Source organism: Hakea prostrata, chromosome 6 (genome assembly GCF_041222555.1).
Source record: "Hakea prostrata isolate BN-2017 chromosome 6, UWA_Hpros_2, whole genome shotgun sequence".
Classification (NCBI taxonomy): domain Eukaryota; kingdom Viridiplantae; phylum Streptophyta; class Magnoliopsida; order Proteales; family Proteaceae; genus Hakea; species Hakea prostrata.
The window spans coordinates 28,573,926-28,716,487 of NC_142605.1; the positions used below are offsets into that span (position 1 = coordinate 28,573,926).

Here is a 142,562-nt window from a genome sequence, read left to right on the forward strand (position 1 = left end):
AGGAGGATAATTTGGGAATTTTGATAATATGATAAATGATGAGTCATCATTTAAACCTATTAATCTAAGTACAAGTACGTTTGATATACAATTTGAAATATATGGTGTGTAAATATAATAGAATAAGTTTATAAGGGTATAAACTAAATAGTTTGATTGAACCAAAAAAAAAACTAAGTAATTTGAAACTCAAGGATATATATATTTCCGTTTTGTGAATCAAGAGTACCTATTATAGTCACTTTCATACATAGTCAAATTTAATCGGTTAGATTGTTTGGGTGATCAAGATTAATAGAAAGCATTTTTTATTTTCATTTGAGGAATTGATAGCTATACATACACAGGTAAGAACATCGGTTAGATGATTTCTAAACTTTCCTAATATTAAAAAAAAAACACTTTATTTTTAATAAACTCCAAAAGTATATTCATTATTTAAAATATTAGAAGAATACATCTCTTTCACACATCGGGTCTGTGGTTGATTTTCTAATTTTTGGAACTAAGCATTGCTATTTTGGTTTATAGGTCATAAATGTAGACACTTGATTTAGGGGTGCTCTGTTATTCATGTAGTATCCATAAAACTTGATTTCCTTTTTTGGGTATCGACCGACTAGAAACAGAATTAATAATTAATTATCAGGTCAATCAATTCTCATTTTCTAATAAAGGTTACCCATTAAAGTGATTATCCAGTATAAGAGAAAGGCAATTAAGCCTTAGTTGGTGATAAGAAGACATGATAACAAAGCCATTAATATTGATAATTAGTTTCGTGATACTTTTCTTTTATTAATAGAGATCAATTAATGTTGTATCTTTCATCATGCAACTAACCTCGATTGAACTTAAGATTAAAAACCATAAATGCCACTTGCCAAACGATATGTAATGTCTGTGTTGCTCTCCATTAAAGTTAGCAAAAAAAACACAATATTACTCTCATTTAACAAAAATATATCAAATACTAAACTTTTTCCCCACTTGCCATTTTGAATTTCAAAGAATCGAATATTGATAAGATAAATAAATCATAACAAGCATCAAGTTTATTTTGAAGTTTTTAAAAGAAAAAATAAATGCAATACCACCAGTAAACTAACGAAATTCACCTGAAAAAAGAAATGCCATATCACCTGTAAACTAACGAAATTCACCTGCAAGAGAAACCAATAATTTCTTAAAGTTGATGGTGCACCCAGATTGACAATTCAGTAAAAACCAGATCAATAAGTTCTAGCATTATTTAGGTTTTAAGATCATTATTCAGAATTAGACAAGGGTTCATCAGTACAAATAATCGAGAGCTGGTGTAAAAAATATAATTGCCATACCAATGCACAAGGTTCCTCCATTTAGCACGCTCTGGGGAAGGTCAAATGTTATGCAGCCTTACCTCTGTTTTCAAATAGGAGAACTCTTGAACATCTACTAGATTTTTTCACCATCAGATGTACATACAAAACTAAGCAAGAGAGGACAACATGAATTTACACAGGCAATGGGTCTGACCATCTTCTCTTCACCTCAGATTTCCACCGGACTTCTTTGAGCATTCCATCCATCCCATAATCCCTCTCCATAATAAGGTTCAGTCCTTCCTCTGAGTACCACCCAACCCCAATGCAGAGAATTCCATCCTTCTTAATGTCAACATAACCAGTAACACCACCTGGTAACCAGAGTACAGTCACGTTCTGCATGTCAACCATCTCTTCCTCCCCAAAGTAGACAGGATTTTCAGGCAGGTTCCTCCTTTTCACTGTCTCTGTGCAGAGATACACGTAAGGGGGACCGTTGCCTTCCTCAATAAGAGGCTCATCCCCAAAGACAGGAGTGGCACTAACTTCAAACACCTTCCAAGGCCCTGTCAAATCTGATGGTTGGGTTCGTTTCCGCTGAGAAAATGGTTTCAGCTCTAACTCCACATCATCACTGATTTTATAACAAAAAAAATAATAGAAGATTTATTTTACCAAGACAAAAATTGTATCTCATTATCATCATGCAGAAAACTTCAATATAGTGACCTGCCACACAAAGGCACAAAAGATTGTGCCTCATGATGTTGTCCTAGTTATAAAGGAACGCAGGGCAGAAGGAAAAAGTTCAGGCAACAAAAAAGTGAAGATGGATTCATTTAGAGTAATGAATTCCCTCACTTCACACTTGCAGTGCAGTTGGTTTTCATACAATATTTTGTATCCCATCATGGAGATATTCCATGCTATGATTTGATCCCCACCCTTCCCCCGTCTTTAAATTAGAAACATGAATAATCTCTTGTTGTCAGGAAAAAAAAATAATATTCTGAAAAAGAAGCTGAGGATCTGCAACCTAGGTAATAGGTAATAAAGGAGAATGTTAGTGAATTGTAGGAGTACCTTAGGTAGTCTAGAGCAGCAGGACCAATCCATTGTTCTTCATAAACAGCGACCCTCAGAATCTGAATATCTGAACCCCCATCACTGAACTCTATGGTATGCACAATACGTAGTCTTTTGTGACAACCTTTAACCAAACACTAGGCCAGAAGGCAAAAAATGAGATGGAGATGCAGATGCAGATGCTAATCCGCATTTCACAGCATTCAAAACATTTAAGTTTACTTCAACATGTAAAGGAAGTCAGCAATACAAAACTGAATACAACTCAGCTAAACTAAGTTATCCCAAATAAATGAGGTCATGCACAAGAAAACTATTCGATTCAACCAAATTAAATTTCCTTGAATCCGGTCCTTTGTTTCTTGACTTTCTTCATTGCAGTTGTGGCTTTGTACTGTGCTTCCAGAAACTCTTCTTACCAGAGGTTTGATATTATTTAGCAATTTATGAGGGATTGATATACCAGAAAATATTTTCTTCCTTCTTCTGATCTACCTTCAACTGGTGTGTTAGTTCATCAGTCTTCTTATCTTCTGATTCTGATAATTTCGTATAATTTTCTCTTTATATCCATTTTGCATCTCATTATTGAACTAATCCCTAGTTAAACACTGCTAAAATTTTCTATCTAATCTGAATCTGATTTCTACCTGGGACTTTCTTATTTCAATCATCTATTTCAACTATTAACTGAATTCAGTTTGGAAATTCTAATAGTCCATTAATCTACAAACTTTGAGTAATCCAGATATATATTAAGCATGAAGAAGAAAACACAGTTCACATGAAGAGGGTCATAAATTGATTTATAAAATGTTTAGGCCCAATATGTATGCATGTGTAGTGGACTAATTAAGGCCCATAACTCCAGACCAGACCTGACCCCAAAAATAGAAGATATTTTATCTGATCTTGGGCTTGGATTATGGGCGGAGAATTTGATGCTTGCACAAAAGACATCAAGAAAATCTGGTGGCCCAGGGAGAGCTGCAGGCAAATAAAAAAGATTTTTGAGGTCTTTAACAGCTAAAAAATGGTTCCAACTTTGACCCCTGACTTAGAAAACTGGTTTGCTCAAATCTTTAGCTTATTTGGTTTCTACTTTCTATTTCCATCTTGGAAACTAGAACTTAGGTAATTTTTAATAGCAGTTGTGAGTTCCTATTCATGTGGTTTCCATCCCTTTAATTTCTATTTTGCAAGAGGAGTGGATCTAAATCATCAACTGTTGCTTTGTCCAGCCTTCCCATGCATGAGGAGTGTTTTGCATTGATTTCTTTATGTCCTCTGTGTTGTGTCAGTTGCCCTGTGAGAACGGTGTGGTGAGAGGCCATTAGTGAAAGATATGGAGAAAGGTCATGCATGAACCTTCTCCTCCTTGCTTTTCTACCCATTTTCCTTCGCTTCTATATTTGTAATCTGTGAAACACCCAACATTTGGGACCATACAGAGCCCTGTTGAGCCAGTGGAATTCATGCTTGAGGTGGAGTCACTAACTCTACTGCTATTCATTGAAGAACTTTCTGATCCTCCTTTAGGTTAAGACATCTTTACACTAATCCTACATTATGTCCTACTCTTGGAAGGTCCATTTCATATCTTTGAATCTAGCCATTAGATTTCCATCTAACTTTACTGGTTATTCCTTGTATGTAGTTGCATTAGAAACCAATCCCATATTGATGCTTATGTGCAGAGGTTAAAGGCCCTAGGAGTATTTGTCAGTCTAATAGTCTGAAACTGACCTTTAGGTAGTAATTATATTCTAGGATGGGTCTTGTATTTATTTTGGGGTTTCATTATAATAGCCTTAATTTAAAATGAAGGGTGTACCCAGTGCACGTGGCTCCCACATTGTGAGATTTGGAGTAGTTTATAATGTATGCAGCCTTACCGCTACATCTGCAGAGAAGCTGTTTCCAGACAAACCTCTGACTGCTTGATCACAATGGAGCAACCCCAGCTGTTGCACTAAGACCAGCCCCTATAAATTAGGCCAATTGAATCTTGCAAATTTACTAAGGCACCATTTCTTTGCTAAAATAAAGTGGGGTGGGAAAATTGAGTGGGAAAAAGTTTGAAAAAGTAAACTTCTCCACGAAATCCCAAAGTATGGCTTCATTCATTGGGTTGGAAAAATTGGCAGATAAGTTTCCTTAAATTAAGGTAGCTTGTCTGCTGATGTGGAATGTTTCTTTCCCCATCCATCCCTTTTCAAAGTCCCACTAACTAAGTAGGACTTTGTGGAAAAGTGTGGGACTCAACAAAAGTGAGACCGCATTTGAAACTTTTCCACAAATTCCTTTCATTTCTTTTCCTTTCCTTTCTTATTTCCTCACCCCAATACATATGGGTCCCAATGTTCTTTTTTCCACCCGTTTTTTCCCACCCCACTTCTTCAAACAAATGGTGCCTAAGGTTTTTCTAACGAACTATAGTAGGCACTTCAGTTATTTCAAACCTGACTATCAGACCAGCATAAAATTTTCTAGATTTGAACAGTGAAAATAAGCCTTCATTCAGGAATGTTTCCCCATTTGATTATTTTTTTGTTTAATAATTGAAAATCTCCACAATCTGGTTGTCCCCAGTCCTTACAAATAATTGAGAATCTCCTGAATCTTGTTGTCATTTATTCAATCTATGGCATTCTTGGTCATTCACATGTCCCTAATCGGCTTACCAAAGGAATTGGTGGAGAAGCAGAAGAATTTGGACATTCACATGACATAGTATTGAAATAATGTCCATGACTAATAAGCAAATAATCCAACAAGAAGTAACAGACAACAGCTACACAAGATAGCATAACAATCATCTGAAAAGAAATCAAGATATGCTATGTTAGATTCTAAATATACAGCAAAGATCCTACCTGTTCAAACTTCAGTGTCGGAGAAACAAAATAGTTGGAATCATCTACTTCTCCAACTGGAACTTGGACTGGGCCTCTAGAATATGAACCATCCTGCAATCGGCAGGACAAATCAACAACCAATGATAATAGGCTATCAACAAAAACATGTATGAATTATGTAACTGTATTTCCTAATTTGCTTTGAATGTTTTTTCACTATCAAAAAAATGGAAAACCAAGTTAATGCAAACGATATTTGAACAAGCACCAACATGCTACACTTACATATATAAACATGCAAATCTCATGTTAACCATTTCATTTTACAGTTCACTTTTGACAAATTGCTGATATATGTCACTGTTAAAAAGTCATTAGATGGTTTCCAACCCCCCAAAGACATTACACAACACATCATGCACATATGAACAAACTGCATACCGTAATCCAAACTCTAAATTAAATTATAAATTATTAACCCAAAAATCAAAATCCCCTGCAGCTAGGAATGAAGGGAAAATGGAACCCGCTGTTCTTTGCTTTGATCAAAGTCAAAATATTGCTTCAGAACAAAGTCAAATGGTTATCATGGTTTCCAATCAGCTCTAGTGTGAGAAACATGGTGCCTCACTACTGGAAATTAATCAAGCCATCACTATAAAAATAAAAATAGAATAAAAATAAAGAATTTATTTATACAAAAATAATAAAAAAACTTGATGGCTATTGTAGATGTTTGCACAATTATTTAATCCAATCCAAATGACATCCCCTTGGGATGATTAGTTACTCTTCCAAAATATTCTAGGAAATTCTCTCAAAGAATGAAGAAAATCAAAGCAAAGCTGGGAATTGCCCCTGCTCCTGATAAGTTTTAGGAAGCTCGTCTTAAGCGACATTAACATGTTCAGCAGAGTACCTTGAATGATCCAGTACGGCAAAGTAATCTACCTCAAATTGAAGGTGCTAAAAGGAGGAAAGGCATGCATAAAATAACCATAAGAGAAGTGCTGAGGGATGACATGCGTAGCTCATGAGTAGAATGTTGTAAGACATTGAACAGAACAGAGCTGATTAGAGAAAGAGAGTCTATGTTGCTGAATCCATTTTGGTAAAAAAAGAATGAGTCAGCTTGTACTGTATTCTTAAAAATGAACCACCTAAAATTATTAAATTATTGACTTGTTAATCACACACACAAAAAGACCAAAGTAGCCACCATACCAAACATGCTCTTTGTTAAGAAGAAGAAGATGAAGAAGACCAAAGTAGCCACCATACCAAACATGCTCTTTGTTTTACTTAATTTTTTTTTGGTGGAAAGCTACCCAGACATGTTCAATTGAATGCTAATGTTTATGAATCATACTTTATATTTTTAAAACATAAAATTGTTAAGAGTTTAAGAGTTAAAAGAAAGGGTATTCTCTCAAGCTCGAGGCTTTTGAGATTGATGCATCCGAGTTTGCCAGGAAATTTAGGAGCATTTGATCTGAGGGAAAAATTATGGAATATCCTACCTCAAAGAAAACAAGGCCAGGCTCCACAACCATGAAATCTTCTTCGAACAGATCACTTGTCCCAAAGTCGAAGGATTCAAATGCAGGCAAATCATGATCAAACCCACTCATATCCACAGATTTCTTTGTTGAAGAAGGCGCATCTGTATCTCTATCTCTATCTCTATCTCTATCTCTACCTGCTTCAGTCCTGCTGCTGCCTCCAGTCTTTTGCTGTATTTCACCATGAGGATTGAAAGTCACCCAATTTATTTTTCTTTTAATTTGAGAATGATGTCCACCTGAAGAGGGGGGCACTGATTCTATATGGGAAAGAGTATAGCAGTCATAGAGGTATTCATTCCGGGTTCCAACTTCAACTGGCTCCATCTCAGCAGTAATGGGCGAGAATACTGCTCCAACTCCCTTCCATATCCCACTGACGCTACTTGCGAAAGTATTCCATGCTGGTTTTATAACAGGTTCCTAGTGGATGGAAGAAAACCTCATCAGATAGATATTACCTAAATAGCAACCCTTTCTTCTCCACGGGGTTAAACCATAAGAACTCAATATAATAATCAAGAGCACATTCTTCTAAGAGCCATTCATCAGTAACAGGAAGAAAACAGTCAATATTTCATCATAGCTTTAATCCATCATACAGCACACATCTCAAATTGCATGAAGAGAAAATTTTGGCGATGAATTTAATGTATCTCCTCTCGAAAGCCACACTCGATAGTGGTAAAAAGGTGAAAATACCTGTGTCTGCAAAACGGTTTCGACCTCCATTAACATAGCATCAGAAACCATAACCCTAGAACTCGTATTCCTCTTCCCAAAATTCTTAAACCTCCTCCCTTTCCCCCTCCTCCGACTCAATTTTTCCTTCTCTGCCATTTCTGCCTCCTTGGCAAGCTTGTTGTCGATACTCCATACATTATCTTTCTCTTTAACCTTCATTCTCGCGTCACCACCTTTCTTCCTCGGCTTCTCACCTCCTCCTGGCTTTCCTTTTTCTCCATTAAAGCTGCAGTAGAAGCCACGAGAAGGCTTTCGATCGGAAAAGGATGAAAAGTCGCGATTGCAAAACCCTAGAAATGATTGAGAGCTCGATAAGTTCTTGCACGCATCAAGACATGGAAACTGCATTTCGATTGATGAGACAGAAGCGTGTGGAATTTAATTACACTGAGTAAGAACTGAAGCTTTTGCAGAGGACGATAAGGAAGATAATGATCCTCAGTGAAGCGAAGATGCGCGGGAATTTCGGTGACGGTTAACATTCTCCCAGCTCGCTGCTTATGTTAAACTAGAGCACAAGATATCCACTGCTACGGCAGGGTAGGGTTTTCTCCTCAAAACAATGCATGAACCTATATTTTGAGGCTTCCAATTAGGATATTTAATCTTCAGCATCCAACTGTTCTTGCGTCCAGTCCGTCCAGCCGTTGGATGGATGATATCTGGGCGCACAAAGAGCTGAACCATTGGATCCATAATATATGATTTTATGGTGGATTTTGAACTGACGGTCCACCTCTTTATGCGTCTAAATGTCTTCCGTCTAATGGTTGGATGACGCACAACGAGCTCAACGTGAAGGATCGGAACCCCGAGGGGTGGCTCAGTTGGCAAAACCCAACACTTCCACGTAGGAGGTCAGCGTTCGAATTCCCTCGAGGCCGGGGCGAAGCCCCGCCTGTATTAAGTTTATAAAAAGCACCTTGAGGATGTAGACGTGGTGTGCGCAAGTTGACACGGATGAACCTCATTTCAAAAAAAAAAAAAAAGAACGTGGAGGTTGGAGTATTTATATTCAAAAGTCTAGTCTTACCTTTAGCCCTAATAATCATGTGAAGTATAATTTTCATGAAGAAAAATCAAGTGAGGTTTAAAAACTGATTCTCAAGAGTGCTGCTTAAAGTTAAGCATGGAGATGATCCATCCCAAGTGTTTGGAGTTACTCATAGAATTTGGCATATCCAAGAAGAACTTTTTCATGACATTTGTGAGAACACTACCAAGAAACTACAGGGGTGGTCTCCCAAACAAGGAAAAGTTCTCTTAAAAGCAAGAATTGCACCTATGTCGAATTTTGCAGCCTCATGCTTTAAATTACCAACATCTCACCATGACTTACTTAAGAAATTTGCGAAGAAAGAGAGAAAGATCCACTGGATTTCTTAATCTAGATTGCATAAACCAACATTTAGAGGTGTAGTTGGTGTCAATGAAAAAAAATTTAAATTCATGCCTCATTAGCAAGAGCAGCTTGAGTATTGTTGTTGAAGTTGGCTTATTATACCACTTATCTCTCGCTGAAGTAAAAATTGTAAACAAACCATCTTATGGCTGGAAGAGCATCTTGAAGGGAGGAATAACTTGTTGAAAGGCCTTACTTGGAGCATAAGTGACTATGCAAAAGTTAAGATTTGGGAGGACAAATGGGTTCCGTTATTGGTTGACTACAAAATCCCATGCCTATGTCCTCGAGGCTATTGACTTACTTATTCGTCAGAGGTTGTGAGTTTGCAGAGATAGTCTAGTTTGGCTTTAAGGTCAGTGGCGGACCTATGAAGGGGCCGAGGGGGCCATGGCCCTCCGGATTTTTATAAAATTTATGTATATTCATTTAATTTCATTAATTTTTTCAGTTTGTTTTTTTCTTTCCACATGTAAAATGTCACTATTTGGCCCCCCAATATTGAGAACAATTTTTTAAGGTAAAATGATGGGTATAAATGTCATTCCTAATAAAAAAAACTAATTCATCAATCCCTATTTATTCTACCCTCTCTTCTCTCTCATCTATTCTTCCGATTTATTATCTTCTGTTCCTAACGTGGGTTAAAGGAATTTGTTTTAAAAAAAATCTTATTAGGTATTCAAAAGTTAAAATGATAACTATAAATCGTCATTCCCTATTTATCCCCCCCCCCCCCCCCCCCCTCCCCTCTTTTTTCCCCCCTTTTTTTCTTCCCCTTTTTTTGTGGGGGTAAGAAAATTTGAAAAAAAAACCCCCGGACAAATTCTTCAATCAACCAGTGATTGCAATATTCTGCAATCCGGGCTTGAGTTGCTCTTCTCTCTCATCTTTTCTTCCGAGTTTACCCCTTCATCTAGAGATGAGGGTTCTTCTGTCCCTTCGGGTCAAAAGCTATAGCACAACACTTGGCAAGTCAGAAAGAAGAACTTTGTTTTACAAAAAAGAATTTATTAGGCTATTCACAAAATCAAGAATGGTTATTTCCCCCCCCCCCCCCCCCCCTAATGTTAATAAACCCCCTTAACCTAACATCTTCACTACTTGGGGAAACTCTCATATTCACTTATTTGGACCATTCTCCTATCCTCCCCACTCTGGATGGCCTGAGGCGGAAGAAAAAGAAACCCCCCCCCCCCCCCCCCCCTCCTCTAATCATCTTTTTCTTCCAATTTATTCTCCTCTTTCTATAAGCATGGGTTAAGAAAATTTGAAAAAAAAAAAATCTAATCACAATATAGTATGATTTTATAAAACCTACTTTCTCTCTCAATTTATTTATCATTTTTTTTCTTTTTCTTTTTTTGTTACTCTTTTTATTTGATTTTATATTCTATGTATTGTTATTTGATTTTGTAATGTGAATAAAATTTCTATAGTTAGTAGATAACTAACTACTATTGATTTGCATCTCTTACCTAAAATAAAATTTGGTTTAAATTTCCTACCAAATAAAATTTTTGTTTGCATCTAACTTTTTAGGGTTGAAGTCATGTGTATATTTTTCTTTATATTGTTGCTTTAATTTTACTTATATTTTGTTGAAAAAAATATATATCATTATCAATAATTTTATCTTTTTGTTTAAATATGTGTGGGCCCCACAAAATATATGTGGGTCTATTTTTTAATTTAATAAAATAGTTTAGAGGTGGGCCCCCAAATGGATCTTCTAAGGACCCACACAATATGTATGACAAAAAAACATTAGCCTTTTGACTTTCATTCTTCGCCCCCCTACTATTGCATCCTGGGTCCGCCCCTGGCTAAGGTCCAAGAGTTGGCTCGATAGTCTGGGCAATCTTATTCAAATATGATGAAAGACTTGATAGGAAAGCTCGGTCAAAGGCCTCATTCCTTCGTCAGTATTTGTGAAAGGCAAAGAATGGCTATGCATTTAGTGCAGTAGATTAATTGAAATAGCAACTCAAACCCATAGTGAGTTCATCTCAAACACAAAGAACCATCGAACCAGAGTAGCAGCAGAGAACCACCGCAGCCCAAAAAATGAATGAGAACAAATGCAAGATGGAGCAGATTTATAAATTAAATGCTTTCTTGCTTAATCCATATTGATCAAACTATTTACAAGTTCTAGACTTCATAATTCTGTTTCCCTTAGAAATTTATATTCGTTTTTATCTGCACTGGCATTATAATTATTCGAATTTGATAAAGTTTTCTCAGAAGATTTGTTTATTGGTATTCTTTAAGGATATCAATCAGTATGGTTTCCGTAATTTGGTATAGTTTTGGTACGGTACCAACTTTGAATACTGAAAACCATAATTGTACCTTATAAAATTTACATTGTACAGTTTTGATATTTGCAAAAATGGTTCAGTACTATTTCAATATTAAACCAGTGCGGAAAATCGGTTTAAACTCAGTAATCTAGTACAGTACAATTTTGGTACAAATGAACCCATGCCACTTTTGTTATTAGTTCATTAAGATCCTAATGAAATTATGATCAAACACTCGATAGACTCTGATATTAACAGAGACAAAACAAGTAAATCTAATTAATAAAAACAAAGCAAGTAAATCTAAGAAAAAGAGTGAAGGACGAAACGAAAAACTGAAATAGGGAATTTGGGATATAGTAAAGGTAAAGTATTTTATCTGTAATCTTTAATTTGGTATGGTACCAATTCAGTACGGTTTCAGTACATACCGACGGTATGAGTACCTGAAACCAGAACTATAGAAGAAATTTGGTTTCTATACATATCGTAGAGAATGTTGAACTATGCAGTTTTAGACGACATGGTTCAGTATGATTAAACAATTTCGATACTTAATTAACACCCTTAGCTCTTTTATGCTTTTAACCACATATAACATGGGACCCAATTAAATATTTGAAAAAAAGTCAAGATGTAGAAAACAAATCTTAGTCGACCCGTGTAAGTCCCCACTTATTTTGTGATTAAAAGGGGTCAAAGTCTCCTCAAATGGAAACCGATCCAAACTCGGCTAACAAGGCTTAAGGGGACACAATTCGAGTTTAACTTTAATGATGTACATTAAACTGTAACGGTCAAGATGATTTTAATCCCAACTGTTGACCGCAATGTGCGCATTTAAGTGTGCCTCCACACTATTCCAAATTTCCAACGAACTCTATTACGGTCCACGTCAGCATGAAATTATTTTCCCCTTCCACATGTAACTCTCTGAGTGGTCATGCGTCGTCACAATTCGAGAATGTTCGCAGCTTCTCGCGCCGCGACTTTTCCTGAGTATACTTTATCTTTTTCTCAAACTACCCCATCAATTTTTTCAATTCCTTCCAATCACACTACTATCCCGAGAAATCATAATATAAAACACGGGCAATATAGTAAAAGAACAAACGAAAGGTAGAGAAAGTTTCGAGTTCTGAAATCCAGAAGTTTCACGGGTCTACTTTCCGTATCAATCAGAAACCACCAGGAAACGAAGGAAAACCTCCCAAAGGTTAAAAGAATCCTATATATAGTTCGTTCCTCTTCTCTCTCTCTTCGTCGTCGTTTAATCTAAGTATCTCTTTCACGGTTTTCTTCTTGTTCTTGTCAATTTGCTTTCGATCTTCCAAGAATGGAAACGTTCTCATCGTTTTTCCAATCTCAATCCACCGCTCGAAGTGGCTGGAGCTATGAATCTTTGAAGAATTTCAGGCAGATCTCTCCTGTTGTTCAGAATCATCTCAAACAGGTAATTGTCCAGGAATTTACGGAGTCTTTTTCGGTTTCGTTTAGATGATTGTGATTCGTATGAATCTTGGGATAATCTGATATTTGAGGGTGGGCAGGAAGAGGTTTTGATGTCTAGGGTTTGTCTTGGATACTAAATTCCCTTTATTACATCTGCAGGTTTATCTCGCACTTGGGTGCGCTCTTGTAGCTTCGGCTGTAGGAGTTTATCTTCATCTTCTGTGGAACATCGGTGGCTTGCTTACTACCTTTGCTTGCTTGGGAAGTATTTTATGGCTGCTGTCTTCACCTACATATGAAGAGGTAATTCAATTCAATTCAATTACCGATCCGGAGTAGGGCTTTCTTCTGGGTTTCATTCTATTTATCTATGAGTTTTTCGTTTTGCCTAGTTTTATTTTGATCTGTTATCCTTCTTGATCTGCAGAGGAAGAGAGTAACTCTCTTAATGGCGGCGGCTCTTTTCGAAGGAGCTTCTGTGGGTCCTCTGATCGACTTGGTAATACAAATTGATCCAAGGTATGTTTCTTGTCTATTAACTATAGTCAAATGTTTTTGTTCGTTTTAGTCATCGGCTGAGATACTTCTCCTGGTGGATCTTAATATTTTCATCTCATCAGTTATGTATTAAATTGTACGGTTAGGTCTAGAATACCATGTTTGGAGGGAACGAGAACATGAATATTGCTTTCAAAGGTAGCTGCTGCTGACCTTGATGATCCCATGGTTCTAATATCGATTTTTTGAGACAAAACTGGGCGTTTTTTTTTTCTGGCGAAAACTCAAAGTCATTCGCTGAGCTCATATTTTTCGATGGAATTGGCTGGAATTGGGATGGGTAAATTTTGAAACCATCAAAAAGATATCCACATAGGAATGAATTCTCTCCTGGGGAGTCCAATAAATCTGAAACTACCATTATCTTAAATTTTAATCGTGTTGTGATCTCATGAATAACTAATGTTGGTGTGGTTGCAGCATCCTGATTAGCGGTTTTGTGGGGACTGCAATTGCCTTTGGGTGTTTCTCTGCTGCAGCAATGTTGGCAAAGCGTAGAGAGTACCTCTACTTGGGAGGCCTATTGTCCTCTGGACTCTCAATCCTCTTCTGGTTGCACTTTGCATCATCTATCTTTGGAGGCTCCACAGCTATCTTTCAGTTTGAGGTAAAGTCACATTCTAAGTAGAGAGTAGTTCCTTTTGTTCTGATTGTTGGGGGTGAGGTATGCTAACAACTCTGTTTTGCTACTGTTGAAATCTTTTGCAGTTGTACTTCGGGTTATTGCTCTTTGTTGGATACATTGTGGTGGACACCCAAGAGATCATTGAGAGGGCACATCTTGGGGAGCTTGACTATGTCAAGCACTCCTTGACGCTTTTCACTGATTTTGCCGCAGTCTTTGTCCGAATTCTCATTATCATGGTGAGTGTAACCTCTGATACGAGCTAGGCAAAGAGTCAGAGTTAATTAGCAATGCTTGTTTCCGATTTTACCTCATTGAAAGGAATGAGTGAATGACATATATTAATGTTGGCTTTCTGTGATGCAGTTGAAGAATGCATCTGAGAAGGAGGAGAAGAAGAGGAAGCGAAGAAGTTGAAAACCGCCGAAGTTCAGCTGGCAGGGAGACACTTAGAAGGGTCTGCGTGCATGCTTATATGTTAAATCATGTAGAATTGTTCAAAAATGATCCTTCTACAAGTTAACTGCAATTTTCTCTTGAAGTTCTAGTACATAGATATCTCTTAATTGTTAAGGTGCTTTGAGACACTTGGTCAACAGTTGTTTAAATCAAAAATTACTTCGTTCTTTCCTGTATGTTATGATTTTCAATATTCATAACAGGGATCTTCATGTGTCTCTTTTTTGATGTGGCACACTTATCAGTAGCTCATGTAGGACAATATGAAGTGGATGTTAGTTTTGTTTTCAGTTTTTGCTGGCTTGTTTTACCCAAAAAAATAAATAAAGTTGTTGCTGGCAAGTTTTGATGCTCACTTGTGGGATAGAAGGTAGGGGTTACAATTGGCGCCTCAAAGGTTTTAACTTTTGAGAGGGCAAGCCAGCCACTTCTAAGGACTGTTCAAGCAATTGAGGTAAAATCTTCTGGGCTTTTTAAAGACTTGATAATTGCGTGAGGGGCGATGCTGGTCTCTATTGAAAAACTGAAGGGTGGGGATTGAATGAGGCCACGGTATTCTGTCTTCATCATTTTAATACTTGTCCTTCTCCATTACTAGTTTACTATTCCCCTAATGTAGAAAATGAAGTCAATCGTAACACTTGACAACAGTCAATTGCTTCCTTTTTTGGTCAACAGTCAAATGCTTCACCAGCTTTGTTTTTAGAGACGAGACAGATCTAGCTAATGTTTTAAGGGGCCACAGAATTTAAGGAAAAAAAAATGACGATTTTGTTTGTATAGAGAATTGAGCGTCTCTCGTTTACATGTAATTTTTTCTCTGGCGATTTTCAGAGATGATCTTTTCTATAGTAAATGGAAGACACGGAATATATACACACAAAAACCGAATGATAAGCTGGTCTCACTTATAAAGATGGACTAGTGCTGGTAACCACCAATAATGGTGCTGACCGTACGTTTGAATTCAAGTATCGAAGTCACAGGTAACAACAATAAATCACACCAGATATCTTATTGTTTCACCAAGGAACAGCCTGTGGAGAAGATTTGCAATGAAACCAAGATTAATGCGACGGGTAACTCACAGCCTAATCAAAGGGATATAAATAGGATTCAGTGTTTCCTGGAATAAAGCATCCATTTCTTTCTATTAACAACTGGCTACTTTTTTTTTTTTTTTTTTTTTCCGAAAGCTGAAAATTTAAATGTATTAAAGAGTCAAAGCCAGGAGACTTGGACAAGATATATCAATCATAAACAATGGTGGAACATGCTTCATTTGCAAGAAAATCTGCAAAATCATTGGAAGACCTAGAGAGACGATTAAAAAACACTTAACGAAAACCAACGATATCCTCAAAATATCTGAAACTAAACTAAGACAAATCCAGTCCAAAAATGAAGGAAGACCTTGCATGGAGAGAATCGCGGGCATACAATAAGAATTGACTTAGATCATCTCCACCCCCAATGACCTTCCTAAAAGCAATAGGCAACCCTTCTTTATAGTGAAAATCACTCACCTGTGGATGTAAGTTGTGTTTGAGAAATTGAACCACTTAAAATGGTTTTTCTTATTCTGGTTTTTCTTCTTTATTATTATTATTATTATTATTTTTCATCATCTCTCTCACTCCTATGCTTTATAATGGCATCAGGGCGCCAAGCAGTTCCTAATCCCTTTTTTTTCCTAGTGCTATTGGTGGCAACAATCTTCTCTCTCTTAATAATTTCCTCTTATAAATCTCTAAGGTTAAAACACCTGGAATGTGGGTTCTCATTACCTGTAGCCCCAATTATAGCAGTTTCATTTTACACCCGATAACATTCTGACACTGATAATCTTTTGGTACAGTTTATTGTAGTTAATCTCTAAGAAAAACAAAAGAGATGCAAACTATAATTGCTGTTTTGGCCACTAAAATGAGTGAGCCCCAATAACAACCTAGTAATCTAGCAATTGTATTGGCACATAAACTGAATAAGGAAATCCATGGCATTGTAGAAATCCAGACAGCCCTTCCCCATGGGGCCATTGAGAAAAGAGGGGAAACAACAGATATTAGTGAGCCTCGCAAATGAATTCAATATAAGAAACTATCGATAACTGAAGATTTTAGGCAGTCATTGAGAGGTACAACGCAGGATCTTCAGTAACACTGAGTCAATGAACTTTAATAACTTACAAAAGGAAGGGAACAAGTATCTGCTGGCAGCAACAAAGACAACAACGGTTCTTAACACATGAGCAGGATCTCCAGGCCTAGTCAATCAAACAACTGCCAAAATAACCTCCAAAATCACATAAGAAACTGATGTTATCATGAGACAGCTTTACATTGTGCTCCAATATTTTGATTTTTGTTGTTGGAGCATTGGGGCATGGAGGTCGCTTTAACAGTGAAATCATAAAAATGTTAGCACTAATTGTAGAAAGCAGCTTAAATTGAAATGAAACTTAAAGGATCGTAATTTTGGAAAAGGGGGGGGGGGGGGGGGGGGGAAAAAGGAAAAAAACCATTCATGTCTTCCAATTTTCACCTAATGTCATTCTGAGAAGACTAACTCAGATAACTTCAACTATTACATCAATGCTTTGAGACTCTTACCTTAGAGAAACCATTTATCAATCTAGAAATGGGGCAATGAAAACTGAATCCTCAAAAGGTAGAACCGAAAAAACATACCGAGAAATGATTGGCGTTGTCATGATTTTGACACCTGCTGTTGACACCGAAAAAAAACATCAATAAAAAGATATGCAAGCCACAAGCATACTCTATTATGAAGCCAAGTTTTCCATATCTACAATTGCAATGATAGCGTATCCATTATATTCTAATAACAGCAACAAAATCAGAACTAATCTATTCTCAAAATGGTAAGAGATAGGAAAAAGGGGTGTTCCATCTTTTCCATGATACTATATTTGTCTTAACAAAGCAATAGAACAAAGAGCCCATTGAGCAAAGGGATGACCAAAATTTGTAAACTAACACAGAAATTCTTAATGGCACAAGAACTGTGATATCCCACCTCGCAAGTGAAACTACTCTTTAGGATGGCAAAAACTTCCAACTGTTGCACAATTAGTGAGACTAGCCTGAGCTACTTGATGCAGACGGAGAACTTCTACCCTTTTTCCTGGAACTGGCTCTCTTTCTAGGAACATCACGGGAATCTCTCCTATTATCGTAAGAAGAAGAAGAAGAAGAAGAGGAAGAGAGAGAATCATCATATGAACTATTAGACACATCTCGATGTTTCCTCTTTTTCCTTGTCCTTTCCTTATGGATCTTATGATGTCTCTTGTGACGCTTCTTCCCATGCCTTTTAGTCTTTGAACCTTTGCTTCTTTCTTGCATGCCATTGTCATCATCATCTTCATCTTCTCCTTCAGACTCTCCCCCCTTATACCTTTTATGGTGTAATTTTGGGTCTGTTGTGATATCTTTCATCTCATCATCATCTTCTTCAGATCTTTTTCTCTTATGTCTTCTATGGTGCACTTTTGGCTCTTTTTTGCTTTCTTTCATCCTGTCACCATCATCCTCTTTAAACTCTTCTTCAGTGTGCTTCCTGTGGTGTATTTTTGACTCTTTCCTGCTTTTTTTCTTGTCACCATCATCATCTTCAGACTCTTCCTCAATCTGTCTTTTTCTATGGTGTAACTTTGACGCTTTTTGGCTTCTTTTTATGTGATCATCTTCTTCAGACTCCTCTCTGTGATGCCTGCGGTGTCTTCTGCTATGTTTCTTCCTCCTCTCCGTGGACCTTGACCTTTGGTTCGACCTTCTTTTTGGATGGCAAGCATCTGAACTCACTGTGACCTGCTCACCCTCTGCTTGAGCACTACTGTGAAGCAGTGCTGCAGGAGATTTAAGGTGATTTTGTTCCTGTGTGGGATCCTCAAGATTCCTATGAAGTGATGACTTTCCACCAGTACTTTCATGAGGTTCTGGCAAAGGATAGATAGCACACTCACTAGGAATGTTTAGGTCTTCAAATCTCTTATCCTCAGGACTGGAACCCACTCTTTTCTGATGATCACTGTCATTTACATCCGCTCCCATTATGTCTTCTGATAAAGTCCCATGATTACTATTCACCTTCGTCTTGCCATCTAGCTCTTTGGCCAGAAAATGAATGGAATCTTCAGGATCTTTTGAAGGCAATTCATGTTCCTTCTTGTGCAACTTTGAGGTCTTGCTTCTAGAGGATGGGGATGGCTGTACTTCTTGGGCTAAAAATACTTTACCACTGATATTTTCTCTGTCCTTGTCAGAGTATCTGTCCCTGCCTCCATGATTGAAAAGAGAAGAATCAGGTGAAAGAGAACGTCTATTCAGATCTGTGGACTGAAAATGTCTACTCCCAGTAGATGTTGGACGAGCAGATGCAGGGGAATCACTTTCATCATGAGTTGCAGCTGGGACTCGTTGCACAAACTTTCCATCAGAACTGGCAGAATGAGAATCATCCCCACCAGCATATGCAACCTTATCAGAGGCTACCTTCTCAAAACTGGAACCCCGAGTGCTGCTTTTGCCAGAATGTTCACTGGAACTAGATCTTGATCTCAAAGAAGAATTAGAACTTCCAGTCCTCTGGACAGAAGAAGGTTTAGCTTCCCTTGGTCGTGCCTTAGAATCCAGGGAGGACGCATTATTGTTTTTGCTGCAACTGTCATCTCGGTCAACCCTGTTGCCCTTGGCCACAACAGGACTAGGACTACCATGACTGGAAGTGGTTTCTGAGGATGACATTATCCTTCTACCGGGTCTTTCTGGACTTGTATTCCTGGCACACTGAGGACTTGGACTGCCGCTGGCATAACGCTGAATTCTGTTGTCCTTTGCCACGCATCTAGAACTATGGGGACTGGAGCTGGTACCTGAGGTCGACAAGTGCCTTCCATCTGGTCTATTTTGGCTTCTAATCCTCTCACGTTGAGGACTGGGACTGATGCTCCCATTAATAGGACTTCTAGATATACTACGCCGGTTTCGAACCCTTGGAGACGTGTGTCTAGAATTCTGTGACGGGGATCTAATACGGCAGTGCCTAGGAGAAGCAGAGTCATCACGATGGTACCTAGAACGATAATGGTCATCGTGTCGGTACCTCATGGACCACGACCTAGACGGTGAGCTTCTCCGACTCCAACTTCCACTTCTGTGGTAATACGAGTAACTTCTTCTAGCACCTGAACGATCAACATCTCTTCTATAACTTGATCTAGAATAGTCCCTGTCACTGCGATGATGGTAATTAGAATATCTATGACTTCGGTAGCTGTTGCGATCTCTTGGGGAATATTCTTCACGTCCCTTACGAGTACTCACGTGCCTGACTGGGGAGACAGATTTTGATTTAGAAGACCTAGGGGATGAAGTCCGAGAAACAGATTTTGAATCTGAATTTTCCCTGCGCAAGGGCAAAAGGGTAACAGTAGTCAAAAACCAGATTACAATAGGAAAGGGAACTAGTAATTAGTATGTGAACATGCACAGGGAAGGTAACTGGGACTTCAGAAGATATTCAGTTAAAAAAACCAAGCATAAGATAGAAGTTTAAAATTGAAAGTGCAAGCCAGCCTTGTGCAACCCCACAAATGACTCATATCCAAAGCTACAGTTTAGTAGTTTATCATCTACCCTTGCATCCTCTATCTTCAGATACATTAAGACATCATGTCAACTGATATGCGTCAAGGCCAATGAAAGTGCATTTCAAGTGTGATGTTGTCCCATTCGGAGGAAACAGAAGAAGAAACTATAATTTTTGGACAAACCATAAAGAGATTCTCACTAATTAAGAGTTCACATCCTCCATGGCACTTGTGATTTCAAGGACCATGCTTATCTAGGCCAGCAACAATTCATAGATGTCATTAGTTTGAGTGATGCTACTGAATCTCCAGATGTTTATATAAAGAGCAACCCAGTATAGGGGCTCATATCCTACAAGATAATATAGACCAATCCGGTCCACAGACACATATACTACAAGATAATGTTTTCAGACAATTCTTTATTGACACATCTAAATGCCTAAGAATTGACCTCTTCTGCTTCATTTGGATCCTTTGTACCAAAAATTCAGAAGAAAAGCTTTTAGGGGACTGCCATATCTTGGCATCCTGGACAGATGTAATGCATTTCACCAAGGGACTTCAACCCTATGCAGCCACCATTTATAGAATGAGGGGCACTTAGTTGACTTAGCAATCAAAAACAAATAAAAACACAATGTTTTCAACACTGAAATGAGGAAAAACATGAATCCCTTAAAACCATGAGATTTTTATGTATGTTGATCCTTGCTGGTGATTGGTTCTTCGGGCGAAACCAATTTTTCATGAATTGGGGGATGAAGATTTGATTACTAGAGCTCAACTAAATAAACAAAGAACAAGCCAAGCTTAGCCTGTGCACAAAATATTCCAGGAAAATACTACGACTCTGCTAGGGAAGCAATATGGAAGAACAACCGTGAGTAGGGTGTGTGTAAGGCGAGGAGGTGGTGGCGTACTCATGCTTTTATATATTCAATCAACAATCATCGTTGAATGCAAATGTTGCAACCCGTAATAACAAAAGAATGCAAAGCCCACTTACTTCTTGGGATCCAAATCCTCGGACTTGACTTTTGGTAGCTCATTTTCACCTTTCAAAAGCCTACTAATCTCAGCAGCACGAGCAGCTGCCTGTTCAGTAGCTGCTTTAATGCTTACAGCATGTGCAACAGCCTGCTGCTGCGCCAAAAGTTGCTGATTCACAAGTGATTGTTGAAAATGGTACTGTTGCGCAGCTATTGCATAATTGTAAGCGGGCACAGCCGCTGCAACTGGGAAAGGAAGAGCTGGTATTCCAGCTCCAGCAAAAGGGAGAGTCGTCGCATCTGCTCCCAGCAAAGACTGACTCGAAGACGTCGCCGTTTGAGAAACAGACTTCGATGCCAAATCACTCGGATTCATATCTGAGTTAAATTCTTCCAAACTCAATAACCCCTTCAACTGCGATAGAAGATTTTGCTAATTCGATGAATCATAGAAAACACGATAATCGATTAAACCCTAGTAACCGTAAACAAGACGAATCAGGATAAAAACATGGAGATACCAAATAATGGCTCAATCTAGGTTTTTTCTTGTTCCGATGCAAATGATCAAGGTTTGAATCTATTCAAATCTCCATGAGATAGCCGAGAAAGGCGAAAATGCAGTGAAGATTCAGCTCAGACCGTGGAGATCAAAACAGGGGAGGTGAAGTGAGAGAACGACGAGAAACAGCAGAGCGGCTATGACAGGAGAGATCCACGGTCCAAGCCAACGTTGCACAGCCATGGCTGAAATTTTACAAACCGACAGTGGACGGAAAGCTGATACGGCTTCCTCGACAGGCGCCCTAAGCAGCGACGCAATATATTCTAATCTAACGGTTTATTGAGTGAAAGAATCTGAACATGGAGTATGCGATGACCACCACACCCTTTTGAAAGGCAAAATTCCAACGAATTTTCAGGGGTGTATTTTGGTAAATCAACTTGACAGGAGAGATCCACGGTCCAAGCCAACGTTGCACAGCCAGGCTGAACAAACCGACTAGTGGAGGTAGCGACGGTTTATTGAGCGATTGACGAACAGTTGGGACCAAGAAATTTACACTGGATCCCCCCGCTCTTACAATATGTTGTACAATAACGGCAATGTTACAAGTTCTTTAGAACCTAATCGTATTATTGTATATACTCTATTTATTTTTATTTTTTTTTGTTTGTCAAAACTGATTAATCCAATGTTTCGACCCTAGTCTCCCAGCGGAGATTTTTTGCATTCACAAGGATTTGATACCAGAACCTTGCTTAAGCGAACCAAGCTGCTTACCATTAGTCTCCTAGCTTTTAATTATCCATTTACAATAGTCTTAGCTTTTAATTATCAATTTTCAATATTATATCAACCATGCTACGTTTTAAAACACCCAAATAAAATCATATCTTACAAACTTTTGAAGACTTATGATTAAGAGAGGAAGAAGTCGTGGATGGTAAATAAATATGAAGAAATGAGTCATGTGTAGGTTATTTATTCAAGATTATTCTTATATTTTTGAAAAGCCTAACAACAATTACATTGGCATTTAATTGTGATTTGCTAGCGACAATAAATATTGTTGATGTATTTTCATCTTATAGGGGGTGATTGATACGTTATACAACTCATGAAGTGGTATTAGTTTTAATGAACAACTCAGTAGATGCCCTTTAAAATTTCTCTTTAATTTTTTGGTTAAAATATGTGTCTTTATGTTAATAATGCATTTGATTGTATAATTCAAATTTATGGGTACCTTGATTGTATTTTGGATGAATTGTTATATGTCTATTTTAAATATATGGTGAAATTTTTCTTTGACTTTAAGAAGATTCAATTTCTTAATTTCAATTATGAGGCATCGGTCTTTGTTAACTAAACCAACCCTCTTAAGAAACATTTATAAATAAAAAGTTGAGCTTAGTTTACCTAGTTTTAAAAAAAATAATAATAAAATAAAAAGTTGACCGCATATGTTTCATGCTGTTCAAGAAAAAATGAATAACCGTAGATTAAAAAAATATAAAGAAATTAATTGATAATGATTTATAAAAAAAAATTTATTGATTTGTGAGGTAAACAAATGAGGTCAACGGAGGGAGTTGTTAGTAACCATTTCCACTTCATATTATTTGATTTGTAACTTTTTTTTTGGGTAAGCTGTAATAATGATTTCTATAGCAATAGAAAATTTGCTCATTAATGCTGAAAATAATTCATCTGTCAATACTTCTAATTATTTCATTGAGATATGTGACTTTTTTTTGGGGTCAATTTGAACTACCCTTCACCATTTGCCATCTACCCTAGTTGACCCAACCCATTGCTCATAGCCAAGATTAAGGGAGTCAATTTGTAATCCACACCATTGAATGCAAACTAAACAATGCCAAGTCTAAACCAAAGCATACTGGGTATGTAGATTAGAATTTATAAACCTTATTAATTCAGATTGTCTTAGTCCATCTGGATATAATGACGATAACGATTGTGGTTTTCTTTTTTTCTTTTTCCTTCTGATATATGGCAGTGCCTTAACATATAGATGTGAAACATGCTGATGGTAGACACTGACTCATAATCTAAAGGAAATTTTCCAGTGTCTTTTTGAATTACTCCTTAAAGTTAATGATAGCCCTTGAGTTAGCCAAAATTTCAAGCAAATCCCTTTTAATGTGAGAATACATATCAACAGAAACCTTGCCATTAGGAAATCACAATCGAGGCAAGAATTTTCAAAACCAAGAAACCCGGAATGTTCTGATCGAACACAAGGGAGAGAAGGGGGGAAGAAGCTCCTCGAGCAATCGTCCTTTTTGTTGTTGAGTCTTCAATTTTAATCCTCACAATCTTAGAGATATAAATCATAAATGAAAATTTTAAACTTAGGATGTTTATTGGAAATGCATAGGTAGAAAGTAAGATTAATGGCGTAAATAATAAGGGATTGACTGATTGTGACATTAATTTTGGGTGATAATTCATGGGGGCTTTGAAAATTTTGGAATCTAAGACAGGAAAAAAAAAAGGGAAAAGCAAAAGCTTTGCTGCACTCATAACCAACCAATTGGAATCATATTTATTCTCCTTTGAAAAAAAAAAAAAAACATTTCTCACGTGTAACACAGGTTCTAACTGTAACATCTAAAATCAAAGTTCTTTTCTGCCTTTTCTTGAACTCCAAGTCTCCAATCCAATCTCCACAGCTTCAACCGGCTTGAAGCTTTAAAAAATCTCGAATTTCTTTATCGCAGTAATATAAAATAAAAATGCTTAAAGGGATATCTGCTTATTCGACTTCGGTTCCTTCAGTCTTGTTCGTATCTTCTTCCCGGATATCTCTTCTCGCATCTTCCCGCAAAATCCCAGTTAAGCACTCAACATTTCCACCTAATTCCAGAAATCTCCACATGTTGACAACAACCAAGAGTTGGTTAGGGAAGCTTGGATTAGGGTTTGGGAATCGAGCTTCTCCAGAAGTGGTCATGGACTCATCATCGTCTTCATCAATAGCTCAAGGTCTAGATGACGATATTCCTGCTCCAGGTCAACAGTTGGCTCAATTCGGTGCTGGATGCTTTTGGGGTGTCGAGTTAGCCTTTCAGAGAGTTCCCGGAGTTTCGAAGACGGAAGTTGGGTACAGTCAAGGCCATTTGCATAATCCGACGTACAACGATATCTGTACGGGCACGACGAACCACTCTGAGATTGTTAGGATTCATTATGATCCCAAGGAGTGTGGTTACGAGAGTCTGCTTGATGTGTTCTGGGAGCGACATGATCCAACCACGCTCAATCGTCAGGTATATCAGTCGAATTTATGGGGAATTTTATATAGTCTATCTTCTTGTTTTTGTTTGGGTTTTTTCTCCAATTTGGCTGGGCTTTAGAATTATTGTGTTTTTTGACCAAGAAATTATTGTGTTTCCCGTAGTATGGGTTCTCACGGTACCTCCCTTAGGTCTGTTGATTAGAGCAAGTAGTGTCAGCGATAAACTGAGCGTGGGTATCTATTTTTTCTTTTGTGTGTGAGTTGATTGGGACTTAAGTTTTTTAGATAAATCCAATTTTATCAAGGATTTCACTTCCTATGTGTATAGTGTTGTTCGTGTTAATGGTGATGCAGTGATTAATTCTGAAATTTGACTTTTGAAGGTATTTTCTTCACAGGCGAAAGTCAACGCCGCTATAGTGTTCCAGTTTTCCCCCTCTCTCCCCTTCCTTCCCATCCTCGTTCTTGCTCTCACTATGTATTATCGTCAACTTAGTTTATTGGTTTTTCCTCTTCCTTGAATGAGGAGACTTTCCACTCAATTTGTAAGGGTCATCTCGGTCATCACCTTAAGCCATATATTATCAGATTTTGCTAGAGTTCATGGATGATTGCCATAATTAAGCTAGTATCAAGGTCGCTGGATTTCCATGGAAGTTTCTTTTAAAGGATTCCCATCTCCTCGGTTTACCGATGACCTCCAAAGGTACGGAAGTAGTGACAGTCATTTGAGAGAAGCATCAACTTGAACAGAGAAAGCAGCTCTTGAGCTGAATTTTGTGAGTCAACCATGAGAGCATGTTAAACCTAGTTTTAAGTGCTTAACTATGACAGAAAGATTTGGGGATATTGGAGAGCTAGCCCCTTTGTGCTAGGAGATCCATCACCTGTGTGGGAGGATCTTATTTCCAGTTTTCTGTTGATTTTGGGAAAGTAGTGGTAGTGGCATAGGAAGTGAATAGTAAGTAGGGAGGGGAAACCAGAGTGACTGAGAATTCCTATTGGTGCAGGTGCTGTGGAAGATAGCACAATGCGCACAGAGGGGCTGTGTGAAGGTGATGGGACAATTTAAGGATATTGTGGTTCCAGGGAGAAAGCAATGCAGAATTGTGCTTTACTAGTGGAATCAGAAAAAGGTTGAGTAAGGGATTTTTGAGTAATTATTGGATAAGTAATAGGGAATGTTTGGAATTAGCTCAGGTTAAAGTTGTTGATAAAATTATCTCAGTTTTAAAATCTTGAGTAGGCCTTTCTATGGGCTCTACTGTTTGTGCAAAATAGAAGGGTGATATAGCATTATGATTATTCTGTAGACTAGTATGGTCTAGTAGGATACCTGTCAGAGGTCAGGGCAGAATAATAGCATGTACCTTCCATTTATTTGCTCAGCTTTCTGTTTTGCCTCCCAATCGTCTTCAAGCATTTTCTCTAATTCTCATTTTCTTGGAGTATGATTTAGGCTTCATTCTGCCTAATGGTCCATTTGGCTTGATGATATGTGAGTGTTGTAGATTAAAGAGAGGAAGAGCAAAGGATCTGAAATATTTTGTGAACTCAGCCAGCCTAGTGTCCACCTAGTCCTTGGGTTTAGTTTAGTCTTGTAACAGGCCTGAATCCAGGCCCAATTCTGATTCTCTTTTCTTATTTGATACTTATCTTTTATGTTAATCATATTAATAGCAAGTGGCTTACAATAGAATTTTTTTTTTCATTATTAAGGGTAATTTGTGACTAGAGGTGATATCCAACCATGGAATGAAGTTTCCCGCTTCCATTTTTTGAGTATTAATAAAAGTGTGAGGGCTGGTATATACAGTCAATGATTTGAAATTCTGGTTTGATAACCAGTGTTTTTTAGATGCAACTTGAATGTGAGAAACAGCTAACTACCTTGCCACGAAGCTTGGAACTGGCAGGAAGCTGTTGATGTTTAAGACTCAATCGTCTTCCTTTATTTTTTTTTCTTATCTGCTGTATTCAATTCTCTGCTGGCTGAAGTATTGATTTTCTCAGTTAATTTTTTCCCCAGATCTAATATCTCTCCCTGGCACATGCTGACCTGTTTGTCTACATTCCCATCTGACCATTAAGTATCCTTAAGAGTGAAAGCTTCTGGTAAGCCTTCTTATTGACGTATGAGTCCTTAAGGTTCTCATTGCTAGCTGTTATTATCTGCTGAAGATTGTTGTAAGTTAAGTGTTCCAAGAGGTTATAACTTCCTATTCTTGTGGACCAAAGTTCAACATTATGTTTTGATCAATTTATGTCAACGAGGTATGAGTCCTCCCTTCCTTATCTGGTCAGGTTCAATTATTCTTTCAGGCATTCAGACAAGCAAACTTGTCTTCCTTATAATTCTGAGTTAAGCTTCCCATGCATACCCTGTTGTTTCCTTCCGTTATTTGTCTTCCTTGACCAGAAGCCAGTTAAAGATCTAAACAACTTGCTATGTTCAGATTTAATCCATGAGTCAACAACTCACCATTGTATGCTCTTGATTTTTATCCAAGAACCAGAAAATTTTCCTTATTAAAGTTGTTGAATTTTTTAAAGTTCATATTTGATGTGGTTTGTCTTAGTGATAGCTTGTTGGACAGCATGTGAAACCTATCATTAGGTTAACCTGATTGCATTAGTGAGTGGGAGACTCTGGATGCTGCGTACAGGAAAGTAAGATCTCTCTCCTCATACCAGGCGTATATCTTCCTTGTTTAAAGACAAAAATCATGGATGTGGAACATATTGCAATTGTCAGTGTAAGGAAACCCACCCAGTTGTACTCTGGAGTGGGATTGGAGTAGTGGATTTACTATGGATTATATAGGGCTGAACATTGCTCAGTGCTAGACTGCCAGTCTGAAATTGGGTGCCTTGGCTCAAGTTTCATCAGTTTGATTTAAGATTAGATTAGGTGGGTAATTGTGTTTGATAAAGACTTTATCACGTGCGCTGAAAACTATTTTAGGTATGGGTTCTAGGAGGTTAGCTAGGCCTGAGCCTGGTCAAACTTGTTGCATGTATTTTTATGCATGGTATGTTTGTTATACCATATAAAATTGTGTCCCAGTTAACTTGGAATAAGCGTTAGTGAGTTAATTATAATTGATCAACCAAGTTGGGTATAGTTTTCCTACATGACATGGTTGTAAAAACTTAGCTGAATTATCCCTGATGTTTGATTTGGGGACATGATCTTATATGGGGTTTGCTTTCACTTTCCGTCGATGATCTCAAACATATGGTCCATCATGTGAATTTGTTTTATAACTTTTAATTGTAACACTCAGAATTGACATATGGCGGTTGTACGCTGACATGGAGATTTTGAGCATGAGAATCACCTAGATTGATGGATACAATTTGAAGGTCATACAATCATATGGCCTATCATATATTGTATCTTTTCTAGCTGTCAAAACTTGATCAAGATATTGACTTAAGTTTGCCACGTGGTAATCTGCTTCCTGCCAAAATTCACCAGAATTTGGAACATACCGAAGCTGCGACATGGTAAGTATTACGACCAACCAGATGATATTGAAATATGCCTACGTTATCAGTCCAGTTAGGTCTACACATTGGCCAACTGGGAGGAAGAAGTTCACTGCGCAAGCTTTTGTATTGTAGGTCCAACCTTATTCTGCCTTACTAACCCTGACCTTACCTGTTGTCATATTTTTTGTATTAATATCGTATTCATTTTCTATTTAATTTTGTTTTTGACATGTATATATGTAATATAACCAACCACACCATGTTTTAGAGTAAATTATATAACACCATAAGATAATATAGTACATGTCATACAATATTCAGTGACTTATCTTGTGTCTTTTGCCCTCTGCTGGGCCAATGTTGTGGGTCAACTTTCAATCCAAATGTCACTTGTTCAGGGTTTGGACCTGGTCTGATCAGGTCCCATTCAGTCCTAAGTTCTTAAATAATATCAATAATTTTCCAACATTTTTGATCCCTTAGTATGTCATGTGTTCCCATGTATGGCTCTTTGTCATGAAGCTTAATTTGATTCACAGATTGACACAGTCAATGATTCCACCAGGTTGGATACCTCATGGCATATATTGCTGTTCTGCCAACTGTGGGGGGCCGTCATTTTTTTTTTTTAAGAACCTTCTTATCATGTGCATGGTTTGTTCATGTTGGTTTGAGCCATTTCTGATCCCCATCCATCTGATGCCTGATGCCAACGCCCAGGTTTGTCAAGTTCAGGATCTCTCCTCCTTGGTCGACAACTATTATATGAAACCTGTACTCAGATGTTAATAATACCAATGAGTTAGACGGGGTTAAAGAGCCAAATTTCAGTGGGTCTGTCTCAACTACCCTACCTATTGAATTCTCACGTGGAATGTGCAAAACTCTATATCATGTCTTGCATGAGTGCCGTGGACATTTTGTTTTCTTCCTTGATATTGGAATTGTGTTCCATCTATCTTATCGCTTATTCACCTCAAAATAAAATGTTGATACATTTTTTGGTTCATTTTTATGATATCACTGTGCTCAAACTCTGTTGGGTTGCCACTTTATGTCATTTTTCATCTGAACCATGGTTTTATATTTTGGGTTTTGTAGTTCTGGATAGTGCTGTGTTAACCATTCAATCTGCTGTATGTTGCTTGATGGGCAGGGAAATGATGTGGGTATGCAATACAGATCAGGAATTTACTATTACACGCCTGAGCAGGAGAAAGCAGCAATTGAGTCTCTTGAGAAGCAGCAGAAGCTCTTAAACAGGAAGATTGTCACTGAGATTCTTCCAGCTAGAAAGTTTTACAGAGCAGAGGAATACCACCAGCAGTATCTTGAAAAAGGTGGCCGGTTTGGGTTCAAGCAGTCTTCTGGGAAAGGCTGCAATGACCCAATCAGATGCTATGGCTAAGCGCAGATGATCTTGATGCTGTTCTATTTTTGATGTTTGTCTCCTAAGATGCTTGTTAATAGGTTTGTGCACCCTCCCCCAGAATCAAGATTTTGTTTCTTTGGTACATAGAACCAAGATTTAAAAACACTTATATTTTGTAATGATAGCAGTCATGTAGCTTTTGAACCATGTTATGTATTGTTCCTGTCCATCTATTCATGTTATTACTTTCTAGCTGTTAGTTTATATGTTAGCTCTATTTTATCTGATCCACGCTTGCTTATTTTCTCATTGCAAGTTAGTTTCTCTTTCTACTCATTATCTCCCATTCTCTCTCATCTCTCCCCTTTCCTTCCGTCTTTGGGCCTCTCTACTTACCTCATCAGTTTCCTTCTCTTCGATCACAAGTATATACTTTTTATGATCTGCATTAGAGGTATAGTCATTGCAGCTCTTGTTTCCACCAGAAGCAACACTTTTGATGATTTGTTTGACCTCATCCTATACCTACACTATATGGATGAAACTGACCTGCACAAGCAACATTTATCATGCTTTCATGCTTCACAACATGGTAAATGCCACCGTAGAAGGACAATCTTGATCACTATCATCTCTACTTCACGCAAGATGTTACGATTTGGTTGACCTACACCTGCATCTAAAAACATGTTTGAAAGTTCTTTTCACAAACCCAAACCTTTTTCACTGCATATTAGAGGTGGAGCCCACTGGGACGTCCACCTCTGATTTTTCTTGTTTGAATTTACAGATAGGACTTCAACCTGATGTGGGGTGGAGAGTTTTGAGGGGGAGCACAAAGGATTTCAACTCTTTTTACAAGGCTCCAATCTGTTGGGAAAGGTCCTATAAATCTCGCTTGCATAAAGGATTAGTCATGGATTGGTCATGGGCATCGCCCTCTGCTTTGTGGGCTTCTTGTTTCTGTGAATCTGCAATTTGCAAGGAAGAATATTGGATCCAGATCCCAGAGCTCCAAATTTAAAAAGAATTAGATTTTAGTTTTCAAATCTTTTTGGTCCAAATCGGTGTTAAGACCCACCAACTCAGCTTGGTGGTGCCTTTTCCTTCTTGGGTTTGACAGTTAAGTTGGTTGACCACAAGTGTCATTGAACTTGTTCAAAAAGCATTCTCCCATCACAGCCTGTTTTTCTCTCTCAAAGAAGAGTTGCTTTGCGTGACGGCAACACGGCGAGTAACGGTTGAAAAAGCTTGGGATTTTACCAGAAAAAGGAGAAAAAGCTTGGACTTCATAAGTTAATTTGGACTTTTGGTAGCCTAACAATGGTTAAAAATGTTGCGTGCTGTCAGGTTGGCAGAATTTTTTTTGGGATCTGTGCTGTTTGGGTCAGCTTAGGTGTATCTCCACTAAGGATTTGTAGGTAATGGACAAAAATTGCTTCTCAATAATAGAAAGTTAGAAACATAAATCTACCATAGGGTCATAGGGTGTGATTTCCTCGAAAATGCTTTAGACCTGTGCCATAATGTATACGATGCTATTGTCGGCCGTCGGATTAGGATCTGGGTGGGATTTCGACCGAGATTGCGATCTCAATCCAACGGCTGATATGAAAAACATGACCGTCCTACGCATTTAAAGCACATGACTAAAGGAAGCTCGTGATTTCCTTGCATCCCCATGGGTTGTCTCTCTAGTCTCACCTTCCCATTATAAAATGACATTAATGTTCTTGTTTTAAAGAGATAGATTAGACACATAGGAGTTTTAAATTAAACCATACTTCATAACATCAACTTTCCCCATTCATTAAATTTCACTTTCAATGACCTCCACTCTCTGTGGGCCCTTAGTCTTTCCATCTATCATGGATATTTAAATAAAAAAAATTTAATTTAAGAAGCAAGAGAGTCAAAAGACATAGATTAATGAGGGATTTCCTACACATAAGATAGAAGATAACATTACCTTCAGAGACATCGTCACCATACATTCATAAGAAAGTCTCGCATCTAGGTACTACTTTTTTTTTTTTTAATAACATCTAGGTACTACTAAGGTAAATCAACGATGGATTCTAGCTTCCCTTTAAAGTATGGAAAGAATGTAATTCTACTAAGCATATTGCCGGGCTAGCCTTTACCTTTTTCTTTATTTTTCTCAAATATAGTGTGGTAGGGAAAAAGAATAAAGGTTGTTATCCTAAAAGGGAAACAGCTTTTGCTACACTCCACTCCATGCCCAAATGCAAATGTAAGCTTTGGTCCTTGCTTTGTCAACATGGAGTCTTCTACTCAATTGGAACTTTATCCTTCACAAAAAAGATCTTGACCCCATCTCATGTGACTCTTGCCTCTAGGTCGACCTTTGTCTTCTCCAGACACATTTCTCTGTCGTCCAAATATCAAAAGTAGTGATGATTCTCTTTAAAACACGTATACTTTACTCGTAGTTCGCAAAGCTGACTGGATCCAGTTTTATTAATTTTCTTTTCTTTTGAAATTGAGGTTGGTTCAAGTCAATTAACTTGCACCTTGAAAGCTTAACTATATCCTATAAGAGAGGGCTTTGCCCTGACTTCAAAAGAATTCGAACTCTTAACTTCACACTATGAGATGTTAGTTTCTACCAACTGAGCGATCCTTCGAAGTTCAATTCTATTCTTTAAAGTAAAAGATAATCTTTTCTGACCTGACGATGTATTTAATGGGCGTTCACCTTGTCACTATTCAAAACTAAATTATTTCCAAAATGTATTACGGAAGAAGCTTACAAAAAATTATGATCCCAATTCAAGCGGATCTCATTTGATCTCTTATTGATGTTGATTAAGATAAAATAACCTTTCCCTTGGGGAGGGTGATTATCACTTCATACCTTGAATTAGAAGTTTCAAGTGTATGTATCTTTTCCTTTTTTGGGTAATTTTTGAGGTCTATTTATCGAAAACAACAACACAAGGTGTGCAATCCATGATGCCATTGTGGCAAAGATTCCTAAGCCCAATATAATTGTTTGTTTAGTCTTTTTTTCCACATCTTTCAATTCAAAAATGAACAAAATATAAGCAACATACTCTATAGTTCCTAATATTGGTGTTAGGCACATCTGCATAGTGTTTAAATATTAATCAACCTATTAAAAGCTTACGTTAAACAAATATCCTCTTTGTTGGGTGGTTGTAACCCCAAAGTATTATTTTATCTGTATATGAAGTTCAAATACCTAGATTTTGGGGATTTTCATGCAATATCTTGGATACGAACAATCCACGTATTCTATAGTTTTTTCTATTATATAGTGATTAATTATCTAATTAATTACTTTCTCTTAGAATGAATCTTGATTCTTGACTGGTCAAGTTAAATTGGTGTTTAATAGACTACAAAACCCTAATTAACTTGCAAGGGTTAGAGAGCTATGTGCAGGGTATATTGGGGGTAATTATGTCATTTCATGTTTTCGCCGTTGTGGTTGTCGTCATTCTCAGAGATCCTCGTTGAAATAAACTTAGATTATATCCCTTAATATACAAATATAAAAGGTGACTTTGAGTACAAGAAATATTGCTTAGCACAAAGTTTAGAAGAATTCAATGGTTTACTTAAACTAACTTCGAGGAAGCAATTACTTTAATGATGTTGTTGAGGTGGAATCTTTCTTGTAGTAGTTTGAGATTCCCAATTCTCCATCAATGGGTGGTTGTTGATTAATTTATTAATAGACAATAGAGGAGAGAGACTTCAAGGGGTTAGCTTAGTTGACAAAGAAAGGCCAACATCGTATCATACGAAGTTAAGAATTCGAATCTCTATAGGGTTGAGGCGAAGCATTGTAATATAAGATGTTATTTCCTCCTTATATATAAAGTCATCCCTTTGAGGATAGTCGAGGTACATGTAAACTGGTCCGACAGATCATAATTCACTTAAATAACATTTTACTTGTAGTGAAACTTTTTTAGATTTGACAAATGTTCCTTTAGAGATTATGGAAAAACAATAGATGGAACTCTGATAAGCATACCGTTGTTAGTACAAAACAAGTTCAAACACTAAACTGCATAACTCGAATATAGAAACAAGTTTTTAGGGTCTGTTTGGTTATATGAATCCACGTGATTTCAAATCCATGGATTCATAGTTCAAGAAATTAAGTGTTTTTAGCCTCAAATCTATCGAAGTTTGTAAAGTTTCATCGAGTTACTCTGTGTGAATCTGCAAATTTCATCTAATACCCAATAATAGTTTAATTTATGTTCTTAAGCAAAAAAATGAAATCCCCAGATTTTAGAAATTATTTGGACCAAACAAGCATAAATCTTCGATTCATGAATCCAGAAATTTGAAACCCCTGGATTCATATAATCAAACAGGCCCTCAAATACTCCAACCATGTAGCTGATTTATTGTCAAGATTCAAATCTTCCATTGGTTGAAAAGAGTAACTTTGATTCCTTGCTCCTTGAGATTGAAGCAACTCTCATAAACAATCTTATCAGACCAAATAGTCTTTTCTTGATGGTCATTATTTCTCCTCTCTCTCTCTCTCTCCTTGCCAGCTTTAGTCCAATTGTTGTGTAAATGACCAAGATCAGGTCCACTTCCAAAGACAGGTTCATTGAATGATTGAAGGTGGACCATAATGAGTCAGTTTGGTGCATCCATGATAGTGCAAAAACCAGAATGGACCACTAATATAGTACAGTGTAGTGTAGTGTCATGCTCACACTTCAAAAAAGATCTCACCCCATGACAAGTACCAGTCAAATCTGTCTTGCCACGTGTACAATACCACCCACATCTCATGTGTCATGCCATTTCTTTCTCCGACCGGGTTAGACCCATGGTCTGGTTCAACCCAATCAGGTTAGGCTGAACTGGATTTTGGGTGGGTCCACTTGTATCCATCCAACCAACTAACCACAAAATTGGAATCTTAATCTTTTAAGTTTTAAGTATACATAAATGTATAAACAATCAAATGCATTATTCTACTTTAAGTTACTTGAACAAGAGCTATTTGCTTCTTCCCAAAATTCTCTTTTTTTTTTGCTATTTTAGGATTTCAAATTTAGCAAATTCAATCAAACCATATAGTCAATCGCCTTTTAATGAATCGACGTTGATGTTATCGTGTCTTGAAAAGAATTTAGATCAAATTTATCAAAACTATACATAGATTACATTAGTGCCCTCCTGTTAGATCTCCACATTTACGAGTTCAGCAGCATGAAATAATGATTTCATATAAAAAAACAACAATGATGACATTTTACATGAGAAGATGAAGGATATGGAAAATCCAATTCGACATGAATGTATAAACATAAATGAACCATAAAATGAGAATCTTAATCTTAAACATTATTAGTGGATATAATGAGAATCCCATATCCACTATACATAGATGTATACACATTTGGAAAGGCCATTACTTTAAATTGCTTGAACAAGAGCTAGTTCCTTCTTTCTAGAAATTCTCTTTTTTGATATTATAGGATTTCAAATTTAGTAATTCAATCCAACCATATGATAGTCAATCAGCTTTTAGATGAATCGACAAGAATTCAGATCAAATTAACGAAAAACATATGTTGGTGTGTTTGTATAATATCTACAATAGTGCCCTCCTATTAGATCCCCATGTCTACGAGTTAAAAAATAGGAAATAATGATATCATATAAAAAAACAATAACAATGTCATTTCACATGAGTAGGTGAGATATGCAGAATCGAATGTTGATTCTCATGAACTATGGGTTTTATTTGAATGCTTCATTGTGTGTGAGAATAGTTCTATAATGAAAGCTTGATTAAGAATTATCTTAAATCCTCTCTTAACAATTTGTAGAATTAAATTAAAAATATAATAAGAGAAAAAAGAAACAAAAAAATTTATCTTCCACAAGATTCTTCTCCAGTGGTTAAACCACAAATTTTTTTATTTTTTTTATTTTGTTCTCTTTCCAACATACTTTAACGTTAAGAGTTTACTTTGTTAATGGTCATAATCAAGCTCCTCTCCAGAGTATGTGGCCAGAAGAGATGTTAGGATAAGGTTATCCTCAACCCTCAAGAATAATGGACCTTAGATTCTCTTTCACTCAAAGGCACTATATCTTTCTATATTTGACCAAATCATGTTTTTTTTTTTTTTTTTTTAGTTGAAAAAATTACATGATTAGCTATTTTAGGTTTTATTTTACAAAATTAGTTAAGACCAACTTTGAGGTTGCAAAACTAACTAAAAATGTTATTTTCCCTCCTCTTTGGACATTCTCATCCCTAAAATTAATATACCATCACATCAAATAACCATGAGAACAACGTGAAAGTAGAAAATGAAATAGAGGAGTAGATGAGATTTATAGGGTTAGGGTTGTAAGGAAAAAACATTTTTTTTTTTTTTTTTTGCCAACCTCGGTGGTTTTTATGAACCGGTGGTTCGACTCGCATCGCACACTTGGTTGTGGTGGGTGAGTCTCCCAGTGGAGATTCTTTGCATCCACAAGGATTCAAAACCAAAACCTTGCTTAGGCAAACCAAACTGCTTACCACTTGGACCAACCCTCATTGGTGAAAAATCATTGTTTGTTGTGTAGAATAATGCACTTATAAGCTAAGAAAACAAAACAAAAATCCTGTTACTCACAGCCTTCTATTTGGCATATAAGTGTACTATCGTGCACAATAAAGGTTTTTTCTTTTCCTTTTTGGATTGTAAGAAGAGTTGATGTGCTTAATGGTATGATTAGTCTAATAGGTAAAAATGTCAAAAAAGGGAAACCTAATTTTTTTGGTTAGTTTTGCAAATCTATAATTAATTTTAACTAGGTCTGTTAATTAGAATATATTTTTTTGTTAATTAGAATATTTAGTGACTACTTTCGTTAAAAAAACCTAAAAGTAGAATTGTCAAACAAATTACTCTTAACACAATAACACTGTCTTAGTTTTACAATTACCATTATAACCTTCCTACCAAAACAAAAATACCATTATAACCTTAGGTTTTGAACGTAATAGTGGACGACTGGACGGTCCCCTACCACGTGGAATTCTGATCAATGAGTTGCCTCTAAAATCCTGTATAATCTTGGAATTCGAACCAGCATTGCCGCGTGACATTATTTGTATCAAATTGTAATAAAATATCAAGCATGGGTTTATAAAAAATAAAAGAAGCCGTTTTGTACTTTTCAACCATGTAATGTATCACCTCCTTTCCGAACTCATAAAGTCTGAAAATTGAAAATCGCCAACTGAAAGAAAGAAAGAGAAGCGAAAAGCGTAAACGATTTGTCTGTGAACATGAACAGTAGTGCTAAAGCCTAAAGGGAACGAAGAGAGAAAGGCACTTTTATAAAGAGTTCTTCTTAGCTTCAATGGTGCTTCTCTTGCAGATCTTGGAGCCCTAGAATTTCGGAGGAAAACTTCCTCTACAGTCTCTCTATATCAATTCAAAGATTTCTTTTGGTGCTTTTACGACATCGATTAATACCTTTTGTTCTGATTAGTATTTCTTGGTGGCGGAATCAATGATCTGAATGAAGTCTTAGCTAGTTCTTCTGCTGAATCTTTGTTGACGTGGAGCGGTTGTTATTGCTTGAAACACTCCAAGAGGGAGTCTAACCTTTAATAATGCGTTGTGCTGGATTGAAGTTGATTTGATTGGATTTCGACGAATTTTACTCGAAGAAGCTTTGATTCCGCCTTTGGTTCTGCCGTTCCGTGACTGTTTGGTATATTCTCAGGAGTATTCGTCGTTAGCGTTGATTTGTTTTTCTCCAGAATATTCAGTGGGCGCTTGATTCTGGATCAGAGTGGTGTGTAAATGTTGTAGTGGAAGCTATGGATGACCGTGGTGAATCATTCGTCGCTGTCAGGAGGATATCTGACGGGTTGGAACGGGGTGGCTCTTGCCATTCACCATCCGGTGGGTCATAAATTCTTCATTCCCCACCCACCAGAAATAGTGTTTCCAGTTCCAAATTTTCATTCTGGATCCTTCATTCGTTTTGCGAACTTCTTGAATTTCTTTTATTTGAAAATACTTGTGGTTCCCTCATTTGTTTCTATCCGTCTGTGATGAAAATGCCGGCTTTGTTTTCTCAAGGATATGATTTGGGTGATCTCACTTTGATTTCAAAGTTAGTGGAAAATTTCTCACCTGTAGTATGGTGGAATTACATCTTTTATGTACGGTTTGCTCTTATGAAGGTTTTGTTTTTGTTATGACATTTGCAGTACTTTGAAATTTCAGAAAACATAGAGTTGACTATATTGTATCCTGAACTTACCAAATATGTTTGTATTACTTACTCCCTGCACTTTTCTGCATTTAGAATTGTTTTCACAATCCCTGCTCTTTTAGTTTAAACTCATGCACATCAACAGTTCTTCATTTATGCATGCCATTATTCTAAATGGATTTTCAATTCAGCTTCTGTAATTTGAGATTCGGCCCTTGATAAGTACCTTTCTATTCTGGTGTTATGGAAGGAAAAGCTGATTATCTTAACCAGTTATGGCAGCGTACAAGGTCCCAGCGTACCATGTAAAGAACCCAGTGAGTAAAAGTAAAGAAAGCTTGTTTTCAGGCTTATAAGTCAGTAAGAAAGAGCTAAATAAAGGCCTAAGCCCTTTTATTTTAAGCCAGTTGAAGGCAGGGCAACTTTGAAAGCCAAGCCCAAATACTTATGCATTTATGCTTGGAAAGAAGAGTACATGGTGGTTATTACTTCGTTTTCTTCTTTGGTAATAGGCTGATGGTGAAATGAAGAAACTTGAGACGATGTCTTTATACTAGATTAGGTATAAATAATGCCTGGAATCTGAGGATTTTGATACAGGGCTACGATGACCTGATTGTATAACTTTGGTTAGAGGATTTGGAGTATTTATTCTGGTTGTCCAAGGGACAGAAAAAAATGATAATTGAATGGATCCCCCTTCCCCCCTTCTTTTGAAAGAAGATCGGGATTTTAGCAACCATTAAGTGGTTTGGTGGTGCTCATGTGATGACATGTACAACCCCCTTCTAGGGTTGGCCAAAATCACCTAGTTCTTTTAACGGTCTCTTGAGAACATCAAGACATGGATGTTTGTAATCTTGTATTCTTATTGCATGTCCATGTGCCCTGCCTTCCCCTGCATCAAGATGGTGAAAGGGGACTGGTATTCTGTTTTGTTATCAAAGCGCTTGAGATTTTTCGTTTCCGTTTTCTCCTCCCCCACCCTAGAAAAATCTCTGATGGGTTTCTTTTAGGGTGGGTTTGGGTTAAAGGGGCATGGATTCGCTTGTGGTAGGATTATGTGAATCCTGTACTGTTGGGGAAATTTGAGAGTTAGTTCCTGGGTTGCTTAAAGTAATGGTTTTCATAATAAGCATTGGGCACTCATCATGGACAGTAAGCCTTGAATTAGTTGAGCATTCATGGTGAAATGCTTGAGCATTAATGGTGAAATGAATACTAGTTTTCAGGTTAATAGCCACTGCTAGCAATTATAATTTATAAAGTGGGTCACCCTACTAAACTTCTTTTGTAATTCAGAAAATATGCATGAGTGACTATGACGAGAGCCATAGTTAACTAATCAGTTTGGCTTGTCATTTATTTCCTGTCTTTTCAAATTTTCATGGGTTTGTCAGTCCCTCATTGTCACTAAAGAAAACTTTTGAACTAGGGCTTTTTTTCTTCTTTCCCCCTTAGACTACAATAAATCATGCAAGAATGATAATAGAAGCATTAGTTACAAAAGGTAATGTCGGAAGTCCCTGGTATTCTCCTTTGACTAGATCATACTGAATAAACACAAAAATAAGGAAACAGATCACATCTCAATCCCTCACAAAGCAAAACTTGCCAGACTAGTCCTTGCTTGGCCATCAGATCTGCTATATCATTTCTCTTTAATTGGCTTCATATAAAATGAATTGTTCACCAGAGAGGCCACAAACCTAAGGTTATATATCTAATGACATCCAAAGTCAATGAGGGATTCTGTAAATTGTTATTCTAGGTTTCTAAGCTCAATCATAGCTAAAGAAAATAATATACAGGATGATATTCATAGATAAATAAAATAGGATGGATGAAGTGGAGAGGTGTGTTAGGGGGCACGTGATCGATGTTTTCTATTAAGATTTGAAAGGAAAAAAAAATTATAGTACAGTCATTCGACCAATTGTGATGTTTGGGTCATGATCTTGGGCAGTTAGGAGCATCATATAGATATATTCAAAGTAGATCTAAAGTGACCCTAGGAGAAGTGGTAAGGAAAGACTTGCATAGCTTAGGCCTTGTATTTAATATGACCCCAAATATAGCAGATTGGAAGATAAGGATCCATATTCTTTAACCACCCCCGCCCCCCTGAAGAAACGAATTTAGTTGGGATAAGGCTTATTTGCTGTTATGGATATCTTATGTAATTCCTCTAAAATGGGAGACTTCTCATGCTAGCTTTGTACCATAATGTAGTCATTCTTTTTGTTCCCTTTCATTTTAGCTCATTTTCACTATCTGTGCCAAGACTAAGTAATAAATATATATGTTAAGCACTGATAATTTATGGAAAAAATTGTATTTCTTACTGCTTTTGATCTTATTGACAACCAATTCCTCTAAAATGGGAAACTTCTTACTGCTTTCTCACTTTATTTTGGTTGTAAATTTTTTGTGCTGTCATTCCTCAGAACTGTGGCTGAGTTGCCTGTCTGCCATATCTGGAATCATCTCAGTTATATCACAGACAATGACAACTACAGCTGGTGGGGTTCTGAAATCACTTGGTTCCTACTTCCTACTACTGCAGCCAGCTGGTTGCTCCTTTGATGAGTGGGCTAGTGGTTGCCTAATTAATGCATGGGCTATTAAGTTGAGATGGTTCCTGATTTAGACTTGATCTTTAGTGATCTTAAGCTTTTTTTGTCATTAAAACATCCCATTTTGACTTTTTGTATCTTATATTGCCTTTGAAAGTGCTAATCAATATATATATTTGACACATGCTTCAACAACATAATTATTATGAAGTAAAATATATTTGAAAGTGACTGGTTTGATATATATAGTTTGTCTATAATGATACTTTTAAAATTTTTTTTTCACAAGGACTATACTGCCTATGTGTAGGCCTTGGCTTAATTAGCTTTGCACATGTTAGTAAGGATGGGTAGGTTTCTTTGATCTGAGAAATTCCCTTTTCATAGTTGAATGCTTGTGTTTTCTAAAATATTAGAAGCTCCTAGTCCAATAGTGTGCAGTTTTTCTGTTCCTACAGCTGAGGTAGTGGGAGGATCGGCAGCGTGGCTTGGCAGAGGCTTGTCTTGTGTTTGTGCTCAGAGAAGAGAGATTGATGCTCGCCCGTCATTTGATTTAACTCCACTACAGGTAATATTTTTCTGATGTCTTGGTTAAATTTTCAATTTTCACACATAATGAAGATGCAATTTATACGAACCAGTGTTTTGTCAACCTTTTATCAATTACTTGGTTGCATTATAAATTGCTACAAGATGAATTTGCCTCTGAAGTCTACCTCAGGGCAAGTCGGGGGGGGGGGAGGTGGTGTGGTTGAGTAGAATGGTTTAGCATATAATCTGATGCAAGCAAGAGCTGTCATATTGCTTTAGAATGTTCCTTCCAGCCCCTTGTATATTATCTGTGCATCAATTTGTAAGGAATACTTGGTTATACCTATGGTCACCAAAACGAAATTAACTGGCAACTGGAATTTTGTTGAAATTTCTTGAAATTTCGGTTGAAATCTTGAAATATTAGAAATTTTGGTCGAAATTATGGAAATTTCAGTTGAAATCTTGGGAATTTCGGAAAACAAAACACCTGTTTTGAAAACTAATTCTGCTATCTGATCATTTAAATGTGTTTTTTTTTTTTTGGATGAATGAAAATTCATTAACCAAAAGTGGAGGGAAGGGGAGAGCACAATAGTAGAACAAAGGGCAAAGCCCTACGGAGGTCAGCAAGGTCGTAAAGAAACAACTCAACTAGGCACTAAAGGCCAAAAGCAAAAAGCCAAGACAAACCCAAGGCTCAAGAACACTTTTTCCTATTTTTCTTTTTCTTTTTCTTAGTTGATGGAGCTCAACAATGAAATCAGTAGTAATGGGGAGGGTGGCCTCTAGAGGAGCAATAACTTTGCCTTCAATCCTGTGGAGGTGAGGAAGGATTCTTCATGTCAGAAAAACCCCCAGCATCACTAGCATTCACCGAGGTAGACTCAAGCTTTGGATCTAAGGAAGAGGGAGGGGCAAGCCAGAAGAGGAGGGGGGGGGGGGGGGGGAAGGGAGGAGGGATAAAGTTTCCTTCAAGAATGTGAATTTATATTAAAGAATGTTTAGATGTGTGAAAGTACATGCAGATTTGACTGCATAGACACAACTAAGATTGGAAATCCAAAAAACCATTGTGGGGTGTGTTTTTTTAACCAAACTAACCATGGATATATGTTTATAAGCCCTAAAATAGGTTTTCCAAAAAATAACCAGAGCCATAAAATGCATAAAACTCACTGAAGCATACCAGTAAAACCCAGCAGAATTTGTGTCAGGTTTCGACCGGATTTCGGTGGTCTCAAGGAGGCTGAAACCTCAAGACAAACTGAAATCTTGAACCTTGGTTATACCCTTTCAAGTTAGAAACTAACAAAAAAGAAATGGAAATCCTTTATTAAGATAGTCCGTCTGGGAAAAGATAAATGTATCTTTAGTGTTAAAATTAACTGCAAAACACTAGTTTAAATTTTCATTTTAATTTTGAAGAGTTGTAAGGAATGATGATGAGCAAAAGAAATGTATAGGTCTAAGATGATATTTTTTATTACCTGTTCAAGAACGTCCTGCTGACTTGTCTCCTATAAAGGAAGGTTCTGGCAATTAGTTTTACCATTTTTTGTGGTAGTTGGTACCAGTTCTCTCCACCCAAAAAAAAGAGAGAAAAGATTATGGTCCCCAATGGTGTATATGGATTTAAGAAGCATTGAGTCACATGCTAAACTGTTATAACAGAACATCGAATAGATATATGTAAAGCTGGAGAAAAATGAAGGTGAAGTAGGAGACAGTCCTTAAGAAAATACCCACACAAGATTGAGACACAGACTTATGTTGTTCGATTTGTAGCCTACATCCACGTGGAAGACAATATAAACTTGATCTCATCTTCAAGCTTTACATCAGCATTTTTCTTAAATTTATGAGAATTTTATTAAACTCATTAATGTGCTCTTTAATAGGCGTGTCTTCCTTCATATGAAGAGTGTAGAGACTTTGTTTGAGGTAGAGCCTATTAGTGAGTGACTTGGTTGTGTATAGGCGCTCCAACTTCAACTATAACTTTGCCGTTGTGTCTTCTTTAATAACTTCATGAACTTTATCTGCATGATTCAAGTGAAGTGCAGTTTGTGCTTGTCATCTATGATCTATCTTTAACTTCTCATCATTGGAAAAAGTTTGTGGTAACTTGTCCATTCCCAAAAATGCCTTCTGTAAGCTTTGTTGAGTCAACAAAGTTTGCAACTTAATGCGCCATAAACTGAAGTTAACTTTACCATAAATTTCTCCACTTCATATTTCGTCATCATTTTACCAAGCTCTAACATCAATGAGTCAAGGCTCTGATACCAGCTTGTTATGACAAAGTGTCGAACAGAGATGCGTAAAGCTGGAGAAAAATTGAAGGTAAAGTAGGAGACAATATTCAATAAATCAGTCACACAAGAAAGAGACACAAATTTACAGGGTTCGATTGGTAGTCTACATCCATGGGTGAAGATAATATGAGCTTGCTATAGAGTTAATATAAAGATGCAAGCTCCCCAAGAATCCACTCAGCCCAAGTCCCAATTACACCTAGAACCTCACAATAGCATAGAAAATGAAAAACAAACTTCAAGAGAGAGTATTTCTCTTACTACTCTATGTACTTCAGTTGTTCTTGTTTTCATCCAATGCACAACATATGTATTCTTTAGAATACATTAACAACTATAGATTATGACACATGCTAGAAGTAAACAACCGCATTTGTCACATAGGTGGCTATTGTCAAGCCACCCTTAAAAGACTTTGACCTAGCTTTGCACATTTACCACATTTAGAAGTATGATAAACATGCTTTTAAAGACTCACATGTGTGGACACATGTGTAGCCACCTTTGCTACATGCTAAGTCATATTTGCCACATGTAAACATGCCATTTGTCAATGTGAATGCATGCATAACAAGTCACTTTTAGTTTGTTCACATTTCCTACATGTGAACACATGCATGGAAAGTCATATTTGATGACTTGGCAATGAACATCTTTCTTGCATGCAGAATTTGATGAGCCACCTTCAATGACTTTGGCAAAAGCCATATTTCTAACAAAGACAAATAACATTGGACATCTTCCAGTGAGATGGTGTCTTTTTTATAGAGCATTATGTGACAAAGTGCTTATAGGAAGGAGGAAAATAACACAACAAAATAAGAGCTAGATATGAGGCACACTTGGTGGTAAAGGGCTATAGTCAAGGAGAGGGAATTGATTTCAATGATTTCTTTTCTTTAGTAGCAAAGCATAACTCCATTCGCGTGCCACTTGCCATGGTGGCATTATATGATCAAGAGTTGGAGCAGCTTGATGTTAAGATAGCTTTCCTACATGGTGAGCCTGGAGACCATGACCATCTACATGACTTAGCCGGTGGGCTTTGTTGTTGAAGGTAAGGAAGATCACGTTTGCAATTAAAAAACTCATTATATGGCTTGAAGCACTTCCCGGGGCAATGGTCCAAAAGGTTTTGACACTTCAGTGTTGGCTCATGGTTGTTCTAGAAGTAACTATCATAGTCGTGGCCATCATAGAAAGCTATTGGATGGTTCATTTATATATTTACTGCTCTATGTTGATGATATGTTAATTCTGCTAGAAAGTATGTTACAGATTAATAGTTAAAGACTCAACGCAGTAATAAGTTAGAGATGAAAAATTTAGGTGCAGCTAAGAAAATTTTGGGAATGGAGATTCATAGATCCAGGAAAGAAAGAATCTCTTCTTATCACAGAAGAGGTATCTTGAAAAGGTGCTTGGATGTTTTGGGATGCAAAACTCAAAGCCTATGAATACTCCATTAGCAGCACCCTTCAAACTTTTAGTAGCTGTGGCACCACAATGCGGTGAAGAGAAGGAACATATGCTTCATGTTTCATATTCCAGTGCAATTGGGAGCATCATGTATGCTATGGTATGTGCTTGCCTTGATATTGCACAGCCTGTTAGTGTTGAAAGTCATTATATGGCCAATCTTGGCAATCATTGGCTAGCTGTAAAATGGATGCTCAAGTATCTTAAAGGCACAACTAATGTTCGTTTGATGTATGGAGACGGAATCAACCAATAATGTGTGGTTGGTAATGTGGATTTAGATTATGCTGGTGATCTGGATGGGAGAAGATCTTTGACAGGTTATGTTCACTCTTTATGGTGGAGCAATCATGTGGAAAGCATCTTTGCTAGCGACTGTTGTTTTGTCTATTATACAGGCGCAATATAAGGCAGGTAGAGGCAGTCAAAGAAGCCATATGGCTTAGAGGTTTGGTTTGTGAGTTAGGGGTGCGACAAGATATTACTATTGTATATTGTGACAATTAAAGTGCAATCCATTTGACTAATAATCAAATTAATCATGAGAGGACTAAACACATTGACGTGAGGCATCATTTCCTTAGGGAAGTTGTGGTGGAAGATCTTATAACAATAAAGAAGATAGGTATAGTAGATAATCCAGCAGATATGTTGATAAAACCTATCGCTATAGTAAAGTTCAAGCATGCCTTGGATTTGATTGGTGTTCACAGTATCTGATGTTTTACTCCTAGGGGGCTTCGTGGGGAAGATAGTGAAGACTTCAAGAATGGAGTTTTAGTCAAGGTGGAGACGGCTTTGACAAAATCCAAGGTGGAGATTTGTTTGAAATGTGGCTGTTAGAAAATAAATTTAATCAACCAAAACAGTGCAATAACAAGAAAGAAGAACTGAGAAGAAGAAAAAAGGAAAAAGAAGAGAAGAAGAAAGAAGAAGAATTGATAGGAATCACATAAGCTTGCGATTCTAGCTTAGAACTCATAGAATCGTAGCCTCTTATTTATAGATATAAATAATCTAGATTACAACTTGAGTAGCAAACCATCTTGCCCTCTAGAAAAGGAAATAAAGAGTACAACTTGTGGACATAATTTTCTAGTCTTTTAACTCCTTAAATTTGTCCAAATAGAAGTACTAAAAAAGGAAAGTTTTGAAATTAGTAACTAATCGAAAATAGAAATTATGCTTTCTAGAAACTCCAAAAACTTGTGTAGCAAGATTCCTTCATTAGAAATAGAAAGTAGAGTAGCATCACTAGCATAAAATTGTTCATGTTACTGTTCACGTGAATAGTATAACAACCCAAAACTTGTGTATACTTCAAAACTCCTCCTTAAGCTGGAGTATACAAAGAAAACTCCAGATTACACAATAAGAATAAACTTGAAAGGTAGCACCAATCTTCAATCGTGTAGCAATAAGAGACATTGATAAACACTGAGAGAACTTCACTCGGGAGATAATCAGCACCACAAAAAAAAAATAAAATTTAACCCTTCATGTCGAACAAACCACCAATAATGAGAACAATCGACAGAATTGATAACGAATAAAATCCATCAGTATAGTAGCATCAAAGGCACTATCCAATAATGCCAATGGTAGGGAGGAATCTCCAAGTTGATTCTTCAAAATTGCAGCTTCAATGTCCATATAAGCGCTTCGCAAGAAGGCAAGTAGTAGGTAATGTATGGGTTGGTAAAAGGCAGTATCAGTTATTGTGACTAAGTAGGAAGGTAATGTAGTATTGGTTACTGTGGATTAAGTAGGTAGATAAAGACAATATTGGTTATTGTGGACCAAGTAAATAGGTAAAAGACAATATAAGTTACTGCGGACCAGGTAAGGTAAAAGACAATATAAGTTATTGCGGACCAAGTATGTAATGCCCCGCATATTTTTCTATTATTATTTTATTATTGTGGGTGAATGTGCCATTGTGATCGAGGTGAGACATCGCTTGTGGGTCCCACAACAGTGGAATTAGACTGAACTGAAAATGGGGAAATGATTAGCGTAAATTTCTAAACCCAGAGGTACTAATATTAGCACCTCAAAGTGGGCCTTGCATAAAATATTACAACGGGCCCACAATCCCATAACAAAGCCCATTAGTCATATAATTAAATATATATTATATGCATATATATATATATTATATAATTAACCGACTTAAGAGGACCGACTTAAGAGAGTTAAATGGGGGAAGATTGTTTGCTGTGTAGTGGAGAAGACACACAGAAGAGAAGAAGATTAAGGAGGAGAGAGAAGAAGTGAAGCCGTAAGAGAGGGAGAAGAAACCATTACAGGAAGCAGGAGAGAGAAAAGGAAGAAAGAAAAAAAAGAAAGAATACGTGCAGTTGCAAAGTTGCTGAACAAGAAAGGAAAAGAGAGAAGAAGAATAGAAGGAAGGGGGAGAGAACGAGTGGAGAGAGAGGAGTGGAAGAGAAGAAGATTGAGACAAAAGAAGAGGAGCCATTAAAGGCCTTAGAGAAGAACGTGGAGAAGAGGAGAGAGAAGGAGTGGAGATAGAAGAGGAAGACAAGAGAGAGAGAAGAAAAACCGTAGGGAGGAGAGAGAAAAGAGGAGAAAGAAAGGAGGAGAGAGAAAATAATATAAAAAGGGAAAAATTCCCTGTTGCTCCTGCGTTTTCATAATGGCCGGTAATTGCTCGGAATACCGGAGGGAAAGCGGATTTTATCAGAACCAGGGTCAAAACACACACACACATGGAACAAGGACAGGTAAGTAATATTGACCAACCTGTAAATGTTAAGTGAGTGATTCCTTTTAGTAGACATACAACATGCACATGATAACATAAAGTCTATTCTATTTATTCATTTATGCAATTTATGGAAAGTGCATGATATATGCGCCTTTGTGTATTGAACCAAATGCATGGGATTGGATGACAGCTTAATGATTTGACTGAACTGGTTGACTTGGAATGTTAATAGTATTCTTGAACTGTTAATTATGAATTCGAAATGATGCTTATGCTTATCAGATATGAAATTATCATGCTCTCATATGTAAATGATGGAATGTCATGACTGTGTTCCAGAGGAGATTGAATGATATCATGCTCTCATGTTTAAATGATTGAATTGTATGGAATTGTGTCCAGCTTTACTCATATGAGGCTGAATAATGATTGAAATGAAAAATGTATATTGAAATGGGCAGAACATGGTAATGCAATACTGGAATTGAAGATGTAAAGAGTAAAAGAAAAAGGAATAAAATGTAATGGCTTCTGTAAGTCCTGGTACTTATGTACCCAAATGGGAAGGCATGAAGTAAGACTGAAAAGTGAAAAGATTGAGTCTATGCCAATGGCAATCCACGAGGTGTACAAGGCCTTGTGCCTAGAAGCCACTTCGGTGGTGAAGAGATATGTGCATCCTCTGGATTTGCCTAGGCTCAAGACTATAATGTCAGATAACAGAAATGCATGTAAAGGAAAAGGAAAAAAGAACAGGAAAAGGATAATGGAAAAGGAAAATGAAAACGAAAGGAAAAATTGGAATGTATGATGTTATATGATTATTGATGTGCTTATTGATGCATAATGAACTGCCTGACTTAATTACATGGTTGTCTATATTGCTTACTGGGCCGCAAAGCTCATTATTGTAAATATTGACAGGTACACAGATTCATGATAAAGGCAAGGGTGTTGCCACCTGTCAATGCCTTTAAAGTTGAAGATGTAAATTCACATTCCTTTCGTTACGTTTGATGTTTGTATAACTGGACTGTGCAAATACATTTTCTTTTGCAACTGTATGTTCGTGACTAGACATTGTTGAAAGGTCAAATGTAGACATAACACCTCTAGACTTTATGTATATGTTAATGGGTCAGACGGTCAAGTAGATTGTTTGTTTTGCCGTGAAAATGTTTTGTCTAGCATTTTGTTTTTATTGATTATAAAGAGATGATAATGAAAAGGAGCTGTCACGTGCCCTAGTGGAATGTACATGATGTGGGCCCCACCAAGCCTGTGATAGCTGGGGTTGTGACAGAGTAGGTAAGGTAATATGGGTTAATAGGTTATTATGAACCATATAAGTAGGTAAAAGTAGTATAGGTTACTACAAACCAAATAAATAGGTAATGGTAGGTAGATAAAGGTATTGTTGTAGAATCCCATCTTGGGAGGACAAAGATCTTTACAAATAATATCCGTCAACACACCTTGAGTATGTTAGAAAATGAACTTTAATCAACTAAAACAGTGCAATAACAAGAATAACTGAGAAGAAGAAAAAAGAAGAAGAGAAGAGAAAAATGATTGATAGGATTCACATAAGCTTGAGATTCTAGCTTAGAACTCCTAGAATCGTAGCCTCTTATTTATAAATATCAATATTCTATATTACAACTTGAGAAGCGAGCCATCTTGCCCTCTAAAAAATGAAATAAATAGTACAACTTATGAACATAATTGTCTAGTTTTCTAACTCCTAAAATCTGTCCAAGACAGAAAGTTCTGAAATTAGTAACTAACAGAAAATATAAACTATGCTTTCTAGAAACTCCCAAAACTTGTGTAGCAAGATTTCTACATTAGAAATAGAAAGTATAGTAGCATCAACTGGCTTAATATTGTTCACGTTGTTGTTCACGTGAACAACAAACAGCCCAAAACTTGTGTATACTTCAACAGTGGCTTTTGCCAAAGTCATAAAGGTGATTCATCAAGCATTCTACATATGAGAAAGATGTTTTTTGCCAAGTCATCAAATATGACTTCCAATGCATTTGTTCACATGCGGGAAATGTGAAGGCACTAAACATAATTTGTCATGCATGCATTCACATTGACAAATGATATGTTTATGTGGCAAATATGACTTTGCATGTAACAAAGGCTGCGACATGTTTTCTCACATGTTAGTCTTTGAAAAGCATATTTGTCATACTTTTAAATGTGGTAAATGTACAATGCTAAGTCAAAGTTTTAATGGTGGCTTGACCATAGCTGCCTATGGTGGCAAATGTGGTTGTTCACTTCTAGCATGTGTCCTAATCCATAGTTGCTAATATATTTTATAACTAGTTATAGGGTACGTATGTTGTGTATTGGGTGAAAGCAAGAACAAGTGAACTACATAGAATAGTGAGAGAGATACTTTGTCTTGAAGTTAGTTTTTCTTTCTATGCTATTAGGAGATTTGTGTAATTGGAACTTGGGCTGGGTGAATTCTTTGAGTGGTTTTATCCTCGTATTAATTCCATAACATGCTCGTACTGTCTTCACCTGTGGATGTAGGTTACAAGTCAAACCATGTAAATTTGTCTCTTTCTTGTGTGTGTGTGTTCTTGAGTATTATCTCCTACTTCACCTTCATCTTTTCTCTGGCCTTAAGTATCTCTATTCAATGTTTTTTATAACATAAACCAGAATATACCTCTGTGGCTATGTCTCAATGTCTTTCGTCAGCTAGGATCTCATAATGTGCCTTTTGACATTTTGTTTATCTAAAGTTGATCTAAGATAGGCATCATAAAGAGATAAGCATTTTGAAGAGCTCCTAAAGAAATTTAGCTACTGAAATGGCTTATATAAATCTAAAATACTGTCCCGGGGACGGATTAGTTTTATTGACCTTATGGGTTGAATGAGTAATATAAATGATAACATATCTCCCTTTATATGACCCTTCCATTCTAGCCTTTTCTCAACTATTAATTCAGCAGATTTTGTTATGACTGAAAACAATGTGGACATTTCTCTATGCTTTTTTACTAATAATTTTCTTTTTACTACCAAAAGGAAGAATGGTAAGCTCCTACTGTTCCTACTTCCTACCTTCAATTTCAGGGATATGTTTATATCAGTTTTCCTATAGAAAAAGAAGTAAGATTACTTGTTAAGTACAGCTGGGTAACTAATGTTGAAGAATACACTGTCTGCTGTACCTCACATAGTCACTTTCAAAATATAATGTTTGTCATATTTCTTTCTTTGCTGGTTTAGTCATATTTCTTACTTTCCCCATAAATACCTATAGCTTTCTGATTATCTGGCACCAACTACTGGGCTACTTTCCAGCAATTGAACTTGCTTGGAATCCTTGTTTACACTCTTTTTTCTCATTGTTCCTTGTTTTTCTCATCTCCGGTTGGTGTGGGTCACTTGCATCACATCTTTGATCCTTCTTAGTGTCATCTGTTCTCTGCAAAACAAGGCCGTTACACTGTCAGAACTGTCAGAGTCCACCCTTCTCTTGAAGCATCGACTATACAAGTTGCTGTCCTCCCAGATGTATAAAAGCGATAAGGATCCTGCAGTTGCGGGAGCTTTGAACACTTTGACGTTCTTTAATCTTTGGGATCCTAGATTTACATGAGGTTTTCTAATCCTAATCCCTTAGGTGACTAGAATCTCATGTCATATGGTGTCTTGAGGTTCCACAGATCTAATTTTTTCTAGCTTTTATTTTGAATCAATTCTTAGGAGATCCAGCCTGTTCTATTGGTGTATTCCTTTCTGTTTGACTTCATATTAAAAATGTAGATGGATTAATTAATGTCTTCCATCATGGTTTTCTAATCCTAATCCCTTTGGTGACTAGAATCTCATGTCATATGGTGTCTTGAGGTTCCATAGATCCAATTTTTTTGGAAGATATCCTCTTGGGTCTAACTTTTGACTTTCACCTTTTAATCAATTTTAATAGATCTGGCCTGCTTTATTGGTTTATTGCTTTCTGTTTGACTTTATATGAAAAAAGCACCTGGATTATTTTATTGTTCTCTACCATGGTCTCAACAAATTTTGGTATACGTTGACTACACGCCAAATTCTACAAATGATTTTCCTTAAAATCTGAGGTCTTTTGTGGATTGTTGTGCTTTCAGGAGGAATGCTTGCTGAAGCTACAGAGCCGCATTGATGTTGCGTATGATAGTTCGAGGCCTGAACATCAGGTAATATTTGTTCAGTATGTTTGGATTCTTTTCACCTGTCTGTGTGCTGCATGCCTTAGCTGGGAAAAGGGTGTTGTTGTTTTTAATTAATGAACTCCTCCCCCCAGCCCCCACAAAAAATAAAAAAAGAAGAGAAAAAAGAAAAAAATTCCCTGCATCCTTAGCTCTCATAATTTCTATCCTTTTGACTTCTGAGTTTTTACTTTATGGATAATTTACTACCTTGAGAACTTTGTCTTTTTCTTTGGGGTGGTTTTAGGGGGGGGGGGTTGTTGTTTGAGGGGATGGTGGGTGGAGGTTTTGTGGTCCTCTAAGTTTGTTGTATGTATTTGATTGGATGTGTGTCTGATTGTTTAGAGTTCATTATTCTGCCTGGAGAGATCTTGCAATTATGCATTTGATGATTAAGCAAATGATGAACATGATGACCCTGGGTGCATGTGGCTCACTGATCCCTTTGCTTTCTGTATCTCATTCTTGTGGCATGGTCCAATGGTACTAAAAAACTGTAAATGATTTCTTCTGGTTGTGACTTACTATGCTTAACCATTATAGGAAGCCTTAAAGGCTTTGTGGCATGTCGCCTTTCCCGAAGAAGAACTTCATGGTTTAATTTCTGAGCAGTGGAAGGAAATGGGTTGGCAGGGAAAAGATCCCTCCACAGATTTCAGGTATGCTAGTTCTTTATTTTATGTAGCTTCTCTCTCTCTCTCTCGTTATTCCTCCTCTTCTTTTGACTAAGTTTAGCTTATGCTATATATTACTACTGAAGGGGTGGTGGTTTCATATCGCTGGAGAACCTATTATTTTTCGCGAGGAACTATCCGGTACATTCTCTTTATAACCATGTTGCCGTTGATTAAAAATATGTGAATGGTCTGTTGTAGCACGTTTCTGAGGCTTACTGAGTTGTGCCAGTGATATGTGGCTACCTGTGCCATAAACTCAGATCTATCCAGTGGTAGTGGTTTTAAGGTGCTCATTCCTTGAACACCATTTCCAGCTGGCTGGTAGATTGTGCATCCCTATGATCCCTTGTGCTCATGTATTATTTCTTGAGTGGCTGACAATGCTTCCCATGTTTTTCTTTTTCTATTCCATAATATTCATGTTACTGTTTCTAAGCTCAAACTTATTGTCACAGAAATCATTCCAGAATCTTCTGCAAAAGCAGGAAGGAGACCGCTCCATGTGGGAGTACCCATTTGCAGTAGCTGGTGTAAATATCACATTCATGCTAATTCAAATGCTTGATCTGCAAGCTGGTTTGTCTCTTTTCATGGTCAATTCATTCGTTACAGTGACTTAAGGAACATTGCTAAAGTCTCATTGTACATGGCCACATTGCTTCTTGTGAATGTTATTGGTACCAAAACCTGAGGTTCACTCAGGTGAATGCAATAAAAGGGACAAAGTTAAGCCGAGAGTATTCACTTGATCTAATCTGCAAAAACTACATGTATGTGTGAAAATAACTGGCCAAGTTTGATGCTAAATGGATATTTAGTGTGTAGGCTAGCCTTGGCCAATTTAAAGATAAAGAAGAGCTGATAATGTCATTTAGAGTCTCACTATGACTAAAAATTGGTTTGAAACTGAGGTTTTGGAAAATGCTCTGTTTCCACTGATTGGATTATCAGAGTTCCTGCTTTTCATGACATTTTGTGCCTTTTCAACTCTGCAGTCAAACCAAGAACGATGACTGGGGCAATTTTCTTGAGGTTACTTTCAGGTAATTTGGATACCATTTAACATTACTTTAGCTATTTTATTGGATATGTCCATGCAAGAGTGAAGACATCCAGAGGACGTACGCTTAATATTTGACTCAATTTGGGGATGAACCTGTCTCATCTTGTTCCATCTTTCATCATTCTAAACTAGTTTATTTCAGGCATAATATTTGACCTTCTTCTTCTTCTCTTTTTTTTTTTTTTTTGGGTGGGGTTTGTTAAAATTGTGATTTGTAGTTATTATTATTATTATTATTATTTTTTTTTGGGGAGAGGCATATAACCTTTTGATTTTGTGAACAGAAAATGAGTCTGCATTTGACCTCCTCTATTGTATAGCATTCAAGCTAATGGATCAGCAATGGCTTTCTATGCGGGCATCTTACATGGACTTTAATGTACGTGCATCTGAAAATTGAGAGTTCATAGAAAATGATAGTAATCTCAACTTTCATTTATTGTCTTCATTAACTGAATCGATTGTATCTCTTTAAGTCCGTATCTGATTCTTAATCTGAAATTTCTGCCAGACGGTGATGAAATCCACACGCCGACAACTGGAGAGGGAGCTTTTGCTTGAAGATGTGTTAAGGCTAGAAGACTTGCCTTCATACAACCTCCTAAGATAGTAGTTAGCTCTGGTTGAGAATTATACAGATGGCTTTAGGGAGCAAGATGTGTCTTTCCTTCTTCTAATAGGTTCATTTTAACCTTTTCTCAATGGTAAATGAATGTCACCACAAAATGGTGGATTCCAAGAGATGATGGTCCATTTACGATTTGATAGAGGTTTACTTGTCTTCTTTGGAGTTTGGTTAGATGGTATTCGAATACACATGATGATGCAAGTATAATGACTTTCAAGTTTCACAGATTCAGTACTCCCTTGAAGGGAAAGAATATGATGCATTTGCAAGTGGAACTGATCTTTATCTTGTGAATTTATATAGCGACCATGATGCAATTGTTGTACAAGATGGAGATCGTTATGTTTTGGGGTGGAATGAAGGTTTGGAATATCTAGTATCTAATTTGGTTGTTTATTGGGATTGTATTGTCAGCAGGGCATTGGTCTAGTCTGTCCAAGAAAAATTGGCAAGCCTTGTTTTTGTTTGAGCTCTGAAGGTTGGGTTTGGCTTGTTTACCTTGGCCTGACTGTGCCAGGAATTGTAACAACGTTACCAGAGATTATAATAATATTAGGTTGTTCTCCTGCAGCAGATGTGCTTGTCATTCATTTCTTATAGAATTGCAGTTTGTGATGAACTTTGCAAAGTTCAGCTGTCTTGTGATCATTAGTATTTCAGACGCGATCAACCACAATGGTGACCAGTCTTCTTTTTGGTTGGTATGAGCACAGGTAAGATTTGACCAAAAAAAGAGCACAGGTAAGATGATTACCCGTTATCTTGCAGCCGTGTTGTGGATGATGCTATCAAGCCGAACTTTGAATTGTCGGATCCAAAATTTCGGTCGAGATTTCGATCCGGCGGCCAAAATTGTATTGCTTGACAGTCTTGTGCATATTAAATGCACAGGACTGAAGCAAGGTCCCAAACTATCATGCAGTGTAGACAAGATCTCCTTAATTTGAGAATCAACAACACCATCTGTGGCTCTAAAAGTGTAAGTGAAATAGACTCATGGTACCGTATGTTGGCAATTATTGATGGGACCCGACACGAAACAAGCCTTCAACATGAGAATTGCCAAATGTCGGCGATATATCACCGAGAAATAGGTGATATATCGATAATTTTGATAATATATGGATAAATCACGATAATTTAGGCGAAAAATTGCCATATATACGATAATTTCTTGCATTCTTGCCCTGTTTTGTTCCAATCTTCAACATTTACTTGTAGGAAGAGAATATCATTGGGGACCATTGACATTGACTTGGGGGTTAGTATGGATGTCGTCTTCCATTTGTGTCTCTAAATTCACACCATCAGTTCCTCTTTCCATTCAAACCCTCTTCCAATTTACATGAGACTTTCCTTTTAATGGTTGCAATAGAATTTTGGCGGTTTTCTAGAATGTGAGATTGATTAGAATCATGTATAGGAATGTCGCCATAAATTTTTTGACATCTATATGACTATACATTCCATATATCCTTCCACCAACCAAGAAAATTTAGATCTACCATTACTTCCATCAATAACTCCTTGCATTGAAAAAAGAAAGTTTAGATTGTCTTTGATTGGTCTCCTTCCTTGGGGGACAAAATTTGGGCCTACACAACCCCAAATGTCGAAAAAATGTTGCTGATATTTCGGGTGTACAACCACCGATGCTTGAAATGTCGGCGACATTTCAAACCTTGAATAAACTGCAATGTGTAATGTGTAATGTGTAAGCTCACCTTGGGTGATGAACCTACTAAACCACCTTGGTCTGGTCAATAATTTGGGAGGACACGGATTGTTAAGCAATGCCAGGGGCCATAGGACCATAGGAAGTGGAAATGTTGTTTGCTGGGAAGGCAACTACAACTTCTCCGTTTTGCGGATTGCAAGTTAAATTTTCTTATTGATTACAGGTACGGAGGTACCATACCATAGTATATAGATCCTTTTCTGGAGGGTTCTCTTAATGAGGTATAGAGCTTCAGTGCTACATAACACTGAGCTGCGTACAATAAGGATGGAATGAGTAGTTGAAGTCGAAATCTTGACCACTCATTTCATGTTTTTTTTAGTACTTTTTCAACCATACTTAATTGTAACAATATATATATATATATATATATATATATATATATATATATATATATATATACACACACAAACTGAGTGGTCGACATTTTGACCTCAATTACTTGATTTGATCATGACCGTACGAAACTCAATGTGCATCACAGTAGTTGAACCCCTTAATGAATACCCAATGAATTATATGTTTCCAAATTTGAAAGAAATGCGAACAACTCCATAGCATTGATATGAAAAACCCATTTCTGAAAATGGTTCCAAAATATAGAGGAATACCCACTTTAACTGAAGAATCTTGCTACAGCATTGTTTGTGATCTTTCTCGCATCTCCAATGCTAATTTTCCCGGTAAGCATACGTCTTTGAAATTGCATCAGGTATCTCTAACGTGAACTGGTGGTATACGAGTAAAGTATGAAAGGTTGGGGCGAGTTATCTTATGAACAAGTGGGCTTTTTATTATCGTATTTTGAATTAAACCCATATGGGGTTTCAACCAGGTGCAAAAATTAGTGGAAAACGATTTGTTAAAAAACAAAAACAACTCTCCGCTTGTTTTCCGTTTTTCTATTTTTTGAGCCTTTTATAAATAGAATTAGGTTCCACAAACACAAGCAAAATTGTTTATTTAACCAACTTGGGTTGGTCCAAGTGGTAAGCAGCTTGGTCCGCTTAAGCAAGGTTCCGGTATCGAAACCTTGTGGATGTAAAAAATCTCCATTGGGAGATTTACTCACCACAATCAGGTGTGCTACCCGGATTAGTCAGGGCAAAGCCTTGAAAAGCGGAATTGACAACCCACAAAAAAAAACTTAAATAAAAACCATACCAAAGGATACCTAAATAAAGCTTCATTTTCCAAAATGAAAAAAAGAAAAGAAAAATGTGCCCCAAGCTTGGCCCAGATCTCGGAAATAGAAATTCAAGCATCCAAACACAAGTTTCTCCAAACCAGACCGGGTGTGACAAAGGCCACCTTCGCTGGCTCGGCCGGTTATCTTCCTTACGACTCCGTTCTGTCCATCACGTTAGCAGCGCAGAGTCACCGACCTATCCATCAACAGACGAGTGTGTTGTGACGCTGTGTTCGTTTCTTCTTCTTCTTCGGGCTTCCATTTGTACTTGTAGTGGTTCCCTATGAAAGGTAAGCACTCCATTGAAGTTTTTTTTATTGCTAATTTAACAATTTTAATTTTGAGAGAAAGCAGAAGTGAGGTATGCCCCTGAAATGAGCGTTGAACCCCCCATCTTCTTTCCTGTTAATATTCCTGTTTATTTGGTCAGGTCTCAGTTTTGATCTTACAAGAGCTTGTTTTCTTTATATTATTTGGTTACAGGAGTTATTTATTTTCTTCACTAGTGGTTATTATGGATAAATTGTTAGACTTTGGGAGGAAAGCATTATTCTACGTTAGAGTACTTTCTGGGTATGAAGAAAGAAGGATCAGATCTTACAGATTACAGCTTCAATGCCGATTTGAACAGGTTATATAGCTTGATCAAATTTTCTATGCTTCATTTTCTGTCGTTTCCTATAGTCTCAGTAGCTTTTGAATTCATATTTACTGTTGGCCACAATGGTTGACATAAGATTCAGAATAAAAACAAGAACTAGAACTCGGACTTGAACTGGGATTAACTACTACAACAACAACAATGACAAGCCCTATACCAACTAAATGAGTCGGCTACATGGATTCTTGCATTCCAATCAGCTGTGTGAGTTATGTTAGATACAAGGCCTAACTATGCATATCCTTTCTCACCACTTCTCTTAAGAGATATTAGGTTTGCTCCTAGCTCTTCTAATTCATTTAATCTGGATTATATCACTTCTCCATACATCACTATTTATAAGCATCCGTTGAACTTGGCCATGCCACCTCAAACAACTTTCTGGTAACTTATCACTTACTGAAGCTACACCCAAACTAGCTCTAAAATGACCATTCCTTATCTTAGCCTTCCTAGTTTTGCCACTCATCCATCGTAGCATTCTCATTTTTGTTATACTGAGTTTATCTTTATGATGCTTTTTAACAGCCCAACATGCACCATACATCATAGCTGGTCAAACAACTATTCTATGAAAATTTCCTTTGAGCTTTAAAGGAATTTGTCGATCACACAAGATGCTAGACGCACCTTTCTGCTTCATCCCCCTATTTTAATTATTTGGGAAATAAAGTCTTCTATATCATCTTTTTTATTTATGACTGAACTAAGGTACCTAAAACAATCACTTTGAGGAATCTCCTTATTATCAAGTTTCACCCAATCATGACCAAAGTTACAAACTACATATTCTATCTTCGTTCTACTTAGTTTAAAACCTTTTGAATATAAAGTTGTTATCCATTTCTAACTTTGTATTAATCCCTACTTGTGAGTCATCTATCAGCACAATATCATTAGCAAAAAACATGCACCAAGGAACCTCATCTTGAATGTCTTTGGTTAATTCATTCATTATAAGTGCAAATAAATATAGGCTTAAAGCTGATCCTTGATATAGCCCAGCTGTAATTGAGAATTTGCTTTCTTGTCCCCCCCCCCATCGTTGTTACACTTGTCACTGAACTATCATACATATCCTTAACTATGTCCACATATTTACTTGCAACATTTCTTTTTTCTAGTATTCGCCAAATTAATGCTTTAGGGACTCTGTCGTAAGCTGTTTCTAGGTCAATAAAGACCAGATTAAGATCTTTTATGCACTGTCTATACCTTTCCATAAGTCTCCTGGTAAGATAAATAGCTTTCATTGATCTTCCCGATATAAAGCCAAATTGGTTCTCCATAATTGTGGTTAGTTGTCTCAAACAGGTTTCAATTACTCTCTCCCATAATTTCGTAGTATGACTCATTAGTTTGATGCCTTTATAGTTATAGCAGCTTTGGATATCTCTTTTATTTTTTTAATGTGGGTGCTTCTCTTCCATCATAGTTACAAGTCCAAATATATTTTAAATGAAACTGAATAAAAATTTAGACAACCCTAGCTATGCCTACAATCTTGGTGCTGGTATTGGGTATTACACCTATGGTGTTGTAGGGAAGAATGCCTGCACCTTTGGCTGGTTTTAGACAGTCAAACTCCATTAACCACACTCAAGAACACGGTTTTGTTTATTTTTGTCTGAAAATTTGAATATAAAGAAGCTGTTGTCCAATAGTTGCCATTGTTTAGTTAGAGAATACTTAACAATGGGAAGAGGAGGGCGGCTGCCAAGGGAGTGCCCAACAAGGCTGTTTTTCCACTTCCTTGCCTCACTGAGCAGAATACCAGATTCCTACTTGGCTGCTTGGGAGGAACTGATTGAAATCATTGAATAGGAAGGACCAAGCATAGCCTCCTTGAGAGGGAGGAGGCCTGTTTGAAGGGGAAGGAGAGATGTAGTGGAGGAGATGGGTCACCGAGTGGCAGAACACTTGGGCTATCGGACATTGGTGGCTTCTACTTTTCATGTTCCTAAAACATTATCCAACTGTTTTGAAGTTGTCAAAGTGCACAATATCTGTCTCCTTCTGTTTGTAAATAGAATTTTATACCAAGACGATATTGCCATTTTTTATAGAAGGTGTCAATCTCATTTTTGAAGTTTCCTGTGGAGAATTTTAAAGCCTCATGACGAAGATAAGTGTGTGATGTGAACAAGGGTTTACCCCCTGGCCAAAACCTTGGAGTGGGCCTTGAGGCCACTCCGAAGTGGCATACCTAGGGCTGGCCAAACCCTCTTAGAGGGGTATTTTGGTCAATTCCAGCCTAAATGTATGCTGGAATTAATTTTCAGAAATCTTATTTTTTAGTTTTCAAGAGTCTTGATTAGTCTAGAAGTCTTGTTTGATTTAAAAATGAGTTCTTCAGTCCTTAGGAGTCTCTCTTTAAAGAAGGATTCTTGTAAGTCTTTATTTACAAGAAGAGTTCCTTTTCTTATGTTGGTGTCCTAGAGTCCTAGGAGGAAGCTATTTTCAAGAAGATTCTATTAGTTGTCTAGTTTAAATTATAAGTCTTTATTTATGTGGCTGGGATTAATTGTAAGAGAGATCCTAAATTATAAAGGAATCCCAATTAGGTTGGAGTTTAGTAGGCTATAAATAAGCCTAGTCTTTCATTGTAATCTTGTAAGTTTAATTATTGAATAAAATTAAGTAAGGATTGTGGCGTTGCTGAGGAGGCCATGGTTGAGTATTTGAGAGTTCTTATTCAAGATCAGCATCTCCTTCAAGGTTTCAGCTTTCTTCTTCCAATCTCCAGCAGCCATTAACAGTGACAGCAACTTCCAAATAAGTACAGCAAAGACCCATCTCCTCCCCAGCCCTTTCCTCTTCTTGTGCAGGCCCTAGAAACCCCTCCCAGCCCCTCCCTCATCCCTGCAGGCCTCCCCCAGCCCCCTCCTACCTCACAGCCCCCTCCCTCCCCCTTTGTTTCCCATTCAGCTCCTCTGTCTCCCTCTACTGACTAGCAGCAAAAAAAGAAGAAAAAAAGAAGAAGAAGAGTTCAAGATTGCCCAAGATATTTCTCCCTCAGAGATCAAGCCTATAGTTATCCCCAAATCGTCCCTAATCTCTCCAAACCCAACCACAGACTCCCCTGGGCATCCTGGGGTCAGCCTGGATATCACAAGTTCATTCCCACATTGATTTGGTAAAACCCTGATTTACCCTTCTTCCTAATTGAACCCTACCCATCTGATTTGGAATAATTGAGCTTTTCATAATAATTTTAGGATCATTTCATTGACTTTTGGAGATTAGTTGCTGGAAGATTCTGGGTGAATCCTCAATGTTTAGGGAATCCTTCCATGAAACCAACCCTAGAATTGGGTTTCCATCAGTGTGTGTTCTTCCTAATTGTGAAAAACTGATCTTCCATAAGATGGTCCCTTTTTTTCTGTTGTTTTTTTTCCCCAATCCAAGTAGTAAGGAATTAAGGATGTGATACTTACACCATGGAGTTCCACAAATTGTATTCCAGGTGCAGGCTTTAGGAGAGATCGGTGTGCTGAGGAATATCAGTATTAGAGCTTGCTGCAGGGCTCTTAAGTTGATGGGAGCAGATTCACGTTTTCTTTTTCTTTTTGGGTGGGGGCAGATTCATTATATCAGGACAACTGAAGAAAAATGCAACTACTTGAAAAAAAAAAACATGTGCAGGATATCTTCATCTTCGAGGTGACAGAGATACAATATAGAACTGTAAGTATAGTGACTACTACTATCATAAGGAAGATCAAAGGGAAGTTGGAATTATCAAGGGTCCCCTGCACCTAGACTTACAGTGTTGGCCTAAGTGTGGCCCATGAAGTCCATAAAGACCATGCTGAATGCCTGCTGACCAGTTTGGGTTTTTTGGCTTGATAGGTTTGTGATGGTGCTGGGCTTTTTTCGTTGTCCTCCTTCGGTTTACATCATCCAAGAGAGGTCTCTCGTCCTGAATCAAATCTGTTCTCCCAGTTGAGAGATAGAAATATGTATCTTCTTTAGGTCAGGACTCTAATATTTGCTAAAAACCCTCCCTTCCTTAAATTAACAATGCATTGATTTTTGAAAAATATTGCTTGCATGCTTTAGTTCTTCCTTGTTTGCTTATGCATTTTAGCTTGCTGTCATTGTACACAGCTGGTCAAGGGAGTGGGCCTTAGTGAGTCTGATCCTAGTTCTTCATTGCTTGTCAATCATGCTAGCTTGACTATGCTTCCCTTTTTCATTTTTATTGCACATCTGCCGTCTTTGGATTTAGTGTTGTAAGCAAGGGGCAAGGTATCACTCATAGCTCCACCAAATGTGTGTGCTTATGAAAAATCCTTGTATAGTTTATATTCCTTGTCTCTCTCTCTCTCTACAAAAATTCTCCAGCCTACATTAAGTAACGTCAACTTCTGTTTTGTGTCCTTGGTTCTTATTAGTCATTGTGTTCTGGTTGTTACTCTTTATCCTGATAAATGAGGCTTATACAACAGTTTTGCTCCTGAAATTGTGCTTATGCTCTTCTTTTTTCTGTTCTTTAATTGTTTGTCCTCCTTTTTTGCTCGGGCACAAGAAAGGAAGGCAGCCTTGAGAAAGATCCCAGAACAGATTATTTTATCAAAGGTTCGTCAAATGGTTGAGGAGATGCAGGTGTTGAATCGGAAACTTGAAGAAACTGTAAGTCATAGTTCATGATTCAGGAAAGTTTTTTTTTAAAAAAAAAAAAGGAAGAAGAAGAAGAAGAAAGGACTGAAATGGAATAAGGAATGCCAAAAACAAATGGATACCTCTGTGAGAAGTGCCTGAGAGATTCACATACACAACGATGTTGTTTGTTATGATGTTTCAATTACCAGCAGTTTCTCACGGGCCTTGATCCCATAGCACTTGCGTTCCTTCTCTTATCAAACTTCTCCCAAATTTCTCATGAATAGAGCTAATTTCATGTTTATTCTTGAATGATTTACTATAAATCACAGTCCCAAGCATAACTTAACACTTTTCTCTAGAAATTATTGCATTATTGGAAGGAGAATGTACACGTGTTTTGCATAGTTGTGTTGGTATTCTCTCTTCGATAATTTTCTTGGATAATTTTCTTTTCTGTGCTCTGTGTAAATGCTTGTCATCTATATATGCAGGAGGTTGCTATTGAAGAGTAATTCAAGCCAATAGACAAGCAGGCAAAGGTAATAACGAACATGCAGCTTGAAGGGGAGGAAAAGAGAACAAGGGAAATGATGAAGGCCATGCATGAGCAGGCATTGCTTGTGAAAGCTGAGGCAGAGAAGATGTAAAAAGTGTTTAGTATCGATTCTGACAAACAACACAACACATGATCCTCTCTCAGCACTCAAGGTAATAATGTGAGATGACCCACATAAGATAATGTTTGGCCGAGGAATGAAAATGTAAGCAATACTCGACCTTCTGTGTCTTGGAGAACGAATGATGCATTAAAAATATCTGGTTTCTTCTTAACGCAAAGCAAATATCTTCACACCTTGTTCAGTTTGAATGGTGCAAAGAGGATGTCCAGTGAAAAATTGTAAATTAGCAATAAAGAATAAAGTTCCATTTTTGCCCTTGAATTCATAAGCTACTGTCAATTTTGGTTTTGGAACTTACCCAATCTCCCTAATGATCACTCTTGCTTAACTCACACTTAACTGAGTAAGAACGATAATTTCTGAATAATGATGGTTACAAACATTCTGAACATTCCTTTTTTATACAGAACAACTTCCTTTAAGGGTTGTCTTTCCTTTGAATTTCTAATTCTAGTGGAATGCACGATTGGTATTTCAGTTTGCTTATGGAGAACTTTTGAGAGGTACTCAAACTGCAGGAAACTCATTATTTGAGATTCATGAATAAGTATGTTCAGGGCAAGGGAGTAATTCAACCTATCCTACATTAAGATAGCAGCCTATGTATAATTGGTCCCTTTTCCATTGTTGAGAAAGACCAGGAAAACTGTCACACACAAATGGATACATAGAAATATGGGAAGTGAGATCAGAGAAGGACTAATTCTTTTTTACAGAACTAGAACTTGAACTTAAAGAGACTCTGAGTTGTAATAGGGGTTGAGAAAACAATAAATTTCAATGGAAACAATAAATTGTAATAGTTCCTGTTGAGAGAATATCAATCTTCTTTTCTGGAATGACTTTGTGACATGTGGCCATATCTTATTGGGTTTGCCAACATTTCTATCTCTGATAAATCCTAACACGGCAATGTCTGGCAAAGAGTGAGAGAGATGGAGAAAGGTAAGAGAGAGCTATATAAGTTTCCTTGCTTTCTATCTCTTACACAATCGTCCAAATCATCACACCCTCTAATCAAACCTTCTCTTTTGTCTTTCTCTTTGTCACCATCTTCTACTATTGAAGTCTTTAAACCTGAAGAAAAGTAAATTATTTAGAATAACGTTCATTATTTTTCAATATTTTATTAATTCTATCTTTCTAGAATTGGAGAATTTCATTAATAAATTAAAAATTAAAATTAGTTGTATTTGTAATTGTACATGAAGAAAAACTCAATTCCGTCTTTAATAATATTTATATTTGGAAGGACCAAAATATTAGAATTGTCAAAAACAGATTTGAGCTTACTATTCTTTGTCAATTTTTAGTATTTGACAATAGTTTGTTTATGATGTAAATGTGTATTAGGGGTATGGTCACCAATCACGGGAATTGATAAAAGGTGGATTGTAAATGACAAAATATGTGCAACTAATTAGAGATCATAATCAAGGAAGGAAACATTCTCTATTATCTAAGTGAACCCAAAAATAACTTTATCTAACGAGTCAGTTATCATAATTAGTCATATTGACATTTCATTCTCTTCCCAATAGAAGCACCATCAACCTTGACATTTAGCCCAATAAGTGTTAAGCACGAATGAACCGTATTAGACAAGTCCTTACCATTATTACAAATAACGAAGACGTTGGTATCAAAATAATACCATCTTTTATTAGTTTACTCCTATATCTCATTCATTATTTGTAAAAAGCACCATCGGCCTTAATATTTAGCCCAATATGAGCTGTGAAATGGATCAATTGCGTTAAGCAACAATTTCTTCACTGTTGCTGCAAAAACTGAAAATCTTTCTAAGTATGGATTAGGACAAAGAAAAGCAAGAATGTCATTCCCTATTAGTTTACTCCAGTATCTTATGCATGATTTGAAAAAAATAAAATCAACATTTTATCATATAAACATGTTAATAAAACTAAAGAATCTAATTGTTATTATTCAAAAACAAAGAATGCATGTGGTTACATCAATTGTATTATTTGTTAAGAAATACTAATTAAACTGTTCCAAAGATGACAGTCTTCTAGCATTCTTTTTATATCTACACAAACAATCATAAATGAAGAATACTAAAGTTGAGATAAAAATTATCAACACAAATGTAATGAATCACATGACACTTGAATGATGCACCAAACACTTGAGATGTGATAATCTTGGTCCATATATTTTTGGATGGCCCAGATTGATGAACACAACCAACCTCAATGTCATGTATCAGATACAGTGAAGATAGGGACAAACTGGACCCATCAACTAATCGAATGGCTACAGACATCTACAACCATGATGGATATTTGGAAGACTTTGAGATTGATTGGAATTGGATGATTATTATTGGCATGGAATTCAGGGAGAGAAGGGACAAGATGCGGTGGCTTTCATATTACTTAGCTCTCTTATTGCTTCCTTTGCTCTCTTTTTTGGGGAACCCACTTATTACAACTTAGAAATATCATTCTGAAATCATAAACATATGTCGGATACGTATGTGAACCCTAATCTCTACCTCCTTTTTCATTCACAATTTCTTTTCATTACGACCTAACTACTTTTGAATGTGTATGTAGACACTAAGGGTGTGTCTGGTCAAGAATAACAACAATCATATTTTTTTTATGTGTTAAAGTAATATCTAGTACTTTTTATTAAAAATTTTTTTCTGGTAACATTTCTCCTTAATTTGTATTTATTAACAGTATTATATTTTAGAGACTTTTTATTATCATCATAGAAATCGAAATTTACATGATGTTTATCGTGCATTTAACCTAATCACCCGCAATAGGAAGTAGGATTAGAAGGTCTCTTCTTCGTTTCTTGTTTAACAGTTTTTCTTTCAAATAAGATTGCTGGGTCTCTTTCATATGTGCTGGTACTAGTATATGATTCAGTGATAAATAATGTGTTACATTTGAACTTATGATTTAGAAAAAAAGGGTTTCCACCTTGAAACTTAGCTAGCTTTTGAAGTTAAAAGAAAAAATGAGTCTTCCCTTCCTTGTATCCATGGGTTTATATGAATACAACAAGATACCAGGTGAAGTAGATCCCATGAATATGTAATTACTGCAGTATGATCATGTCAAGATGTTCTTGGAATAACGTTAGTCTATGTTTGATATACATTCTTGAATTATTCTCGCTCTAGAATGAGTTATGAAGCCTGAAATGTGTTCCAGATCTAATCTATGCATATCAAACAAAACCTTAAAGCAAATGAGAGATTATTACATCTAACATTGTTTAAAAATGTTTAAAGGTAGGCTTCTCTAGTGTGGAAGACATTGGTGTGGTCTTGGTCATTTTGGTGTTGCTTAGAATTTTTTGTTCTTTTAAAGTTGTCAAGTCACCTTTTTTTGTCTCCTCTTGCCATCTCTGGGAAGGTTTATACAGACACACGCACAGGTGAAAAAAAGAGAGAAAGAGAAGAGAGAGATTGTGTGTGTGTTTTTCTTTGTTGGTGCTGCTGTTATTGTGGGGTGTGTTGGGAGGGTCCTTTCATGGAAGGAGATAGAGGAACTGTGGATGAAATTACAGGTGAGGAGTGGAAAGCTGAAGAATGCAATAAAAAAAAAGAAGAAGAGAAGGTTATGAGAGTTTTTTTTTTGGAAGGTGGCAGAGTGGAGAAAAGCATAAACAGAAATTGGGTTTGGAAGAAATTTGAAAAGCTTATGATTTCTGTGGAAGCTAGAGAATATTAAACAGGGAAGGTATGTTACATGGACCCCTCTGGCCTCTCTCTCTCCCCCCCTTACTCATCACTCATTTCAACTTTGAACTTTGCATCACTCCATTTCAACTGCCATTTCAGATTATTTTGCTAAACACCACCATACACCAAACGGCAGCAACCAACAACTATAAAACCACATTATTAATCATAATTATCATAGTAATTGAAATTTTAAGGAACCATTAATTCATATTTTTTATTCAACTATTAATTTCATTAGAAAATTAAGTTACATATCTCATACAGAAGAAGGGTTCTTGGGTTCTTCTTTCGGTTCAACATGGGTGGTCACATGGAACATCACCGCGTGCCAAGAAAGAGACAAAATATTAACATACTAAAGGATAGAAGCATCATTATGACATTGACACGGAATTGATGTAAATTTAACATTTCGATTACCTAAAATATTCTATCTTAACTTATTGTACTCTAGAGATGATAACCGAAAGATAGAATCTTTTTGTTTTGTCGACGATAAATTTTTTGTCTAAGTATCTTATCTTAACTTACCGTAATCTAGAGATAATAACTGAAAGATAGAACTTTCTTGTTTTGTCGGTGATAATCTTTTTTTATTAACCCAACTTTTTTTTTTTTGGGTTCAACTAAACCATTGTTACACTGAGCATTTTTCACAAAAGAAAAAACTTTTGAACACATGCATGTTAATGAAATTACTGCTTTAAAATTAGAACTAGTTACATAGAGAAATAGAGAGACGCCTAAACCCTAGAAAAGTCTAGGCTTTAAATGGGAATTTAACTTCTTGTATACCTTGTCAGAAGTCCAAAACCAAGAACTCCCCTTCTCTTTAGCTTTTTTTTTTCTTCTTCTTTTTTCTTTCCATTCTTCTTAAAATTATCAAGCCTGTTCTTCGTTACCCATCAGCTTATACAAACCTCCAAATGAGAAAATTAACAGTGTAGAACCCTAAGATAATATTAAGTGCATTAACATAGACTAGAAGTATTTATAATCTAACTTAGTAATAACCCTATCATCATCATAATCTAACCCTATCATTGCAATTGCACCAGAGATTCTACATTTGGAGTACCAGCTAGTGCTGCAACCATAGATTTGCATCATTAAATGGATTCCACTTAGAAGGTCACTAAGGCCAAAAAGTTATTCCAACATGCTCCTAGTCACAGTATCTACATAACATCCACCCTTGCTTAGGCCAAGCTAGTATGTACACCATGTTTGATAGTTGTCGTGTGTCAGGTATGATATGTCTTGTATTCTATCGCTTGGATATATATATATATATATATATATATATATATATATATATATATATATATATGGGTTTGAGTCCCAAGAATTGTCAAGTTAAGCTTCGGTGTTTTACGGGCTAACTATAATTATAATTGGAATGGATTTTGGGTCAATTACTAGTACAGAAGAATTATAATTGCATGGGAATTATGGTTTTTATTTTCCTTATAAATAGTCTTTGGAATAATGTAGAAAATAGGGCAAACAAAGGGTAGTACTTTGTAAGTAAAATGTGAGGCTTTCAAGAAATAATGGAATCTTTTTTCTATCGTGGACATAGACAATTTTATTGAACCACATTAAATTCATTGAGTTCCTTGAGTATGTCTTACTTATATTTTTATTCATGGTTGTACATCCGTCCCCAATACGTAGGTTGTGTTCTTTTTCAATAATTGATCTGTGCAAGGTGTGAGGATAAAGTAACTCTAATGTTGTTTATTCTATAATGATAATCAAACAAATTTCATTTGTAGGCAATTTTACTGAACCACGGAAACCTTGGGATCCATAGGGTGAGTTTGGAGTTAAGATATTTGTGATGTACATTTCAATGTGATCCATCGACAAATCACGGCCATTAATGTCGAAATTCTTAAAATCGATTATAAGATTTAGATAATCCTAAGATTTGGTTGTTTGGTACTATCATAACTCGTAAATATTTCCTTTTTCAACGACAAAATAGAAAAAGGGAACATAGTAGTAGAACAGATGAGAATACTCACTGTAGATGTCTTTCCCTTGACGACCTTAAGAAGATGAGAAGGAATATTTCCAAGGAGACATTCCATCTTTGCCTTTCCCCAAATCAGACTGTAAAGACACATGCATCAGGTTGAAGAGCAAAAAGGAATAATAGAAGAGAAGAAGAGGAAGAAGAAGGTGCTTGGAAGACTTGAAGATAGAAGTACACCTTGTAATTACCATGGAAGGAGAACGAGGTGCGGCGGCGCGTGGTTGCTACGAGCTAGAGGTTCCATTCTCAAGCTCACAACCAATCCATGAAATGGGTTTTGCTCAGTTTGAAGAAACCCAGGGCCTTAGCTTCTTGGTTTCATCTCAGTCTTCTCATGTATCTCTGCCTCTTAACAACAGCAGCAGCAGCATGGGACTTGGTAATAATGGGGACCTTGTTTCCAGACCTCCTTGGAACAATGACCAGGTGGTTGGCTTGTTTAGAAATTTTTAGAAAGGATAGGACATAAAGATTTATAAGGATAGAAACAAAACCTAGCCAAAGGAATGATGATTCTTATGTTAACTTGTTTTGTGTTAGTAATCTTATTTCTTTTTCCTTATTGATTTTTCCCCTTTTGGGTGCTCTTCCTTCCTTGTTGATGGGTCTGTTGAAGTTCACTTATTACTTTTATGAAAAAGCAGGTTAGGAGCTTGGATTCCAAGGCTGTTCATGAAGATCAGAACTGCACCCTTAACATTAATGATGGCAGTGATTCCTGGTATCTGCATCTTTTGCTAAATAGGGTTTCTCTCCTTGTACTTTTGTGTTTATAATTCTCTGTCTCTCTCTCTCACACACACACACACACACACACAGAAAGTTTATATGAAAGCTTATCTCTTTAGTTGCATGGTTATTGCATACCATTTTGAGAGCATATGAAACTGGGTTTCTGAATTCAAGGTATGTAATTGAATTCTTCAGGTGGAGGAGCTCATCCGCAGACAAGAACAAGGTAAAGGTGAGGAGAAAGCTCAGAGAACCTAGGTTCTGTTTTCAAACAAGGAGTGATGTGGATGTACTGGATGATGGATACAAATGGAGGAAGTACGGACAAAAAGTAGTCAAGAACAGCCTCCACCCAAGGTATTCTATCTAGTGCTAGGTCCACTTTTTAGGACAAGTGTTAGCATATATGGAAGAAAATTGAAGAAAAGGGTTGCTTCAGATCCAAAAATATGCTTCTTAATACATTAAAAAGCTGTGTCTAAGAGTTGATACAGTGATTCAGATAGATTTCTATGTTGTGATTTGCACTTGTGTTTCCTTGATTGCACCTTAATTAAGGCATATACATGGATTGTCTTCGATCAACTGTAGATTAGTTTGAGTTGCAGTGTTGCAGAAAATAGAAAACTTGAACTCAATATTGTTCTCAAAGTACATTGAAACATGATTGATGATAATTTCACTACTAGACTTCTTTGGAATTTGTCAGTGAATAATAAGGACATTTCAACTTGATTCTCTGGCCTGAACACATTCTCAGCCACATACATCAAAAAGCACACCCAGCACTGAGTCTTGGTGAAAATATTTTTGTCTGGTTTTAAACATTCACTCTAGGTTTTCTTCTTCTCATAATTACCAGGAGGAAGAAATATTCCTGTGATGATGATGGTATAACCTAAGATGTTCATGAACTGATAATTAAAGTGTATTACTTCAAGGGTTTTCTAAATGATGGAAAATGCCATACCACCAACCACTAACCACTTCACAAAAATGATAATCAGATCATGCAAAAAAATTTCGTCTTTCTTTAGATCTTTTAATATTGTTAGAGTTCTCAACCAGCAGTACGTGGTTCATATTTTAGTGGTTGCTTTAAAATGGGTTTTTTCCCCATTTCAGCAAAAAAGCCCTAGAAAGTGGCAGAAGTACTATAATCTGATGATTAGCATGGAATTGTAATGTAAATACCAGATCAATAGGTATTTATTTACATGGGTTGCTCATTTTATTATTCAGGAAGAGATATTATGATGTGATCCAACTGTTTCTTGCCTGAACATGTACATTGTTACAGAACTTGCAATGGAGATTTATTGCGGGTTTGGGTTTAATGTAGATATATATTAGAAAGACATTGAGTTGTATGGATTTTGTATTTTATAGCTTAAGGCATACATGAGGAATGAACAGTTTACATTTTCTCTTTTTTCACCAGAAGTTATTATCGATGCACACATAGTAATTGTCGAGTGAAGAAGAGGGTGGAACGACTATCAGAAGATTGTCGAATGGTGATTACAACCTATGAAGGAAGACACACTCACTCCCCCTGCGATGATTCAAATTCATCAGAGCATGAGTGCTTCAACTCATTTTAGCAAGTTAATGTGAAAAAATACAGTCAATATGGATATAGTTTTTTCTAGCTACAGTGTTCAGATATTTGTACTTATTTTCATTCCAGAAGCTTTTGAACCTTATAGAGAGATGAATAAATATTGTTCAAAGCTCATCTAGCTGAGAAATTTTAGGGTTTACATATCTATGTATATCCATTGCTTGTATGATACTTTGCAGCAGCATGCTTGTGTTACAAGGAAAAACAAGGAAAAATAAGAAATCCACACCATTATGGAGATACTGGGAATATAATGCTTATAGAACTTGTGATAATGAGACCTATTTTGTATGATTAAATATATCAATCTCCTAAGCATGAAAGTGATAAATGGGGTGCAGGAAATAAATAAATCGATTGTTATAATGCATTTAATCCGCATGGTTGACAAAAATGAAGTTTTGGTCAATTAATTTTTATGGGCAAGCACTAGAAAGGATGCATATAATAGTATCTGCTTATATTTTCATCATACATGTTAAGTCAATAGTAGATGACAATGGAGGTTGAAATAATGGCACTAATTTTACTAAACAAATGTTCATTACTATCAAGTTACCTACTTCATGGATCACAAAGTGTTATCCTCAGTTCCAAATCAATAATGTTTGCAATTTAGATCTTTCAAAAGTCCCTAGGGTGTACATATGAAATCATTCAAGTTATCACAACAAGCTTTTTCCCTTCACATATCTCCCAGTATCTCCTGTGCCAGTGCCTATTACTCCTTAGTCTTTGTGACTAGGTTGACGATGATAAACTTATTGTACAAATCAATCCCAAGCTAACTGTGCCTCCATACCTCCACGCCCACATGAGGTGGGAGCCACACTTCCTTAGGTTTGCCCTTGTAAGAAAGGGCAATGTGGTCCACAATCCACTTGGGGGTAGATGATCTGAACTCCTTATATGCTTTTTCATTGGCAAATATGTTGGGGCACGGCCTATACGACCCATATTGGGGTTTGCTTGCAAATCAATGTCGAATGACTTAGACTGCTTTAGACGTATGCTTATAATTAAATCTTGTACAAGACCAAGCATGCATTTCACTACAAATTTGATCTTTGAGAGTGGAGTTTTCCTTACAAATGAGTCGAAGTTGACATTGTATGATCATAAAATGCTATTGAACCCATCCACGTAAAAGAGATTTTGTGAACTTCAAGATCGATGTTTAATACCTCCTTTTGGGTTTCTTAAGTGAGGGCTTCCTTTACTGAATGAACCTCTCTGTAAGTTGGTGACATTCTCGAAGTTGGTGACATTCTCAACCCGAAAAAGATCTTATGTAGACAATACGGTTACCACTTTCGAAATAAATTTTTTTATTTTTTTTGAAAAGGTACTTTATCAGGCAAAATCAAACACCCTCTTTCGTCTGGAAAACATCCTACAGTGCTGAGTGCACTTAGATGCCAAGCAATAGGTTAAAAAAGTAAAAAAAATTATAAGTCTATTTTGGACTTTTTAAATTTGAAATCATGTTTTAAATTTCAACCTATTGTTTGATATCTAAGTGCACGGCTATGCCTAGCAGAGGATATTTTTACCCTTTTGTTTAACTTGGGGAGTTGATAAATGCGCTTCAAAGGGAGGGAAGGAAGTCCTACTAATTTTTAGGTAGGTCAAAGCGCGTTGTATCCATCCATGAAACTAAACATCTCGTACCCTGTCGTATGATCAATGAGAATCATAAAATTGGGCAGGGGAAAATTGTTTTTGGGACATGCCTTGTTGAGATCCTGGAAATCAACACAAAGGCAAATCTGCCCATTCTTTTTCTTCCTTTGCTAACCAATTTGGATGCTTATCAATTCAGATAAAGTTGGCAGCCAATAATTGTTCAACTTATGCCTCAAGTGATAGATTGTGCGGGTCTAAACTTCCTGGCCACTTGTTTCACAAGAGTCAAGTTCTGTCCCCTATAGAGTAGGGGGGTGTGGGTTGTATAAATACATATGAGAAAAAGAGTATCGAAATAAAATTAAATAAATTTTTTTTTAAAGGTACTTTATCTTAACTTTGAAAAAGATGGAGAAGGACTATTAGGGAAAATCAAATTGAATTTCCCCACATCTCACATTTGTCAGGGAAGTTATTTATAACTATTTCTTATTATTCTTACACATAGTCATGTACATTTGGAGGTACATGTCCTTTGCCACTTATGCCATTTTAGAAAAAAAAAATTTCCTTTCCATATAAGAGAAGAAGATAATAGATATACTATTAGCAAGAGTTGAATTTATGACGTCTTCATTAATAAAAGATGTTGGTCATTACCCATCGAACAACATTACCATTTCATGGATACACTGGTAGATATAAATTTTTTTCTCTTATTCCATTCCAACGATCATCTGATTCTAGCATTACCCCCAAACTTTTATGTCCCAAATGTGTGGTCTATGCCATGAACGGTAGATCATTTACTATTTTGAGAAGCCATCCAAATATTCTAATCCAACGTCAGAAGTACAGTCTCTGTATTTCAAGTGCCGAATCCGTCGTTTTTCCTACGCCGCAGTCCGCACCTTCACTCTCCTGATTCTGAAAGCCGGAGACTTGAAATTCCGGTGCTCCCTTGTTCTCTCTGTCTCTCTGGTTTTGCATTCGGTTAACGACTAACGTTGGCGGTTATAGATTTAGCAGCAATGAAACATAATAAGTCTTCGAAATTTCTCGAGCTTTACGGTGATTAAATTCTCTATCCTCATTGTCTTGAAACCAATTTCTTGTATGATTTTTAGTTGAAGTCTTTCTGATTCAATGTCTTTGATAGGATGGGACTTGTTATTGGGATCGATCGCTGCTTTTTACGTTTTCATGGCTCCATTTACAAAGGTTGAAGAAAGCTTCAACGTTCAGGTACCTTTTTGTTTAATGGTTTTACTGGGTGGGAAGCATCGTTCTTGAATTTTTTGTTTTTATGATTCAGTTCTCTTACGCAAACCTGCAAACACTTGGTGCTGCTTTCAATCAAACTTCGAAATTAATTAGTTGGATAAATACAATTTTAATTTTTTGTATTAAAAGAAGAAAAAAAAACTAACATTTATCTTTTCTGTCGAAACTATCACTTGTGGAGGCAATGCATGACATACTTTACCATCGGCATCACTTAGAGAAGGTTAGTTCTCAAATTTATTTATTTTGCTTTGTTGTGTAGACTGATTTGGTTCCACCAAGGTACTTGAGGTGAGAAGGCTAGACACTTAGACTTTCTAGTATTAATTGTTGCTGTTCTTATGTCACAGTATGACCACTTGGAATTCCCAGGGGTGGTTCCTCGAACCTTCATTGGTAAGCTCTGTTTCCTCCGAGTGATAACAAGTCCTGTATACGATGTCTTTTATGAATTTCTTTCTTGTGCATCGTGTGTGATTAAGGTGTCAGACAGGCTGCCCTGTGAGCTTATCAGGGTGATTACCAACTTGCCACCTGATAGGATGATGTGACAATTCTGACTATAGGATAAATAGGACTAGGATTGGCTAGCCAGATATCACATTTTTGGACCTAATTCAATCAATATGCTCCTTTATATTGCAACACATCCTTGTATTTTTCATTTCTATATATATGCAAGAACCTTCATTTAGTATCTAAATTTTCAAACTTTGTTTTGCCACTCTGCGACTCTTTTGGTCAGAAACCATTCTTTGAGATCTCGATCTAAGCCCATCTCGCCAACTGAGAAAAAGAGTTGGCTCAAGCGATTGAGATCTCAATGAGTTAGTGGAAAGTTTTTCCCCAACATGAGGCTCCAACTTGAGGGGTATTTGGGATCATTTGGGATTAACACTTGCTGTTGAACTCATTTTAGCTTTTCTGAACACAACGGTGACTTCAGATTTATGAAAAAAAAAATAGTTTAAACGTGAGCTCCACCAAGGACCCTAAGTGGGAAATGTCTATGCTGAAGTGAAACTTTAAGATGGACACATCGTATGCTCATAGATTAATGCTCAAAGTTTAATATCCAGACAATTCTAATATGTTTCACATGTTTATAGTTTTGAATAATGATCCAATCATTAACTCGAGGATTGAGACCTGAGACCCTCTAGGCTAAACACATTGTGTTGTTTGGCACATCATCTCATCTTGCCAAATGGACAAATAGAGATATCCTGCCAGATCTAGTGAGTTTTCCTACCACGGCTGAAACTCCACAGGCTGGGACCTGTGTTACTAACTTACTACCCATGAAAAAATTTAGGTCTTATCTAATCTGCACATGGCAAAAAGTTGGGCTGTCTTGATGAGCTTATGACCATGGTCCATCTTGGATAATTTAGCCTTTCTGTTTAATCCTCCTGTTCTTGGATGGTTACCTGCTCGAATAACTTGTTTTTGGAACCTTGAGTTTGTTGGTTTGATCCTACTTGCCAATTCAGAGTGGGACAAAAGAAAGAAACCTTGAGGACTTGCAAAGAACATATCACAGTTAAGAAACTGCATCTCTTGTCTCACGAGAGGGGGACTTGGGAAAGACCCAAGCAGTCTGCTCCAAGTTGACAGGAGAAACGAAATATTAAGCTGAACACGATAGATCATGCGCACTCCATCCCACGAAATCCAAATGAATTCATTTTAGGATGGTTTTGGCAATCTGCTAAATACATCAAAGAGAATTCACCTCCAATAGAGGGAATCCTTCCCCATCCCATGTATCCATAGGATCGTAACTGAGAAAGATAAGTTCTTAATTTTATTCAAAATTTCATGTTTCCTAAAGGCTTGGGTGCCTGTTTATAGTGTTCAAATACTACTCAACTCATACTTGGCCTTATCCCAACTAAATGAAGTTGGCTACATGGATCCCTTTTCTCCAACTACCTCTATCCAAAGCCATACTTGTTAGTAGTCATAAGCTATGAATTCCTTATTACTTCTACAGTCGTTTAGGAATTAGGTGTAGGACTTCAAAATGGAAACTCAAATTAACCTAAAGCCTCCCAAGTGGCTAATCCATAAGCAATCAAAAAGGGGGAACAAAAGACTGACATAAGAAATCTTACTTCTAGTGAGAAGCATGAAAGTAGAAACTAAACTCTGCAGCCCGTAAAATAAAATATAAATTGTACTTCTGTTTCCTTTATCCCTTCCATCAAAATATCCATCACAAAGAAATCCCGTTCAAACATAAGCCTGATATATATGAACAAACCTTTAAATGATTTTTTACTTCAATTATATCCAGTTAAGAGAGTCAAGGGTAGAATTTTACTGACCTAATATGAAGTAATTCTGCATATCTATGCATGTAGTCCTTGGTATAGTTCAGGATGCTGGACCTGTGCAATTGCATCAAAGGACTAGGAAATAGGGACCTTAGCCTTAAATGATCTTATTTATCTTCTTAAAATATGGAATTAAATTTAAGAGCCAGGTTTTATTGTAGTATTATCAATTTATTTTTATTGTAATAACTTGCTACCACTGATGTCTCAACTGCAGGTGCCTTCTTGGTCGCAATCTTGTCTTCGCCAGTCATATTACTAATTCATCTCTTAAACCTGCCAAAGCTTTATGGTCTTTTTGTGGGTTAGTTTTCATGACCTCCTTCGACATGCTCCCAAGAGCATTAATAGATACATTAGTATGAAAATGCTAAATTGCTTCTCTGTGCAAAGCTTAGTAGTAGTCCTGTCGTTGGACCTCTAATTTACTTCTGGGCCTCTGGCTTTCTTTTTTTTTTGGGGGGAGGGGGGTTACAGTAGCTCTGTTTAATCACTGATCTACCAATGTCAACACAAATGTCTTGGGAATATAAGCTGTTTCTGCTTATCCTATACTGATAGAAACTTGGGATCTTGGATTTCACTATGACCTAAGAAGGCCATGTCTCCAACAGTCAAAAGACCTTGTCAATCACATACAGAGGCTTATTCTCTTTTGCTATTGCTAACATTGTTTGATTTATTTGGTTCAGTGTCACTTACATACCTGTTGTATGAGATGCTTTTGTCTAATTTATGTTTTTGTTTTTGTCTAGTCCGTTTGGTGTTAGGCTGCATTGTCTTGTCCACGTTGCGCTTTTTCCATATTCAGGTATGTTTCTGTCTTTCTTTTTCGTATCCTAGTGTTTGATGAGTTTTCATATAAAGAATACTTTTCCTCCTATACATTGTCGAGGCTTTTGGTATTAGCTATTGAAAAGTTTGAAAAGAGGTTAGCAGGATGGAGAAGAATTGGATGAATCTGTTTAGATCTTAGTGAAGCATATGTGGCTTCCAGATCTGTGAACTGGGAGGCTGCTAGTCTCTGCATGTATTTCAGGTCCCTGACACCCTGTAGACAAACAGTGTAACAACTATTAATTAGACATATCTGGATAGGTTATAGGTCTAACAACAATATTTTCTGAGCCAATATTCTACTTTTTTGCATTACTTAGTTTTAGTGTCAAGGGAAGAATGTGTGGTAGAATAGGTACTATATTTTTTGTGAAGCATTGGTTTTATTTTTTTCTGCTATTACTGTAGTGATTCCAAACCAATCTACTGATTTGGATCTCCTTTATGTGTGAGCAGGTAAGAAGGAAGTTTGGTCCACAAGTTGAAGCCTTCTTGGTGTTGTTAACAGCTTCTCAGTTTCACGTGCTGTTCTATTGCTCAAGACCTCTTCCTAACATACTAGCATTGGCTTTAGGTGATCACTTATTACTTGTGCCATATTTCCATCTTATCCGCATTCAATTGTCCGGTAGTTCCAAAGGACTTGAAATCCCAAATTCTTTGCAGGGCTTCTGGGTTAATTCTAAGGCAAAAATTTGGATACAGATTCCACTAAGAAAGGTTGTCATTTGAATTTTTCTTTTTCCCTGGTGGAACAGCAGTTTAGTTAAAGCATCTCCTAGCTCTAGGTAATAAATGGTTGATTAACTAGTTAGCCAAGATACACTCAACTCTATTAAGAGAAAGTTGGTGAATGTATGGCTGTATGCTATGAGGTGGCTTGTCATTGCGGATGGACTTCTTGCTTGTAGATCAGCTATATTTGTCGTTTAATTTTCTGAAGTCTAGAAATATGTTAAATTGGTTTCTCATTTCAAAGATGGGTCAGGGGGTAAAATTTTGTGAAACATTCTCTTGAAATTTGAAAACTTTTTTCTTTTATGTTTTTCTTTGATTTATTTAGAAGTTTTATGGGTGTTCAGTCTTCATTTACCCGGCAGATATTATAAGAGACCATAATTATGCATCCAAATCCTGTTGCTGGTTGTAAATTTTGATTGGCTTCCTAGGCATGCTTGGTCATTCACCTTATGTGCCTGACATGCTTTGGAGGTAAAATGTAAAGTCATTTTCTTTTGTTGTCTTAGCTAGCATGTTGAGCCTGTTAACCAGTCTCTTTTAGCTGTTGCATTGATTTTACTTCTCTAGGTTTTCATTTTCTTCTTAAGTTGTGGGCACTGTAGTTATCTCATTTCAAATTGAACACTAGGGATGTCTAGTGAGAGGTGTAATTGATACTACAATATAAGGCCCAAGAAATTTTTGAAGGGAATAGCTATATATTCTCTGGAGAACACATCTTCAATGATTTCATTGCAGGTAGAAGATTTTCCATATCTGAGAACGGCTAAGAGGCTTGGTTGCAAAGGGTGGTGAAAGCCAGTTTGAGTACCTTGAAGATTCTATACCAATTGACCACAAAATATAGTGAAATAAAGCCTTGTAGTGTCTTTTAATCCTGTTGACAGCTACGTTGAATACCTTGACCATGGTCCATTCTTTCTACTTGGTACCTCAATTGGAGGTCAATTGGTTGCAAAGGTGGTGAAAAGCTGCCCCATGTGACAGAGTATCTTGCTCTGTCACGGTTGATTTCTGACTGTGGATATCTGAATTTATTAGCAGGGGGTTGTATTCCTCACAGTATTTTCTATGCGAAGGCCATTTTCTTGGTTCAGCAATTGGTACGTCTGTGAGATTCCTATACTTTTAGACTGCCAAAGTTTGAGGCTGTATTTGTCCCCTGGTAACACCCCATCCCCAACAAACTTCCTTTCCCCATATAAATAAATTAATAAATTAGAAGAATAAGACTCATGCTTAATGACATTTCTGTGTCTTGTGCCATATATAATGCATTATCTGGTTTGCTAAAAAAATTTCTAGGCCTCCCACTTGGAGAGGTATTCTGAGCACGCAACCTATTTCTGTTACGAGGATGGGCAATGTGGTGTTCCGATGATGTGTCATTGAGGCATGGGGCACAGCACCCGAACCCCACGTATTTGCCAATGATTAAGCACCCAATATCCTTGCTCCATTAACAAGTTTCACCTGCTTAATCCAAAAGCTTGTGCAGTTAAGGACTGCAACAATGTATGTCAACACACAACATCGCCAAAGCAAGATTGCTTAGGAGTCCTTTTAGATATTTTAATGGTCTCTTAAACAAAGGTATATATGTGTCCTGGTGGGCGTTGTTTCTTTTCATTTTTAATTTCCATTGTAGCTGAAAACATTTCGATATTTTCCACAATTGAAAAAAACAAAGACAGTGCAACTTTCCTGGTTCTAGGTGTTGAATGGCTTCCACTTCCAAATAGATTAGTTCTCTTTCAATGGGGGATATGCATAAATCATCATGAGCCGCTTATATGTTATATAATAGCTTCTTACTGGCAGTTCCAAATGATCCTTTTGTATTTACATGCAGTCTATTTGGCTTACGGTTTTTGGCTCATGGGGAGATTCTATGCTACCTTAAGCTCTCTGGTATATATTCACGAATTACTCATCTCTCTTGTTCTATGTTTGTCATTTTCTTTCTAACTGCAAATAGATCCTGCAGAGAAGCATATACCATGGTTGATAGCATTTTGACATAGTTAGTTCTATGCATATTTGGCTTATAAATACAATTTATTATTGACTGTAATTTCAATGAATTTGTTAATCCTTTCTCTGATTAATGTAAGAGTAGAACCCGTAAAGGTCTAATCCTAGGTGGGATCAAATTGGCTACCACTTGTGAACAAGAAGAGAACAATGGAATCCCAAATTGAAAACCACAAGTGAACAAGAGAAGTAATAAATAGAACCCACAAATCTACAATCTGTTGAAGCTGTAAATACTTAATAGTTTTCTAAATGTAGAACGGATACTCAAAGTGGAAAAACAAATAGAGATTGAACACCCTTTAGAATCTTTTGAGACCCTATTCTCTTGAATTAATGGTGGAACTGTCCCTTTCGGATTGGCTGATCATGTTGGAACCATGGTTGAAATTATGGTCCAACTTGCCATCTCAATAAGGTACTGAGATGGCCGAAATTCCAAAAGGTCACCGAAATTTTGGATTTTTTTCCTTTTAATTTCGAGTGCCAATTTTTGTATTTTTTGGGTTACTTTACGGTGTTCAGCTGAATTTGATGCCCATAAACACACCAAGAGTGTTATTTTTGTCCAAAACCTAACCCAAAGTGGTGTTCTTGATTGGCACATGTTCAGTTGTATGTGGGCGAAACTGGAAGTCTAGAACATGAATTTAACAAATGTAAGTATGGATATTATGCAAGAGAACACTAAGGTCTTCATTAAAATGCCCCAAAAAAAAAAAAAAAACCTCAATATACAAATAGTCAAGTACAAGTGTAGAAGCCAGTAGCTAGTAGTACACGGTTAAAACAATATAAGTGTATAACATAATAGTATATGAATGAATTACAAATTACAATACACATCAAACCTACTCTAACCTAATAATAGCTGCTGTGGCGAAGTGGCTCCATCCCGTGATCTAAGTAGCTTTGCGAGTAGTGGATATACTTAATCCATGTCATGGAATGTCTATAGTTATCCAAACCCTTCCATAAGTAGCATCCTCTGCATAAAATAGCCCACCCCTCGTATAGAAAGTGTGGTAAAGGTAAGGACTGTTGCTGCGTGCGAGGCTAGTGCTCGTTTTAATTTCAATATCATCTGAATCTCTCTATGGCATCGCAACTAGTCTACCACTGGTACATGTATGGGTATTGTACTACTGGTGGCCCTGAATGATATCCAAAGGTGGACTCCACAAATGATCCGCCTGATCTATCCCCGTATTCATATGTAGACATACCACTTAAATTAGCAGATGAGCCACCTTATGCCCCACCACACGCACTCGAACTAGCAAATGAGTTAGCATATGCTCCACCATATGCTTCCTCATATCCATATCTTAGATATCCATATCCATAGCCAAGCTTATAAGCCTCGTATGGTGCAGGCCCCACACTCTCCCTATCAGTCAAGCTCATCAATCCCATCAAGTCTGCCAAGCTAACCATGTCAGTGTCCCTTTGAATTAGTGGGTGGAATTGACCATGGGGCCTTTCGGTGTAAGTACCTCTATATGTGGAGCCCGTGTCCCTATGATGAGGTATGGCACTATAGTGTTCATCTTAGGTGGCATGCGTGAATTGTGACTCCTCGGTGAATCTAATAGGGCTCAGTTGTGTCTCTGGTAGTGGAACCACCATATGCTCTAGAAGGCCTCCTCCACCATAATGACCATTGTCATCATCATCATCATCGTCATCGTCATCACCACCACCACCACCACCATCATCCCCGTGTTGAGCCTAAGTAGGAGCCAAGGTCTCATCTAGATCTTGCACGTATGTGGAAGGCACAAAATTATTGTCGCGTGGGGATTATTGTCAAAGCATTCGCATAGGAAGCTAGGTGGTTTTTGAATGGCCACTTTATCACCTAGGCACTACCGCTTTGTCGCCTTGTGCGTCGTATTGCTGCCTAGACGCTAAAGCGGTCACTTTTGACGTTTTGTACATAATTTTTTTTCTTTTTTGAAATTCTTTTAAACATCAAATTTTATTCTAGAAAGCCATATATGAATTTAATAGTTATTCATTTTGGATTCGAGAATCAATAAATCACTAAATGAGAATGATTTGAAAATCAGAATAAAGTGATATATTAATTTATCATGTTCAGTAAAAAAAATGGACATCTAATTTTGATTTGGATTCGAGAATTATTCATTTACTTAGAAAAAATCGGGTAAAAGACAATTTGGTCAAATAATTTTACAACCATATACGAATATAATTGTTATTTATTTCGAATTTGGGTACCATTAGATGGAGAATTATTCGGAATAATGCGTTCCATTAGTAATTATGATATAGTTCTTATGCATATGTTATGATGTTTGATAAGATCAACTTATATTTGTGTTTATTTTTTGGATAATCTTTCATAATTATGATTCTTGAATGTTTGCTTAGCTTATAATAGAAAACTATTAGTTTAATAGTAGTTGTATTGAAAAAAATATGCCCCAATTGCTTTGGTTGTTGCATTGCTGCCTAGGTGCTGCTTTATCACCTAATCACCTAGGCAACCAACCGCTTTGCTCACGTTGTCACCTTGACAACCATTCGCGTGGGGCCATTGTCTAATCCTTTTCAACAGTTGCCTCCATGGTTTTCAAAGCATCTGCCTTAGGTGGTTTTATGATTTTATCAACCGCCTTATTTGCTGCCGCTTTATTGACATGCAGCTTTTTAGCTGCTTTTTCACCTAATCGCTGCCGCTTTGTTGCCTTGTGCGCTTTATTGCCACCTAGATGCCAAAGTGATCACTTTTTTTACATTTTATAGTTTATACGTAATAATATTTTTTTCTTGAATTTTTTAATCGAATTTTATTCTATATTGCCACATACAAATTTAATAGTTAGTCATTTTAGAATTTGGAATTGAAGAATCATTAGATGGACAAGGCACTTATTTGGCATCACACTTTCATAGAGTTAAGCAAAAATGTAAAATTACTATTTTCATTCAGACTTATAATTTGATATAGTTCATGGTCATATGTTATGATGCTTGATGAGATAAACTTATGTTTGTGTTCTTTTTTGGATAATTTTTCATAATTATGATTCTTGATTGCTTCTTCTTTTTTTCTTCTTTTTTTTCTTCATTTCTTTTCTTTTCTTTACTTTCTGGATTGTATGTGATTCTTGAATGTTTGTTTAGCTTATAATAGAAATTTATCAGTTTAAAAGTAGTTGTATTGAAAATTTTTGATCCAACTGCTTTAGTCGCCTTATTGCCGCCTAGGCACCACTTTGTCGCGTAATTGCCAAAACGGAGCGCCAACTGCTTTGGTCGCCTTGCCGCCTTGACAACTATGGTTGCCTCTTGTGCATAACTAACCCTCATCAGCTATGAATGTGTCAACCTTAATCTTTTGGTTAGGCCTCTCTCTTGGTTGGTCCGATACCAACTCATCCCTGTCCCTCACCCAATCAATGACGGTGTCTTCATCATCTGAGTCCACTTGGAAGGTATTCTTGATGTCAATGGTCTCCTGCTTCCCGTCACTCTCCACCTGGCTCTTTATGTGTTGCATCTTCAATCTCAAGTTATGGTGGATGAACAAAAGATCATTAGGCGTTGCGATCGGAATCTGTTCTGCCTTTTCGAGTGGATGAAGTTAAAGGTGCTCCAGTTCCTTGTACGTTCAAAGGTGGAGCAAGTCTGTGAGAGGACCTTGATCGCCACTTTCCTGAGGTTCTTTGCACTCCTGCCATAAAGAACCTGCCACTCATCTGCATTATGACAAAAACATTAAGTTGTTACTTAATAGATAATCTAATAATTTGTAAAAGGTAATAACTTTACTTAATAGATAATCTAATAATTTGTAAAAGGTAATAACTTTACTTAATAGATAATCTAATAATTTGTAAAAGGTAATAATTCTATAAGAGTTATTGATCTAACTTATATCAGTGTTGTCCTGCCCCTTCACAGCAACATCTGCTCCAAAGGACCTGAATTCATCCCTGACAACATTGATCTACAAGGTAATAATGGTTAGCTAAATTCTTTGAAAATTCAAATACAAGTTCTAAGTCCTAATTCCCTATTATCTCACCTTATTGTTACACAAGGATTAAAGCATCAATTCTAGCTTCAACTTCGCAACCCCGGCCATCACAGCCTAAATGAACCCTGTCTTTAGCCCCAAGCAATTGTTGTACTGGTATTTGGGGTTAAGGCAGTAGGCTGCACAATTTAAAAACTCTAAATTAGATATAATGTTTTCATTAATATCGAATGAATGAATTACTAATAAATTGCATATTTACTTACTAGCCTTATGTGGTGGATGTGTAATGCAATCCATCGAGCATTGATGATGTCCAGAAAGTGCTTGCAGCCTCTTGGATTTGTGTGGCATACAGCCTCCCTCATGACCTCGATTGTTGCGTATAGGTGGGGCATAGTGGGCCCCTTCACAGAGGAGTCCACCATATGTAGGACATTTATATTAGGCTCCATAGTCTTCAACACTATCACCACCTGTCTCTAGAAATCATCTAATGGTACTATACCTTGTGCTGTGTGCCCAATCGGGGTCTTGAATCCTGTCCAATCAAACCAAGCTTGAGATGCAAACATGGATCTCAACTCTGTTCTCTTCTTGTTGATACCCTTCAATGCGATGTAGTTCATAGTGAACCTCGTGACACCGGGTCGCACTAAGTCACCCCCACATGCCTACCTCGTCACCTAAATAGTGTGCCATGATTATATATAAAATTCATGACCTTTCTAACCCTGTCCACAACGCTTTCCATAATTTGGATGTTCTCAATGTCCTTCAGCATGAGGTCAATACAATGGGCCGCACAGGGTGTCCAAAATAATCTGCAATCCATAGACTGCATCATCATCTCATTGGCCTTTTTGAAATTGGAACCAATGTTTGTCATGATCTATACCACATTCCACTACCCCACCTCCGTCACATCCTAGAGAATTCCAAAGATGTACCAAATATCATAGATTGCATCATCATCTCACCAGCCTTTTTTATTTTGGTTGAACAATATTGCCAATTATCTAATGAATTTTCCAGATTTAATTTGGTTCGTTAAATGTTGAACTATTACATGTCAGAAGGATAAGATAACTAGTGTACTCAATAAAGTGATTGGAGAAACTAAAATTCTTATACCATTGGGCTACTTTTATTCGGCCAAGCATTTTGAATTTCAAAATGATCATGTTGCGGGTGACACTTCTATTCAAATTGAAAACCCTACTTTAGGGGATTCATTTGTGGAACCCAATGATAAGAATGAAGGGTGTGATTCGGCCAAGCATTTTGATTTTCAAACAGTTCATGCTGCGGATAAGAGTTCTATTTAGCTTGAAAACCTTAATTTGGGGGATTCATTGGTGGGACGCAATGCTGTAAATGCACTAAGGGCCTGTTTGGTTACATGAGTTTGGAGATTTCAAATATCTAGAGATTTCAAATCTATAGATTTTAAATCTATGGAGTTATAATTTATAAAATTAGATGTTTGGTTGTGGAATGAAATCTGTGGATTCATCCTAAAAAACTATTTGATCGACATGATTTTTGTGAATGTGCAAACATATAGCTTTTTTGAAATCTCTGGATTTCACCCCTTACCCATAAATCTACAGATTCACGTTTTTAGTGTAAAAAGGTGAATCTCTAGATTTCATGAATCTAGAGATTTTTACAACCAAACGGATATAATTCTCAGATTCATGAATCCAGAGATTTGAAATATCTGGATTCATGTAACCAAATAGGCCCTAAGAGGTTCGACCAAGGAAGGAAGGTATTTTAGAGAGAATTCCTTAGGGGCTGACGTGGCAACTAGGGAGAATGCGTTGGACTCTAGTGGGGCCTAGAAGAGTTCGGCCAGATTTGAAAATGATGGAACGCTGCAATTGGAAGTTGTTCCTCCTCCTTCGTCTTGTATCTCAATGAGGGATGAAGGCTCTCCTCATCGGAAGCCTGATCGTTCAAAGAAGGCTTATTCAGTGAAGAAAGTGGCTACAAGTAAAAAGGGTTTGTTGGCAGAGGAATTCAAGAAGTTAGATGCTACTTTAGGGAAAGTTTCTACAGTAAATAAAAGCCTCTCATTGGGAGAGGAAAGTGATGCTTTGTAACTGTTGATATGAAGCTTTTCTTTTGGAATATTCGTGGCATTGGTAATGCGTCTGGTAGGAGGGCCCTTAAAATGCTGTTAATGACTCATCAACCAGACATTTTTTGTGTCGCTGAACCAAAAGTGGATGTTAGTAAGTGCCAAATTCTTCTAATTTTGTGTATAATTTTCGGTAGGAGAAAGTTCTAAATCTTTGGATCTTTTGGAAGAGAGAGTTGCAGCGGCCCTCTGTTCTCTCTTCATCTGACCAACAACTCTCTCTTCAATTCAAGTGGCAAGGTGTGCAATTTGGTCTATCAGTGGTTCATGCTTGTTGCGATAGATCTAATCGCAGACGGCTTTGGGAGGATCTTATTGCTCTCCCTTTGTCCAGCTTACCATTTTTTGTTATGGGGGACTTTAATGCAATGTTACGGGTGTCTGAAAGGAGGGGTTCAAACAGATTCCAGCTGGGTGCAGCAGCTGATTTTCAGGCTACCATTGATGCTTATGAGCTTTTTGAAGTTCCATCTTCGGGTAGGAAATTTACATGGTCAAACCAACGCAAAGTTGGTAATGTTCGTTCGGTCCTTGATAGAAGTTTCTTCAATGCCAGATGGTTAGAGTTGTTTGGTGATTCTAAACAGATCACTCTTCCGACACACTCGTCAGATCACTCTCCGATTTGTGTCTTTGTTGATAAAGGTGTTAAACCGGTAAACTCTCCTTTCAGGTTCAATAATTTTTGGATGACTGACGATTCTTTTTTGGAGGTGGTTTGTTTGGCTTGGGTGGAACCGGTTGTTGGTGATCCCATTTTTGTACTAGCATAGAGATTGAAGAATGTTAAGCAGCGTCTTAAAGCATGGGCAAAAATGACATTTCCTAATTGATCGTGTCGCTAACCAATCAAAAATAAAATCCTATACTAATCTAGCAAGCAGAAAGTACGGGGTCGAACTATGGGGAACTAAAAGGCTAAGTTACTAAGATTGAATTAAACAAAACAAAATTTAAACTAAATCTATTAATTAATGCAAAAACGTTAACTATGAATATGTGAAGATCTTTGGGATTTCGAATCCCCAATGCTTTTCCCTAACCGATATAACTCTACACTTCAAAGCAAATTAGGGATGGTCTTCCTAGATATGCCCTATCTTCGTAAGACTATCGTCCTTCGCGGAAGCTGGGCACGCTTAGTTTGTTGAGCTATAGAACATCCTTGGCCAAACTCAAGCACAATCAACTAGAAGATACAGAACAATCAAATTAATGAAATAAGCATGGTTCATCCACATCCCAAAGAAAAGGAACTAGCTACTCATTATCACAAAGTTCATAAGAAAAATAAAGATGAAAAGAGAGAGAGAGAGAGAGAGAGAGAGAGAGAGAGAGAGAGAGAGAGAGATATGGTCTTCTTCTTCAGCAATGAGAGAGATGAGAGCCGCATTCGCCGTCTTCTCCTCTTCTATGTGGCTGGCTTCTCTTTTATGTCTCCCGCACTTAATGAATCCCTTCTCTTTACCCGTCGATTTGACCTTTATTCTTTCGGATTTTGGAAAAACTCAAAACTGGAAAGTTGTAGATATTTTAAAAAATCATTCCATAGCATCTTGAATCACCGAAATCCAAGCTCATACGAGAGAGATATGACCAAAATACTGAAGGTAGGTCTGTTTATCCGATTTTCAGATTTATTACCAATTTTGTTCCTTAAACCTCCACCTGTTTCTTATTTGACTAAGATCTCACTTTTCATGATTCCTTGGGCAGCAACATTGAATGCCATGATTTAAAATCCACCAATATCTAATATATTTGCCAACTTTACTCCATATTATCTCTAATATCTAAAATCACCTTATTCCTGAAAAATACACAAAAATACTCAATTAGCTCTCTTCAATTAAATAAGTATGGGGAATTAAATCAAATAAATAATGGTAACTGCATGCTTATCACTAATCTTTTTATTGAAGTACAGCAAGCGGAGAAAGATCTAGCATCCTTTCAAACTAATATTGATCAACTTGATATGACAGATGAATATTTTGATCAAGAAGCTTCCTTGAAGTCAAAACTTGTACAAGCAATGGATCGTCTGGACTCTCTTCTTCAGCAGAAAGCAAAGGTCTGGTGGTTGAGGGAGGGAGATAGGAATTCAAAATTTTTCCATCTCTCTACTAAATCTAAAAGGAATAAAAACTCTATTAAATCTTTGCGAAGAATGGATGACACTTGGACATCAAGTTCGGTTGGACTGCAGGATTATGTGGTGACTTACTTTGAAAACTATCATAAAACTGGTTCCTCCTTGGGACACCCAGAGTTGTTGTCTGTGATTCTAAAAGTGTTGATGGATGATGATTGTTCATTACTTGAAGGTTTGCCCTTCAATGAGGAGATCAAAGGAGTGGTATGGGACCTAGATCCTGACAGTTCTCCAGGACCAGATGGCTTTTCGGGAAGTTTTTTTCGCAAATGTTGGGATATTGCTTCAGCAGATTTTGGGGCTGCAGTTCGATCCTTCTTTCAAAAAGGGAAACTTTCAAAAGGGGTAAATAATTATTTCCTTACTTTAGTTCCCAAGGTGGAGAATGTAGCTACACTGGACAAATTTCGGCCTCTATGTATGGGAAATTTTTTTTGCAAAGCATTGTCAAAGATAATGGCTTCTCGGCTGAGTCTTCTTTTGCCTAAGCTTATTTTTGAGGAGCAAGGAGCTTTCCAAAAAGGTAAGATGATTTCTGAAAATATTGTTGTAGCTTCCGAACTTACAAATATTTTATATTCTTCTGTTAGAGGGGGAGGGATGGGAATTAAGATTGATATTATGAAGGCTTATGATACTCTATCATGGCAGTTTTTATTCTTGGTCTTGAAGGCTTTCGGATTTTGAAATAGATGGGTTCGTTGGATTCATGAGATGCTTCAGTCTACTAGAATCTCAGTTTTATTGAATGGGGGACCAATTGGATTCTTTGGAGTTGAGAAAGGGCTTTGGCAAGGGGACCCTTTATCTCCTCTTCTTTTTCTTCTTGCAGAAGTGGTACTATGCAGGGGCCTTCATTCTTTGATAGCTGCTGGTAGATTGAGAGCTTTGCCAGGTCTCAGGGGAGTAGAAGTTCCTTCCGTACTGATGTATGCTGATGATATTTTTATTTTTTCAAATGCTTCTTTATGTTATGTTAAAGTTGAAAATTTTCTTTTCAAAGTATCAAGAATTTTCGGGTCAACATATCAGTTTGGAGAAGAGTAAGATTTTTCTTGGATGTGTGCCTCCTAGTCAAAAATAGAAAATTGTGGACATATTAAATATTCCAATTGCTCTCTTTCCTACTCGATATCTGGGGGTAGATATTTTTAAAGGAAGAGTTACTCGTGTCGATTCGCTGTCAGTTTTAGACAAGATTAAGAATCGGCTACAAGGGTGGTGTGGAAAGCTGTTTTCTTTGGCAGGTAGAATGGAGTTGGTACATTTAGTTATTTCTAGCATGCCGATTCATAATTTTTCAGTGTACTGGTGGCCTAGCTCTATTATTTCTCAAGTAGAGGCTTGGATGCATAACTTCATTTGGATAGGGAGTATAGAGGCTGTGAAGAAGGTTACAGTGTCTTTGGCAAAACTATGTACTCCAAAATGTGAGGGTGGTTTGGGTATTCGGAGATTAAAAGATGTCAATTTTGCTTTCTTATGCAAGTTGGCTTGGACAATTAAACATTAACACTCTGGTTTTGCTCATTTTTTAAAGGGGCAGATGGTGGACAAAAGGGGAAATTTAAAGATTTATGGGCAACTGTCATCTTTGATGTTGGGATTGAGGAAGGTTTGGGGTTTTGTTCAAGCTAATGAACGGTGGTCAGTTGGAGATGGTCAAAATATAAATTTCTGGTTTGACAGATGGTTGGGGAATTTTACCATTGCAGACTATGTTGGTATTCCTCTAGATCTAGAGGGTCATTTGATATTGACTGTTGCAGATTGTTTACAGCAAGGGGAGTGGAGATTTCCGTCAGTGGACAATGCCAAATTTCAAGAGGTAATCTCTCTTATTATGTTATATCTTTTCCGTGTGCTGGTTTTGTTGATGTTTGTCATTGGCAATGTTCGGTGGGGGGAGAGTTTAGTTTTCGATCGGCATGGGATTTCTATCTTAGAAAAGGAGAACAACTTGGAATGGGCTAAAAGTATTTGGAAGACTTCTTTGCAGCCTAGACAACAAGTTTTCTGTTGGAGACTTTTTCATGATAGGCTACCTATTGATGCCTTGTTGACTCGGAAAGGGATTATGCTGGCCTCTCGTTGTAATCTATATGGTAAAGCTACCATTAGTTTCATGATACGCTAATTCATTGTAATCTCCTTGGCGTCCTGGCGGTATTAGAGGGTCTGAGGCGATACTCGCCTCAGTTGGAGACAATAAGGCGGTCGCCTCAGGCTCTGAGGCTTCGCCTCGGGCTTGCCTCGGACGCCTCAGACCCTGAGGCGACCACCTTATGGGATTTTTAAAAACCACCATTTTTTATTCCAAATCAAAGGCCAAAAATAAATTGGAAATTAGATTCCAATTGGGAATAATCTAATGGCTGAATGCTTATACAAATGTTACACGGAATACATGGGATCATTTGTAACATTAATTCATTAACGTTTTGCAGCGGCCTCCGGTGATTTTGTTCACCATCTCAGGCGACGGTATGTCGCCGGCATGCTATTTTTTTTTCCTTTTGTGTTTTAACAATGTTATAAGTTGCTACTCGTTGTTTAATTTCTGTTTGGAGATTATTAACTGATTATTTACTTCTTTGTGGCTTGCAAATTGCACTTAAAGTTTCTGTTGTGGTTCCTGTGACATAGCTACTTCTCTGTGATTTCACGTGGTTGTTATTCATGTACTGTTCTGATGTCATACTCTGAACCTACTATCTGATTACTGCATCCTATCCTACTCCAAGTAGTATTTGATTATCGTTGTTTAAAGGTTATTCAACATCTTTCATACTCTAAACATGCTATCTGGTTATTGCATCCTATTCCTACTCCAAGTTGTATGATACTTGGAATTTATTTAGGACCTACTATGTGTGGTTTGTAGTATGTTGGATGACTTGAGGTAGGCTAAATGGCTAATATTAGTTTTTTTTATTATATATAAGATAGGTTTATAATGAATTAGTGTATGAGATGTACACTAAAAAGTAAAAATTTCACTTAAAACCCCTCGACCGCCTCAAAAGCGCCTCGGAGGGCGCCTCGTCGACTCATCGCCCCAACTAGCTAAAACCGCCTCGCATCGCCTCGTCGCCGTGACAACTATGACTAGGACAGGAACTTCTGATATTAACATTCCTTGGTCAGCTTCAATCCTTAATGAACTTGATGTGGATGCCTCTAGATGTCCTAGATTTCGTTTTATGAGTTGGTGGTTTTCTAATCTGAGTAGGAACCAGTGAGGAAGGGTGTATTGGGGGCAACAGTTGTTGCGGGTAAGGGAGGTTGGTTTCTTATAAGGTATTAATTGATGTATTTTTAATATTTCTTCTTCGCTTAATATAATGATCCTTTTAGCGGAAAAAAAGTAGTGGTCTTGAAAAAGTTGAAAGATTTTCTGTCTGGCTTTTTTGGTGCAGTGAATTTATATATTGTCTCTGTTACCTTAACAATTTTCTGGTTAGGGAGATGACATTGGGTAGAATGCTTCATTGGTGTATTGCATTAATGGTCGTGAGTTGTGGCCTCTTTTTCTGTATGTGTTGGTTGTAGATCATGATGTCATTTGTAATGCGTATTTAAACATATTCTTCTTCATCGTATTCTATAACTTTCTTCAAGTAATGCTATGATCTCTGATTCCCCAACAGGTTTGTGCAACAGTAATCTTTAGATGCGACATGCTGTTACTTCTTGGCCCAATAGGCCTAGTACTTTTGCTGGTATGTATAATATTTAACGCTACATGCCATTTGTTTTGGGATCATTTTTCAGAACTTAAGACGGACTTAATTATGCTGAATTAGCCTTAAATCCCATAGATATTCTTTTGTAATAAAGAGAACCATTATTAGTTCTGGAAGCAGATTTACTTATTATGCACAGGATTATATATTCTTGCATAATTAATAGGTTTACTAAAAATCAATCTGGTTTTCAATTCAAGAAAATCCGGCAATCATCAACGTTTAACTTACAGTACTTGAAAGAACAGATTAAATCTGAAATATGTCAGCATGATAAAATGAGTATCAGAATTCAGAAAGAATGAATGGTAGCAACAAGAAAGCTCTCAAGCACTAGAGTATACAAAATTGTTGGATTTATTTTCTTTTGAAGTTTGATCCTCAAAGAGAAGTGCACTGTTAATTGGAGAGTAAGAGAAATTAGATTCTGTAACTTACTATTAATCAAACTAGACAAATAAATGATGTCTAGATTTAATCAGCATAACTAGAGGGACCCACTAGAAGCTCATCCACCTTTATAGTGGTACTAATTTAAAATCAGAAAATTATGTCTTACCCCGTAACAAAGAGAACAAATATTTAACATTACTACTGGTGACAGCCCTTTTATTGGGTTCCAATATTAGTACCTTATAAAAGGTATTCAAACAACCAGATAACTACAAATAATGTTATCACTAAACCTGCTTTGTGGACTAAGAGATGGAGCTTTTTGTAGCTGGACTGTTGTCATCCTGAATTTCACATACTTCACTCTCTTATACCTTTGTAATGACATCCACTCTGTTATTTAACTGGTTATGTAGTGTGGCAGTTCAGGATCTTGGCCACTTTAAACTCAGAGAATGACTAGAATAACTATCTTCTCTTGTTGGGGAGGGGAGGGCGTTGTTGGAAGCAGGATTTGATGGCAGAAAGTTATTTTTGGCTTTCTATGCTCTACTGTCATCAAAATTACTGAACTGTTGCATGAGAGAACTCTTGCATTTGAATATTTTTGCTTGCGGCAGCCATTTTTTGTATTTCCTTCTGATAATTGTATTACTTCTCTCTTGTATTAAGCTCATTCTTTGTTTCCTACATCAAGATATTGCTTCTTTTTATATTTTGGTTTCCCAGACAAAGTCAATATCCCTTTTGGAAGCGTTAAAATCCTGTGTTTCCACTGCTCTATTGTGCATAGGTTGGTGAACAGTTTCTCCCAGTATGTTCAAGGATTATTCTTTTTATTGTGTTTACAGTTTATATTAAAATTTCTTTTCATGAAATTAAGTTTTAAGTTTTGGGTGTTTGTGTTTCTAATATCAGCTAGTACTTTCTACACGTTTCAGGTTTTACAATAGTGGTTGATTCGATAATGTGGCGGAGATTTGTCTGGCCTGAATTTGAAGTTTTGTGGTTTAATTCTGTTCTAAACAAGAGTTCCCAGTGGGGTGTATCCTTCATGTAAATTCAAAATTGTTATTACTTCTTGTGCTTGCATAACGTGGAAGTCCATAATCCATGTTATGAGTTTTTGAAATCCTCAGCCATTGATTATCTGCATACTTTTTGATAATTTTGACTGTCATGCTCTTTTTCATGTTCTTTTTCATGTTCAGATGAGAGCATAATGTGTTTTACAAATGCAGCCTAACAGGGGTTTAAAGCACCCCAACCAGTTGTCAAAACCTCCATCAGTCAACTGACCTTTGAAAAATGGTGTTAGACTACACCTATAAAAATTGAGTGGATAACAAAGACAAATCTCTACTGTATACAAAGCCATTGATTAATTATCTACAATTCTACAGACTTTTTGATAATTTTGACTGTATCATGTTTTTTTCATGTTCAGATGAGTGCATAATGTATTTTACAGATGCAACCAAACTGGGGACAATAGCAATCACTTACCAGAACTTCCATCGGTCAACTGACCTTTAACAAATGTTGTTAGACTATACATATAAAAATTGATTGGATAACATAGATAAATTGGGAGCACACACTCCTTCGAAATAATTGGAAGAAAAAATAAATTCAGCAACAGGACAGACTGCTTAACTTCAAGAAACTCAAATCACATATGCATTTCAAGCTAGAACATCATCTGATACAGCCCATATGCCATAAATGAGGTGAATGACTGGAACCCAGCAACCAAGATAAGAAGCTGCTAGTGGTAACAGTTCCCCCCCCCCCCCCCACCTTAATTTTTTGCATGAAATTGTTCTTCACAACCCCCAGTCTTCTTCAAATGAGTCCTCCAATTAAAAGGAGAAATGGAGCAAGGAAGAAGATGGGGAGGGGAGAAAGAGAATGAGAGAAGATATAATTTAGTGCAAACTTGTGGAAAGTTGAAAACTTGGAATGACTCTCCTCTATAAGATTCACTAATATAAAATATTGGGAACTGCATACATCTGCCCAGGGAGGTAAAAGATAAGAATGTAAAAACAAAATACAAGGTACTTTGTTCTCAATACTTAAAAATACCTGTATTACATAAACTCAAAAAGTGCAGCAGTGTCTAATGGAAGATTTTAAGCGACTATTTTTCTCTCATGAGGCATCCAAAGTATGGTTTTATTGCATTAATTTATATACTTAATGTTTAGCTCCCACTCCTAGCGCCCCCCCCCCCCCCCCAACCACTTTCTTTTCTCTCCTTTAATTTTCTTTTTATTGGGGGTTGGGGTTGTTTACTATGATGACTATTCATTTATTTAGCAACTTTCATATAAGCAAAATCATCCAGGGTGACCTATTCTAATAAATGCTTCAGCTGACAACCTAAATTTCTGCCATGGAGGGGCCCAAATTTGTGGCTTGGTAGATGCCAAGGGCTTCTGCCTATTATCAAGTTTCTGCTGAAATGAGGTCACCAACTGACAAAAGAAGGTTTTAGAATTTAGGCACTACAAGAGGGTGCACAGATATGCATGCATGGCTAGTTCCATTGGTGGCTATCTGATTAATTTTGTGTCTGAAATTTGACATGCTGCTCATTCATTGTGCACAATTGATCGACGATCAGTTGGCCAAATCCAACTTTCCACTTGGCTCTTATATTTGTGATGTATTATATGGGCATATCAAAACTTCAGTTATTGCTTTTGTTGTATTGAGGTGTAATGAACTGATGTTTTTTGTGATCTTTAACATGGAGCTCTCAGACGCATGTGTTTCACTGGTACTTTACGTCTGCGCTTCCTCGCTCCTTGCTTGTGGCATATCCTTTATTCGTGGTAAGTCTTGCTGATATTTTCTGTGATTGCATTTGCATCAATTTTTCTGCAAAGACCAGAAGTCACCACATGGCTAACTTCATCATTCAGAAGAAAGAGCAATAATCTGTTGGTTGATATTGGTTTCTTTTATTGCAGTTTGGACTGTTTCTTGATAGGAGGATATTCAGTTACGTTGTCCCAGTTCTGTCGTTTATTTTGCTGTATTCAAAGCTTCCACACAAGGTATTGCATTTGCCTTTTGCAATTAAGTCGAACTGCTGGTTTTTGAAGTATTCATGGAACAATCATGAGAGCATAATCTCTGATGCCACAGGAGCTCCGTTTCATCATCAGTTCAACTCCAATGCTCAACTTAGTCGCAGCAGTTGCCGCTAGTAGAATGTATGTGTTTTAATTGGTTTGATTTCAATATCTGATGTTCAAAATTGTTTGGGGCAGTCAGATAGCTGAGATGTCAAGTTAATAGGCATCTTCAGATCTTCTGTGGAGGATAAGGTAGAGAGTTATTTTTTCCAATTGACTTGCACTGTGGAGGTTCAGGGTGCAACTATGTGAGTCTCTTCATTGGATGGACGGATTTGAATGTTTAGAACAATTTTAGGTCTACCAGTGGCTCATAACAAAATAGCTCCTTTTGGTAATGTTGATCACCCAGTGGAGAATCGCTATGGGAGTACTTTGTGTTGTAAGCCATTCCTATCATAGTTGTCAAGGGCTCAAGGCGTCCAAGGGGGTTTAGAAAACCAAGGCGAATAGACGACACCTGGACACCCAGAACCGTAGAAGGGCCTGGACGCCTAGAGGATTAAACACCTTGACAACTATGATTCCTGTGCTGGTGATGTGAATCAACCAGCTTGCTTGCCATGAATGTCAAAGTTCTGTAAAGAAATGATTTTCTTTGCCCTTGATCCATGTGATTATTCATGAAATCTAGATAAAATGTGTGCTTGCTCCTTTGCTTTTCTTCTTCTATTTTCATTTTTTAAATGTTTTCTTCAGTTGCCATTTCACTATTTTTACTTCTTTCTCTCAATTTTCTTCAGCTACAACAATAGGAAGAAGGCTTTCTGGAAATGGCTAAATCTAATGATGCTTGGATCTCTTCTGGCCAGGTTGGATGCATAATCATCATTGTTCTTCTTTCTAGTTATCCATGATTCTCCTTGCTTCTCATCTTCTGGTTGTTTTTAGTGTAGGATGTACCATTATTATGTTTCTTGCATCATATGAGAACTATCCAGCTGGTTATGCCCTAAAAGCTTTGCATCAGATTGGTAACTCCATTTGTTCAACTTCAGGATATTCCCTTTTATGTTTTTCTTCATGTGGAACTTTTCTATAGTTAAAATGGTATCCCAGTGCATGAGGCTCCAATGCTGCAGGGGTCTGGGAGAGAAAATTTATGCAGCCTGCTTTGCTTCTTTGCAGGAGAGGTTGTTTCCAAGTTTTGAACCCGTCGCAATAGCACAACTTAACTATTGACACAGGGTCACCTACCAGAATTTTTGTATATTTTGTATCATTATTAATGTCTTCTTTGTAGCTGCAGATACATGAGGATGAAAATCAAATGTGGGCATCCACTTTGTTGGTAACATATGACATTTATCTGACTTGCAATGACTTCTTGAAGGTTGTGCTTGGCATGTTGATCAAGTGCTTACTTGCTGAACACTTAGTCACAGGTTCAAGTCCTAGAAAAGCCTCTAGAAACGAGAATAGGCTGCATATATTGTGACCCTCTCCGGACCCTGCTAAATGCAGAAGCCTTGTGCACTGGGTATACCTTGTTTTTTAAGCAACACACTCCTTGTTAGCATGACGTACAGAATTGGGACCATTTGAGTACAATGCATTCTTGATTATTAGATCTCATGCTGGGTGCTTTGGGCATTAGATATGATATGTTGATGTATGCAACATTTCTGGGACATTGTCACATACTGTCAAGTTCATAGTGCCTGTGAACATGGTGGAGATCTCGCCACTCAAAAAAGGTGAGATCTCGGTCGAGATCTACAAAAAATCTGGTGTAATCTCGGTGGGTTTTAGAGCCCCGATTGGGCTGAAACTTGGTATTTAGCTTATTTAAGGCCTTTTGAACACATTGGTGGCCTTATTGTTGTGAGTAAATAACCCTAAGTATGTCTTTTAAGTTGACCCTATGTGTAAAACCGAAATTCTGTGAAATGCAAGGTTAGACAACATGTAATGTAGAGATATCAAGTAATTCAATTTATCAACTATTAAGTATCAAATGCATTAACATTACACATCAAGTGATTAAACTATCAAAGAACTTAAATGTCTTCAGAATTTTACAACCATAAGAAGTTTTAGACTTTTAGTAAGTCATAAATCATAATCCATAAGTTCACAATCACAACTCACAAGTCACCAGAGTACAAGAGTAACAAGATTACAATTTACAACTTACAACTTACAAGACTACAAGACAATAAGAGTATCACTCAACATTCTGCATCAACGGATTCTGAACGGTGGCTATATATGACTCCCAAGTCAACCCATCACTGTAGTATGTCACGTATCGGCTTATATGGAACTGATATGTCTCCATGTCAGAATATTGGAGGAATAGCACTCTGGGATAACTGTCAGTCGTGGGTGGGTGAAAGTGCCATTTATGTTGTTGTTGTTGTTCATATTGTTGTTAAGTATGTGGGTAGGGGTTTCTAAACCACTCAGTTAACAACCCACCTTCGCTCCCATATGTGTACTCTCCGGGTGCAGGGTCTTGAGGAATAGCATGATCTTTATAAGAAGAATACCCAGTGTAATCTGACCCGGTGCTATGATCCCCGTATAAGTACCCCGATGACTGCCAATTGGCCAAACTTTGTTGTTGTCAATCATTGTTACCATGATCTAGGCTCATGCTTCCCATGTTCAATTCAAGATCCTGTATGCTCGCATCATCATTCGTTTGCCCCTGGTTTGATCTGCTCTTCCTACTCTTGGTATAAGTTCGAGAGATAGGGGAACTGTGGCTTGGATGTGTCGGATGACTCGGACCTGGTGGAGGTGACTCCCTTTGTTGACCATGACTTCCACCAGCCTGACTGCCTCCATGACTCGATGGCTGACTTGGGCCACTTGGTCCTTTGGTATCATTGGCATCATCTGAACTCCCACTACTAGACGTCACCGTAGTTGTTTTAAGTTGACCAAGTGGCTCCATAAATGGTATACTTGGTCCTACTGATGCTGCTATAACAGCCTGACCCTCATCAAAAGACACGTGGTCAGCCACAACATCTGGGTCCATAGCAGTAGCAATGGTAGGATCCGGCTGCCCTCCTGGCCCATCCAACACTGGGCCACCTCGATCCCTAACCCACTAATATATGACATCATCTTTCTCATCTTCTACGGGGGGCTCATGGAATATATCAGTCAACTCAATCAGTTCCCAATTTTCGTCATCTATATCATATTGTATGTGCCCTACTCTCAATCTCATGTTATAATGCACATACACTAAGTCCTCGAGCCTTTTACTCCCCAATATGTTTTGTACCTTACTATGGATGAGTGAGAAGGTGCTCCAATTCCTCTTACAACCAGAGGATGAGCAAGTCTGTGAGAGTACTTTAATTGCTATGTCCCTGAGATTTGGCGCACTAGTTCCATATAGCACCCACCAGTCAGATGCATAACCAAATATAAGAATGCATTAGGCAAGTAAATCTTAATATTTATATAACTTATCAGTTATCACTTACAGAGTCATAGACTTATAGACTTATAAAAGTTATATTAATGGACTATTTACCAAGATCATTTTTTTTTGCCTAGTTGCAACCGCAGAAGGCTTTCCAAAACTCCTAGAGGCATCCCTGAACTCCCTGATCTATACACAAATTCTTCAATTATTGTACTTTTACTATTGTATATGCATTAATGCAAAGAAACAATTAAATAAGTTCTCACCTCTCCATTAATTGTCCCCTGCATAACGGGATTTGACACAAACTTCTCCACCACGTCTTGCACCGCATTCATCAACCTTACATTAAGCCCCAAATCATTCTTGTAATGGTACTTTGGGTTGAGGTAGTAAGCTTTTTGTGGAAATAAAAAATTTGGTTAGTGATTTGGTTGTTTACTTGTTTATAAATTATAACTTATAACTTATAACAAATTAACAATGTAAATTAAAGTATACAACAAAAACTTAAAGACTCAAAAGTGACTCACCAGCCAAGTGCAAAGGATGCATCAAGTACGTCTCCCATCTATCATTGATGATCCTCTCGTAGGATTGGAAGGAGCCAGGGGCAGCAGCTCTAACCAACTCTTTCATTTGCTGGAAGGCAGCCTATATGTGGGACATTGTGGGCTTCTTCTCCGAATCCACCATCCTTAAAACAAACACAATAGGCTCTATAATGTTCACTGTCCTATTCGGCTGCCTCTAAAAGGAATCATCAGCAATGGTTTGTTGGACTAGTATTGCATCAGGATGGCTAGATCCACGCCAATTAAACCACTACTCACTTGCAAACATGTGCCGTAGACCCACCACTTTCTTCTGAAAGCTTTTGAGAGCTACATAGTTGGTGGCTAATCTAGTCAATCTAGGTCTTACTAGATCACCCTTACAGTGGTTCCTCATCATATTCAGCACATAACCATGGTTATAAATAAAATTACTTACCCTTTTAGCCCTTTCAACCACAACATTGATTGACTTTCTTTTCCCCAAGTCCTTCAACATAAAATCAATCGAATGTGCTGCACATGGTGTCCAAAAGAGGTGGATCCTGCTGCTCTTCTTCTTCTTCAAGATTTCACTAGCTTTTTTGAAGTTAGCACCATTATCTGTGACAATTTGGACAACATTCTTTGGCCCTACCTCGAGGACCACCTGCCTAAGAAGCTTGTAAAGGTAGTCAGCATCTTTGATTTTATCTGAGGTATCCACTGACTTAAGGAAGGATATCTTTCCATTGCAGCTCAACATGAAATTAATGATGGACTGTCTAGTAGGACCAGTTCATCCATCAACCATCATAGTAACAGCATAGGTAGTCCATTTTTCCTTCAATGAACCAATGTATTCCTTCACCTCCTACTTTACCTTTGGTAAATATTTATTCATTACTTCCCAAGCTGTTGGGCTTTAACCCCTACACCTGCCCTAGCAACTGCATTGATCATCCCCTGATAGTATGGTGTTTTGGCTACATTGGCTGCAATGTTGTTGTAGAACATGAATTTGTTGATTGCCAACCTAGCTTCCTCCTCCCTACTACCTTCTTTACCTCCAACAAACATATATGGAATGCTTTTTTGATAGATGTCTTGATGCTTGAAGAGGGAGGGGTCTTGATCAAATGTGGCATCATAATGTCTAGTCTTCCTTCTCCTTTCGGTCCTCTCACTTCCATGAAAATTATGTCTAGGTGGCATGGATGCCCTTGACCCCGAAGCACCTACTCTTATCTATTCATATTGCCTCACATTCTCAAAATGTAAGGACTGTCTACTAGCTTCCATTGTAGCCTTCATCTGTCTCCACTCGGCTTGTGACTCAACACCCACAACCCTCCTCCTCTCCTCATCGTCGTCTAACTCCTCATCAACATCAACAAAAGTCTAGCTAGCACTGTATCCTCAAATTCTCTTTGCTTTTGTGCCATCTCCTCATTTTTTTGTCTCCCTCCCTTTAAAGTTGTTGCAATTGCTTTTTGCACTTCATAAAGAACCTTGGGACACTTGGAAACATCTTTGTAGCCACCAGCCAAATGTTGTTTTAATCTGGTTGAACCACCAGAATTCAAGGTCTTAAGGCAATACTTGCATCGGAATTTTTTCTTGTTGGCAATCAGTGGATCCCCATGTTGCCAAGCAATGACCTGAGTCCCACTACCAGTGCCGCCACTCCCACTAGTTGTCATTTAAGATACAAGTGTACAACACTGAAATACATACATGAATGTTCCCAAATAATCATTAGAATTATTTTTAGATAAATAAAAACATGTAAAAACAATTTATAAAACAACAAAACACACAGTCTATTCTAAGGTAACATATATACAGCTCAAACAAACATATTCGTATTTTTAAAATAAACTACATAATATGAGCATCATTTAAAAAAATAATAATAATAAATTTTGAATAAAATCTTATTTTTATAATTATTTTATGTAAAAACAATTTATAAAACAACAAAACTCACACTTTGTTCTAAGATAACATATACAATGCTCAAATAGACATGTTTGTATTTTTAAAATAAACTACATAATATAAGCATCATTTAAATATATAATTTTTTAGTAAAATATTATTTTTCATAATTATTTTATTTAATTATTTAAATAAATAAATACAGCAAGCATGATAATCAAAATATGAATACATGGGATTGTAGCCCTCTAAATGTAGTTTAACATAATTGATAATCACATTCATATCATAATTATTTTTTTACAATTTTTTTAGATAATATATTTTTTAAATATGAAAATTCAAAAAAATTAAATAATAATAGAAAATTAAATTTGTTTCCATGAAAGGGTAGATCAAAGCTAGTAGATCAACATATATTTATACTACACACACACCCATTGTAGAACATTCTATTTGAAAAAAATTCAAATTTGGGGGAAAATCTTACCTTTGTTGAAGATCTAGTTGAAATAGGCTTGAATGATGATAATATATTATTGTAGATGTGTTGAGGATGTTTAGAAGTTGAATTTTCAACAAATTCCAGCAAAAAATCAACTTTTCTGGCAAAAAACCAAGTTGTAGCGAGAGAGAAGCGAGATATGCCTCTTTCGAGCGAGACAGGGGGTTTAAAACCCCCCAAAGAGGTGTTAGGACCACCTTTGGCGAGATCTCCCATCTCTCCCTCTCGACTCTCGTCTCGTCTCGCCATCTCTAGATAGCGAGACATTTCGCTAGATCTCTGCAATATCTCCCACCTTGCCTGTGAATATCTTTTATGCAACAATTTCAGTGTATGTGATCTGTTAACAAAAATCTTTGGGATAAACTCTTTTTTTTTTTTTTTTTTTTTTTTTTTTTGGGGGGGGGGGGGGGCATGGGGGAAGTGAAACACAGTTTGTGCTACATTTTCTGGACACTTAAAGTTATGAGCTATACCTATATCTGTTACCTTACGTAAGCCAATGAGAATGCAACAATTGGAATCTTTTTCTTGCGAGGGGGTTGACGAGAAGTGAATTTTTGTAACAAGATTAAAACAGGTTAGAATAGTACTGAATCTACTTGCTCATAGAAGAACGAAGAAAACAGAGAAGAGAGAAAAACAGCTCATGGCTTTGTGTGTGTGTGTGTCTGCCAAGAACCTAGGCAAGTATTACATATTGATGACTCGTAAGAGTTAATTGTTGAATACAACTAAACTTGGAAAAGCCGAAAAGATTTGCCATGGTAGTACACAACCTAACAACTAATGCAACACCATATATGATAAACACCATCATGAAGGTTAACTGTTACCTTGGTATTAAACTTCACCATCATTACCATGGTTGTCAAACATTGCCTAGTCATTCAAGTGTCTGGGTTGCCTTGGTGAGGCCTTGAGTCTAAGCACCCTTCAATGCCTTGGTTTGCCTAGATGTGATGACCAATAATCTACAACTTGAACACGCCTTCTCAAGTTGGATTAAACATCACCCGTGCCCATAAAAGTAAGAAATCTGGAAGGAACTTCCAAAACAGAAAACTAGGGTTCACAATCACTGACCAAACCTGTGCTTTGATACCATGTAAAAAGATCAGATTGTGTAACAACAGTAACTGCAAGTAGAAAAGGAAACAGAACAAGAGTGTGTGTGTGTGTGTGAGAGAGAGAGAGAGAGACAATAGGAGAGAAGGCATTTTTTTTGGGGTGTGTGGTGGGGGAGGGGGGAGGGGAGACTAGCTCATGGCTTTGTTTTTGTGTATGAATGGTGAGCCTAGGTAAGTACTATAAACTGGTGACTCATAAGAGTCGTTATTGAATGCAACTAAAACAGAGAAAAACAGAACTACCGTCCATGGCAATGGATGACTACTTAAACTACTCCATGTATGATAAACCATGAATGGTTAACGATCAGCCAGTCATCATAGTTAGTAAAGAGTACAACGACTGCAACTTTAATAATTTTATCAAAAGGTTACGTGCAGATAAATTGTACCTTAATGCTTCCTACGTTTATCCCTTGCAATGTCCACTTGACACTTATGGGAACCAAATTGGAGAAGACTGTTGGACTATGTCTTTAATGGTACTGGCACCCTGATCTTCAAATTAAAAGCAACCCAGTGGGGTTTTTTTTTTTTTTTGACCAACCCAAAATAGTGAAAAGGAGGGTCCTTCCATGATTTTCACAGAAGGACCAACTTTGCAGTTTTGATCACTCCTGACTAAAAACAACAAGAATAAGCCTTGTCCCAACTAAATGGGGTCGGCTTTGATCACTCCTGACTGGTTCTTAAAATCTGTGGGTAATCAGTCCCTCTGACAAATGCACTATCCTTTTCCATATTTACAGAACAGGGAAATAAATAGTTGTTATGAATGTTGCCATTGAATGTTCTTACTTATTCAAAAAAATCTTACATTGTGCTTGTTTATTGGCCGGTGTTTCCTAAACAGGCCGTGACACTGCTGAAGGCAAAGAAATGTGGGTTCATATTGACTCCTTTTCAGCAATGAATGGGATATCCCGCTTTTCTGAAAATGACTTCCCGTGGCGGTATGCTTTTCTGATTCACCTATAACTTCACATACTATTATAAATCATGGTATACAGTCATTACCTTGTGTAATCAGTCCAGATGAAACTAGTTGAGAGTTGATAGGGCTCCTGATTATAAGTGGATTTTTTATTTTCTGCTTCTGTCCCTTTGCCTAGAACTAAAAATTTGCTCTATTAGCTTTGGTTGTCTGTTCTTATAAGCAATAGCTCCTTTTGCAAAATCAGGTATTCTAAAGAAGAAGAGATTGCCATGGATGAATTTCACAACAGGAATTTCACCTACCTTTTGAAGTGAGTTTTCCTTTGACTACTCTTGTGAAAGCAAGAATAAATGTAGACTTGTAAATGGATAGCCGAAATCCGCCTCCGAATTCTCTTTTGTATTCATTTAAGGGTGTCCGTATCCGGAATTTTTCTTACAAAAAAATATCCGTATCTGTCTGGTTAGCAATTGAATTCGGATAATTGCTTATCAGATCGAATAATATCCGGATAAATTATCTAGTTAAAGTATTAAACATTTTTTTTCCTTAAAAGGACTGATAATCAGATTCAGAAACCGATAATCTGTAATCGGAAAGTCGGAAGTCATAAATTATTTGGTTACAGTAAAGTGTTGAACATGTTTTTCTCTAAAAACGGCTGATAATCATATTCTAAAACCGGTAATCTGAAACCATAAATTTTAAAAAAATGGCAATTAGCAATCAATAATCTGATAGTTTATCAGATCGGATTATTATCGGATCTCTGATAAAGTTTTGGATTTGAATTCGGATACCTTTTGTAAATTTCCTCTGGATATCGGATTCCAATTCAGATAGTGGTTTTGCTTATTGGATTCGGATAGTAGAGTATCTGAGCCAAATCCGATCCATTTACAGATCTAAATAAATGTAGTGCACTGAACCCAACCCTTTCTCTTCCTCTTTGACGTTTATTTAACTGCTCCTATTTTTTCTATAAACATTCTAACTGGAACTATGAAGTTAAATTGAAAGAGAATAGCCATAATATACCAAGTTGATGAATAGCCATAATATACCAAGTTGATGAATAAGCTCATACATCAATTGGGGAGTTGTCTAAAAAATCTTAGTTGTTGCACCATGGGATCTTGCTTCTCTCTTTTTGTGTAAACAAATGATTTTTTTTATTGTTAGCAACACATGGAATATAAAGTTCGAACCTGGGTCTATCTTGTGTACACAAGATACTGGTATTGTGGCCATACGTTATCATCTGCATATAGCCTCGAGGATTTGATGGATGTGGGGATTGAAGATGCAAATTTTGGATTCTGTTTCCTATTCATAAATGTAGAAGATAGAAGATGTGATGCATATTTTCTTCTCTTTCACTGCTTATATTCATCTAGAGGGAAAACATGCTGTCTCACAGATTTGTGATTCTGAAAATTGTTGTCTTGTCTCTGTGATAGTGAGCATCCTGAAATTGATGGTTTCAAGTGTTTATTCTCTGTCAGTGGGTTCTCAAAGGCCCGTCTTCGTACTGGCTTCCCCCCCATATCTCTGGTAAAGATCAAATCTCATCTGTGCTCAATGGTAACTGGCTGCACTACTGACTAGTACTTTTATGTCATATCTACAGCTGAAAGAGCCTAAAGTATTTATTCATGGGAATATGAATAGCCAAGATATGTTCTACTCAAAATGGCCCGGCTGCAAGGTATGCTCATAGACATTTGTCTGGTTGACTTTTTTAAAGTACAACTTGTAATGGATTAATATGTTGATCAACTATTGATCTTCTTGGGTGGTAATTAAGTGTTAAACCATTTCATTTAGGTTGCTACAGAAGGGCAGCATCTGAAAGTGTGACAACGCAACAAGCTTAATGAAGCAATGAATCATCATCTCAAAGGTCAAAAGTAGGCAGCAAGAACACCCAGCAGAGAATACTTTCTGTATAATCTTCCAGATATATTTGAATATAAATACTGATGGGAGTTCAAGATTTGTAATTTTCTTGATACATTCAAATCTAAATTATGATGAGACTAAAGATTTGTATAGGTTTTGATACAACTCGAAATCTGAAATATCAAAAAGCCCATGTGCTTTACACTGTATGAAGGTGAGGGTTTGATACTTCTTGAATCCAAACTGCATTTCTGAGCCTTTCAATAAACATGGATTATGTAATCTTTTCATTACCAAGTGCCGCAAATAGTGCCTCCACTTATGATGGTTACCAACTCCTCTGTGTTTTCTTCTTTTGGGGTGAATGACTTTCTGAACAAACTTACAAAAGCTTAGCAGAAGTTTGACTTAAAAACACCATGAACTGACGATCGTGTGATTGTTATCCAGATGTGGTCAGGACCTTTTTGAATAACGGTGGAGAATGAGACTCAGTTCCAGAAGGCTTTTAAAGCAAACACCTAGTGGATCGCCACCTCAAAATCAGTTGAGTGAGATTGGGAAAGGTAACACTATCCTTCATGTGTCCTTGAACAGAATCTGAGCCTAACAAAAATGGAAGCAAAGCATGGAAACTAGAAGAAACAAGATTTCTAGATTCCATTGTTGAAATGCGGTTGCTAATCCACAGTCATGTTATGGTAGTGACAGGGACAATGACTGTTGAACCATCTCTTACATCCACACAATATGCTGAGAGTCTATTATTCCCTTCCTTAAGTTTTTTTTCTATGTTAATCTTAACTGTCACGTTCCACACAATCTGAAGGTATCTCTTCCCAAGGGAAAGTGGTCCTTGTTAGATGTATTGACCTCTCAAAATGCCAAGTGGTGAAACTCAAAGTAGCTGTTGTCTCTTTATTTGGTTTGAGCATTATCTTATAATGAATGTGATTGAATAAGACCAGAGAAGGCTCCTTTGCTATCAATTCCCTTCAATGGAGGACTCCATTTCCTGGTGTCACCCCATTGCATAAAATCAATGGGAAAAAAAAATTAGAAGATAAAGCTTCTGTCATTTTTCATGAATGTAGCATTCACTGAAAAATAATTCCTTGTCTTTTATACCTAACAAATTCCTTATTGGCTTATTTAGTAGGGTCTCCTGACTGTGAATTGTTTGGTAAGTGAAAAAAAAAATTCAGCTTGACTTTTTTGTAAAACAATTTTCAGGTATTTTTGTTAGGAATCAAACAAAGACTACCTGAAATCCATCTTTTCTACGAAGAAGATAAACATCATAGAAAGATGAATAATTTGAACAATAGCTTGAGACATGATTTATATAAGAAGAAAAGATGAGTAGTCAAATCTGGAACAAACCTCTGTCGACCAGTATAGAAAGGGCTCCTATTAGAATCATGATCTACATGTGCTTTGCACTTCTTCTTTAATTACAAAAATCATATAACAAGATGCTGTTAATTAAGTTTATCCAAACAAATCCCAACAAATTTGGTTTCCTGATTCAGTCATTCATGCACCCTACAATCAATTAGGAAGAGACATCATATAGTTAGGGGCTACTTTAGGGTCCACCCCTACAGGGAGAGACAAACAGAAAGAAAATTACATTTCTGTTTACCAAGTGATACCAGACAGTGAAAATGAATTAAAAGCATAGAGTTAGAAGGAAATAGAGAAAATTAAGTCAAAAAAAATCAAGGGGAAAAGGTTTTTTTCTTTCAGGATTCTATCATTTACATTTAAGATATATAGAGAGGTGAAATCATAGTTTCATCACATCCTATAATGCCAATGTACCTGTTCTCATTTATTTCTTCCACATGTAAAGATCATAATTTTGTTTTTTTATGGTAAATGTAAAGATCATACTCACCCACAAAGCATATCTACCTTACAAAAATCTAAAATCTTTCTTGGAAGCCTTTGAGATTTTTCTTTGCCTTATTTCATAAGAAACTCCTTTCCATTTGACAATAATTAGTTGATGAACAGTATAGGCTGAGAAACTAACATGAAAATATCATTATCAAAACCACTAGCCCAGATCCCAGATCCCAAATCCACTACGTGGAAGGGGAGCTAAACAAAATATCAATGAGGATACCGACATGTAAGATATTGCTGTTTATGGTTTCATTTGTTTTCAAATAAAAATCACACTAGAAAAAGAAAAACATTCTTTCCCTTATGTTTTAACCGAAAAGAAAAGTCGATTATACATGGAAATTTCCTTCATTAACTATTTTGACCAAATTTACTTAAAATTCACCAATGGGGCATTCTTTTCTGATTTTGACATTGCACCAAAATTTTGTTCTTGATACTGAGATTTCCACTATTTTGGCTCTCACTTTTATAACTATTAATTCATCAATGGGGCTTTCTTTTAATACTAATCTTGAATTATAAATTCCCATCATCCATAGCCTTAAAGTTAATTCATCAAATAGTCTTAGATTGATTAAATGCAAAACTCCTCTCAAAGTGGAAGATGACTTGACTTGCTTCTTAAATCATATAATGAAAATATACTGAACAAGTCAAAAAAATGGTAAGATTATCTTTAGGATATGTTAAGAAAGAATTTCCAATCACCCATTTGAAGCAAAAAATGAGATTAGATAAAGGCATATAGGCAAAGAGAAAGCATATTGTTCCCCGGGCTTTGCTTGTGCGAAAGTCTTCAGCACCAAGTCCGCCTTTTGTAAAGAAAAACAATGAAACAAGTGCTCCACCTAAGAGTAGGTCAGAAGTAGCTTTAAGAAATTACTATTGGTAATGGAACGAAAAATTCCCAATTGAGATGTCCATTTTGCTGATAACAGTAGTCATAAAGAGTCTCCTATAACCAAATAAATCCACAACATGATCCGATGATACCGGCTTAGCAACCTTAAACCAAATTAGGTTCACTTTCATCCACCTTTAATCCTTTCTGACTATTGCTCAAAAGAGTTAATCACACATGGCAAATTGTAATTCGCAGATGTCCTCTCAATGTATTACTAATTTTCTATAGTGGTGGACACTAGACACAAATCACACCATTTGAAAAATCTACTTATTTGTCAAAGTGGGATTTATTTATTGCCTTTCTTAATTCCATTGCCATCTTGTTTTGATTAGGTTAAGCTGGTGGATATTTGGTGCATCAAATTAAGATTAAGCTGGTGGACATTAGTGCATCAAAACCCTTTCTTGGTATCTCTCAAATCTTCAAAAGGAAAGTGGTGTAATTCCATTTCCATCAAGTCCTCCATCAAACACTGCTAATGGGGTCAGGTCCCTCAGCTTAATTGGAAGCACTCCAATGTCTTGTTCTTTAGGTTATGGGTAATGGGTTCACATGGACCTTACCTATACATCCCATCTGTTTTATAAAAATAAAAGAAACCCTAAACCTAAAACCTTAATTTAATAAACCAATGAAGCTAATGAGATCACAAAAGTGAAAGAGAGCATAGTGGGTCAAAGAAGGAAACAAGGAAGAAAAAGAGTGGACGAAGAGAAGTTTGGTCGGTAGTGGATTAATGGGATAAGAAGATTAGTTGTGAAGGATGGATAGAGTGGGGTAAGGGGAGTGGGGAAAGATAAAAACCTTCAAAAACTGATTTTCTTTGTAAGGAATCAGAGAAAAAAAAAGAGAAGAAGCTTTGAACTAGAAAATTATATTTAGGGTTAGAGAATGCATTACGGCATCAACAGAGAATGATCATTATGATTGTTTTGAGCGAGATTCAACGGTTGTTCTGAGATTTTCTTAATGGTTGGATTTCACTTGAAACACAGGATACATATACGTATTAAAGGCACTTTCATCAAAGTGTGAGGGCTTTTATCATGTTGGTTGAAATAGGGAGTAGAAGGACAAAATTTTGATTTGATATTATAAATTTGGATAAAGATAGCCATCCGATTATGTTATACACGTCAACAATAATCATAAGGTGTGTGAAATGACTACATCATCCTCCAAAAAAGATGAAAATGACTAAGAATATAAAGTTCATTTCTTATACAGTGAACACAAGATCAATGTGTAGTTCTCAACTAGATGATATTCTTTTTTCTCTTTTTAAATGTTACTTTGGAGCTCTTTCACTTTTCCTTTTTCTTTCTCTGAGTTTTTATTGCTTGGCCTTGTAGGGATAAAGTGTGCATGATCCATAACAAATCAATAGTGCCACTAAGTCTAGATTTGTGTTTGGATGGCCAATATTATTTTTTTTCTTCTCTAGCTTTGGTTCTAATATTTACCAGAAAAAAGATGTTTTAGATCTAATGAGATCTTTTTCATTTGGTGGGTTGGCAAGCCCTGTTTTGCAAGCCCATGATAGGTCCCATCAGTTAACCTTTTCTGGGGTCAAAGTGAATAAAATAAATCTGTATTTGCTTTCATACATGTCACCTGAAATCACTCTTTCCAAACAAGACTTAATGGGTTGCTAAAACATATTATCTTTTAATCAGTTTGAGTGATTCAGACTCAATTAGGTGCACCACCAGTTTCTTTCAGTAGTTTGAAAACCATTAGCTTATGAAAGGTATTGAGTTCACTATCTTGCTGTGTAGCATTCAATATCATATCACTTGTCTTTCTTAGTAGACATATAGAGATATTAGTGTATATCCCTTTACAGCAACACAGGGCCTCAAAACTCTCTTATTTGATTTGATTAACTTTTCTCCAATGATTCCTTCGAAAATCCATTCATTCAACCTTCCCCTCTCTCCCATTCTTCCTTCCTCCTTCCCTCTTTTGTGCCCCCACCTGATTAGTATGTGTCATATTATTTTTAAAAAAAAAAAAAAAAAAAAGTTTTAAAAAAATTGAATTAAAAAGGGGAAGACCCGATTTAGGAAAGGCTTTATAGTCCCACTGAGATCCCCATGCACCCCCCTACCCTAGAGCATAAATAGCCAAGTTTCCACAAGAACCGGCCCGCGACGAGGCAGAAACGGAGACCCGTGGGCCCGGGAGCGGCGCCTCACACCGAGGGGGCGCGCTAGAAAGTGGGTGCGCCTGAGTTCCTCTTCCTCCGGTCTCAACTCGTTTACTTTTCAGTGTCTAATCTCTCAGTCTCATTTCATAGGAATAGAGTTGTCCAAGTAATTGCTCCCTAGAGGAAACCGGTCTCAAAGCTTCATGAGATGGATGGACGAGCATTGGACATACGCGTGAACATGCAAGAGTGGTCTGGTAAACCCCACCTGTGGACACTCTTGTTAGGTCCTTGGATCATATCCTACCTATTCTTTTCTTCTTCTTTTTTGAATCCTCATTCCACACATCTCCTTGTCAATTTGGGCATGAGCTCCTGGGCAGCTTAGATTATGGGGGAGAATGGCTCTGTGATTTCATATTTAGGCTTGAAGGGAAAGCTACGTCTCGTAGGTAAAAAAAGATTACCCGACCCACCTACATCCCCTAATTGCGTTTTCTCCACTTAAAACTTAAATCCGATCAATGGTCATTTCAAATTTAGACCAAAACAAAATCAATGCTGAACAACCCTAGAATTGTTCAACAAAGTAAAACATAAATTTTTTTCATTCTTATAAAAGAGGGCATTAATTTTACAAAATTTAAGATTTTTAGATATGAATCAATGGTGTCCAATCGTTAGAGATAATGATTGTCTTGACCCTATGAATACAGAATCACCTCTATTATTTATTTCATAAACCAATTTTAGGGCACAAACTGCTAAAAGTCATTCACTTTCAGGTCAACAGAAGAATCTTTGAAGACAAGATTTATGGGAAGAAAATCATTTTTAGAAAACTCATCAAATACATCCTTAAGTAATTCTGGGCTAAAATTTTTACCAAAAAAGAAACACAAACAAACACTATTCTGAGCTAAAACTGAAAAGGGTTATGAGATCTGTCTCCCATTTAAAACCATTACCTTGGAAAACCTGCATTTTTGCCTGGTTGATGGGAGTTGAAGAAATAAGCATGAGTGATGAATCATAATGAGAGGTGGGACCAGCTCATCTATTGTGATCCAATCAACGGTTCAGATTCTTTCAGAGAAGTCTATCAACCAATGAGAGAGTTGCACTTGTTGGTGGTTCAATTGCTTGTGCTTTTTGGGTCAGGCCCTCGTGCCTCCCACCTGCTTTTATGGGTATGAAAAGCAATCAAGAATTCAAAATTAGTGTCACGGATTCCTTCCAGGTAGGTATAAGAGGAGAAGACAGGGGTATTCTTGGTATAAAAATAGTATCTCCGGAAAATCAGGAAAAAAGGTTTTCTATTTCCTTCATTCGGTGGTTCATAATTGAAAACAAAAGTCTCTCCAATTATCGCCGGCGACGTGCTGGATATTCTTCCGATGTCAAAAATACCCCGACTCAATTTTTAAATGACGACAATGTTGACAATCTATAACTGAACTCTCTTTTCTTCGGAGCGTTTTAGGGTCAAGAAGCATCTAAATGACCAAAATGTCCTCCACCTTTGTTTAATGCTATTAAATGATCTTTCTAGACTTTTTTAACCAAATTTCCAAACATGACTTCATTGTATGACATTTGAATATTGACAATTTGTAATAAAAAGAAACCATTATTGACGCGAAAACTACCATGTTTGACGAGAAGAGTGTCTCATGATTCATGTATAAAATATTCATAGAAGATAAAGGATGGGAAGATATAATGGAGGATCAGAAAATATATATATTATTAATAATGAGCACATCATTTTCTCATTAATAAGAAAGTCATTATCTATTTTCTAAATTTTATGATTATTATTATTATTATATTTTTTGTAATAGACAATTTTATTATTCTTAACGAATAAGCAAACTATATTGGTCATACGAGGCAAATAAGATCAATACAAGAAACTACACTTTCATGTAGGGTTAGAGTTCAAATCCCTTTGAGGTCAAGGACATAAGCCTTGCCCTAATTATAAATACCCTCATTCTCAATATATTAAAATCTGTTATACAAGAAAGAAAGAAAAAAAAATACAAGTACATTAGATGGATATAATCACCATTTCCTTTCTTCGCCCTTTTGAAATTTAACATTATTAATTAAGTATATTTGATGTTCAACTTAGATACTAATATCATTATCATAATATTTCATATTGAAATTTATTTTTGAAGAGAATTACATTTTAAATAGTTAAAATTACTTATTTTTCAGGTCAAAAATGTACTTTCCAATGGTTGAAGCTATTCCTTCACAACCCACTAACAAATAGGTTTTCATTATCCCAGTGAGATAGATTGTTGGTGCAGGGTCATAATTGGAATTAGACATCTGGAAATTGGAGAGTTTCTGGCATTCCAATGTTTTGAGAAGTTTATAAGAGTCTTACCCAAAATGAAAAAAAAAATAGAGAAGTTCATAAAATCTTACCCAAAAAAAAAAAAAGTTTATAAGAGAGAGGAGGTCATAATTGGCATTTGGTTCTGGTTGTACCAGCAATTGGGGTTTTCTTCCTGCCCTGTTAAAGACGGCTCCTTTTTTTTTTCTTTTCATTTTTTAATTCAAACAGAAAACTGATAACAAGTCGACCAGAGCCAAAAACAGTTACGAGTTCTGTGGGACCCATTTAAGTTGTCTGAGTGCTGGCGAGGAATATAATGTATTCTTTTTAATTTTTTAAACCGAAATTTTTTTTTTTTTTTTAGTAAGAGAAAATAATAATTTTTTTTTGGTAAACAGAGAAAATAATAATACATATGTGCAACTTAGGATTCGGTACAGCAGCATATAAAGATATAGGGTTGGTAAAGTGGCAGAGATTTATACTTCTCAGCGAAGAAATAATGGGTTCAACCCTTGCAAACAGCGTCTTCCCCCTGAAGATGTAATCAAGGTGTGCGCAAGCTGATCTGGATGAACCTCAGCTTCCATACAACAGCATATCAAGGGTGAGCTCTACTTGGGTGCTGCGTAGCACAGTGTTGCATCCAATTAAGATTGAATTAAGGGTCAAGTTTAATATGTAAAAACTAACACTTTTTAGTGAAGAAGTCGTGGGTTCAACTCTTGTCGAGGCATATGTAATATCTCATTTTTTATATTAATATAAAAAACATCTTTGTATGAAAAAAAAACTTTTGCAAAATAAATAGTTGAGATCAAAATCTCGGTTCTAGTTTCGATCTCAACCGTACGCAACACAGTACTATACATTTAATGTGCAACGCCCAAACAATTTCAATCAGGGATAGTTGATCGAAAGTGAGTCATAGACTAAATGCATCAACGGGTCTATAATCTTGGAGATGATATTGGGTTTACTTGAATTTTGAGTTTGGTTGTTATACCTCTATAAGTAGAGGATTGTGTTCTTATAATACCTTTCTTCCACACCTTAGGGGGTAAGCTTTAAATGGTATCCATTAGAGTTTCACGTCTAATTCATTTTGTTAATACTCAAAGATGGTCATAATTTTTACTATGTGATAAAAAAAAATGAAAAAAGAGCACAAAACGACTACCGTGACTAAGAGAAGCGAGATCCTCGAGCTTGCCTACCTAGATAGGCCCCACAAGGAGGTGTTGATCATTGATGCATTGAGATTCCCGTGCATCTGTGATGCACTACATCATCAGTGTGCTCAATTAGACAACTGCTTTGTTGATAAAATACACATTTTCAGTTGGGCTCACCAAATAATAATAATAATAAATAACTTCATAAATTAAAAAGGTAAATAAATGATAAATAATTCCCCTCCCCCCACTCCCCAACCAAACATGAAAGTCAGGTACAGAAACATTAGTTTATTACAATTTTTTTCCCCCTCTCTGGCTTCATGGTTTAATCTGCCTGCAGAAATTAATTTATCCTAATTTCTTCTATACTGTTTCTCGCTTTATTTTAAATTTATCTGTCAAATTTTACCCTTTTTTTCTTTTGGGGTTTAGAAATCAAATGCAGAAAAGTCCAGAGTCAACATGGGATGTGTAGTCACTTAACTCTGCCCTTACTCCATTATAAAATGAAGGAGAAAAATGATTTTCAAAAAAATAAAAAGAGGAAGAAATTGAAAGATTTCCATAACACCAAAATAAAGCAATGAAAGCTGAACATTTACTCTATATACAATAGAGGGCAACAACAGCAAGAGGTCATGGAAACAGCCTTCCTTTCACCTTCCTTTCCACACCTTTAATGGGATTTCTTTTGGGGGCGTTTTTTTTCCCTTGCACTGGATTTTACAGATTCCCTGATAAACGCCCATTTCAATCCTTCTGATTTGTTCTCTGTTTCTGCTATTTTTATGTGATTTTCTGAGTCTGAAAGACAGACTTTTTTTTAGTTCTATATGGGTTTTTGGTTTATTCTGCAAACTCTTCCTGGGTTTTAGCAGAAAAACTTCCAGACCCAGTAGTATTCTCGTGAGAGAATTGAAGAGTATTTTCCCCAATATTTTTCCGAATTTTTTTTTTGGGGCAAGAAAATTAGTGCTTTTTCTTTCCTCCCTTCGTTTTGTGTTTTCTGAATCTTTTTTTCCCGGAGATAAGTTGGGGAGAGAGGCATGGGTAAACAAGGACCTTGCTACCACTGTGGCGTTACAAGTGAGTCCATGTTCGTTTTCCGTGGTCGCTTGATAATTTTTTTAACTGAATATTCAAGAAAATTTTGGATTCTCTTTCTCTAATTTCTCGTTCGTAAGTGGACCTTGTGAATTTGGATTAATAATAATTCTGTGTAAGAACAGTCCAACATGCTAGTATATCTGAATGAGAACTGGTTAGAACAAGAAGAACAATCAGGATGGGGAAATGTTTTTTTGTTTTCTTCTTAATTAATTTCGGTTCTTAACGTTATTGAATAGAAATGATCCAATTGAAAGCCTTTGTATTTTTTTAAATGCTTATACGTGTATGAATTTGTGTGTAGAATTGATTTGTCTGGGTTCTTCTTTTATTCCAATTCTTTGGTGTTTTTGTGTTCTTCTGAGCTCCTAGCCTCTTCTTGCATTTGTGCAAGTAATATTTCAAACTACAGTGAAAATGGTGGTTAGAGGCCATTGCTCAAATGGATCTTTTTGCTTTAACAAGAGCTTCGGCGTGATACTAGAGGTTATAAAAATCTCTTGAGGTCAAATTTGATTGTACTTTTGAGACAAATGTACTTTGGTGAAACCATGCTTGAAATCCTTTAGTGCTTCAAATGGTATTCTTCTGAGTATTTTCCTCTCAGTCTCATGTTCTTCTGGCCTCTGATTGATTTGGTACACTCAATGATGGCTTCTGGAAATTCCTAAATAATTTCTGCTGAAGTTCAGTCATTTCTTAAATCATTTAACAACCATCTACTTCATTTCACCAAATATGATCTCCACCTGAAGGGTTGTCCCTTCAACAGTTTTTCAAGCTGACTATTAAGTGCACATTAGCAGTGAATGTCATTGCCTTCAAATTTTCACTTAGAAAATAAATCTTTTATTTACAGTTTGCTAGACACCCGTAAAACTGGGGAGTTTGCTATTGAAGTGAAGCATACTTGAATTGGTGGTGCCGCTGGCAGTGTCATCATTACAATGCAAATTCATTCAGGCTAAGCTTTCAGCCCAAATGTTCTTGCTTGAGAATCAGCCCTGTGGTTGACTCCAGGGCCTCGTTATTCTAATTTCATCTGTGAACTGTATCACAGCGTTCTAAGTACTTGATGTTCTTTAACTTGTCCGACTACAGTTCTTTGTTTGATGTGCTGAACTCTCAAGAATGGATCTTCACCTTGTCTTCTTGTTTAGTTTAAACTTTTCATTGAGGGGTTTATTTCGTTCAGGCTTCATTCTTTAGCTTCTGTAAATTGTTTCAACAGTCTGACATTGCTTTATTGAGGAATTTTATTTCTTCATCCTTTGCTGTAACGGTTGGGGTTACAATTGATTACTGTTTGAGTGCTGATTTAGGAAACTTAAGTATGGAGGTACTATTTTTCTCAACACAAAATGAGGTGTTACTCAATTATGGAGCTATAAGTGTACAAACATTGTCACAAGATCTACTGAAAGTAACCTTACATGTGCGGATGGTTTATACCACATTTTCTCCTCATTATGTGCTGCACACAGTAGGTCTAGGACCAGGTGAAGTGTTCAATTTATAAAACTCAAAAGTTAAAACGACCCATGAAAAGCATGTGATATTAGTGTGAGACTCTGTGGTTATAGTTTCTTAAGGAATGAAATCACTACAGAATCCATTCAATAAAACCTCAAATGCTTAGACAGTATTGTACTTCTTATGTGGTCTTTCTACTGAGAAGAATATAACTAAGAAGTCATTATGCATGAAATAAAGAAGAAATGGAGGGGGTGCATGAGAATCACTGAATCAATATATGTACATGTATTTGACATAGGGGCTTCACCAAATACCGATGCATCAGTGTGAGCTAACTGCTGCATTTCTGCATTGCATTGTAATGAGGAATCCCTCCTGAAGTCAGTCTGTTTCTCAAGTCCTTCCATATTTCTTGTCTATGCTTTAGAGCCTCCTTTTGAGAAGTTTGTTTAGTGACAGGTGGGGTGGATGGTTTTCTGCTTTTAATCTCAGTAAGCTATCAGACAACATCAATTTATTTTTGTTTGACCAAATCAGTGTTATGCAAATGGATTTTACAGTCTGAGTTTAACTTGGTTTGGCTTGCCAAGTCTTCATTACATGCATCGTAACTGAAGTTACATGTAAGCATGGTACTGTTTAGATCATCATCTTAATTTTAAACTTTTGTGTCTGAACTCTGAAGCATATGCCAGTGTGAATGTGGGCTTCATTGTCAGTCAATCTATACATGGCCTTATAAATAACTACAATGGGAACCTGTATACATGGCTTGAAAAGAACCATTACATTTTGAAATAGTACTTGGTTTATACTGTCATCATGTTTTGTTAACTTATTTTATTTACACAAGGGATGATGATGAATGAAATGTAATTATAGAAGGGTTAGATGGTTTTAAATCATTCATGACTTGGAAGAAAGACACTGTTGCTGCTAGAAATTTGTTTGAAGATTTTCACATCTTAAAGGACCACAGCAGCTTGGTTGTCAAGCGTAGAATCCTAGGGCTTGTCTATACTTTGAAGTGTCCCCTGCCTACTTGTCAGGTGCTAGATGGAACCATGTGGATAAGATTCTATATGCAGGCTATATAACATGTATTTGCTACAATCTTGTCAATAGTATAAGACGAATTTGAAGATTCTATTCTTTTCAATGGCCTGTAGACGTTATTCAGTCTTGCAACACAGAAATAGATATCTGTAGGTTCATAGTTCAAGTTACTACATGTTGTGTTATTGTACACTGCTTGTGGGCCTTCACAGCATCCATTGCAAAACAGCCCAAACCATGTTATGATAAAGACATTCTTTGAGAACTTGGGATGTTCAGTGGTTTGCATGTAATCTATAGACACACAGTCAATGGATGGGTGCTGTCATGTTTTACAGCTTTGGTAATGCTGTTAAGAAGCTATTAGTGTTTTAAGCTGTTGAAAACTGAAATGCAGTAAGATGACATTGCAATTTTCTTGGACTTGGAAATGAATGTATTGAGGGTTATATAATCTTTGCTTTCAGACTTGGGTGGGAGAGCTTGACTTTGTTGGTTCTTCTACATCTAATCCACTCTACTGATTTACTGTTTGATCAAATTCTTATTATAATTCGTTTCTGATAATCAAATATTTCAACAGGCACCCCTCTTTGGCGCAATGGACCACCGGAGAAGCCAGTACTGTGCAATGCATGTGGTTCTCGATGGAGAACAAAGGGAACACTTGCAAATTACACCCCATTACACGCGCGAATAGAAACTGATGATCTTGAAGAGTACAAAGTTCCAAAAGTGAAAAGCATATCTATCAAGGCTAAAGATGTGAGACTACAAAAAAGAAAACATATTCATGATAATGAGGTAGTGGAAGGGGAAGCTCCAGAATTTGACCAGAACTTCCTGAAGTTTCCGGAGGATGAGGCAAGTAATAGATCAAGTTCAGGATCAGCAATATCATACTCTGAAAGCTGTGCGCAGTTTGGTGGTACAGATGCAAATGAGTTAACAGGTTGGACTGTTCTTCAAGTGTTGTGGGTTCTTAGCTAGTATACTTATCTCATAGTGTTGAGATTCATTGAGATTCTTATGCAGTAAGTTTTAAAGAATGAGGCATTAGGTGCATAATTGTTCAGTGTGCCTTCATTGTTGAAAATGGGCATTACTGGAAAACAGCCCCATGTTGTGAATGAAACATAAATATGACACCCTATCTGGAGTGGAAATTAACCAACAAACTCATGTTTTCAAATTCTTTTCATCCAGTCACTTTCAGGCTAAGCTACTATATACACTGTTCCCTGGATGAAAATTTTCACTGTTCAACATGGATCTCCACTTATTGTGGACTCAGTTAACCAATTACTAATCACAGTTGGAATAATTGACAGAACAAATTTTTGTAAGGGATACTAGTTCTTATACAGACTACTAACGATGATGTCATGATCAGGTTTTATTGCATAGTGTATGCACACTTTACTCAAGTAAATCTACACACTTTAATCTGATTAAACTTTTTTCAGGGCCAGCCCAATCAGCTGTGTGGGATTCACTGGTACCATCAAGAAAGAGGACTTGCGTGAGTCGCTCCAAGCCATCTCCTGTTGAAAAACTTACGAAGGACCTATGCTCTATTTTGCATGAGCAGCAGGCTTCATCTAACTTCTCTGGATCGTCAGAAGAAGATTTAATTTTTGAAAATGACACCCCAATGGTCTCTGTAGAGATAGGACATGGTGGTGTTCTCATTAAGCATCCAGGCTTGGCATCTCGAGAGGAGGAATCTGAGGCCAGCTCACTTTCAGTAGATAACAAAGCAAACCCAATAAGTGATGTTTACTCAGGTTCTGCATCTCATCTTGTACATAATGATGATAGAGGCAAAAATTTTCCAAGGATTAGCAGTGAGAAAATGAAGAAGTCTACTGGACAAGGGATACAACTAGAGCATACCAAAAGGTACTTACTGGTCATTGTGTGTTAACTCATGAGTCATTTTAGTTTTCTGGCAACAGTGGAGAACTCAGTACAGGTGTTGCATAGGCCCAGATGCTAACATGCTACACCCTGGTAGAAATGTGGAATGAGACCCCAATTTTAATTAGTTTTATCCATGTGTTCATACATGGTGAGCACAAGCAATGAATGTCTAGTTACTGGTCTTGGATATTGGAGGAATGAGAAGGCTACATACAGAACTTGGTAGAAATAGCGGCAGTTTGATATTTAAAATTATTCGTTTGAGAAATAAATGATATAGTTTTCTGTTCTGAGTATAGTTCTAAAAGAAGAACTAAATGCTTTATTTCATCTCTTACAAAAGCCAGAAGCTGAGAATACCTAAGAAAAAGCTGTTTGAAATAGCTAAATCCTGATCAGAAATTTCAGCTTATTTAAACACAAAACTTATTTTCTGCATTTGGCTTCACTTGGTGTAATATTGAAGCAATTCTGGGGTTTTGTTTAAGCTATAAACCACATAGTGCATGTAGGAGGAGCTAGATGCTACACCTTATGAACTTAATTCTAGTAGTAATGTGGTGTCTTTTTACATTGCAGGGACAAATCCCTTATTGAGAGATTTCAACTTCTACAGAGTCACAACTCACCACTCAGATCCTTAGATCTAGAAGTAAGTATTTGCTTCTAAACTTTTAATGTAATTGTACAAAGAAGATCCTCGTTCAGGCTGTATGTTTGCATCTAACATTTCCATCTATTGGATATTTTATGGAAACCAATTGTTGGAACAGGAATTGCTAGTATCGCATTTTTCCTTGAGTTGTTCTTTAACTCACATGATTGCAGTCCATGTTTGGAGTAGGAAGTTGTTAGCTTTGAGGGGTTTACATACCATTTGACTCATGAAGAACAAGAGCGGCTGATGAAGTATTTACCTTCTGCGGATGCTGGTGGACTTCCTGATAGGTTAGCAACTTCGGTTAAATCTTTGTTATGGTCATGGTGGTGCTATGAAGCAAATGAATTCATGATTTGACATGGTTGGGCCAGACCATAATCATTGTTTTTTGTTACGAATGTCAGAAACAGTGCATTACTTCCTTTGGTTACTGAAGGAATGTTTCTGTAATTTTACACATTGAAATACATAATTGAACACTGGTCGGTTACTCATTTCTTGTGCTTTCTGGTCATTTTTCTAACCTTGAGTTTTGTAAAACAGCAACCCTGCATACTGTGATTTTGTATGTTGAGTGTAAATAAAAATGCCCAGTTTGTGCTCTGAATTTTTTTTCTTCTTTTCTTGTAATCACATGTACAGCCTCAAAAGCATGTTTGACAGCCCTCAATTCAAGGAGAACTTCTCTTCCTTTCAGCAATTGCTTGCGGAAGGAGTCTTTGATCTATCTTTTTCAGGACTGATGAACACTGAAGACTGCAAATCTCTAAAGAGGCTTGTGTTACTCAATTTGACAAAGTCAAAATGGGTAGAACAGCATAATCTGCTTAAGGTATCATTGTATTATATCATATCCATGACAACTTGATTTGGTTTATTTTCATTGAAAAATATACCTACTTATTTTCTTTCTTCTTTATTTTTTGGCTCTAGGATGTTAAAGGTAAAAAGGTTGCAGAAGATAAGGGAGAGAGTAACAGAATCAGTCTTCCTGGTTCAAGTGATATTTTACCTGGCAAAAGACCACGAGATGGGCAAAATCATGACTTCCAAGGTAATATATTTTCCAGTCTACAAAATTTGTCCTTTTAGTACCTCTTGTGAACTTATTTTTATACAAGTTCCCTGCATTTGTTAAGACAATCATAGAGCTGAAACAATTACAAATTCAAAATCTCTCTGATTCTTTCATCTTCTTTTGAATACTGTTTCATTGTACCTTTCATTATAATTAGCATAAGATTTACATTGATATGACTAGGTTTGTGTTGTATATTTGCTTGAATGCTTGCCTACTTTTATGAAGTATATGTAAATGTTGTTGCCTACAACTGGTGGACATACTGATATATTATTTAGATTGTTCAGTCAGTAGATGAGTTGCGGGACAGGATATATGCCCATAAACAGACCAACTATAACATCTTAAACTTTCTTTTAGAGAAAAGCCAGAAAACTTTTTGAGTAGTCAGAGAGACAACCATCTGACTTCCCCTGTAGTTTGAATTTTCTGGAATCAAAAGATTTTTTCTATTTATGTTCTACTATCCTTTGCATGGATTTTGAGGTAAATGCATCCAAGTCTTGCTGTGAGATCTAACATTTAAAGGTTTCTCATACCCTGTGGGGATAAAAGAATTTAAATGCTTCAGACAATTAAACCTCCTAAAACCCTTGGACATTTATACTTGCATGCTTGGAAAAAAATATAGTTCAAGGCTTTCCCATCGCATGTACCTTATATAAATCAACTATTGCTATAATCTTGCATGTGTTCCATAAAGTAACTTTTAAGTCTAACAAATGCCTTTTATATTTCAGAACCAAAAGCCACTGTGAGAAGCCCCAGGAGGGGGTTAACAAAGGCTGGCTATGATACAAAGGACCCCATCAACAGTGACAGCTATTGCTTCAGTCCAAGAAGTTTGTTTGCTGTTCCTAATGATGGCAACTCTCTCATGCTGGATTCATTTCAGTTCACCGATGATAGTTCTGATCAAGACCTATTATTGGACATTCCATCTAACGGTGCTTTCCCTCAGGCAGAGCTTCTACCGACATCAAGCTTCAGCACTCAAAAGGCAAGCAGTTGCAGTGTTGTTCAGGCAAATGATATCTGTCCATGACATTGCATGCTCATACCCAACTTTTTGAATAACAAGAGCTTATATAGATACACTTTTGCTGGACCTGGAGATAGCATCCACGGTCAGTGCTTTTTCTGCTTGCTGCGATGGAGGAGTATATGTAAATTCAGTTTCAGAGTTGCTTTTTTCTTAGTACCCATACACCCTCTTTCCCACATTCCTGGATATAGGCATCCTGATCTGTTGATACTTTTGAAATGTTAAGTGATGGATTTTTGTGGGTCTTTTTCTTTCTTCCTCTTTTACCCTTCTGTCTAATTGTTATGTGTATAGGCTGACAGGAGCTTGTAATATATGGCTCAGCATTACAATGGAAGTTCTGTCTAGAGCTTGAGGGAGCTGAGCTCAACATGTACTTATTTTAGTTATTACCTTGCAAATAAACTTTGCAATATGCTTCCCTTCTCGTTATCACAACAGTGATGGATTTTTTTTTTTTTTTTTTTTTTTGGATAGCTTCTTTGATTCAGTGGTTTCCAAGGTGATTCGTTGAGAATGATGATGGCAAAAAAATGTTATGGTTGCTTCAGTTGAAATGCAAGCTCAAAACGTTCTCGCATCTTTTTGAGATTCCATGTCAAGATGCCATTCCTAGTTCTTACCTTTGCCTCCCCAGTCCCCACTAATTAAGAAATTGGAAGTAGGAATGGAAAGTGAGTGTTTGATGTGTAACTGGTAATTTTTTCCGTTCCCATTGCAAATTTGCAACTTCATTTTTTAAGAAACCATTATAACTTCAATCAACAAAGTAGGAGACGCGAATACAGGCTTAGGAAAGAATTGATTATATTGATTTCTGTTCAAACATGAAGGGATTCGTTCAGTTGGCAAAGACCAACATATCATAGAAGTTAACCCCACCTCAGTTCCCACCAGACCTTAACAACAATGCTATATGCTCCAGAAATTTGAAGAAGGGTCTCCTGATCCACACCCCGAACGATGAACCAAATTTGAAATTAAGGTTCTTTACATCTTCTACCCACCATCATGCTCTGAATGATGGAACTGAAGATTCTTGAAGCTCTTCAAGCAATAAAAAGGATTCCAGATTTTAAAAAAAAAAAAATAGATGATCAACAAAGAACAGGATTTTACACTATGAAATTACCTGCATTCTGTGAACAAAACCTCACATAATAAACAAAACAAGTTTCTCTTACAGAAAACAAAGATATTTATAGGCAAAAACAGCAGCTTCTGCTTCAAAAGTTTCAGTTTTGTACTAATTCATGGCTGTCAAGTTCAATATCACTAAGCACTATTTTCTGTACCATTTTACCCAGAACTCTTTCTACTTTCTCTTTCAAAACCTTTCCTGTTGCCACCATCGAGGACGAGGGAATGTCAAGCCCCGCTGTTCTACAGTTTGCAAAATGTCAACATTTCCCGATTCAGTGGTTGCATTCTGTTCTCCACAAAGTCTGGCCATGGCATCCATAAGAGACTCGAAAGACTGATTTTCCAAGGAAGGGGTTCCAGGAGGAATCATCCGCTTAGCTGAATTCTCCACTAACCCACGAATCGAAGCAGGGAGTTCCCGCCGTCCATTTACATGCTTGGATGCATTTTCAGATGGTGACCTTCCCTGGGAGATCTTCTTAGCTTCATTGTTCCTGTGTACACTAAACTCTGGGTCTTTATCAGTTGTTTTCGATGGTGAAACCACCTTAGATGCATCGTTCTTGGACTCTGTACCAGCAAATGCCTCGTCGATAGGAGTACCTGCACCAACTCCTCCAGATTGCAGACTGGCAGTCAAAAGGTTTTGCTGCAAAAGCCCTAAATTCTTCAAAAGCGCTAAGTTTTTCCCCAGAGCAGATTCACCAGATTCCCCTGCAACATTATCTGCACGAACTTCACAACCAGGAGAGCCAATCCCACCCAGAGTATCCCCTGTAACTCTCTTCCTTCCCGAAGAAGACTCCCTTGAGAATCCCAAAACCTCCTTACCCTTCTTTGATGGGGACTTCTCTGTTGAAAACCGAGGATCATTATTTTCACCCAAATCAACGGTTGCAAATTGTTCAGTAGAAATATCACTGGTTTTAAGCTTCCCGTGACGATCATCAGCACCTCTGACCGCAAGATTCATCGTCTTTTCCTGTGAGCTCACCACAAGATTTTCTCGCGGCGTTAGAAACTCGTCCGAATGATTGTTCGGAGTTTCTGGTAAAGAGCAAATCATAATTCCAGTAGGATCCACTGAAATTCCTTCTCTTTGAGTTGATTCGTCGCCGGAAGGAACATCAGGAACATCTTCCGAGTCGCCGCAAAACCTAATGTGGCCAAAGCGTTCTTCTTGAGAAGATGAATACTCACACCCATGGTCGATTACGGAAAATGGGTCTTCCATTTCTTCAGGTTTCACCTTAATTCAAACCTTGGAAGAATAATCGCTACAAGGAGAGAACAGATGGAATATAGGGTTTCAGTGCAACTTTCCCGCCATTTCTTACAAGCTCAGTATCGTGAATTTCTTTTGGGAGCGACGACAGTGACGGGCGAAGCCATCGAGTTTATAGGAAAACCTAGCGAGTGGGCCCAAGCCTGGCTAAGGTACTGGGCCTGGAGGCCCATATTCTTTAATGCTTGGGCTGAATTATAACGTTAAAATGGATCCATTAGATAAGGGCCCGGTCCATTCTATTAACTGACACCTGGAAAGAAACTACAAAAATAGAAGAAATTTTAAATTCGTTATCTCTTCGAGCGTGCTCTTCTTTCTAGTCCCTCGATGAGCCTTACTGTTTCTGAACCCTAAACCTCTGAAGCTCACTTGAACTAGCGAACATGCTTCTAAACACTTCTATTCGGACCTCATATCCTCTACAGCCTCTCCCCCTCTCATCATTGTTTTTCAATTCTCCATCTTCTTTAGGGTTTAATCATCCTATTGGTGTTCGATTAAGCAGAGGCCGGACGAATTCGATTCAATGTTCGATTTCGCAAATTCATAGCTACGGTACTGTAGATTACGAGAATAGGGCTCCATTGAAATGGAGTGCTCTTTACCGGAGAATAGCGTTTTTGGATGATCCCGAGCTGGGTTCTTCCTCTGTTCTTAATCAGTGGGAGGAGGAGGAGGGAAGGAGGCTTACAAAATGGGAGCTTTGCCGGGTTGCGAAGGAATTGAGGAAATTCCGGCGGTTCAAGCTCGCCCTCGAGGTACTTCGATAACAATTTAGAAGAAAGAAAAAAAAAACCCTTTTTTTTTCCTCTACTGATAAGGCTACTGCGGTAGTGTCGATTACTTTATATGAATGTATTAGATATAGCCTTCTGGTGATTTTCTTGGTGGGTTTGGATTAAATTGCTAGATTTGAAATGGTGAAGCTATCTGTAAATTATTTCAGAGTTAAGTTTGCTATCCAATTTATGTTACTTTCTGCTGCTGCATGCCAATTTAAAATCATGCTATCTAACTAGTTTGAGAAATTCTCTCTCATTCTGTTTCAGTGAAAGAAAATGTTCTTTTCATTACAAGGCTTTATTTTTACTACGGAAACTGGACGAATCCTGTAATCTAAAATCGTCAACCCAAACGCATAATGCAAGAATGAACCCGCATAGCTTCTACAATTTAACAATGAATGCTAACATTGTTAGGCACTTCATGTTTCAGTTCTGATAATTAACTCACAGCTACCGTTGGCATCTAATACCATCAACACAGAAGAGCATCTTTCACTAGGTTCAAATTTCTTGAAGAAGAAACCACACATATCCATTTCCCTCAAGCCCTTTTCTGGATATATACTTGTATCAAAAGAAGGAATCAATGTTAGTCTCTATGTGATAGATTTTTCTATTAATAAAATAAAGAGTTGGAGTAGGAGACTAACCATGATACCACAAGAAGTATTTTGATTCTGATTTATTAACATTTAATATACAATACAAAGCATGAAAACAAACAGCATGTGACCAATTTCAGAGAACAATACGAAGATTATGAAATCTATGATTATGCACATTAATGTGCTTTTCCTGTCAGCTATATTGCTTTTTCCATCAATTATCTGCATATCATGATTAGGTTGGGAAGTGGGAAGAACTTTTGCCAAATTAAAGCTGTCAATTCTGAAAAAACCAACTTGGATGGACATTCTAGGAAAGCCATTCAGAACAATTTTGTCTTATTATGAGACACCACGGTATGGTACAGCACTACTGCTAGGTTTAATGTTCATCCCTTCATTCATTGAGGCTTTAGTTAGAAAAATGTTTAGGAGTTGGAAAGGTATCATACAGAGTCTCATTGCCTAATGACACAAAATCTCATATTTGTTAATAACCAGCAATTTGAACCGTTGAAATTAATAAATTTTCTGGCAGAGAGATAAAATTTATAAGTGTAGCAGAAAAACAAACATCATTCAACAGATAGTGCCATTCATCTATGCAAGCTTAAGATGAGAATGAGAATACTTTGGATCTAATATAAATAAAAATTTGCAGGAGATGAAAATATTATGGATCTATGATTGTGGTCTTTCTATATTTCTATTGAAGCAAGTTTACTTAGTCTAGGGACTCAGGATACATGTTTGCATTCTCAATAAATTTTCCTAACTTGTGCTGTAGGTCTACGATTGGATGACTGATCAAGGTGATAGGTTTAGAATATCCTCCAGTGACAGTGCGATCCAGTTAGATTTGATCTCTAAAGTGCATGGAATTTCCATGGCTGAAGATTATTTCTCACATTTATCCTCGGCCTTTAAGGACAGACGTACACATGGTGCTCTTCTTAACGCCTATGCCCAGGCTAAGATGAGAGAAAAGGCAGAATACGTCATGGAGGAAATGAAAAAGAGAGGTTATGCTGTGCAAGCACTTCCTTTTAATGTGATGATGACACTCTACATGAACCTCAGAGAATTTGAAAAAGTCAACTCAGTGATAACAGAGATGATGGAGAAGAATATTGCCTTAGATCTATATTCTTACAATATCTGGATATCTTGTTGTGGAGCAATGGAGTCCATGGAGGAGATGGAAGAAGTTTTCAATAGGATGACTTTGGACAGCAGTGTAATTCCAAACTGGACTACATACAGTACAATGGCTACAATGTACATGAAGATGGGACAGTTTGAGAAGGCTGAAGAGTGCTTGAAAAAGGTTGAGAGTAGAATTACAGGTCGGGATCGGATATCTTATCATTATCTTCTTAACCTATATAGTAGCATTGGCAAGAAAGAAGAGATTTATCGGGTATGGGACATCTATAAATCAAGCTTTCCAAAAATTCCAAATTTGGGCTACCATGCAATGATTGCTTCTTTGATAAGGATAGACGACATTGAAGGGGCAGAGACGATATATGAGGAGTGGCTGATGGTTAGGTCCACCTTTGACCCTAGAATCTGCAATCTTCTCATGGGGTGGTATGTTAGAGAAGGGTTAGTGGACAAGGCTGAGAGCTTTCTTGATCGTGTGATTGAAGTGGGCAAGGCAAATTCAACGACATGGGAGATACTTGCAGAGGGCCATCTCTCACAAAAGCGAATTTCCAAAGCTTTATCCTGTATGAAAGAAGCTGCATCAGCCGAGGGAGCAAAAAGCTGGCGACCGAAGCCAACAAATGTTGCAGCCTTCTTTTCTCTTTGTGAGGAGAAGGGTGACATGACAAGTAGGGAGCGGTTGATGGATGCTCTGAGTCATTGGGTTGAGGATGAAGCTTACATGTCTGAAGTTAACTCATCAGGCACTGGTGTTGATCTTGACCTAACAGTGGAGAACAGTAGACTTGATGCAGATGATGCCGATCTGCTTCTCAACCAACTATAGTGAAGCTTGTAATACTTCTTGGTAATATATGTGCTGTTATTCATGATCAGCTATTATGGGTTCTCCCAGTCTAGGATTTTCCTTTTCCCTAGTCTGTGGGGTTCTACAGTCCTTGCGACAGGATGCCCATGTTGAATAGTAAAGTCCCTATCAGCCCTGTTACTCTGTCAAGGCAGTTATTGCTCAAAGTAGGTCAGGAAACGGGACCTCGGATGTAGCATATGAATTTTCTTGGTGGTGCTTCAACATCATCTTTCAATTTTCATGGTGAATTATCTGTTTGATTGGTTGAAGGTCTCACTTGGTCACAGAGACGGCTCAGCATTGGCACTTTCTCCCTTGGCCTGAGATTCTGAATTATTTCAACTATTAAAACCTTTCAGTTGTTTTGTTACTTATAATGGAAGTCTGGAAGAATGCAGTATGGAATCTAATTTCAAATGCTCAGTGGATTTTAAAGAAATTCCCTGTGTCCCCTATGAATTTCAGTGGTATTCAGAATGGATTGAAACGACACTTCTACTAAATTCTATCTCCTATCGAAAAATCCAAGTTGTTCTTTTTGTACAATGTCAGTATAAGTTGCTCTTTGTATGCCTTTGATACTTGTCCAATTGGACTATCTTTGTTTTCTGCCTTTGTTTTTATGATGTTACCACGAGCAAGGATGGAAACCAGAGGCTGCACTTGCCTGTGTGTGTACCTGGAGCTACCTGGAGCTTTTACAGGTGATTTTTCTTTTCCCCCTAACTCTGACATTTGGAATCCATGTAACCAACCTATTTATTTGGGGTAAGACTTGATGTTGTTGTTGAAACTCTGACCCATTTAACCAACCTGGTTCAACTAGGACTAACTAGAACTAACCAAGTTGAGTTATGAGTCCCTTACTGGAGAAATTGTTTACAACACACCAATTTTGCTTGGGTTAACTGGGCTGGAGGTGAATTTGCAAGTTTGTCCAAATCAATGATAAGGTTGCTTCACTGAGACAAGATGGCAACATGGTTGTGGGTTTGAATCTGGGAGAATGCAGTATGGAATCTAATTTCAAATGCTCAGTGGATTTTAATGAAATTCCTTGTGTCCTCTAGGAATTCCACTAGTTTGCAGAATGGATTGAAAATGACACTTAACTAAATTCTATCTTCTATCCAACTGTCCAAGTTCGTTCTTTTTGTTTTATGTCAGGATAAGTTGCTATTTTATACCTTGGGTATTTGTCCAATTGGACTATTTTTGTTTTCTGCCTTCATTTTTATGATGTTACCACGAGTAAGAATGGAATCAGAGGTTGCACTTACCTGTGTGTGTACCTGGAGCTTTTACAGGTGATTTTTCTTTTACAACTCTCTGACACATTTAACCAATCTGGTTCAACTGGAACCAACCAAGTTGAGTTGAGGATCCCTTATTGGAGAAATTGGTTAGAACAAACCAATTTTGCTTGGATTTTAGAACTGGGTTGGAGGTGAATTTGTCAAGTTTTTCCAAAGCAATGGTAAGGTTGCTTCACTGAGACAAGATGGTCATGGGTTTGAATCTGGAAACAGTAACTACTAGTTGTTCTTTTTTGGAGGTTTGGAGTTTGGGACCATTTCAGATCTGCACAATTTGAATTTAAATCAGTGATTTTAGGGTTGGTACTCATTCTTGTTCACAATCATTGTCTAACCTGGGTCCCTCTTTGGTCCAATTAAAAGTGTGTTGGAAAAGGAAACAATTTGAGTATTACTAAGCCCTTAAGTAAACAAGTCTTCTTTCAATGGTTAGCCATGAAACCACATGAAGAGCAGTACGAATGCTTGTACTTGCAAGCTTTGGTTTGGGAAGGGAGAGCATCTTTGTGGGCCTTATGGACCCAGGATCTCGAGCCCATCAAAATCTTTCAACTCTCAGGAGGCAAATTACACCTTTATTGCTTTCACCAACTCCAATCCAATTTGAATTGCTCTTACTTTTGAAATGCATTAGAATTAGTTGTTCCCTTTCTCTTGAATTCTTCCCTCATTCAATACATAGATAGATGAAGATTTTCTCGAATTCCGATCTTCTGTTAATACATGTCGAGGATTGTGCTTTCTCAAACCTCTCCACTACATATATAAGAGGAAAATTCATCTTTAAAGACTGACAAGGTGGGCTTTTCTGTTAAATATGTAGTGGAAAGAGTAAAGAGAGCACAATCCTTCATGCCTACAGATAGAGGATTCAAACAAATTCTCTAAATAATTTTCAATAGTTGACGATTGCATAAGCTTCTCAATCTATTTTAGGGCGTAGTTGTCAAAGTGACAAGGCAAGATAGGATGAGATAATAAAGGACAACGAAAACCAACGCGTTACCAAACAAGGCGTTAATGCACCACCAAGGTGCCTTGATCCAAAAAAAAGTGCTATGACACTTAAGGGATGCTTAAACTACACCATGATAACTATATTTTAGAGAAGCTTGTGAAAACTATCCTTTTAGTGGAAGCCTAAATTCTTTTAGAGGGCTGATGCTTGCATAGGTCGCACTTGATAAAAAGTCCGAACATTGCGTAGAGAGGGGCGCTAGGTCGTCGCTACAGCATCCCCTCTCTTTTTTACCCAAAAAAAATTCTGGTAAGACCAGGTAGATCTCAGCATGTTAGTGTGCTACCCAGCTATTTTTAGTAGTTGTTGAAGCATATATTAAGATTCTCAGAATCACTGAGATTCTTTTCTCTTTTTTTTTCTTCCATTTTTACCCTTTTCAAAACTGAAACAACAAACATGCAGGCAGGTGGCATCCAAAGTTGCTCAAGTGGCCAGGGAGTCAGGGACCCTCCTTGCATGTGCATATATAGAGGAAGATCCCATTTGCTCATGTGGGAATGGGTCCCACATATCTATCAACAATTTTTCTTAATTTTGGAATTATTTGGAATTATTATTTTCTTATATACAATATTTTGTTCAAGAGGAACTGATTCCCCTCTTCTAATTGCATGTAAGCTTTAAAATTAAAGTGGAAAACAATGACATGAGAGAATATTCATGTGGATACCCTCCCCCAATTTAGACATGGGTCCCACTAATTGAATGGTCCAGGCATCTTACATCACTCCTTAACTCCTTAAGCAACTTGGACAAAAATCTTGATTATAATAAGCATGTTAAGATCCTAATATCTTATAAAGTGTAATTGTTCCAATATTGCAAGCAAGGTTAGAACAAGAAATTAGTTTTTGTTTCCTAACCAAATGAAATATTAATGAAATGTCCCCACCTACCAAAAGGGAAATTGATTAATAGGTATAATTAAAGTTAAAACAAGTGACTGATACTAATTAGACCATTAGGTGGCTTTTTTCCCCTAATTATAATGTCATTAAGCATTTGATTTGTGTTAAAAGTGTCACCATGTTAGTAATGAAACAGCCCATATGCCTAACGCACCGCTTACATAATATAATACAAATATACAATCTCATTGAGATCAATCCTCGTGCCCTTGTAGATTATGTTTAAGCTTCAAATCTTAGCCTATTAAAAGCTAATCCACATGATTTAGACTAGGTATCCCCCAATAAACAAGTTCTAATCAAACTTGGAAATTTTAACCACCAATCTTGATAAAGGTGATATCCTTTTAGCTTGTAGGGGTACAAGTTTGGCCCCTGTCACTTTGAATGTGCCTTATGGAACAGGTCTCAAGTTGAGATATCCTAAGGGTGGATCAGGACCGGAAACTTCTAACCTTGAATTAGGGATTGATCGGGATAGGCCCTTGCTCATAATCAAGATCTGGTTTTCTCAGCAATAAATTAAAGACACGTCAAGCTTGAACCAAATTAAGTTGACTCACGATCAGACAAGCGTTTTAAAAGCTCAACCTAGTATAACCCTATTGCAACCGAGTTTGGATCCTCTACTAGACATAACAGAGTTTTGTGCTCTTCTCACAAATTTTCACTGTTTATCAAAAGAAAGACCCACACCTTTAATTAATAAAAATATAAATCAAAGATGATATACTCAATACTTAAATAGGTTTCTTATAGATCGTCCCTCTTAATGTGTGATGAAAAAATATGAGAGAAATAGAAACCTCCACCGAATTTATCACAACCTAACACCATGACTAAATTTGGGCTTTTGGAAAGAGTAAATGGATCCCACTAAGGTGACGCAAGCCAATGCAAGAACATATATAGAAAAACCGTTGGTTTCATAGAATAATGTAATTCATTAATTTATTATTATATATATATAGTATTAACAATTTTTTTTTTGGTAATATATATACTATTAACATTGATTCACCAAATCTTAATCCTACATACTACAAAGTGATTGGTACACGACATGCACCACGTACACCCAACATGTATTGCACGATTCCAATGAGATGTATTTACGTGGCAAGACACCATTGGATGAAATCGAGTAACTAAGGTTGATGCCCATGTCGAAGGCATATGGTCTTTGTTCTCTTATATGTGTTGGGTGACTGGGGTCACGGTCACCTATTGCAAATAATTTAATAATTTTATTCCACTGTATTTTACAAAAATTAAAAGAATTTTTTATAAATTAAAAAATTAATTAATGTGGTAGGGCTGGTTATTGGGTTTTGCGTAGTGTGCGGCTTGCAATAGGGTGTCTCACATGCGCATCACATGATTGAAGCCGAGAAGGAGATTGGTTGGTACGTGCCGTAGACACGCTTCCTTACCCGCCAAAATAGAGCTAGCCATGTTCTCGTTCATGTCTATTTCCTTTACTCCAACCACGTTTGCCGGTTTACAGCTTAGCATCCTCTTTTCCAATTTTGCCCCTCATTCTGATTTTGTTTTACTAAAATATTACTTCTTATTTTCATTTTGTCTTTTTAGGGTGACTCAGATAAGTGCATTGTTCTACCCAATATATATATATATATATAATTCTTGTCTCACCTAGATGGGGTTGGCTATGTAGATTGTTATCTTTCAATTTCACTATTTCTATTAAGATTATTTAGGTCTGCCTCTAGCTTTTCTAGTTCTTTCAATCTTGATTATATAATTTCTCTGTACAATGACATTTATAGGTCTTCGTTGAACATGGTAATGCTTAGAGACGAACCTACATTTGGGGCCAAAAGAGGCCATGGCCTCCCATTTTTAAAAAGTTTTGATTAATTTCTTTAATTTTTTCAGTTTTTTCTCTTATCTCGTGTGAAATATCATTATTTGGTCCTGCTCAATATTAAGAACAATTTTTAAAGATAAAAAAATGGATATAAATATCATTCCAAATTAAAAACTAACTACTCAATCCCTAATTATTCTCTTCTCTTTTCTTCTTATTTATTCTCTTATTTATAAATGTGGGTTAAGAAAATTTTCAAAACAAAATCTTATTAAGTATTCAAATGTCACTCCTAATTAGAAATTAACTTCTCAATCTCCTATTTATTCTCTCCTCTTTTCTTCCTAATTATTCTCCGCCCTTACTATAAACGTGGGTTTAAGAAAATTTGGGAAAAAAAAAAAACTTCTCCATAATTAGGTACTCTTTCTCATTCTCAATTTGTTTATCTTTTCTCTTTTTTTTTTTCTTTTTTTTTTTTTGTTATTTATTTTATTTGATTTTATATTCTCTATTTATTTATTTCTTCTACAATTTTTGTTATTTAATTTTTTAGTGTGAATAAAATGTTTATAGTTACTTAGGTACACCATTGGCTTGTATCTCCTACCAAAAAAAAAAAAAGGAAAATTAGTTTGCATCTTTTACCAAACAAAATTTTGGTTTGCATCTAACTTTTTAGTGTTGAAGTCATGTGTTTTTTTTTATTATTATTATTATTATTATTGTTGCTTTAATTTATCTATATTTTGTTGGGGAAAAAATATCATTATCAATAATTTACCTTTTTTAAAAATATGTGTGAGCCCCACAAAATAATGTGAGTCTATTCCTAATAAAATAAAATTATTAAGAGGTGGAGCCCTCAGTGGGTCTTATAAGGGCCCATACAATATATGTGACGAAAAAATATTAGTGCTTCTTCAACGGGAAGATGATTTAGACTTTCATTCTTCGCACCCCCAATGTTGAATCTTGGTTTCGCCCCTAGTTGTGCCACCTCAAACGACTTCCTCAAAACTTATAATTAATGGGAACAACTCCTAGACCAACTCTAATATGATAGTTTATTATTTTATCATTTTTATTTATATCACTCATTCATCTTAATATCCTCATTACTGTTACACTAAGTTTATTTATATGATTCTTTTTAACACCTCAACACTCTACTCCATACATCATTGCTGGTCAAACAATGGTCCTATAAAATTTTTCTTTAAGCTCTAATGGAATATGTCAATCACACAAAACCCTGGACGCACCTCTCCACTTCATCCACCCATTTTAATTATTTGGGAAACATCATTCTTTATATCGCCTCTTTTATTTATGATTGAACCTACATACCTAAAACAATCACTCTGATAAATCTTCTTATCGTTAGTTTCATGATCTAAAGTCACAAACTAGATATTCTATCTTTGTTTTACTTAGTTTAAAGCCTCTTGATTCTAAAGCTACTCTCCATGATTTTAACTTGATATTAATCCCTACTTGAGTTTCATTTATCAACACAATATCATCAACAAAAAACATACACCAAAGGACCTTGTCTTGAATGTTTTTGGTTAATTTATTCATTACAAGTGCAAATAAATATGGGTTTAAAGTTGATCTTTGATGCAGCTTACCTGTAATTGGAAATTCATTATTTTGTCCCTCCAATGTTCTTACACTTGTCACTAAACCATCATACATATCATTAACTATGACCACATATTTACTTGCAACACTTCTTTTCTCTAGTACTTGCCAAATTAAAGCTCTAGGAATTCTATCATAAGCTTTTTATAGGTTAATAAATACCATATGATGGTCTTTCCTACACTTCTTTATACATTTTCATAAGTCTTCTAATTAGGTAAATAGCCTCTGATGTAAACATTCTTAGCATTAACCTAAATTGATTGTCGAAAATTGTGGTTAAATGTCTCAAACAGGTTTCAATTACTCTATCCCATAATTTCATAGTATGACTCATTAGTTTAATGCCCCTACAGTTATTACAACTTTGAATATCTCCTTTATTTTTATAAATTTGAATCACGATGTTTCTCTTCCATTCATCTAACATTTTTTCTGTGTTCATAATCTTATTAAATAACTTAGTCAACCAAACTAACTCATGGATTCCTATGCTCTTCCATACTTCTATGGGAATTTCATCAGAACCTTATGTTTTGTCTAGTTTTATTCTCCTTCGTGTTTCTTTTACTTCAACCATTAAAATTCTCCATGTATATGTTCAAAAATTAGTGCTCAGTGAATAGCGTAATTGTTTGGATTACTTGAAGTATGTTTATTTAGTAGACTAGAGAAATAGATTTTCTATATTTTCTTAATATCTTCATCACATACTAGTACTTTACTATCTCCATTTTTAATACATCTAACATGGAATGAGGAGGTTGAAACCCAAAACCTGTCTCTAAATAAAAGATTATGAGAACTTTGCAAGAAGCACATCCACCTTTTGAATTAGATAAAGTCATTACTAATCAAACTTATTTGACATCAAATTATTAAATTATAATATACTTGTGATTATAATAATTATTAAAAACAATCATTAAGTTTAATGTCTAACATGAACCCAAGAAGAAAGAAAGTAAGATTACAATTATATTTTCTTGAAATATTGCCATAAAAAAATTGACTAGTGGTTTTTATATTTTAGATTTTTTTAGAAATTTCTCATGAACTTTGTAATTGTTTAAATCAGGCCCTTAAACTTTGACTTTTGATCGGCAACCGCTCTCTGGAGTGTTCTTCAATACACAATACTAGCACTGATAGAAGGCACAAGCAATCTCATAGTTTATTTATAATTACTATAATATTCAAGGAACAAACCACCTATCTATCATTTCTAAAAGAACTCATGTCTTCTAATATTTTTGACAAATAATTTCATATTTTAGTAATTTAAAGAAAAAAAGTTTGGTTCATCATTCTAGCTCACCAATTCGATGAAAAATCCACAAATCACCTTAAATAATACTGGTTTATCATTTTTACTAAGAGGAAGGAAGAAATAATCTCCAAACAAGTGATACAGGGAGTACAGGGGAGAAGCCAACATTTAACACTAGGGGGAGGGGACAAGTACTGGCATTTCACCCATGGAAAGATGATTAGAGGGTCTCTTTAAAGAAATTCCAAAAAAGCAAAGGGTTTTTTTGGGGGGGGGGGGGGGGGGGGGGGGGGGGGGGGGAGCTGGAGGGGTCTCTCAAGGAAAATTTTAAAAAATCTGAGGCACGGGGACAACTCCTCTAATCCTAAGGAAGCTTCGCCATTGGTAGAGCACATACAAATGAAGGATGATGACATGATTTATTGCATAAATAGAGAAAAGAAGATGACACAAATATAGAAAGGAGTAGGTACTAATATATCCTATGATGACTTAGAAAATAATATTCATATAACTAATAGAGTGATCCTACTACGTGTCATCTCGCATAGTGAAGTATTATGCCTCACTTTTTGTCGTTATATGGGTTTGTCCATGTAATAGACAATTAATAATATTTTGAATTTTATAGTTATTTCCACCTAATAACATTTTAATAGTTTTTATAAAACTTCAAATTAGAAGTCCAGGAAATAAGGAAACTTTCTTTAGGTTAAATTTGACTACTGAGATACATCTGTGGTCCTTCGCCACATGAACTACTTTCTGCTACCAAGGTGACCACATATGTATACCCATTATAAGGATATAAGGCCTATAGGCCTTAGGGATGGAAAGTTGTGGAAGGACAAATGTTCAAATCGACGACATCCTTTGTATGCCTCTATATAAGAAATTGTCAATTCCGTAACAAAAGTATATCTACCTTAAATAACAAATAATGAAGCATTATAGCTCACTAAACAAAGTGACACAAACATCTTCCCCTGAAAACAATTTTAAAATACAAAATAATTTTATCAGTATTTTGAGGTCACCATCTCATCCTTCATTTTCACAATCACTATCATATAAAGTTTAAGAAAGAGAGTGTGGAAGGTTGGGCGTGTGATGGAGAAGAAATTGAACAACCAACTTGTTCCTTCCCTCTTCTTCTTTCTTTCTTCTTCTTTTTTCTTTTCTTTTTTCTTTTTTTTTTTTTTTAATTTTAATTTTAATTTTATTTTTATGGGGTGAAGAACAACCAACTTGTCATGGTTGCCAAAAATTGCAGTTTCAGCTAAACTTTGGTTGGTTAGTGATGGATCACTTTCTTTTTCCATTCCAGCCCATATTTTAATTGTGGGGTTTGATTGGACGTGTAAAGTTTATTATATTTTGGGACAGGTTTAATTAAGCAATTAATTTATATAAAAGGGTATAAAAGTAAAATTAGCGACTGTGAGAGAGATCAGAGAAAATTTGTTGGTTTCAAATTTCCAACTAATATAACGAACGGGAAATTAACGCCAGCGGACAGAGTGGAGGATATATCTGTACTTTTGTTGCATCTTTGCTGTCTGGGGCCTGGGCCATGGACTTTTGTTGTGACGTCTAGTCATCTGTCATTATATCAATTCAAATTTAATTTTTGTCTCTTTTCCAATAATACCCTTTTCATCTTCGTTTTTCCTGAAAATGTCATTAGAACACTTCTATGCTATAAATAAAAAAAAAACCTTTAAGTAGAAGTTGGTTTTTGTTGTAACAGGAAAATTTTCTTATAGCCACTGAGGTCTACGTTTTCTTTTGTTATAATTGAATCTCAATCATTGTAATTCAACATCAAACCGAATATTTTCATCATATCATCATATAATCAAAGACAAGAAGGAATGATACTAAAGTTCCATTCAATCAAATCATCAAGAACCCTAATTTTCAAATGTCTTCCCCAGTAAGCTTTTGCAATTCCAAATCTTTACTTGTTAAAGAAGTTACGTTTGGATTAAAGATTTTTGCGTCATAAAAGTGTAATAGTTTATGGGTGGGGGGATATGATTGTCAATATATAGAAGATTGAGGTTAGTTTTGTCAATAAAGAAACCACCGTAAATGTTGGATGTTTATATATGTTGAGAGACCCAATTCTCGTTACACAGGTTTCTGTCTCAGACAGCTCAGAGCCCACAGAGACAAGAAACCACAAAAGCAAGAAAGACTAACACTTGCATCTGCAAGACTGCGACTCACAATCACAGCAGCAATGGCAGAGTTTGAAAACCCTAATGAGATGCCCAAGGTCATCACCTTCCTCTCGTCTCTGCTTCAGAGAGTGGCCGAATCGAATGATATGAACAGGCGGTTAGAGCAGCAGAAGATCTCGGTCTTCCATGGTCTTACCCAGCCGACAATCTCAATACAGAGTTACCTGGAGAGGATCTCCAAGTACGCCAATTGCAGCCCATCTTGCTTCGTAGTTGCTTATGTTTATCTCGATCGATTTGCTCAGAGGCAACCCTCGTTGCCCATCAATTCATTCAATGTTCATCGATTGCTCATCACCAGCGTTATGGTCGCTGCAAAATTCATGGATGACATGTGAGTTACTTAAATTTTCTCTTTTTTTTTTGGTCTTTTTCCAAATTCTTTGATCATTCACATGGGTTTTGTTTTTCTTTTTCGCTTAAAAGGTTTTCTTTTCTGCTATAATTGGACTGAATTTTGACGGGCTTTTTCTTTCTTGGTTTAGTTTTCTACATCTGGGTTCGGTTTTTCTCGTTTTCTTTTTAATGAATCACTTTAAGAGAGTTCAGCTCTCTCTTACTTCAAATCTGCCTTGTGTTTGCGTGAAATTTCAGTTTTAAGAGATGATTTGATTACCCAAATTTTAAAATCTCTGTGTTCTTCCGAACAACCTGATGTATTTGCGTGAAATTTCAGTTGTAAGAGAATATTTGATTACCCAAAATTTCAAGTCTCTCTTCTTCAATGATAAACTGAATTTGACTGATTAATTTCATCAAAACAACCTGAATCCTCTGCAATTAGCTAAGATGTACTGGAATAAATCCAGCGCATGTTAGCTGCCACTGTTTGGAAAAATGGAAGACAACTTGAGCCATGTGAAGGCCTTCTCATCATTCTCAGACAACCATCTAAGATGTGGTCATGCTGTCTGTGAAGGGCATTCATGTAATTTCCTAAAAGGAATGTACAGTGCAGAAATTTCACAAAAAAACAAGATGGGTATATCAGTAATTTAACATTTTTGCCCTATTAAGTTTTAATCTTTTATGTTATGGGAATTTCAGGTATTACAACAATGCTTATTATGCAAAAGTTGGAGGGATCAGTACAACAGAGATGAACTTCCTTGAGCTGGATTTCCTGTTTGGTTTGAGCTTCCATTTAAATGTGACACCATCCACATTTTACACCTACTGTTCTTACCTTCAAAGAGAGATGATCCTCCTGGAACCTACTGTGAATCTAGGAAGATCTTTGAAGCTACATTGTAGCTTCAGTGAAGATGAATCTACCCACCAAACACAACAACTAGCTGTTTAAAGGTGTTACTGCAACTGGAATTGGAATTAGAGAGACTCTCTCTCTCTCTCTCTCTCTCAATCTCTGTGGCTTCTCATGACATTCTTGGCAACTTGTGGGTTGGAAGATTGAACCCATGAGTCCATGACCATGTGTACTAAAAGCCTTCTTCTGTCCTTGTTTCCTTTTATTGGTTCTTGTTTTTGGTTTTGAGTTGTGAACTTCAAGCAGAGTGGTATATACAGATAGGAACTTCTTTACAGACTGGCTGACTTGACTCAATCGGTTCTTACTTTTAATCAATTCAAGGAAGAATATGGAGATGAAAAGTTAGATAGATAAATTTTCTTTCCCAAGATTAGATTCTTCACCTTTAAGGGTATATCTTAAGTGGAGCCAATCTTGGAAGGAAGGGGAAACAATAGTAAATAGGAAAAGTTACATATTTCGGAAGTTGACAGAATGCATTCTAGTGACTTCCTGTTCCTGGGTTTACCTCATTATGAGGTGAAGACAATTTTCTTCAAAAGATGATGCTCCAGAGTCTAGATTCATGTTTCTAAATTGGGTCACTGGGCATTTGATTAAACCAAACCGGTTTTCCATTTGGTTTAGGGTTGAATTTTGAGATCAACCCAAAGATTCAAGAAGCTCTTGGTAAAGATTACTTGAAGGGTATTCTAAAGTTCTTTATGCAACCAAAATCGTTTTCAAAGATATGCTTTGCATGTGGTCTAAGGAGGAAGAGCAAGCGGATGCATTGCTTAAGGACCTTAAGTTCAGGGGTCACATGAAGTCAACTAATTGGGTCTTCTTCTTGTTCTCACACTCTGGGTTGAATCTTGAATCTAACCTGACTGACATAATCCATAATATGCATGTTTAAAATATGAAATTAAAAATTATGTTTCTTTGGGCAAAAATATTTATACGCACCTAACACATTCTACCAATAAGTATTTACAAGGCTGGGGGCCTGAGGCAGGTTCAGCCTGAGTCCATCCAAGCTCAGCCCTAGGCACTAATATCCCAACCTTATTGGGTTAGGAAGTTCATCTTAGGGGTGTCATTAAAACCCTATCAGCCAAAACTAGACTTGCATTCAGCTCAGCCCGACTTTTTAACCTTTAAGGGTGGGTTTGTGTTCCGAAATAACAAGTCCTGATAGAGTTGAGTAGGGTTTAGGTTTTGCTCTCTAGCCAACCCTAGTCGGTGTTATCTAAACCTTTGTTAATTTTATTGTTGGCCTAAAATAATACACAAATTGAGTTTGAATAGTTATTTAACCAAGTATTCCACTAAGTTACCGTTTTTGCTTCAGTGCAGCCAACGGTTGAATGGACAGCTGTACTCTCACCATAATCCGAGCCATTTAATTCAACGGCTCTGATGTTGGATGGGTATATGGCTACCTATCCAGCCGTTGGCTACAAATGCAACTGCTGCACCCAATTGAAGCCTCTAAGTTACCTCAAGGGACTAGTTTAGTTAACAAATACCAATACTTCACAACTAATGAAGAGACAAGAGATCAAAGTTCAAATCTCCTAGGTGCCGCTAACCCATTTATATTGTTTTGTCTTCATGATTGAAAATCATGGCTAATCCAACGTATCAAAGGTAAATAAGGCAAGCTGGCCTTTGGGTTTGCGGTTCTCAAACCCTAGGAGGGAAGGGAAGGGTAGGGTTTGAGTTTAAGTTTAGGTTTAGGTTAGGGTAGAGTTGGGTTTCAATTGGCCCGATCCAACCGGCCCATTGACACCTCTAATCCATCTGAGGCCCAGAAGGAACCATGTGAATTTCCTAATTTGCCTCAATTCTGTAGAGGGTAAGCGAAGTTGCCTTGGGGTAAATAAGGAATTAGAGCCCAACTAAGAAGCTAAGAGGTCCACTACCGACAACTAAGGGCGATTGGTGTTCCGGTCAACAGATAGAGGAATTAGACAGTTAGACTTTAGAGATTGATTTACCTGTTTAGGGAGAGAAGTTTTTTGCAAACAAAGTGGGCTTTGAATACAACGAAGCTCCAGAATGATTCTGGTTGGACCTACAATTTCTTGTTTACTGGTCCTACATTGGCTGGGCTTGGGCCCGCATTCGGTAAAAATTCAAAAAAATCATGAAACACGTTGTTGGACCCCAATTAAAACCTGACCGGAGCATGGGCCGACTGGGTTACATGTTACATCAAGTTACTAATGTTTCATGTTCTGTCAAAAAATCTTCAAGAATTTGTAACTTTCAATAAGACTTTTACCCTAAACCCAAAAAGAGAGTCCAAATTGTATAACACTTTAAGAATCTATTTGTCCTAAGATAATAATATTTCAAATATACAAATCACCCAATCAATGAGTTTAAAACAATAAACTTCCTAGTGGTACTATGATAATTTGTCCAGCTACTTTCTAAGCCTTTTGAATTGTAAGGGTGTCCAGTGGTTAGGTTGGGTCGAATCAACCTAGGGCCTAACCTTA

At 36.8% G+C, this 142,562-nt stretch overlaps 10 protein-coding genes and 1 pseudogene across 20 annotated transcripts; 9 read left to right on the forward strand and 2 right to left on the reverse strand.

Annotated features, from left to right (window-relative positions):
- Positions 1-963: 963 nt before the first annotated feature.
- LOC149013095 (dihydroorotate dehydrogenase (DUF3598)) lies at positions 964-8,020 on the reverse strand. Its single transcript, XM_089159528.1, has 5 exons — positions 7,516-8,020; positions 6,772-7,236; positions 5,270-5,362; positions 2,391-2,530; positions 964-1,941 (listed from the first exon to the last, which is right to left on the reverse strand). The coding sequence occupies exons 1-5, from the start codon at positions 7,903-7,905 to the stop codon at positions 1,497-1,499; spliced, it is 1,533 nt and encodes a 510-aa protein (XP_089015654.1). The 5' UTR covers positions 7,906-8,020; the 3' UTR covers positions 964-1,496.
- Positions 8,021-12,418: 4,398 nt separating this feature from the next.
- On the forward strand, positions 12,419-14,528 carry LOC149013096 (bax inhibitor 1-like). Its single transcript, XM_089158413.1, has 6 exons — positions 12,419-12,718; positions 12,877-13,020; positions 13,145-13,236; positions 13,696-13,882; positions 13,984-14,139; positions 14,267-14,528. The coding sequence occupies exons 1-6, from the start codon at positions 12,602-12,604 to the stop codon at positions 14,315-14,317; spliced, it is 747 nt and encodes a 248-aa protein (XP_089014539.1). The 5' UTR covers positions 12,419-12,601; the 3' UTR covers positions 14,318-14,528.
- A 2,334-nt stretch (positions 14,529-16,862) lies between these two features.
- Positions 16,863-21,768, reverse strand: LOC149013097 (uncharacterized). 3 transcript variants are annotated; one of them, XM_089158416.1, is made up of 4 exons: positions 21,487-21,768; positions 20,983-21,380; positions 17,399-19,789; positions 16,863-17,083 (listed from the first exon to the last, which is right to left on the reverse strand). In XM_089158416.1, the coding sequence occupies exons 2-3, from the start codon at positions 21,339-21,341 to the stop codon at positions 17,461-17,463; spliced, it is 2,688 nt and encodes an 895-aa protein (XP_089014542.1). In that variant the 5' UTR covers positions 21,342-21,380; positions 21,487-21,768; the 3' UTR covers positions 16,863-17,083; positions 17,399-17,460. The 3 variants fall into 3 exon arrangements, with proteins under 3 accessions (XP_089014542.1, XP_089014540.1, XP_089014541.1); XM_089158414.1 differs by having other exon boundaries at positions 20,983-21,768; XM_089158415.1 differs by having other exon boundaries at positions 16,863-17,086; positions 20,983-21,768.
- Positions 21,769-24,118: 2,350 nt separating this feature from the next.
- On the forward strand, positions 24,119-29,907 carry LOC149013098 (peptide methionine sulfoxide reductase A1-like). Its single transcript, XM_089159065.1, has 2 exons — positions 24,119-24,763; positions 29,384-29,907. Exons 1-2 carry the CDS (start codon positions 24,230-24,232, stop codon positions 29,633-29,635), a joined length of 786 nt encoding a protein of 261 aa, XP_089015191.1. The 5' UTR covers positions 24,119-24,229; the 3' UTR covers positions 29,636-29,907.
- Positions 29,908-36,820: 6,913 nt separating this feature from the next.
- On the forward strand, positions 36,821-54,186 carry LOC149013099 (uncharacterized). Of its 5 annotated transcripts, XM_089157780.1 has the most exons (12): positions 36,821-37,539; positions 40,303-40,377; positions 40,742-40,781; positions 40,873-40,999; positions 48,412-48,474; positions 51,633-51,701; positions 52,257-52,372; positions 52,474-52,528; positions 52,846-52,966; positions 53,386-53,433; positions 53,738-53,832; positions 53,965-54,186. In XM_089157780.1, exons 1-12 carry the CDS (start codon positions 37,455-37,457, stop codon positions 54,061-54,063), a joined length of 993 nt encoding a protein of 330 aa, XP_089013906.1. In that variant the 5' UTR covers positions 36,821-37,454; the 3' UTR covers positions 54,064-54,186. The 5 variants fall into 5 exon arrangements, with proteins under 5 accessions (XP_089013906.1, XP_089013907.1, XP_089013909.1 ...); XM_089157781.1 differs by lacking the exon at positions 40,742-40,781 and having other exon boundaries at positions 36,822-37,539; positions 40,890-40,999; XM_089157783.1 differs by lacking the exon at positions 48,412-48,474 and having other exon boundaries at positions 36,823-37,539.
- A 2,882-nt stretch (positions 54,187-57,068) lies between these two features.
- Positions 57,069-63,650, forward strand: LOC149013100 (uncharacterized; annotated as a pseudogene). Its single transcript, XR_016173865.1, has 6 exons — positions 57,069-57,298; positions 57,492-57,639; positions 61,136-61,332; positions 61,901-61,920; positions 62,108-62,304; positions 62,769-63,650. The product of XR_016173865.1 is annotated as an uncharacterized LOC149013100 (transcript).
- A 5,085-nt stretch (positions 63,651-68,735) lies between these two features.
- WRKY12 (WRKY family transcription factor) lies at positions 68,736-71,287 on the forward strand. The gene is made up of 4 exons (XM_089159544.1): positions 68,736-69,151; positions 69,370-69,446; positions 69,653-69,814; positions 70,899-71,287. Exons 1-4 carry the CDS (start codon positions 68,915-68,917, stop codon positions 71,059-71,061), a joined length of 639 nt encoding a protein of 212 aa, XP_089015670.1. The 5' UTR covers positions 68,736-68,914; the 3' UTR covers positions 71,062-71,287.
- A 2,309-nt stretch (positions 71,288-73,596) lies between these two features.
- ALG12 (homolog of asparagine-linked glycosylation 12) lies at positions 73,597-106,731 on the forward strand. Of its 3 annotated transcripts, none has more exons than XM_089160065.1 (21): positions 73,597-73,778; positions 73,867-73,952; positions 74,173-74,214; positions 74,342-74,387; positions 76,548-76,634; positions 77,086-77,141; positions 77,624-77,741; positions 79,761-79,819; positions 91,903-91,974; positions 93,121-93,184; positions 93,333-93,436; positions 95,160-95,231; positions 95,370-95,456; positions 95,548-95,615; positions 96,281-96,349; positions 96,429-96,511; positions 103,888-103,987; positions 104,216-104,281; positions 105,477-105,525; positions 105,602-105,679; positions 105,799-106,725. In XM_089160065.1, the coding sequence occupies exons 1-21, from the start codon at positions 73,739-73,741 to the stop codon at positions 105,829-105,831; spliced, it is 1,479 nt and encodes a 492-aa protein (XP_089016191.1). In that variant the 5' UTR covers positions 73,597-73,738; the 3' UTR covers positions 105,832-106,725. The 3 variants fall into 3 exon arrangements, with proteins under 3 accessions (XP_089016191.1, XP_089016190.1, XP_089016193.1); XM_089160064.1 differs by having other exon boundaries at positions 105,432-105,525; positions 105,799-106,724; XM_089160067.1 differs by lacking the exons at positions 73,597-73,778; positions 73,867-73,952; positions 74,173-74,214; ... (3 more) ...; positions 77,624-77,741; positions 79,761-79,819 and adding an exon at positions 88,140-90,080 and having other exon boundaries at positions 105,432-105,525; positions 105,799-106,731.
- Positions 106,732-115,330: 8,599 nt separating this feature from the next.
- Positions 115,331-123,163, forward strand: LOC149013103 (GATA transcription factor 26-like). Of its 2 annotated transcripts, none has more exons than XM_089158448.1 (8): positions 115,331-115,460; positions 118,597-118,965; positions 119,480-119,915; positions 120,516-120,588; positions 120,781-120,884; positions 121,240-121,429; positions 121,531-121,651; positions 122,419-123,163. In XM_089158448.1, exons 1-8 carry the CDS (start codon positions 115,421-115,423, stop codon positions 122,721-122,723), a joined length of 1,638 nt encoding a protein of 545 aa, XP_089014574.1. In that variant the 5' UTR covers positions 115,331-115,420; the 3' UTR covers positions 122,724-123,163. The 2 variants fall into 2 exon arrangements, with proteins under 2 accessions (XP_089014574.1, XP_089014575.1); XM_089158449.1 differs by having other exon boundaries at positions 119,486-119,915.
- A 2,269-nt stretch (positions 123,164-125,432) lies between these two features.
- On the forward strand, positions 125,433-129,416 carry LOC149013104 (Tetratricopeptide repeat (TPR)-like superfamily protein). Its single transcript, XM_089159826.1, has 2 exons — positions 125,433-125,912; positions 127,332-129,416. The coding sequence occupies exons 1-2, from the start codon at positions 125,538-125,540 to the stop codon at positions 128,538-128,540; spliced, it is 1,584 nt and encodes a 527-aa protein (XP_089015952.1). The 5' UTR covers positions 125,433-125,537; the 3' UTR covers positions 128,541-129,416.
- Positions 129,417-138,708: 9,292 nt separating this feature from the next.
- CYCP4;1 (cyclin p4;1) lies at positions 138,709-141,110 on the forward strand. Its single transcript, XM_089158665.1, has 2 exons — positions 138,709-139,137; positions 139,851-141,110. Exons 1-2 carry the CDS (start codon positions 138,803-138,805, stop codon positions 140,104-140,106), a joined length of 591 nt encoding a protein of 196 aa, XP_089014791.1. The 5' UTR covers positions 138,709-138,802; the 3' UTR covers positions 140,107-141,110.
- The last annotated feature ends 1,452 nt before the right edge of the window (positions 141,111-142,562 follow it).

Excerpts from the sequence above, each read along its gene's own strand:
- LOC149013104 (XM_089159826.1), top strand. The coding sequence starts at position 125,538 with ATGCTTCTAAACACTTCTATTCGGACCTCATATCCTCTACAGCCTCTC. Across the intron at positions 125,913-127,331 it reads GGTTCAAGCTCGCCCTCGAG|GTCTACGATTGGATGACTGA; the intron begins GTACTTCGATAA and ends CTTGTGCTGTAG.
- LOC149013099 (XM_089157780.1), top strand. The coding sequence starts at position 37,455 with ATGGATGACCGTGGTGAATCATTCGTCGCTGTCAGGAGGATATCTGAC. Across the intron at positions 37,540-40,302 it reads CTCTTGCCATTCACCATCCG|AACTGTGGCTGAGTTGCCTG; the intron begins GTGGGTCATAAA and ends GTCATTCCTCAG. Across the intron at positions 52,967-53,385 it reads AATGCTTGATCTGCAAGCTG|TCAAACCAAGAACGATGACT; the intron begins GTTTGTCTCTTT and ends TCAACTCTGCAG.
- LOC149013096 (XM_089158413.1), top strand. The coding sequence starts at position 12,602 with ATGGAAACGTTCTCATCGTTTTTCCAATCTCAATCCACCGCTCGAAGT. Across the intron at positions 13,021-13,144 it reads CTTCACCTACATATGAAGAG|AGGAAGAGAGTAACTCTCTT; the intron begins GTAATTCAATTC and ends CTTGATCTGCAG. Across the intron at positions 13,237-13,695 it reads GTAATACAAATTGATCCAAG|CATCCTGATTAGCGGTTTTG; the intron begins GTATGTTTCTTG and ends GTGTGGTTGCAG.
- LOC149013098 (XM_089159065.1), top strand. The coding sequence starts at position 24,230 with ATGCTTAAAGGGATATCTGCTTATTCGACTTCGGTTCCTTCAGTCTTG. Across the intron at positions 24,764-29,383 it reads CAACCACGCTCAATCGTCAG|GGAAATGATGTGGGTATGCA; the intron begins GTATATCAGTCG and ends CTTGATGGGCAG.
- ALG12 (XM_089160064.1), top strand. The coding sequence starts at position 73,739 with ATGAAACATAATAAGTCTTCGAAATTTCTCGAGCTTTACG. Across the intron at positions 74,388-76,547 it reads GGTTCCTCGAACCTTCATTG|GTGCCTTCTTGGTCGCAATC; the intron begins GTAAGCTCTGTT and ends TCTCAACTGCAG. Across the intron at positions 93,437-95,159 it reads ACAAGAGTTCCCAGTGGGGT|ACGCATGTGTTTCACTGGTA; the intron begins GTATCCTTCATG and ends TGGAGCTCTCAG.
- LOC149013097 (XM_089158416.1), bottom strand. The coding sequence starts at position 21,341 with ATGAATCCGAGTGATTTGGCATCGAAGTCTGTTTCTCAAACGGCGACG. Across the intron at positions 19,790-20,982 it reads GAGGATTTGGATCCCAAGAA|GGAAAATTCAGATTCAAAAT; the intron begins GTAAGTGGGCTT and ends GCCCTTGCGCAG.
- LOC149013095 (XM_089159528.1), bottom strand. The coding sequence starts at position 7,905 with ATGCAGTTTCCATGTCTTGATGCGTGCAAGAACTTATCGAGCTCTCAA. Across the intron at positions 7,237-7,515 it reads AAACCGTTTTGCAGACACAG|GAACCTGTTATAAAACCAGC; the intron begins GTATTTTCACCT and ends TCCATCCACTAG. Across the intron at positions 2,531-5,269 it reads CGACACTGAAGTTTGAACAG|TGTTTGGTTAAAGGTTGTCA; the intron begins GTAGGATCTTTG and ends CTTCTGGCCTAG.
- WRKY12 (XM_089159544.1), top strand. The coding sequence starts at position 68,915 with ATGGAAGGAGAACGAGGTGCGGCGGCGCGTGGTTGCTACGAGCTAGAG. Across the intron at positions 69,152-69,369 it reads CTCCTTGGAACAATGACCAG|GTTAGGAGCTTGGATTCCAA; the intron begins GTGGTTGGCTTG and ends ATGAAAAAGCAG. Across the intron at positions 69,447-69,652 it reads AATGATGGCAGTGATTCCTG|GTGGAGGAGCTCATCCGCAG; the intron begins GTATCTGCATCT and ends TGAATTCTTCAG.
- LOC149013103 (XM_089158448.1), top strand. The coding sequence starts at position 115,421 with ATGGGTAAACAAGGACCTTGCTACCACTGTGGCGTTACAA. Across the intron at positions 120,589-120,780 it reads TCAGATCCTTAGATCTAGAA|GAAGTTGTTAGCTTTGAGGG; the intron begins GTAAGTATTTGC and ends TGTTTGGAGTAG. Across the intron at positions 120,885-121,239 it reads GCTGGTGGACTTCCTGATAG|CCTCAAAAGCATGTTTGACA; the intron begins GTTAGCAACTTC and ends TCACATGTACAG.